The sequence below is a fragment of the Acipenser ruthenus genome, chromosome 3 (assembly GCF_902713425.1).
Source record: "Acipenser ruthenus chromosome 3, fAciRut3.2 maternal haplotype, whole genome shotgun sequence".
Taxonomy (NCBI): domain Eukaryota; kingdom Metazoa; phylum Chordata; class Actinopteri; order Acipenseriformes; family Acipenseridae; genus Acipenser; species Acipenser ruthenus.
This window is the reverse complement of record NC_081191.1, coordinates 70,362,379-70,485,370: the sequence shown is the minus strand read 5'-3', so window position 1 is coordinate 70,485,370 and position 122,992 is coordinate 70,362,379. Positions and strand designations below refer to the sequence as shown.

Genomic DNA, 122,992 nt, shown 5'->3' with positions numbered 1-122,992 from the left:
TAACTATTCATTGAAGTATTCTCTTTCTCTCTCTCTCATGATGATCTCATATTTCCATTACACGAGAGTAGATGTTAAAACTTCATGCTGATTTGAACTCGGCTCTCGCCAAGATAAGCACCAACTAAGACGTAGCTTTACAGTAAACTAATGTGATCCATATGTGTCTCCATCCATTTACGTTTCCTTCCATATGATGATATAGATATCCTTCTGTCTGGTGTTAATGGCTGAAGTGTAATGCTGGCTCCAGGGATCAGCTTATTTTGCCTCCCTGGCGCATCAGCACACACAACGGCTGCGATGCTGGCTCCGGGGATCAACCACAGTGCGGCCTCCCCAGCGCATCAGCATGACAACCGTCTGGATTGAGCTAAGTAGGGTACATCTCTGGGGTTTTCAAGTCACACTACATAGCCACAGGAATATGCTGTTTTTTTAATAGTGCTTTTTTTATCCTGTTTTATAAACACATTATGTTCAATTTTTAATTTAACAATTCAGGATTAATGAGATCGAATTAAAAAGCAAAAAGCTTGGGTCATTCAGAGTACAAGTATTTTTGGAACCAAAAATAAAAGGAATTTCTGACATAACCGATCTTGAGATCAATGTTTAATTAATCCAGCTCAAAGCATCCACACTAAAGTACTGTTTCATGTTTAGTCAGGCTTAATGCATATAAACACTATTAAAATGGTCAATTTATAGTTCCTAGCAGTGCAATGGACTAATATGACATTATCCCGCCATGCACTGTATTTCATGTTTACAACCCGGCAAATATGGAGCATGAATGTTATGGCTTTGTTTCTTAAAAACACAAGGTACATTTGTATCATAATGTGTTCATTTCGTTTTGCACTCTGAAGTTCTTCTTGACCGATTTCATCGCTCCAGATATCAATGTGCCTTGATTTCAGCATCTGATCACGTCGCTCCATGATCCACTATTTTACAACAAGCCTCAGAAATTGTATACGGTACAGCATTAGTGATAGTCGTTCTCAACTCCTTCAGGCACCTGTTCTGAGTTCTGTATTTGTAATGTCCACACGCCAAAACATATCAGAAAGCATTTTGGGATATTGGAGGATACACAAAAAATGTAGTTCGGTATTACAGCGTCCGCACTTCTGACAAACCACACGACCTGATGCGATCTAATTTAGTACCGGACTCGAGACTTCCCCTGAGGTGGTCTCGAGTACGGTATTAAACGCTGCGTAGTGTGGACGCAAACCATATTTAGCACTTTTAAGCCGGCTTAAAGACAACTAATATGGTTTAAAAGTATAGTGTGGACAGGGCCTAAAAGTGTCCGAGTGGCTTTAAAAAGAAGGGGAGTGCGGGGCAGATATAGCGTTGATTAACAAATCCACAGTTAGTGCTATGAATCCACGTAAAATCAAATACCATTTTATTATACAACAATTATTTCAACAAGTAGTTAATGAGTATTACACATTTCAAAGGTAACACTTAGAAAATGGATTGCAATTTCAATTTAGCATTTCATATTGTTTGCTAAAAGCAGGGTAATACAATTATACATTAACAATGTAAACATTTTTTTTCATAATTACAAATTGTGACAAAGCTTCTTTACAGTAATCCGCCCGTCACATATCTGCCTTAACCGTTTATCCGCCATGATCAATCTTTTCAGCAATGTTAGTTTATTATTGAACAGAGAAGATTAGTTTACAGATTGTAGATCCTACCAAAGTTTTCGTACACTGTGTTGTATGTACTCTGTGCGCTGCCATTGCTGGTAGTGTCACGTGAGCTTTTCAGTGTGTTGACCTGATATGCAAATAAATCCTGTTCGCCTGCGGGGTGTATCAACTTCAACCTCCGTCTCGATCTCCTGCCTGTCACTCAGCAGTGAATGCACGCACCCATGCGGCAGACAGCTACTCTGTCACAAGCATTAATACCCTGTATCTTTCTAAACAAGGGATTTAGGGGAGATCCCTAATTAAAGCTGAATCTCAAAACAATAATTGTGTGAATAAAGTAATTGTTACAGCGGTGTATAATGGTATTTAAAACAGGATTAATTTATCCATCCTTACTCTGGTCCCACCGCAGTCAAATACACCACAGATTACTGTATTTGTAGTACTGTATACCAGTTCTGGGTTCCTAACATGTCTTTGGTGGATAAAGCACACTCAACAACAAATAATGTGTTTTTCCAGCAGGAACACAGATGCTTTTCACAAACAATACAAAACAAAAATAAATCCTAACTCGTATTTTGGAGCGCTAACTAAATTTAACAGGATCCCTAACTTTAGCCAGGTGCTTATCTGGCTTATTGACTTTGAATATACACAAATCACAGATTTAATATACTTTGTTTTATCGTACACCCTATTCAGGTCTATACACAGTTTCCTGTCTTCCCAAAGACAGCTATTGTCTTTTATACCGGCCTGGCTTGTTAAATTACGAACACGTGTATTAGTTTAACTGATTGTCAGAGAATCAGTGTTCTGGGATACGGAAGTGTCCTAGTACCTGTAGTTGCATTCTGGGAGATGTAGCTTTTCATTCCTCGTTTAAACTACATTTCTTTTTTTTTCAGAAACAAAAGCAATTTCATCATCACTTTGTAAACCGTCATCAGTTACACAATCTTTTGATGTTTAAACTAAGCTTTTGTATTTCGTTTCGTTTAAACTAAGCTTTTGTATTTCGTTCAAACAAGCTTACAGTCCTCTTCTCGAAAACCGATCGCTTGCAATGATATTTGGTATGCATCTGTTTTAGATTTTGCAAAACAATCAATAACTTTCCTTTCCGTTCCCAGTTCGCATTCGTTCATTTTCTGGATTATTTTTCTAATGCCACTTTCATGTTCTACATCTAAACACAGTCCTCGCTAGTATCTTTTGAATCTCATTATTGAACAAGTAGCAATTAGAAATACATGTTTTCGCAGGATGGGCCTATAGTCTGGACGTTGCCGGTTCGAGTCCATGCTATTCCATTGCCGACCATGGATGGGAGCTCCCAGGGGGCAGCGCACAACTGGCAGAGCGCTGGCCTGGGGGGGGGGGGGGGCTTAGGTTGGCCAGTGTGTCCTCGGCTCACTGCACATCAGTCACCCCTGTAGTCTGGCCGGGCGCCTGTGGGCTTGCCTGTAAGCTTTCCAGAGCTGCGTTGTCCTCCAAAGCTGTAACACTGAGGTGGCTGCATGGTGAGTCTGCAGTGTGAAAAGAAGTGGTCAGCTGACGGCACATGCTTTAGAGGACAGTGTGTGTTCGTCTTCGCCCTCCAGAGTCAGCGCGGGGGTGGTAGTGGTGACCTGAGCCTAAAAATAATTGGATATTCTAAATTGGGAGAAAATACAAAAAATAATTGGCGACTACTAAATTAAATACAAAAAACACATTGGGTGTGAGACTCACACATTAGGAATGCTCACACACATTCCTAAGATTATCTCACGCACTTTGAATATATTGTAACGTTGGGTCTCGTGGACCCGCTGAATGGGACTTGTTGCTGTTGCAGTCTGGTTCCAACCAGGCTTTCCTGCCTGCAGACCCTATATAAAGCTGCAACCTGTGTGCTGACTGGGAGGGTGCTGAGAGAGTGACAGCAGCAAGAGCTAAACACCATTTTTGAGCTAAAGCAACGGCCCTTATAAGCGCCAATCCAATTCTACAATAAACAGCCTTTCCAGCGCCAAATAAATCTTAGAAGTGTTTCCTTTCTTCCCACTGGAACCCACTACACGCCCCCACCACACTGGTGTCAGGATCAAGTGGGATATGGAGACCTCAAGAACTAGAACGCTAGAAGGACTTGCCGCTGAGAGCAGGGAATGGGCAGCCGCCGGGGCGATAGTGAAGGCAGGTAGAGGGGAACAGATCAACGTCATGCTCCCCCAAACCCACCGGCACAGTGAAGAGTTTACTCCGCTGCGGGATGTGCTGCCTCCATGACCCAGCTTTACGCTGCTTCCCCAGAAGCTCGACCTGGAACTCTCTGCGGCTGCAGAGCCAGTGTTTATTTCACCTTGTACAGTAACAAGCGTGTAATCATAATCTTTCTGTGTCTTAACTTAATCTTTTCTAATAAGATACATTTTAAACCTCTTTGTAACCAATTGGTTAAAAATGTCATCCAGTAAGCGTTTTTTTTCTATCATTTAAAAGATTTTTTTTTATTTAAACTTTGTTAAACTGCTTTTATTAAACTGTTCAATACATAATGTTGCATATGCCGCTTGTTGCAAATAGAGCAGCTAACAGAAAAGTGCCAAAGCTTAGGTGCTAAATAACTGCCTCTGATTCAGCTGGGATTTAAGGATTAATTATATAAGCAGTAAAAACTTTCTTTTCTTTTTCGGTCATAATCGGGACCTCAGTGTCGATTTTCAGAAACTACAGTAGCCTTCCTGTGACCTTATCTGCAAATTAAGGCCTAAGAAAGGGTATGTTATTCATAAAACAATAGGTGAAACATTTATGAATGGAGCTTCACTGTTTCACAGCAATGACACTTTATTGACAGAGCTATTGAATGTCATAAGTACCTTCACACCTTGGGAACCACATTGGTCTGGTTTTGAATGAACTACTTTTTCATGGAACTGACATGTGTAATGTATTGTATATGTTGTATATGTATATGTACAGTATGATAATATGATATAATGATCAACCTATACCCTGCCGGGTCAAGCTACAGCTGAATTTTATTATATATTATTTTACAGTACCCCTGGATTGTTTATTTATTTATTTTTCAGAGGTTATCTCAGCATAACTGGGGATATGCTGTTTTGTGGTTTATGGGTGTTTCCCCAGTGCTGTAAAATTTTCTGAATATCCAGCATATCCCAGTGGAGGTTAATCAAATCAACCCCTAATACACAAGAAAGACAAGGCACTTTTCCCAGATCCACAACAGTCATGTGAACTAGGCTAGATTTCATCTTGTATTTATCGATCGAAAAGGGATTTGTTTCTTCAAATTCAAGCTTGAAATATTTAAAATGTGAATTTATCTTGCTTGAATATGCCACAAGACCTTTTTCTTTTTCTCTTACGTGGTCCTTACCATAAAGCATTTAGAAAAATAATGTATTTCATTGTATAAAAGTAGAAAGGTAACTGTGTTTGGTGCCCTTGGAATGTTGGCAAAAGTAATCCTAAAGCTGCTGTTTCAACACACCGATGCTAAGGTCACACACACACAAAACTCAGGCTAGACAATTCTGGCAGGTTCTCTGAGGTCAGTTTAATAAGTTTAATGCCTCAGTGGAATTTTCTATATTTATTTTGAGTTTGTTTACCCAGTTCAAGGTTCTAATATTCCATGTTGTGTTGTTAACAGCCTGCTGCTCAGCTTCCTTGGAGAAGCACTGCTTGTTTGCTCGGAACGAAGAGCTGCAGATAGATGTAAGAGGGCAAAGCTGGACACTAGGAGATTTTTAAGAAAATACTAAACAAAGCTAAAAAAAAATGTCAACTTTTCCATTCAAATATTTAGCAAATGTAATACTAAGAATGCCAAAGGCTGGTGGTGATTTTATATACCTGAACTAGAAAGTATGATTTTCCTTAGGGCACTAGATAAGAGGACTGTGCACTGTGATCACAGATGACCTGTTAAGGGGAAAAAAATAAAAAAATGTTATTGTGTTTCTTGACAGATCTCTGTGTGAAACCTGCCTGGCCTTACTATCTCTAAACACCCACTCCATTTGGAGGCCAGACACCGGAATTGCTTCCTTGCTGCTGGTTGTCTTTGAGAAGCTTCAAAGCCAGAGAGAGGGTGTATGAAGTGAGGGAGTGGATTATGTTACCACAAACAAAGAAGGGAACTGAAGAAGGGGTCTATTTGTTTAGCAGTTTGTGTGATTGCTTATTTGGAATATTGCCAGCCTTTTTTTCCTTTTGTTTTCTCAAATTGTATTATGGTAAACTTATCTATCTTGGATTTAGTTTTACATCCTTAAAAGAAAGAGTGGACTGGTTTGGTTTGGTTACTGTGATGTCTCAACAGTAGGTTCATGCAAACCAGAGAAAATAATAATAATAAAAACACTGGGACAAAAGGCCATGTTGTAGTTTAACTCATGTATGAGTGTGCAGCTTAGTATTTGACTGGAGTGGACTTCTATGAACTTTGAGGAAAGCACTGCTATGAACTTTGCACCTTGAGGAATGCTTGCTCACCAAAAAGCAGGTGTTTTTTTTTTCTCGTCCGTCCATCAGCAAATGTTGGTTTGTAGCTCTTTCTTACTACCAAAAGACTAAAGCTGAATTCAACCCAGCTCCCTGTTTACAGGTCCACAGGACTTCCTTTCTTAAGAACAGAGAGGTTCTACTAGATTAGTACATCTATCATATTTCTGTACTACTAAGAGTTAATGTAATACTAGTGCATTTTCAACTTGAGGTTCTCCAACAGTTTGAAACCCAAACATTTAAAATTATTTCAGCACTTCAGGAGTTGCATTAATGCAAATATAGTCATTTAAAATAATTGTATTATGAATACTGTATTATCTTAATATGTTCTCCTATACTGTATGAACTGAATATATATATATATATATATATATATATATATATATATATATATATATATATATATATATATATATTGTGAGACAGCAGGGAGGGGGTTAAAACCTCCCTGAGGAAAACATGTGCGTTTAATTGTTTAATTTAATTGTTTCATTGTTTTAACTGTTTTATTGTTTAATTATCCCCTGCACCTGGGCGGTAATTGGGAATTGGGACCAGGTGCAGGGTATAAAGGACAGGCAGTTAGATTATTCAGGGCTGCTGAGTAGAAGGAAGCAGAAGAGAGGTGCTCTGCTTCTGAGCAGTCCAGGGAAAAAAAAAAAAAAAAAAAAAAAAAAGTAAGTGCTGTGTTAAACGTGTGTGGTTTTTGTTGTGGTGTCAGGTAAACGGTTTAGCCGTCCTGCAAGTTAGTCAGGGAAGAACCTGTTTAGTTTGCGCTCCAAAACGGAGTTAGGTGTTTGTTTTGTGTTTGTTTTGTTTTGTTTTATTTTGTGTTTATTAAAAACATAGCACGTCAGCGCAAAAAAAAAATCAATTTCTGTGTACTGGGTCGTATTTTTAAAGGGGCACGAACCCGTGAGTGGTGCGTTTCTTTTACAATATATATATATATATATATATATATATATATATATATATGTGTGTGCTTTGCAGCTGTGCATAATCATCAAAAAATGGGGACCAATGTGATAAAACTGAGGGGAAGAAATGGCCCCTCATGAGCTAGATTTTTTTTTAATGTTTTTTGTATGCAAACAAAATGTGTAGGGAGTAGGGTACATTATTATTCTATGTCTTTAAAAACTGACTATGTAATTCCAGGTAAAATAAAAAAAAAAAGTTTTTTTTTCTTTCTAGCAGGAATCTGTCCCTTGTAATTCTGTGCTGTATTTTGTTACCGCATTGCCATACCAATGACCCTTATTGCACAATAATTCTTTGCTCGTGTAGAAAACTATGGGCCCAGTTCAATTAACAATTTTGGTTTTAATCACCACACCGTTGAAAACAAATACAACTGGATTAACGTTCTTCTGTAACTCTTTTTAACCTATCTTCTGTAAAAGTCAACTGAATTGAGCCCTGTCTTGAAAAGCGCTATATAAATACAATGCAACACTCTCTATCTGGCAGTAGTTTCAAGTTAAACATTTTCTGGCACGCAAGCAAGAGTGAAGAAAAATCACATTGGTTTTGTTCTAATAAGTCTCCATGTTTCTGAGTAAAATGCTGTCCCGCAGGAAAATGGTCCTCCCACTGCAGCATATACTGTACACTTGAGCAATGTAACTGATTTATTTAGATCTGCAATAAAGTTTATAATATTAAATAAATCTAGTAAGTTATGTACATGCTATCAACAGGGTTAATGTTGTGTGGCAGGTCTCATGTATTATGTGTTTGCCCAGTTATTAAAGGCTTTCCACTGTTTCAGAGGCAAGACGACAGGTCTTCTTCTCTCATTGGTTTACCCCCGTCGTTTTAAAGCTGGGACTTGCCTTCAGTTACTTTCCTCCTCCCCTCTACGTCTCCTTTGCATCTACTTCTTCCTCAAGATATATGTAAAAATGGAAGTGTGGAATACAGACAGACAGAACTACAGAGACCGATACTTCCATATATATCCGAGAATATAATAGTTTAAATAACTTATGCTAAATAATGTTTATATAAAGTTTAATCACAATTGAATAGGCAGTTATCCACATATAGGGAATAATGTACAGTGTGACCTACCTACTGAACAGGCAGACAGAGGACTTCCAGTAGTAATACCTATATATGAAGGTTCAGTGCTACTTAATTATTCAGTCCGCTAGATAAGTAGTTTCAGGTGCAGTCTACACAAATAAATTAGTTGAGACAACAATAAATAAGATTGGCTGTGGTAAGCAGCTGCTGTTTTTCTGCCTTTCTGTAATCAGAAAGAAAACAACCAATGCAGACTATTGGAAAGCTGAGACTAGTTTTTAGATTGAAGTTGTGGGTATTAGTGTTCCTCTATTGTTTTTTAATCTAGAAATGCTATTATATCTGCTTTGGTCACTACATGTATATTTTTTCCATGTTAAGTTCCCTATCAACTTACTAATGCATATATATATATATGTATATATATATATATATATATATATATATATATATATATATATATATATATATATATATATATATATTGGCAGGGCAACTTCTCTTACCCCGTTGAGTTTACATAAACAGTTCAATTAAAACAGTTTGCCTGCAGGGGAAATGATGTGTTTTGGAGCTGCTCAGGCACTGGCTGCAGTCATGCATGATGCAGGCAACCATCATGACAGCTTGCCTTCATAGCACACCTCAGCCCTGACCTGATCAGCCCGTAAGTCCTGGGCCTCCAAAAGTGAAAGGCATGAAAAGCGCTTGTGAAGCAGCTCTAATCACTTTGATCTTTTTTGCAGCACATGAGGGACCATTATAGGAAGGTTTTTCTCTATTCTGATCTTTAGATATGTATGGTTTTGGTGTTAAACTGGAGGTGTTTCAGGTTTCTGCCAACTGTATGTCAATGCCAGCAAAACAATAAAAAATAAAATGCTTGAAAAAACAAGTTTTTTTATTTCTTATGGAAGCCTGAATGCAAGACAGTGGGAGGTTGACACCTGTTTTATAGCTGCAATAAAAGTGCGCTTGTTCTGCCAAAACATTGTAGAAATTAGAATTACTTTCATGAAACACATTCATTGTTTTCAATAACATTTTATCTCTTTAAAGGCCTGTGGGAATGAGAATGTACAGTAACCATGGCACCTGTCCAAGCAACTACAGATATCTGGCCTGGAAGTCAGTTGCATTGATGGTGGATTCAATCTATTTTCTTACATAATTATCCTAAAACCATGCAGTTTTCACTAGCCATATTATCATTGTTTATTTATTTTGAATATGTTTTCTTAACCTTTAAAACTCTGTGCATGTTATGCTACCCTGTGAAGTTGAAAGTCTTATTTAAGCAATATAATGGAGAATGGCTTTATCGAGCTGTACCAAGACTCGATTGCTAACACTATGTAACACAATTTTTGTTCCTGGGTAGTAAGTGTTATTTACTAATTGCTTATGCCTCATAAGTATAGAAAATGGCTATTATTCCCCACAAACTTTGCTTTTGTGACCAGGAGTGATATTTTGAAATTTACCTATTTCCAATGAGAAAATGGGCGGAATTGTGTCTTTTCGTTCACATAAAGTCAGAAAAAAACAACATATGAATCCAAATTAACATGTATTTATACTAAAGTAATACAAAAATGACTACAAAAGATTTAGAAGTGAGTAGTTTTTCGAGATTTACAATTATACTGTAAATCACTTTCACGAATCAGCCCCCAAATGTAGTCTCCCATCATGTTCTCGTTATACTGTCCTTCATTGACAGCTCATCCAGGAGCCTCAAAGCCGTGCTGCTCCATAATGGTAACAAGTACCCGTCTCTTCCCCTGGCTCACTCGGTGCACCTCAAAGAGGATTACAACAGCATCAAGACCTTGCTGGACGCCTTGAAGTATGATGAGTACGGCTGGGACCCCCGGAAGGTGCTGATGCCACCACTGCACATCAAATTGGGCCTTATGAAACAATTTGTCAGAGCTCTAGATAAGGAGTCGGCAGCCTTCAAGTACCTTCAAAACTTCTTCCCTAAGCTGTCTGAGGCAAAGGTCAAAGCCGGTGTCTTCGTCGGACCACAGATAAAGAAGATCCTGGAGTGCAATGAATTCCCCAAGAAGCTCACTAGTAAGGAGAAAGCGGCTTGGAACAGCTTTGTCGCAGTGGTTCGGGGCTTCCTGGGCAATCACAAGGCCGAAAACTATGTGGAGCTGGTTGAGACTCTGGTGAAGAACTACGGCACAATGGGCTGTAGGATGTCCCTCAAAGTCCATATCCTTGATGCTCATCTTGATAAATTCAAGGAGAACATGGGAGCGTACTCGGAGGAGCAAGGCGAGCGCTTCCACCAGGATATACTGGACTTTGAACGCCGCTACCAAGGACAGTATAACGAGAACATGATGGGAGACTACATTTGGGGGCTGATTCGTGAAAGTGATTTACAGTATAATCGTAAATCTCGAAAAACTACTCACTTCTAAATCTTTTGTAGTCATTTTTGTATTACTTTAGTATAAATACATGTTAATTTGGATTCATATATTGTTTTTTTCTGACTTTATGTGAACGAAAAGACACAAATCCGCCCGTTTTCTCATTGGAAATAGGTAAATTTCAAAATATCACTGTCCTGGTCACAAAAGCAAAGTTTGTGGGGAATAATAGCCATTTTCTATACTTTTGAGCCATAAGCAATTAGGAAATAACACTTACTACCCAGGAACCAAAAAAAAAAAAAAATTTGTTACACAGTGTAATCATTCATTCAATTGGAATCTCAGTACATCTGCACGTGAACTAATTGTGCTCCCCATGCTTCCATATTAATACCCACTTTAATCTGCATGTGGAGTGATTGTGCAATCCCTGTGCCTAAATACAACTATATATTTTAAATCACTTGTGATAATCCACACTCCATGCACCAATACATACATACATACATATAACAGACAACATCAAAGACAAAACACAGAATACACACAGGGGCAGGGCACCCCACCACATAGGGTCTTGTGCTGTCTACTTCATAACAAGACGGGCCTTACCAGACAGTAAAGCCCTCTTCTTAGGGTTCTATTGCTATTAATACATGGCTGTGTTAAAAAATAAAACAATTTCAAGTTTTTCTGTTTTGTTTTTTTTGTCATTTTATGCAGAACTAGTTTTTGTTACTAATTAATACAAACATTTTAACAAAGTATTTATTGAGTAATGCTGTTTGCTCAGGATTCCACATGTGGTCTGGTAGCCTTCAGGCCAGTGGCATAGCTAAAGGGGTGGTTTAAGGGGTTTGAACCCCTCCTGAAATGAATGATTCAACCACGTGGGACAATACAAAATATCAGCCTGTGCAAAAATCTCGATCCATCACCAGCACATCCCCCTTCCCCAAGCGAAACGAAATCCTGGTGATCAGGATACACGCGCTACTTGCGCATGTTAAACATTATCTTACATTATCAAATAAGCAGCCCCTCAGTCAGTAAAGCATTTAAAAAAAATAGAATTTAATTAAAGATGTGTATTGTTTAGAAAATATGCTTCAAAATGAAGCTAGTTCAGAACAGTTTTGTATTTTGTTTTCTTTAAATTAGAATGTCCAATTATGTTACATCACTGCAGCATCACGACTTTCCTGACCACCAATTATTGTTGGCAATTATAAACTGTCCAGTCCAGGCTGCAGTCATGTCCTCTCAATGTTTGTTTAATCCATCCTTTTCCCACTCTATATTAACTGAATGTAAACACAGATGAGGAGAGGACCAGACACTTAGTTATGTCCAGTCACTTGTTTGTAGTTAGCCAGAGGGGCCTGTGAAGGAAGAGAATCCTAAACATAGCACCCAAGGACACAATAAATAATTAAATAAAATGGTTCAGTAAACAGTTTCAAGGACAAATTCACTTGATGAGTGTTAAACCACTTCCCAGCCACATATTTGGGCTAGAAGTCACAATATTATGCATTTTTTTTGGTATTGAAGGGGGCTCTCATGATGACACAAGGGCCAGGAAGCACCAGGAATTACAGTAGTCAAAATCTCCATGCTTTCCAATGCAATCTATAGTCCAGACAGGAAAGGCTTTTCAATATGAATAAGACTCAGAGATTAGATCTTATATATATATACACACACACACACATATATATATATAGCATAGTAGATTTCAGTGGAAAATCCCGGAGATGTATTTCAGTAGAAAGGGCTCTCTCAGGAAAATGCTAATGCTAATGCTAAAATGATTTACTTTAAATTAGTTGAATAAAGAGATCCCAGAAAACAATATAAGCATCCCATTGTGCCAGGAGAGGGTAAAACCTAACAGATTGCAAACCCACAGATTGCAAACCCCAATAAAATCCCTTGCAGATGTAAAATAGTGAAAGCGTGCACATAGTATGTCATCTACAATTTTTACCTGCAACTGATGTTGTATTTGTTTTGAAAAATGATATGGCCATTTCCTTATTCTTAAGGGTATCTGAATTTAGGGTAATGGTGACATAGTCGTACGTTTTTACTAATGGTTTAATGAAGACTATACCTTGAGAACACCTCACAATCAAATCTGATGAAACTTCTCTGGATATTTGTTACAATGTAGTTTATTTCATGTAAATGTGACTGTACAGCCATAACTTGAAATACTAAAATCATAAATTCTGTGGTAAATCTTTAAGAAAAAGTATCTGATTTCTGATAATACCTTAGTAAGTATTTATTAGTATCTAAGTACATTACCAGTTTTGATTAAACTATACGCAAGTATTTGCTATTACACTCAATTTTACATACATAATTTTAAATCTATACATTAGCATACAGTACATGAAATATGTGTGTGTCGGCACAGCCTTAACAAAGGAATTTACAGTAGACAATAAAAGTACAACAATACATAGCTTGGATGTTGGACAACATTTTACTTGCTGTAAATATGAAAACATTTATTTTTACAGTGCACAATTTTAGCTTAAAAGGGCAGAGCAATGTGGAGTCTGTATTGATTTTCACAACAGTTCTGACAGGATAAAGTCAAAGGAGATTCAGTCTGATTGCCAGTTATCAGTTACATTCAACAGAACTGTAGATTGAGTAAAAACTGCTAGCCAGGCTAACAGGCAAAAAAAAGACAGACAAAGCTTAACCCTTTGGCTTGACTTTCAGGTGCTTTTGTGTTTGATTTGATATGGCTTTGTTTTGATCATAAACCAAGAGTGCAATATCACCTCCTTTAACTTTGTGTCAACATTAAAAAGCAAATAGATACACAGATGGGAAAAACAATCAAGCAATTTACATTAAAATTAGTGTAAACTCAAAATCAGAATTGGGCAATAAACAGATATTCTGTTCCGGTTCAATTTCTGAGGGACATGATCTCCTCCCTATCTAGCAAGCTGAACTGCCATTTGAAATCTCATCAAATACATTGCAAGAAAACTGGGCATATATCAAGATACAATACTGATACAGAAGAATGGCACAGTCCCTCAGAGACCAATTTAATACATTCTAGTCTGCTGTGTTCTTTGGACACTTCATATCAAATACGTTACGCTGGGTTTCTGTATCCTTAACACTTATTTAATAAATCCGGACAGAAAGGTACACGAACGCACAGCCCCATATGTGTTACACAGCTGGAGAAAATGACATTTTAAAATTAAGCAAATTTTTCAATTAAGGGTCTAGTTTAGTAATTGAGAGCTCAGCTGGAATGAAAACCAACAGACACAGTGGGTCTCCAGGACCAGGGTTGCAAACCACCGATTAGAGGACAGATCTCAAACCTCAGTGCAACAGACATTTTGAAGAGCTTTGAAACACACTTTAAAGCTATAAGTGTAAAAAGTTGTCAGGATGTTAACAATTATAAATAAAAATTATAGGTATGTTATTTAAGCAGCTGTAGCAACACCTGGGGACGTGTAAAGCTATATTTTTTGGAACCCCTCTACTGTTTTTTTTTCCCCTCCTGTTCCGGACAGATGACAGTGTTGAGAGGCAGCGTACACTGCATATGTGGTTAGAAGCTTATGGGATGTGAACACTATATCTAGTTGTTTTTTTTGGCGAAAGCAGGGGTCTGTTCAGGGCTCGTCCTCCTGTGCCACGATGTTTGATTAGCTTTCAACAGCGCCATAAAACATAAAGGAAATAATAAGGCAGCTCTATATTTTTCTGGTTGAATTCAAAACAACTGCAGGGAGTAGAAGGCCAATGAGCTTGTTACATTCATAACGTAATACAAACCCAAATTACTGTTCTTTACTTCACTACCTTGGTTAATTTATTAGAAATACTAAAAAAAAAATAATAATAAAAAAAACTGAAATTCAGTGACAAGTTTCAAAATGGAAGTCACCATGACACTGAAAAAGACTCCTGGAAAACATTTTTCAAGGAATTCAAGTTTATTTTAGTATTTCTAAATTCAGCACTAGTGAGTGTTTAATATTTATAGATGCTTTATAAAGTGTATGTCACTGGGCCCTGCCTGAATTTGTGGATTTATGACCTTGCCCGATTTAAAGAAAAAAAAAAGTTTGACTCTTAACTGCAGAATCCCATTAAACCAACCACTGTTTTCAATCTCCACTGTTACATACCTCTTGTACATATTGCCCAACTTTTTTTACACCGGTTTACACTAATTTCAGGCCCCCCTCACACACATGGCAGCACTATAAATGTGCTTGTAATAGGCTCTAACATAGAGCATGGGAAATAAAACACTAAAGGGTGCAGTTACAGTCTCCACATGTAGAAACAAAGCACAGGAAAGTATCAAAAAAGAAGTAGTGTACTGTAAAAGTATGAAACCACATTACTAAAATGTTTTTCTTTGTTTGGTGAAGCTGAAAAAGCAAATGCTGGCTGTATGGTATGTAATGGTAAAAGACAAGTTCTTAGGTTACAGCAAATTGATCACAATGGTCCCTGTAAAATTAAATTTAACAAACAGTTATCAGGTGGACTTTTTAAAACAAACACACAAACAAACAAATCACAGCCTTTTTCTATACCACTGACTTATGAGAAGTAAATACAATTTCACCTGAATAAGGATCTGTATATAGCTGTGATGCCCTGACTGCCAGAAAAGACACATTACACCATCAAAGCAGTGAAAAGACCTATCAAAACAATAGGGGCAAGATCAGCCTGAAGAGCTGTGGGGTACAATGCTTCCAGTTTAAGGAAAAGTTCTGAGACAAAACAAAGGCTAAAAACAAAACAGCTCTTCTTCCCACTCCCCTAATAAAGCACTGATTTACTGATATAAATCAGTTTAACATGGTAGCACAAGAAAAAAAAAAAAAAAAAAAACATGAATACTGTAATCTTTTACTGACAGTTTGATCTCTTTCCCTCTAATCATACAATTGTCCTCTTGGTACAAAGATAGGGAATGGGTTTTTCTTTCTTTTTTATATACATCAGCACTGCTTTTTAGGTTGTCAGTTTTGTTTCTTAGCAACCCGGACATATCCTAAGCAACAGTGCTTTCAAAAGGAGTAAGCCACTTCTGATGAATAAAAAAACCAACCAAAAAAAAAAAAAAATATCACATGTAGTTCTGACCCTTTCATCTCAGGCTGATTGAAGTTCCACATTTTGAGTTCGAGTATGATTTTTGCTGTTTCTAGTAATGAAAGGAGCTCTTGTGGAGTCAGCTGAACAGAAGCCCAGATCAGAAGAGTGGCAAAACACTCTCCTGATGATAAGCCAGTGCTAGGAGCTTTGCAGGAGCCGTCTGTAATGTGGCATCACTTCGTGTTCGGCGAGGTGCAGAGCAAATTCCAGAGCCACCAGCACTGGGAATTCAAACGCTATCAGCTCACGCCGGTTCAGGCGAAACTTCTCTTCCAGTTTCTGAAAAAAATACATAAAAAAACAGAAAAAAAGCGATTGGATACTTAAACACATGGCCAACGTTAGTCAAACTTTTTTTTTTCTTTTTATAAATAAAGTCGTTGCCAATTATTTTTATTATTTTCTCCCCAATTTGGAAATGGCCAATTATTTTTAGGCTCAGCTCACTGCTACCACCCCTGTGCTGACTCGGGAGGGCGATGAGGAACACACTCTGTCCTCCGAAGCGTGTGCCGTCAGCCGACCGCTTTTTTTGACACTGCTGACTCACCATGCAGCCACCCAAGAGCTACAGCGTCGGAGGACAACGCAGCTCAGGGCAGCTTACAGGCAAGCCCGCAGGTGCCCGGCCAGACTACAGGGGTCGCTGGCGCGCGGTGAGCCAAGGACACCCTGGCCGACCTAACCCTCCCTCCCCCCGGACGGCGCTCGGCCAATTGAGCGCCGCCCCCTGGAAGCTCCCGTCCTCGGTCGGCAAAGGAATAACCTGGACTCGAATTCACGACGTCCAGACTATAGGGCACTCCACGTGGAGCGCCTTTACTGGATGCGCCACTCGGGAGCCCACAGTCAAACTTAATTTTGACCAATATATACAATGTACAAGGCCAAAATGAACCACTAAAATTACATTAGAAACCATCCACCAATGAGGATGCTTCATTAGAGAGTACTATCACACTGTAGAGGACTGTGGAAGACAGAATATCTAACTATAATTAATCTGCATTCTAAAGATTTAAAAGGCTCTGTTTACCATTCTATGTTCGCAATAAAAATCCTGTCTGCAGTTCAGTGTTGTTAAATATGGTTTCCTAACTTGGCCTCGTCTTAGGAAAATTAAGTAAAAAAGAGATGGCTGTTGGATACTTACATCTATTAAATGTTTCACCTCCTGCTTCTTGAGATCACTTCCTATTTTGGCTGCCAACAGAACGCAGGCGCCGGCACACAACTTGCGGTTCTGCTTGTTGAGCGTGCCCTTGAGGGCCAGCTTCTCGAAGTAGACGAAGGCCATGGCCACTGTGGGCTCCTCGAAGCTGCACTCGTCCTGGGCCAGCTTGCGCATCTCCCGCTTCAGGCTGAGCACAGGAAAGAAAAGGAGGGGAATACTCTGAACCCTTCCACAGAAATAGGAGCCTAAAACGTAGCACAACTGTCAACATACAGTCAAGCTTCAAAATGATGACATTCTGCACAAAGGGTTTTAATAGTAACAGGAACATACTGGGCAACAGGCATCAGAAAAGCAGGAGCTGTTGCAGCGCAATTTAAGCACTTAATAATGGATATGTAAATGTGGAACAATTTGGGAAATTGATACATAAATGATATAGCATAATAAAAAACGCCTATTTATCTGAACTGCATAATGCAGTTATGCAATGCCCACCATTTTCCAAGGTCCTCTACCAGCTTTAGACCACAAATGTGTACTTCTACTACAAACTATACTAGTATTGGTACATTAGAGATATCATTTTTCTTTTGCCCAAAATGTTATTGCTATTGGAAGCATGTGGTTACATCATATACATATCAGCATTGAAAAACAGATACATAGCAACTAGAATATTAACAGGAACATTTTCATTTTTGTTCATATGCTCCATTAGGTAATGAATTGCAGCTTAAGATTTGGGAGTGTGGTAGATCCAATTTTTGTAGATGTTCTCACAGATTACAGGTTGAAACCTCTGTCATAATACATTCACTGGGTTATTATGGGCTACAAGAATGTGCTGATTATTTTCCATGTTTTATACAGTAGTTTCTAGTTTGTACTGCAAGAGAAACAGGGATTTTACAAGCCTTACTGTCTATTATTACATTAGGAAACCAATTATCTATAGTGGCGGTATGAGGTTTCTTCATTTTTAATTTTTTTAAGTGGCACAGTAGGGAATCACTTCTAATCTTCAAATCCACTATACTCTTCATTATGGGCTTTCAAGCTTTTCTATCTATTGATGCATCTAAATAAAAATGCAGGGTAACACTGCAAACAGTAAATTAGGTCATAATTTGGGTATTATTATTCTTTGTTTTTTGTAACTGACCTTCTTATCTTGCTCAGGGTCAGCTTGATGTGAGGGAACTTCTCTTTAAAGGTCTCGTTCATGTCTTTCTTGAGGTCAGATGGTTTCACATACTCAATCACGGTGGTCTTAAACAAGACAATGACAACAGACCCGGGTTACTATTTCCAAACATTCACTCCATAGACAACAGGACGAGGACACACAATACAGCGACTTGCATGTGCCAATTATCCGGCTGGCTAGTTTGCCCAGCTTGTATCAGCTTTCTCTCCAAGCAAAGCTTATTGGGGCAAAGCTAACTAGCAGGGGAAACAGCTAACTTGAAAGGGGACAGAATTCATGTAGAATGTGCTGCACACACACACACACAGCCCGACTGTCTTGAAATACACTGGTGAAAGCATGAGCTGAAATGCCTGTCAACTTATATTAGTTACTTTAACTTTTAAACTGTATCATGTGGCAGGAAGGTAAACACCTTAAGAAATGCATTTCATAGAGTTGTATTAGAAAAGTCTACTAATAAAGAATGAACCAAACTGCCAATTTAACACTACTTGGCATTTTTAAATGTATTTCTAAAATTAGCATCTAAAAAAAGAAAATCAGTCAGAAAGGACCCCCACAGTTCCAGTACCTGTCTTTACAATAGATTAGTGTGCATTTAATCTTTAAACTTTTTAACCAATGCACAACAAGTGCCCCAGCCAGTTTAACCAGCTGCTTATTTTTTTTCTCATCACCTCATGAAGGCATTCATACCAAAACCACTGGAAAGGAAAATTAGTGGAACAGCACGACACCGGTTGCCTTGGAAACAGTAAATGTAATTTGTTATGTTTAAAAATCAAAGGTATCATATTACTGTAGCAATAAAAACGTACACCAGCCTTATTGCTAATATACTGTCCTCATCTGCTCTTTTGAGGAAATTGATTTAGCTTTACAATGGTGTATTTGTTTGGGTATTATAATTTATATATACCAGTATTTTGTTTTCCTTGATTTATTCTAGGGGATGTGTGTGCTCACTCTAACTCAGAGTGGTATCTATTAATCCTTTTTCTCAGCAAAAAAGTTAATTAATTTTGAATAGTACCAAGTAATGCAAACACACAGACGTGACCTACCCACATGGATAAAGAGCTGCAGTGAGCCATGTACCCGACATTTAGACACTGATAAAGAAATGATAACCCACTGAGATGCACCTCATCACAATATTTACTTGTGCTTTATCAGCCTTTTTCCATCTATGTAAACACTGTGCTGGACTGACTGGTTTACACAGTGTTTACATAGGAAAACAGATTTAATCTTAACGTTTTACCCCTCGGCAGTTATAAAAGTTGTTTAAATCAAACTCAATTGCTTTAAGGAGTGTTTTTTCAAATTTCAAATTAGGCTTGTTCTGTTGCTGTTGTTAACTCAGGGACACAAGCTCTCTCTCTCTCTCTTCAACCAGCCAACAGGACAATATGGGCCAGTTGCCGTGCGGGGCTATTTACACATGAAGTGGCGATGCGCGTGCACGTTTGGAAGAATTACTCGTGTGAATCAGGTTTGTGGCCGAAAAAAAAGGCCAAAGGGATAGGGTAAATCTCACTTACTCGTGTAAATGACGAAAAACACGTGAAAACCAGGCCCATTTTCACATTCATGTGAAACTGTAAATGAGCTTGTTTGTCCTCATGTGACACAGCTATAAATATTGCAAGGGAACAGGTCACTTGTTACTATGGGTTCCACGTCGGCAGAAAGTGAGTAGTTTTACGGTTAGCAGTGGTGTATTTCACATTAATGACAATGTGGGCAGCTTTTTTTATTGTTGTTTTTTGCTGTGTGTCTGTCCTGTCATGCTGTATATCTCAAGTGGGTTTACAGTTCTGTATAAAACCACTTACAAATACACCATGGACTGCGGTGTACAAAAACCACGCTAAAGTTAAACACGAACAGCAAGTGAGCTGCTTAAATGTCTGTAACTGAATTCATTCCCTTGCTTTTTTGATCCCAGCTATGTCTGAAGACAACGTGTGTCCGCCCTTCACGTTAATAAATATAGTTGGTGAACTGGATGTCATGAGGCAGCTCGATCGCCCATATATACCAACGAGTTGTTGATGCCCTCTCAGAACTGACCAAATAAAACTGCAAATGAACATATTGATTGTGTTTTACTTGTTTGCATCATTAATATTTAAACACAATGGTAAATCCAACACAACTTAAAAGAAAGGAGAGAACCTCTGACAACACAAGCCTCCTCAGATCGCTGCTGTCCAGTTGAAACTGGCGGCTGAGGTAACCTTCCCCCTGTCTGTCTCACAGGCAGCCACTGATTCCTGAACACCTCATTTTGTTGTTGACAGAGTGTGTGCAGGATACAGCAGGCAGTGGCAGTTTTGGGAACAAACTAATGCTGCGCTGCAGTCCATTTCATCAGTATCAGCCGCCTCCCTTTCAAGTGCCTACTACCCGTATTTGCCCAAGCGTGTTGTTGAATGCTTCCTCAGCAGCTGTCAGCCGTCCGGACGGGTAGGGTTTCTAAGCCGGTAGTATACGCAGCATCTCCTGATCCCCTATATGCTGTATTGCCTGAATGAAAGGGACATATATATAATGGCCGGTTTTCAGCCATGGTAATCTGCAATACCTGTTGCTCAGTTTCATTTTATACCTCCGAGTTCATTTTTAATGAATGAGTCGTAAGATTAGTTGAAAGAGTATTCACTACTAACGACATGACACCCCACTAATGACATCTGAAAAACAAATTTGGGCAAGAGCAGTAAAACAAATTATTAAACAACCAGTCACTAGGTATTTCAAAATCGCAGCTTAGATTCTCTCGTGTACCAGTTCTCTGTGTGCGCATGGAAACAATATTTTCACGAGCCATCTGCGAAAAACAGCACGAGAATGCTACGCATAGCTAATTTACATATCAACCTCCACCTTTCCCCTTCATTTGAAAAGCCGCGTTTTCTCGAGTAAAATAAACGGAGCGAATGGAAACCCGAAAAAGCATTTTACACGAGAAATTTTTCGAGTTACAAAAAAACAAACATGCATGTAAACTCCACCTGTGTCACTAGGTCTACGATTGCATTTTCAATTAAATCACACCTCTGTCCTTACAGCCGCTTTAAAGAAGCAACAAAAACTGTGATAAAAATAAGTTTATCATACATGGATGTCCAGAGTTGTCTCTTCCACTCCTCGTCTTTGTTGCAACCCTGTTCCAAATTGTTTAATTAAACCCCCTTCCAGATCTTGACGTAGTTAAACCTGGATTGGAATGGCCCTCCAGGACCGCTTCAATACCTTCTGCTTCAATACCACTATAACAATGGCGGTCCCATAATTAAAATGCATGAGAGCAACAGATGCAAAAGTATAAAAACATAAACATTACACAATAGCTATAATGTAAAATGTATCTAGTAGGACATGGTGATACTTTTCTCTGTGAAAATAGGGGAAAGAATTTGATCTACCAGTTTAAAACTACCAAGTTAGGAAGTATATAGTTGTTTTTCACTGTTACAAAATTTTAGTTGATGTGGAATAATGTCTGTTTATTTGTTTTTTGTTCCACTATATTGCTACACCAAAGAAAATTTACTGTGTGCTCACAAAACCATTAGGGATTCGGTCGTTTTCTTTTTTTTTTTTTTTTTTTGCTGAAAACCACAAACAGCCTTGGAAGATATTTGTATTGAATTTGCTGTTTTACTGTAAACCATGTTAAACAGCGTCTTGCCTCCATGCTGTTAATCTAATGTTTTACCCTGGCAAGTGTGTCATAGCACACCCCTATGCCTTTTCCACAGTTTAACTGTCTTTAGATTACATGCTGTATATGGTGATGACGTCAAATGAATAATAATTTAAAGTTGATTTAGAAAAACTGCTTTCAGAGAGAGGACCATTACTTTCCAATGGCTACGTGTATACAAAGGAAACTAGTAGCATTTCCGGTGCCGCTGCCATGGATTAACACAGCATCTTCCATTAGCCAAACGAGATGAGGTTTTGCATGTTTGTATTGCATTGTGGAACCCCACTTATCAGTTAAGGAACGGAGCAGTGGCCAGGAATCCTTTAGAGGCATGGGCGTCAAAAAGCTATTGCTGGGTACAATATTCTTACAGTGTAGGTTAATTTAAGGGTGAGTTGGTTTTTCTCATATTTCCATAATACTTGGCAGTAGTCAGGAACTGAGGACCAAGATGTAGCCCTATTATAACTACTTCTGATAATTCCAGGTAGCAACTGGATAGCATTTAATTCTGGTTTTGAGCATGCAACTAAAAACAGAACCATACAATTGCTGTTAGATTAGGTTTGCAACTCTTTTCAACAGCAAGGCAAACAGCTTGTTTGTTTTACAGTTAACCATAAAGACCCTGTCGACCAAACCCTTTCAATTTGTAGACAATGTGAAGATCTTATAGGATTAGCTCTGTATTACAACCCTTTAACTTTGAATGTTTTTCTTAATGCGGTTTCAGAACATACGGTTATGACCTGACCATTTACACTGTATGTTTATTATTATTTGTGTCATAGTATGTTCTGAGCTAGCATAAAAAAAAGACATTCCCAATGACTTCACCATGGCTGTGCTGTAGATGCAGAAAGGCAACCATAATGGAAAGCAGTATAAAAGTGTTTGAATACATGTCAAAAGGGTTCTGACAGAAATTGTTGCCATGGCACCATAATATTACGCTCATTTCTGGGACACAGGGTATACAGTACAGGTCTAAAAAATACGTAAGGCCTGCATTCAAAGGCTAGAGGAACGAGTGCTAGTATGATATTGGACTATGTGCTGCTGCTTCCTCTTCCTCTTCCTCCTCCTCCTCCTCCTCCTCCTCCTCCGCTGTGTGTCTGGATATATAAGCAACACCACAACAACTACCGACATAGAATATTTCCAAAATACTAGACAGAATGATTTTGGTGAATTACTGCTAGAGGGATGAATGAGGACAACGTTAAGTCGATCTTGGATCATGTGCAAACAGCTGTGCCTCAATTCCTTTTGATGAATACAATAAAATAAACGTGCCCCTCTAATCTCCCAGACAATTGGCTCTAGCCTCTGTTGGGTGCCCAATTAGCCACACCTGGCTCGGGTACAAAAGCCAGGTGCTTTGAGATACCAGAGCACGGCTCAGCAATTGTCTTCCAGTCTGACTGGGCAACTCTTGATAAGACTTTGCTCCTCAAGGGCACTACTATATTCAACCCTATAGATTGTGTAGGCAGGGGTTGCTCCTTAATGCTTTCAAGCAGAATTAACATGTGCCCTTTCGAGAAGCGTGGCAAAAACACGTTTTGCGGAATAATGAGGCAGTGCAGGTGCTCGTCTGCCAGGGTTCAGCACGTTGATGCTTGTGGCTGCTTTGAAGCGGCATGTGGTTAGCTTCAGGAATCAACCATTATTGGAGGTTTTTATCTTTTCTTCAAACATCTGAACCACAATCCACTTGGAATGTTTTTCATCTTATAATATTTCTGTTCTTTGAAATGTGTGTTGAATTGACAAAAGCAAACTACAAACACTGTACAACTCTCAAAAGCCCACACGTTTTTATTTTTTTTATTTTTTACACTATGGTTGAATTAAACAGAGTAGCTTGCATTTATTAATAGATTTAGGGTATAAAATGCTGCCCCATGAACGAGGTGTTGTGTCAATAGGTATAAATAATGTAAGTAATGTATTTAAATAAACTGACCTGAATGTAGTTTAGGCTCATTTCCTAGATTCTGACCTATTGTGAGGGCTGACACAGTACATTGTAAGTAGAATAGAACTAAAACTGTGTGGATTTAATATCTTCAGTTTGAAAAAAACTGCTGTTTTATATATACGTAGGATGGTTGATTTCTGCTAAAAATACAGGTTTATGTTTTTTCTAGATAACAGCCTTCAGAAGTTGTAAATAATATGACAACATCACCTACCATGTAAGAAGGGAATATCAGGACCCTCTTGTGTTTCCCGCACGGCCACTGTGGGTCATCGAGAAGGTTCGGGTCATATTCCAAAAAGTCTGCAATGTCACTCCCTGCAAAAGAGAGAAAAACAAAAACCCAGGAATGTTTTAAAACCGAGATCCTCAGCATACTAATAATATAACGTTCCTATATAATCAAGGCATGTTTCATAACCCAGATAGGTTCCCAACCATGCTTGATTAGTTACTTTCTAATGTAGGGTGCATTTGAAGTGTATAAAGTGCTAATTATAAAATCAAGTGTACCTAGACATTGAGCATAATTCATTTTGGATGAATGTGTTGTGAATCAGCCAAAAATACAAAGGTTTGATAAGCTCTATTTGCAACAGCGATGACCTTCACTATGAAATTGAGATTTACTACTACCAGGTAGTCTAGTCTATTCATTGATCTCATGGGCTCTGCATACACAGAAAAGGCCTTGAAATTGTTCTAGTCTGATCTGAGTAAGGATGACAGCACCAGCCTGTTGCCTGCTTAAACCTGAAAACAATAACCCAGAAACCAGCTCTCCTCATCTGTATTTAAAAAAGTCACCTGCAGCACTGTATAAACAATATAAAGGCATGCAATGATCTAAGCCACTTGTCTAAAGATTACTTGAGAATTGTTTTTCTAAACATGTAGTGAATTTAAAGGAACATTCTGCTTACATACAGCACCATTATTCATATTTAATTTGAATGGGTTACATCTGACTAGTGCAAGCCACGTTTAGTACTGTGCCTGGCTTTTAAAAAATTGTAATACTAAAATTAATAAAAAGCGAGTTGAATAGTTTAACAGGCAGTAATATCTGAAACACTAGAAATGTTAAAAAACTAAAACAAATTCCAGCGGATTCTGTCCTCTTGCATTAGCGCCAGATGGTGTGCTGGCAATTGTTCCCAGCATTTCATATGTTCTAGTACAACTTATTCTATAACTACAAAAAATGATCACTTAAATAACATGCTGAACTGTAAAACTTGAACCAAAGTTTATATAATATTGCTTTAAAACTAAACCTTTTTACAGTGCTAATATTGTACAGAGGTAATGTTATAACACAATGCATGTGTGACAACGATGGCTGTAGGGATGTAGGGGTGACGGCAGACCACTTACGAAAACTCAACCCCGAGTGAGTGAAACTGACTTTTTATGCAGCTGCACCGAGACTCGATTGCTAATCAATCATTCAATTGGAATCGCAGTACAATTGGCACGTGAACTAATTGTGCTCCCCATGCTTCCATCCTAATACCCACTTTAATCTTCAGCTACTGAACAGCCTAAGGGCAAGCACCACTGTATAAAGCCATTGTTATTATTAAGTAAAACAAGGTTACTAAAACTGAATTCATTACCAGCCCTAACACAGAATACATGAGTTTAAATATTTTATTTATGATAATGCAAATACAAAGAATGCAAGGTATGTGAAGGTTGACTGGGAAAACAATTTGGCATCAAACCTGCTTGGTTTGAGGGACCACTAACTGGCCATTTGGACGAGGCAGGAGACCCCCCATAGTGACTGTAATTAGGATAAGTTCCTGGCGGAGATGTGGAGGTGGAGGGATGTGAATGAATCAAAACATGAGTGAGGGTGAATTACATGGGTATTTATGTATTTTGATAGCTTTCAAGAAGATGACGTAATGCATAGGGGCCAGCCATCCTCCCGAAGCAACTTAATTATGGTGCTGTAATAGAAGGGGCTCACTCACCTGCATCAATGCTCCCCTGGGTGCTGTTAGCTCTGCCCAATGTAAGGCTGCGATGGCTTGCGTTTCGGAACTGGGAGAAGGAAGCAGTGGAGTCGATGGTGTTCCTCCGTGCACTCAGGGCATTTGTAGGGTACAGGAACTGGGTGTAGGAGACAGTCTGAGGAGACAAGACCCACGGGCTCAGTAGATCCACACAGCCACTCCCACGCCGACATGGCTGGATAAACTATACTAGCATCAAGAGGAGCACTCCAACAGCACATTTCTGTCTTCAAAGAATTACCAAACATCATCACTTACTTTAGCTTCTGCCATGGTGAATTGCACTGATGAGCAATTAATTTAAGATAATGACCTGAAAATGCTAGTTACCATTGTTAATGGGGCAGCAGTGTGGAGTAGTGGTTAGGGCTCTGGACTCTTGACCGGAGGGTCGTGGGTTCAATCCCCGTGGAGGACACTGCTGCTGTACCCTTGAGCAAGGTACTTTACCCAGATTGCTCCAGTAAAAACCCAGCTGTATAAATGGGTAATTGTATGTAAAAATAATGTGTAAAAAAAATATAATGTAATTAAATGTAAAAAATAATGTGATATCTTGTAACAATTGTAAGTCGCCCTGGATAAGGGCGTCTGCTAAGAAATAAATAAAAAAAATAATTAACAATGAAAACACTTCATAGAAGGTAGTCTGCGATGAAATCATCTCAGTTTGAACAGCTTTCATGTTTTGTTGACCCAGTTCTTCCTCAGCTGAACTCAAGAATTCAAAATTACAAGTATGCAAATATTTCTGTGAAGTGTCAGTAAACATCCTTCAACTTGGATAACATTCTCATTACTTACTGTTCCAAACCGTCAATGACAGTTTGATAGTTTTTTCCAGGTATGCTATTGAAGTCCAATTCTACTGTGCTCAGGAGGGAGAAAAAAAGGCATTTACTCTTCTGAAATTGTATTTACGCAGAAGCGATGTTCATACTGTAATATCCAGGTGGGAGTGAATCTTATTCAACCTCATTCACATACGCCCCCTGCTTCCGTTGTGAACCTCACCTTGCCGTCGGCCCCCAGCTCGACGCCCTCGAGGCCGATCACCATCTCCTTGGCGCCCACACCTCCAGAGGGATGACGCGGACGTCCACCCTCCAGCTTCAGCTCCCTACCAAGAGAACAGCAGTGTTAATCCACTGCATATAGAAGCAACGGTCTCTTCTGACACTGTCACCAAGTTCCCAATACCTACATGCTCCCAATAAACAGGTATAAACACACTCACATGAGTCATTCAGATTTAGAATATTTACCACCTCTTAGTTCCCCATGGTTGATGGGCGCTTTCTTATCCAGGATATCCCCAAATGAGAGACCACACCTTGTTTTCACTGGAGACATCCCACTACTGTACAATAATCTATTTGCACAGCTTTAAATGGGCAGTTTTGAGAACTTCTGTGTCAGGCTTCTATTTCATAAAGCCTGCTAACAGATCTTCTGGCTCTAACTGCTAAGCAACAAGGTTTTTGTTTTTTTATTGGAGTTCCAAGGTGTGATATGTACTGTAATACTGAGAATGCTCTATTTTTTGCTTCTTTACTGTTTCTTAAGTTTAAATGGCATAACCAAGTATTTTTATATCTGTGGTGGATCCAGTTTAATTCAAAATCTCCAACAGCCGTGCTGCAGTTAAGAATTCCACCACACCAGCAAGATGTATATAATTTACTGTAAGTAAATTACTAAGGAGATGTGCCATCTTAATGATTGACAGGTTAGAGTAGAATTACACCACACAATACACTGCTCTTGTTGAAGAGGTAAGGGACAGGCTATAGGTGCCCTGTTATACACTTAGCTGTAAAAAAGCACAATGCAGCCAAGTACTTTTTTCTGTTTGTAATATTACTACTGCTAACCTAAACCCAACTATACATTGTAGGGAATAATACCTGTTGGTCCCTTATTATAAAATCTACAAAAAAACCCAACAAAAACACAACAGTAACATGCTGTAGAGACAGCAGCAGCTGAGGCCGATCTGCGCTAAGTTCCTGTAGCCTAGTGTTCTAGTCAGTGACCTCTGACTGCTGTCACAGCTCCACTACACTCTCCACTTACATGCGACAGGACAGGACTGTTTGGAATGCCAGCTGTATTTCTGGTAGGAAATACACCTATTTGTGCTGGTGACTGAAAGCACAACAACCATTCCTTCAGCTGACCGCAGAACTGGGGTTTTGAAAATCTGATTCAGTGCAGCACAATCATGACGACTGCTTTTTCTCGCCATTTTCCCTGCTGAATTAGTAACTAAATATGGCATCCATCAATCTTTATTTTTTAAATAACCTTCGTCTGTAGTGTGACAATTTTTTGGTGTACCGTTCAAATATCAATGCCAACAAACCAATATGAATAGAAATAAATATTGCTCCACAGTCCCTCCATTTATTGCAAAATGTTTCCCTCCAGCTAGAAAGATGATTTCTACTTTGATCTTTGCATTGCTACCGCAGGTGTCAGTATTACTTTTTATTTTTAAAGCATCTCCTACTGTACGTGCAACCTAGCCATTCAAACTTTATCATCTCCTAATTATTGAAGGAGAAAAATCCATTTCAAAAGAGTAAGTAGCTTCAAATTACTCATTCTGTATTGTTTTTTGTATTATTATTATTTATGATAATACTGTGTTAAAGGTGCTTTGACTGATTTCAGGAGCGGCTCTTCAGTTATAGTTGCTTGCCATTGATATACTGCATGCAGTGTAGGTTAGATCAGCTCAATAAAAGCCTGCACCATCTAGTGCACAACAGTGTATAGCCAGCAAAATAAAAACCAGATCCATAGTAGACACTTATTAGATGGCATTGCTATTACTTCTTTAAAATGAATAATTAGCCAAATGTTACACATATCTATTGCAGGCAACTACAACTGAAGAGCAGCTCCTGAACTCAGGTGAACTTTAAGAACAGACAAAAATAAAAAAGCACAATATTAGAGATACTGCAATAAGCTCTAGAAGGTAAAGAGGACAAAAAACTAAGAAAAATAATCTCTCTTAGAAAAATATTTAAAACAACAACAACAAAAACAACAACTGAAAATGTGCCCCTAGGTGTGGTATTCGATAGCTACCGCTAATTCCCAGCTACTCGCATAAAAGGTTTTTACTCCCACAAGCCCCTAGTTTTTAATTTAAAAAAAAAAATTATTTACCAGTGAAGCAGTCGCTCGTTATGATGCCTTCCCTTCAGTTGCTTCTGTTTTCTAGTCTACAGCTGAAAAGATTCTTGGCAAGTAAAATGTTTCACTATTTAAAAGCACACAGAAAATCTAGGTAAACTGGGCCACACTGAAACCTAACCTTACTGCACATGCAATGACCTGAATACGGTTAGGTAAGACTAGTATATCAAATGAAGTTACATTAATACTAAATAAGCTCATACTGGATTGCATGGTTGTTTTGCTTTAGCTCAACAATTATTGTTGGAGCGCTTTTAAAAGGGAAAGCTTTATACTTATATCCTACATACTGTATTCAAGATCACTGAGAAATAAAGGGACATATTTTTAAAGCATTACCTCCAGCCTTTAATTACCTATTTTTTGAAAGCAGAAAAAAAATCATGTAAATATGTTACATAAATGAGAAACAAACACCTGAGACTGCTTAAGAGACTGGATCACATTACTTAGTGGTTTGGTTCTAGATTGGTAAAATTGATACACATTTTACCTCTTTCAAAAAACTTAGTTACTTAAAAAGACTGGAGTTAAGTTACTCCATTCCTTGTTTACGCCTGAGATCGAGTCTGTTTTTCAGTCTGCAATAGTCCCAATCCCTCCTCACCTACCGACTCATACTTCTGAAAAATGCCATGACTCATGGTGTATTTAAACAGTGAGGAATCCTCAGTCTTGACTGTTTGTAATTTATACCCAAGGTCGCTCTGAGACTTTGTTTATTAATTTATTTATCAGGTCATGATTCCTCATGTATAATGAGGTTTTTTTTTTTTTGTACGGTAACTTGTCTGGATACATTATATGCCCTACAGTATGTTGCTGTGGTGCTCAGAGAGAGTGTAAGTATTTTAAGACAAGATGAAGAATGGTACAGTTGAACTGCATGATTTATATGGGGGATCTCTAACTCTATAACAGGTATATTAACCTTGCTTTCACCTTCAGAAACCTCTGCAATAAAAATAAGCTTCCTTCAGAAGTCCTTGCAGTTGGTTTTGTATTGTTGAGCATTTCATTTGATGACATCAAAAGTCATGGGGTTGTTTGGGTGATGTTAGAAACAAAAAGTTGATTTCATTTTTGTTCTCTGTAAAAGCACAGTTTTGCCCTAAAGCCATACGTCTATACTAAGTGTGCAAAGCAACCCTGTGCTCCCATCACATAATTCCAGCTTTATTTCCAATTTGGTCCTATAAGCCATATTTACAACAAACAATAGCAGATTACTATCACAGCAAGATATCATGGATCTTACCATTGCCTGCCTAGGAGAAGTGTATGCATGATACACTTTGATATATTATACACTGTAGGATCTTTTAATTGTGCAAGTACATTATTACAACTTTTTACATGGAATTTTTACGAATTCTGCAAAGAGGCAATTATGCCCTGCTTCCACTATGTGGGCCTTTACTACTAAAAATATGCCATTCAGGTGTTGAAGCAACTCCTCTGCGTTCAAATCTGAGACACTCTTTCCCTTCGAAATATTTTTTTCAGTTTAATTTTCACAGAGATCGAACGTGAGTAGGTGACCTTTATTTTGTCTACGTTTCGATCTGCATTACAGAAAGGACTCATTTAATTCAACTGCTCTGGTTCAATAGTAAAGCTCATGAGCCAAGTGGTCACCTGCAGCACACAGGATAGGAGAACAAAGTTTGTTTTGTGTTGTTATCTGGTAGTTTTTTTTAATATTAAACAGCTGACTTTCAGCACCTAGTCCTTTTCTCTTAATGGGGGAAAAACTAAAATCACTCCTCCAGTGAAGAAACACAATGGTGTGTTACAAGTTTTCCACAGATGCAGATGTAAGAGAATCCCTGTATCTGGAAATCTGTCAAAGTTAAGTGTCAGTCCCATTTTCTCACAGCCTTTATGAAACTGCTCCGATTGTGTCCATTCAACACCGAATGAACCATTGAATACCTCAATGAACTCCAGCAGCTTGATTTCCAAAGACAGCAAGACCACTGAAACTCGACTGACTTGCATTCAAGTACCTCTGAACACCCTCATGAACGTAGGTACAATCCAGCTCATTCCAAGTAACAGTCAGTACCTGACAGTAACAATCTTAAGGTCCAGCCTCACTTCTGATTTAATCAAACTACTTGACAAAAATGAAACTGTAGAATAAAAAACCTAAATGCATTTTTTTTGTTTAAAAAACACATTTTGCCATCGCCTTGAGAAAATGAATTTAAATACAGGTGTAGGGAAAACACACATGTTTTTTGTCAGATAAAATTGACAATAGCATCTAGTGAGGAGGACAGGACCGTACACTACCTTTGTTTTAAATCTTAGCTGAGCTACTGTGAGGTGAAGTTCTGGAGTCCCTGGAAGCAAAGTGCGGAATGATCTTAATGAATTTTAATAAAACAGCTCACTTGCAGCATGAAAGACGGGTTTTAAACAAAAATTTGTAATATCCTTTACAAAAGTTTAAAAGCGTATTAAAGCCTTGTGAAAGCAGAAAAAAGCATGGGCAAGCACAGTAAAGCACCGAGGTGTATGGCAGAGAATAGAACAATATATGGCAAAGCATAGTGCATGCATAGCATACACATGGCAAACTGCAAAATTACTGTGCAAATTTACCACAATAAACATCTGTAAGGGATATGGCTCTCGCATAGCTGCATACTGAAAGAGTATTTTTGAACATTCACTATAGCTATGCCTTTTATCACCATGTACAAAGAAAAAACCCAGAATGCTAAACCATATGGCTATTAAAAAAAATACAACAAAATAAAAAAATAAAATAATTAAAGACGCATTAGACTTGGCATGCTTTAAATATACATACCCTGCTTGGCTACAATCTTGATAGGGCAGCACTGAAAATACACTACAGAAGGATCTTCTGCCACTGATAAGGACTATCCTATAAAAAAATTAAACAAAAACAAAATAGCCTAAATAAAAATAAAGGTTTTACCATATTAAAAAAGAATGTGTAGACGTTTGATTTAAAAATAATATTAACATTATGAACATTGCTATGTTGTATACGGTAGTACATCATATAGAGTAAGATAAGTGTACTGAAGAGTCTTTCTACTTGTATTCTAAAGAGCAATTTGCCAACACAAACCTTAGAGAAAAGGAGGCAGCCCAAGCCTCCGTCGATGATGCCCGCAAAGGTTGCCACTGTCATCAAATTACTATTCATGTGCACGAAATAAAACCACCATCATGGTGCCACTTCAGCAGGCAGACTTACTGACATGACAGGGTATGCATGGGGAATCTTTTGACAGCTGCCTTAATGCACCAACTGCTCTGTAGGGTCTATATGGAGCCATCAACCTCGGCACTATTTGCATGACAATACCTTATATTTTATTCGCAAGCTCTTATGCTCAACTTCATGACTATGGGGTACTTTTCGCAGTTCAAAAAGCAAAGCCATGTCAACGTTTGGCACTTTTGATAAATTTGACACAAAAATAGGCATTGCTTTGCTGCGGTTTCTGATTCTCTCTTTAAAAGCTGTATGAACAACATCAGCAATACAATCTAAAAAGGAGTGTTTGAACAGTATACAGTACTCTGCGGTGAGGACTGAGGGCTGCTCACAGCAATTCACCACAGACACAAGCACACAAAAAAAACCCATCAGGACATATAGAGAGGATCTGTATGACAACGGTTTGTTATGGGGTTGATTTCTGGGAAGTCTACAGAAACATTCTATTATATATGGCAAAGAGCAGGGCTCCTCAGTTCTGTTACCAGGTTTCAGTCCTGGATTCATTTTCACCCTGGTCCTAAAAAAATCACTCCTGTTTGAAATATTTAGTGCAGTCTGGTGATGCACACAAAACAATTAATCACCGATTATTCTAAATCTCAGAGGCTGTGAACCTGCACAGGAAAACCATGTAATTATACCTGAAAGCAGTGCAAGTATACCTTTGCCTGCCTCAAGAACTGGCATTGGACAATTACACAAAACGAGGATCAAGCAAACCTGAGTGCATTGCATTTTACTGTATGATTTAGTTGTTTGGTAAACCCTTGTGTAAGTGTTTTTCAGCTTTCATAAAAATGAGCTTATTACAAATTGGAGCAAACACTTTGCAAACCCAAGCCTGTGTGATCTAGGTAGAAGTCTCAGCAGGCTGTATTCAGACATTAGCCTTTTATTCTCTCGGACAACCAATGTGACTATACGAGCACATGCTTTGTAATTTGCATACTCAATAAAAGGGTTCTCCATTGTTTTCTGTACCTGCCATTCCTGGTGTCGTGCTGCCTCATGTTCTTAATAAAGTGAACCTTCTTGAAGCTCTTTGGTCTGGGTGATCCTGATAGAGTGCGGCACCTAAAAGAAAACCAACAAACAAAAAACCTCAGAAGAAAACAAACAATCCTTGGTAAGGACCCTGATACAAGCAAGGCCTCCAGCATGTCTTAACAAAAAAACGACAAGGAAAGAAAGACCAGGCCAGGGCATTGCAAACAAACTAGGATTTCAGGGAGGGTGAAAGCTACAGATAGCGAATGTCATAACATTCTATTTGATGCAAGCACACCACTTGATCATCACTGGTGTCGGATTGTTAGGTTTTACCAACAATCTCAATTGCCTCTTTACACTCAGGAGTCTTAGAGCAGATTCCACCTAGCACCACTAGAACGTTGCGAGGAAAAACATTCCCTACCGATTTTGCCTTTGTGCGGTTTTGACTTTACCAGGTGTGGCACTCAGGGGCCCTTAATTAGCAATTTCTAAGCAATGCCAGACTTAAACACTGTCATCCTAACTGTACATATTAATCCAGCAGGTGCTTCCTCCACAGGGTAAATTACCCACACCCCCCCACCCCTTATGAAATAAAAAAAGTGGTTTGAAGAAAGTGTGAGAGCAGGCTTATGAGTAACAGACCAGCAGAATCGAGATCCTGCCACTACTCAGAACAGTACAATAGATCCCCTGATTTTAAACTAGAGCAAGAACCTGTACGATCTTCCATTTTACAACCCAGGAGGTTGTGTACTGCATACATTTTAGCTAGCTTTAAAATCGGACTTCCGTCCGCTTTGTGCCGTGAAGGATTACCTGCGCAGGGGAGCATTTTCCTCAATGTCTTCCAGGGTCTCCAGAGAGGAGCGCTGGGAGATAAGTCTTCGCCTGGAGACAGAGCAGACCGGAAGAGTGTTAGTAATGAAGATCAGAAACAATGTGACAACAAGACAAATACTTCAATCCAGGAAAACCAAGTTACTGTTACTTGTTATTGATACTACTTTGCTAGTGTGTCAGTCAAAGTTAAAAAGAGTGCTCTCGCACTCAACTGAAGTGGTTTATTTGTTGAAGCAGTGCAACACTTAATAAAAAAAGTTTACCGTGGTCATTTTGCATTGGGATTTTTCAGTTTTGTGGGTGTTAGATTGGTTCTTGCTTTTCTTGCACAGACGGCATATACGGTAGTCCAGTGAATCTAAAAGTTACTGAGCAGAATAAAGAAACACTAGTAGCACTAGTTTGCTAAACAATGGTACTGAATATAAGGGAACAGAACACTACCTAGGATAACATTACACCTGGCTCAAGAGCCTGCTAGTGCTTTGGCTTTAGCCGTGTATGTAAGCATTTAAAAAAATAAATAAATAAATAAATAAAAATGGATTAGGAATCCCTCAAACTTCATGTATCAGACTGTCAGTACATTCCAACTGCTAACTACTAGAATCCAGAGCATTGTTAATGGTTGTTCTGAAGACAGCAAAACATAATTAAGGTTTACTGTAGCTTGTAAAACATCTATATAAAAACTGTTTGTGTAATATTAAACAGAACGCACTGACCGGGTTAAACCATTTTGGGTTAATATTTGTTCCCATTTTCACTTTCTTACTGTGTGCTGCCTCTTACTGGAACAAGCAGGGATAAAAGGACCACAGAAAGTTGTTCGTAGTTTTTACAAAAAAGGAAAGTAAAATACATATTGATGCAAATTCATGTTTAGAATAACAAGCGAGGTGGTCAAAGTTTTCCAGAACACGTCTACGATTGCATAATAATACTATAAGAGATCACTAACTAAAAGATCATGGACGGGTTACAAATTCAGTAAACATAAAGGTGGTGTGGTATTGGAACCCTACTAAATAAAGAGTTACCTGCTAGTCTAGCAGTACAAAAACAAACAACAACCTCCATACAGTATAGGCTGGATCCTGGCACTGCAAGGGTTAAGAACATTTGTGCTAGTTCAGCAGCCAGTGCTTTATCACAGGAAAGCAAACTGTGTCAAATGAAATCCTAGCTGAAGAAGTTGCTGAAAGGCAAAGCTGTCTATGTCACGTAATCTGGCTTAGGGACAAAATATGCAACAGAACAAAGCTCATACAGTACATAACACATAGCCTGCCTCCTGACCCGCACACCAGCACTGGATAACCCTCTTTCCACACCTCTGATGACTGAGTTTGTGTGGCCAAGGTATTGTCAGACTGCCAGAACTTGCACTTACTGTAGGTGGCACCAAGTACAGCAGGTACTAAAATGTAGAAAAAAAAAATAAGAAAAGCACTATACCTTTTAAAACTACACATGAAATGCAAATTCAAATGTTATTGCATAAACTCATCTCTTGAATTTGTGTAGTTAATTCAAGCCTGCAGCAGTAAACACCAGCACAGAATTAAGAGGGGGCCGTTCTATCAAAGAGGACTGGAGAGAAGGGCCTTTAAGTGCAAGTTATTTGTTTCTCGCAGCAGCCAAGGTTGTCTGTGATGAGTTTGGGTTCTGATGGTGTCAGCAAATTGAAAAGGACTTTTATGGTCAGATGTATTAAGTACATGTGGTGAAAAGTTGTCTTTCCAGTATAATAATGTTTTGATGGAAAAACAAACAGAATATTACAACCCCCCTGTGCACTGAAATGGCTTCTTGCTAACTGTGTAGCATGGATAGCTAGTTTTATTTTACTTTTACAAAATAAAAGTGGTTCAAATGCTTAGCCAATCCCAACAGCGCTTTGGTTGAAATGAGTCATGTAGTCTCAACTTCAGTGGATATTACTCAGCATCACTAAACCACCGCTCATGTGCCTGTCAGCAAAATGCCCGACTGTATTTCATCTTATTCTGTCTCATTGTCCCTTCCTACATGCTCCCCAAATTTTAGCCCCCCCCCCCCCCCCAAAGAAATTATAAGTATGCTAGTGCTCTCTTTCAATGGACTACAATGACTATTTCAGACCAAAAAAGGTAAAGCAATTAATACACACAGAAAATTGCAGAACTGAAAATGTAATGGAACTTCCTCGCTTATTAACTTGGGAGTTCCATTATTACCTCGTAAGCAAGACACTACAGAAAAGCCATTATTTAGGTATTATAAATCTGACTATATGACCACAGGCAACTCACAGAGCCACACTGTGTATCTTTTTTTACCACTACGGTATGTGCACAAGCTAAAGCCTACTGGAAATAAGACATGACATGGTAACTGCCATTGACTCATTGTGTGACCCTGAGCAAATCACTTAACCTCCTTGTGCTCCGTCTTTCGGGTGAGACGTAGTTATAAGTGACTCTGCAGCTGATGCATAGTTCACACACCCTAGTCTCTGTAAGTCGCCTTGGATAAAAGGCGCCTGCTAAATAAACAAATAATAATAATAATAATAATAACTGGGCATTTCTGAAGTAGGCCTAATTTCTAAACCAATTAAAAATGATGAAAAACATAACACAGAACCAGAATTGCCTTCTTATCTCCAGCACCGCACCAAATACCAATGACACTGCAGTGGGAAATTGACTCCTGGCTCCAATGTATTGGCTTGACAGTAACTACTGCTTCCTTTCCTTCTTACTTCGGCCGCAAATGCTTTCGGGTGACCTTTGCTTATATTTAAAACAGGCCAAGTAAACAACATGTTTTCAATGAATTTCTATCATAAAGTTCAATATAGTAGTTTTGATAAGAGTTTGAAATGAACAACCGTGCCCCCTTTTCTCTTTTCAGCTGTGGAATCCGGCAGTATTTACAGGCACAGTAGTGAGGCAGAGTGAAGATACACAGCAGCACAACTGAACAATTACAGTATACAGTACCGGTATTGTTCAAACTGTAAACCACTTCTGTTTCTGTCTCTCCCTTTTGATACAGTATCCGAACTGAAGAAAAGCTGTGCTGGCACTTTAACACAGACATCTTATTCAGCATTAGTTTTATAACTAAATAAATATTAGGCCTATTACGCGGTTATCTTTCCTAATGTAGTTACTTTTTTGCCGCGAGAGGAGCTGCAGCTTTCTCCGGGAGACGAGACACTTCAGCTTTGCTTCAGCCCCGCTCCGGCAGCCGAACCTGAGATGAGCCCATTCCCTCTTCCCCTCTCCCGACCCGCTCTCCTTCTCGCACTTGGTTTGCTTATCTGTCGCTTCAAACTGAACTGCCGGACGCCATTTAACCAGACTATTTATAGTTTAAAAACTGCTAATAAAATGATCCACGAGAGGGGGTGTTACCTTTTTTTTTTTTTTTAACATAGAATTGATTACATGGTGCTTCATGCATGGTTAATTCACGGAAAGTTTCTTTGCTTCAATATATGTGCATTATAGAGAGGGAGTTATTTTATTTTGTATTTTAGTCAGATGTGTGTTGTGTCCCACGGCGCCCCCCACCCCCTCCCTCGTTTAACGCTCTTCGGTTATAACGCACACACGAGGCTGTGTGGTACAGTGGTTAAAAGAAACAGGCTTGTAACCAGGAGGTCCCCGGTTCAAATCCCACCTCAGCCACTGACTCATTGTGTGACCCTGAGCAAGTCACTTCACCTCCTTGTGCTCCGTCTTTCGGGCGAGTAATTCTAAGTGACTCTGCAGCTGATGCATAGTTCACACACCCTAGTCTCTGTAAGTCGCCTTGGATAAAGGCGTCTGCTAAATAAACAAATAATAATTGTGTGTCCCCCGAGACCCGCGTTATAGCACTGTATATATATTACACACACAAAAGTTTACATACCCAATGGAAATGTGTAATTTTTAAAAATGTCTCAAAAACAAATGTTAGGAAAAATCCTTTGCAGCAAAAGTTTTGCTTTTGTGGATGAGGAAAAAAAAAGTTACAAGAAATAGATGTCAACAATTATTTTTCAGCAATTTTTTTGCAAAACTCAAAAAATGCTAATTCAAAGGTATTCATACTCTTTGATGCTATGACAGTATTGTCTACAAGATGCTAGAAATTTCAATATGATAATGAAGAACCTAATTCTAGAAAAGTTTAGAAAATGCTGGATTTTAGGTGAACATTCAATTTCAACTTGTTTATCTTATCAAGAAGTACAAGCTGTTGAAGCTGACACCCTGGGATTCTTCAAGAAGCTGCTTGATGAGATTCTGGGATCAATAAGCTACTAACAACCAAACGAGCAAGATGGGCTGAATGGCCTACTCTCGTTTGTAAACTTTCTTATGTTCTTAAAAGACAACGCTCCCTCGGTCTGGAAGAAAGAAGGTTCTTTCACCATTCTGTTAAATAATATGCATGTCTTGTATGTTGCTGCTGCAATTTTTAACGTGTGTAGGGGTGCTGTGTCAATTTAGTGTGACAGCTAGTTTATTAACGTTAGTTTGTACTTTATTATTATTATAGTTTATTAACATACATACTTATTCAGTTCATTTCATATGTTGATGCATGTGCATTATGACAAGCAATACATATTTATTTATTGATTCATATTGTGTCTGTTGGTCAACTCTGTCTTGGAGCACACTTTGCTTGCTTCCCGAGGGGGGTTCTCTTAGCCAGAGACTACTTTACTACAGTGACCAAAGCAGTTGCAAGAAGTAGTAATGCAGAAAAATGCAAACGAAAAATACGTTCTTTTAATACTGAATGGGAGATGAAGTATCTCTGGCTTGTTTAATGAGACGGCAAGATGTACTGCAGTGTGTGTGAAAAAGCTGCTGGACAAAACAATGCCCGTACACGCAGATGTACAGATTTTCATGAATCTTTGCTTAAAAAACACACAGTGATGATTTTTCTGTTATTGGAATGCAGAAAGATGAACACACACATAGATGAAGGCAACAAGCGCTGCTTAGAATCCTGTCTCGTTGTCATGGGAACCGTCTGTTCATATATACTAGCATAAAGAAAAAGTGTGTCTGTGTTCATATGTGTATCTATACACAGACAGATTGTTTAAAACTATGATATAGCCTAGAGTTTAAACATTTATTTCAATGTACCAAAAAGCACATCCCCGGAGTTTATTAGCCTTTGTGTTAACAACCGATCATTTAGTATCTGACAGATGGGGCGCAAAATTTTGGGCATGTGTGTTTCAGGAACGCATGAACAGAAAATCTAGCGCGACCTGTGTGTGTGTGTGTGTATACAGTACTGTGCAAAAGTTTTAGGCAGGTGTGAAAAAATGCTGTAAAGTAAGAATGCTTTCAAAAATAGACATGTTAATAGATTATATTTATCAATTAACTAAATGCAAAGTGAGTGAACAGAAGAAAAATCTAAATCAAATCCATATTTGGTGTGACCACCCTTTGCCTTCAAAACAGCATCAATTCTTCTAGGTACACTTGCACAAAGTCAGGGATTTTGTAGGCATATAGTCAGGTGTATGATTAAACAGTTATACCAAACAGGTGCTAATGATCATCAATTCAATATGTAGGTTGAAACACAACCATTAACTGAAACAAACAGCTGTGTAGGAGGAATAAAACTGGGTGAGGAACAGCCAAACTCAGCTAACAAGGTGAGGTTGCTGAAGACAGTTTACAGTGCGGAGTGCAGCAGTGTGGAGTAGTGGTTAGGGCTCTGGACTCTTGACTGGAAGGTCGTGGGTTCAATCCCTGGTAGGGGACACTGCTGTTGTACCCTTGAGCAAGGTACTTTACCTAGATTGCTCCAGTAAAAACCCAACTGTATAAATGGGTAATTGTATGTAAAAATAATGTGATAGCTTGTAACAATTGTAAGTTGCCCTGGGTAAGGGCGTCTGCTAAGAAATAAATAATAATAATAATAATAATAATAATTAATAACTGTCAAAAGTCATACACCATGACAAGACTGAGCACAGCAACAAGACAAAAGGTAGTTATACTGCATCAGCAAGGTCTCTCCCAGGCAGAAATTTCAAGGCAGACAGGGGTTTCCAGATGTGCTGTCCAAGCTCTTTTGAAGAAGCACAAAGAAACGGGCAACGTTAAGGACCGTAGATGCAGTGGTCGGCCAAGGAAACTTATTGCAGCAGATGAAAGACACATCATGCTTACTTCCCTTCGCAATCGGAAGATGTCCAGCAGTACCATCAGCTCAGAATTGGCACTAAACAGTGGGACCCTGGTACACCCATCTACTGTCCGGAGAAGTCTGGTCAGAAGTGGCCTTCATGGAAGACTTGCAGCCAAAAAGCCATACCTCCGACGTGGAAACAAGGCCAAGCGACTCAACTATGCACGAAAACACAGGAACTGGGGTGCAGAAAAATGGCAGCAGGTGCTCTGGACTGATGAGTCAAAATTTGAAATATTTGGCTGTAGCAGAAGGCAGTTTGTTCGCCGAAGGGCTGGAGAGCGGTACACGAATGAGTGTCTGCAGGCAACAGTGAAGCATGGTGGAGGTTCCTTGCAAGTTTGGGGCTGCATTTCTGCAAATAGAGTTGGGGATTTGGTCAGAATTAATGGTCTCCTCAATGCTGAGAAGTACAGGCATCATGCAATACCATCAGGGAGGCATCTGATTGGCCCCAAATTTATTCTGCAGCATGACAACGACCCCAAACATACAGTGTAAGTCATTAAGAACTATCTTCAACGTAAAGAAGAACAAGGAGTCCTGGAAGTGATGGTATGGCCCCCACAGAGCCCTGATCTCAACATCATCGAGTCTGTCTGGGATTACATGAAGAGAGAGAAGCAACTGAGGCTGCCTAAATCCACAGAAGAACTGTGGTTCGTTCTCCAAGATGTCTGGGCCAACCTACCTGCCGAGTTCCTTCAAAAACTGTGTGCAAGTGTACCTAGAAGAATTGATGCTGTTTTGAAGGCAAAGGGTGGTCACACCAAATATGGATTTGATGTAGATTTTTCTTCTGTTCACTCACTTTGCATTTTGTTAATTGATAAATATAAACTATTAACATGTCTATTTTTGAAAGCATTCTTACTTTACAGCATTTTTTCACACCTGCCTAAAACTTTTGCACAGTACTGTATATTGTTTTGCTTCAACTGTTTGTTTTGGCCACTGTGCCTATTTGTTTTGTCATTATTTTATTATTAAAGTGTGCAAAAAGCGCGTTTAAAACCTCCAGCTTTTCTTGTGTCAGAGTCTCACTTCCTGGTAGAAACAACTTGCCAGTGACGCTGTCTTATCACACATCCATAGAAACTGTAGACAACCCATAGTCAATTGACAGTGTAGTCAATTCAGTGAGGTCTTCAATTACTAAGTGGAGATAAATAGGAATGTTTTATAAAACACAGTCTGATCTATAAAACCCTTAAGGACGGCACAACACAACACTGTGTCGTGCCTCTCTCACAACACTTAAATCAAACTCAAAACCTGATTGGATGCCTTTGACAGATCCATAAAACTTAAAAAGGCAATATTTTTTTTGTGGTTCTACATGTAGGCATGAGAGAGATTATTATGCCTGATTTCAGCCGTACTCAAAAGGAATTTCAGTTCATTAACATTTTCCATAAATCGTTCATGCTGAGATCCTCAAAATGCTTCATTAAAAGACCACTGCCATTTCTAGAGCTCACAGACACTTTTGTATTCAACTACAGTACACGCAGAACAAGAATAATGGTAATCGCTGTTTTCCTGCATACTCTGCTCTTTGCTTATTGGAGTAATTACTTCAAGCATGGTTAATAATGCAGCATACATGGGGGCATTTGTGCTTCAGGCAAGCAAACAAACCTACACAATTTAATCTGAAATAACAATGTGATGGTCAGAAACTCTCAGCACAGGGGAATGGAAGCTGTAGTAAGAAAACAACATGTGCTGTTTATTTGGGCACACATTTATTTATTTATAGATGTTTCTAGAGAATAGTTTCCGTAGTGGTTTTCAAAACCACATGCTGCAACAAGACCAACAGAGCGTACTGTACAATCTTCCTTTCATTCAGGTCGAACTAAACAATCAAACATCAACAGCACAAGACTAATGCTAGTGAATTGGGGAACAATCTTAAACACCACTCTCTCAGCTTAGATTTCATTCCTGGAACTCAACCAAGGGACCCTTCTATTTATCTCTTCCTTATCCTACAGTTAAGTGTATATAAACTTTCCTTTCATCCAGGAATTTATTTTTGTAGTAGGTTTTAAACATACAGTACACCTAAAATCAATCACTCAGATTTAGTTAGCTGCTCTGCTGCACTGCAAAATCGTATTTACAATGAACTCTGCTCAGTGAATTTAGGTTAATTATAAAGCTTAATGCTAGATAACTTGATGATTAGCCTACACATTGATACCATCTAGGAGAAGAGGTTTGCCAACACTGGTCCTGGATAGCCGCTGGGTCTTCTGGTTTTCATTCCACCCGAGTTCTCAATTACTCAACTGAACCCATTATTTTCTTAATTGGTCAACACTAAGATTATTTCCAGGTCTTTACCCATTGATCATTTAAAGACACCCAGAAAACCTGCAGGATTGTGGTTCTCCGGAACCAGAGTTGGCCACCCCTGATCCCTGACCCCTGACCCTGAGTTTATTCTGGTTAAATTACACACTGTATGTTTTTTTATGCCCTGGGTTGTTTTGTACTGTAATTTATACTCGATTAATTATGGATAGAGCCCTGTGTTTTTCGCAAATACAAAACAGCACAAAATAAAATGAAATGAAACACATACAAAATATGGTAACTAAATTATTTTTCTGTGCGGGGTCGGATTATGTCAAAATGTTAAAAAAAAAACCAGACACTGTTTAATAAAAAATATATGTAGTTAAAACATGTACACTATACTATTATTGACATACACATTAATAAAACAACTCAAATACATGTATCTTTAATAAAACAATTTGTGAAAAATAAATTGAAAAATTATTTTAAAAAAAAAACAGAGAGAATTTCATGGTGCTCTAATTCTAAGTATACAGGTGAAAGTATACAGTATGTGTTTATACATGTTCAAAGAAATTAAAAGCTTCCATGTTTAATGACTGCACACATCTTCACATACCACTGAGCTGTAAGAATCAATGTTTACCACGCCTTAATACCATTTATTACAAAAAAAAAGAAAGAATTAACAGACGCTCTTTCTTTGCAGAGGGTGTGGTGGATGTTGACTTGTTAGAGGACAATGATAGACTCCAATCTTACACACACACACACACACACGTGCGCAACAACTGAAACTTTCTGAATTTCTGAAGGTATAATAGAAAACATAACAGATTTTTATAATAATAATAAAAATGTTATAAGCGCTTTAAGAATATCAAAGTGCTGTACAAGGATACACACAAAAACACATGACAATACATAAAAACCACACAGAACATCAACCAAGCAAACTACAAAAATTATACATTAAAAGCCATAATAAAAAATTCTTAAAACGAGATTTAAAAATATCCACTGTCAATTTGAGCTACCTAAATTCAGAGCCAGTGGCACCACGCCAAGCGGCATCTTCTTTAAGACTGTATCATAATTTCATTTTTATTGAGGGCATATCACCTTCATTTAATGACTTTGGTGCAAGTGTTGCTTATGTTAATGAATTAATTTGAAACTGTAGTACTGCAGTGCCATTTTGATAATTTTTCATATAGTTTCACAGAACACATTACACACTGCTGACTTTCTTTATGCATACTACTTTTTCTACTTACAATTTTTCCTGTGCTTTATCCATGGTACACCACGTAAACTTTTAAAAAGGTTTATTTAGGGAGGATGCATTTCCTTTTACTGACATAAGACAGAAGAAAACGTCTGCACACAGAAACTCTTGGCACTGGCTGGCTGCAACAGCAGTATTGATGTATGTAGTTTCTCACCACAGTGCCGTTCATATTTCTTAAGAATTGATTCGTGTCCCTAATGGGTGCCATGGAAAATATGATCCTATGTTGTCATTTTCTAGACCAGAAAACTGAGCAACAAAAAGGTCAGTGTTCCATGCCTGAACCCTTACTAGACTGAACTGTGGATATTGGTCAGCAGTGGAACATCACAAGGTCACTAGCCAATAAAAATAAAAAAAATCGACTCCCTGGTCAAGCCGAAGCAATTATTGTGTGTACTGGATACAGAGAAGTTTGACTAAAAGTAGTGGTAATGTAAAAAAAAAGTGTAGCCCATTTACTCTTACTAGACCTTAACTAGCCCTTTAATTGACTCAAACTCAGTCTCTGGTATTCTTCAAAAATAAACAAGTCACTGCTGCTCTACTACTGAAATCTCACGAGATAGACTAAGGAAAAATAACTTCTACTTAGTGATGACTGTAACATCATTACAGATAAAGTGGGGATAACTCCTCCCCCACAACCCACTCCCCAATAAGGTCTGTTTGGCAGTGCATATATGGTTTATACATCCCTGCAAATACTGTATAACTAATTAAGATGAAACTACATAAAACTGGAAGAGTGTGTAGAGGTTAAACAGATGTTGCCAGGGCACCTGACTGCATCCATCATGCTGTGAACCCACAGGGCTGCCACAAGCTGAATAAACACTGGCTGAGAAGAAAAGGCTACTTGTTCAATTGCAAGCTTTTTACAATCACACAAATTGCTACGCTCCAAAAGAAGGTCCTCCAGAAATGTGGCGTAAAGATAAGGGTTAAAGCAGCCCAATGTCATTCAGTGTGAATACTGTTACTCCTTTGTTCAACTCTTTGTGTTCTTAATGTTGTCTGTGTATAACTGCGTTTACTAGTTGTTTTTGCATGGTAGCCCTAGCCTCATAATTATTTTGCTTTACTTGTGATTTTAAAATTAGACAAATATAGAAATAACATTCCGCCTCATAAAATAGTTCCTGTTTTCCATTTACAACTGTAGTAAAGTATTAACTATGATGGTCTAATAGATATACTAGTGTTATTTCTATTTAAAATTAGTTAATAACAATAGGACTTCACATTTTTTATGTATGCCGTGAACACATTATTGGCAGAGTTGAACTCTACATTTGACAGTATATTAATGTTATGGCTCAGGGGCAGTTCATTTAAGTGTATGTTTAAGCCCGCTCCGAGCCCCACATAACTGCTTATGCCACACAGCTCTCTGGAGCTTTTTCTGACAGAGGCATACAATTGTCTTAGAACTGTATTAAGGTGTTCTATCATGACAGTTTTCAAGTCTATATTTGTGTTATTCTCACTCACTCAGTCATAAAAAACTTTGACTTGGTTTGTCTTTACGTGGATGCTTAATTTCTAATCCCTCAGAGTCGATCTCAAGGTCTTTTTTAAATGTTTTTTTTCTCTCATTGAAATGTGCTGTCTGGTCTCTTGGCTGCTCTGTGTTTGAAGGCTCTTTGCCAAACGAGGTTTCCACAATTGTCATGTTGTTTAAGGTAAAATTCACTTCAGGAATTGTGTAATTTATTCTGTGTTACTGACAGTTGTGGGGGATTGATATGTCTGTCAGGGTTTTCAGTGAGGAGGTTGCCGGTACTAGATCTGTGATGTTATGCTGGGTCAAGTGCAAGGCTTACCAATCAGAGCTCAGGAATTTCTTGTCATTGTATAATAGGAGATATCGCAAGTAAAAGTCAGTTTAATACAAGTTAGTGTTGATGGCGACAGATAGTTTAATATATTTGGTATAAAAGAACTCTTAACTACAGTAACAAACTGCATGTTTCACCTATTTATTTATGTACAGTACTCTACGTGCCCGCTAGCCGTTTGCCACAAGCGAAACGTTTTCCCTTGTGGCTCAACTATTTTTCACCAAGTTTGCCACAGTGGCAAAGGCTTTGAAAAATGTACTTGTGTTAGACTGCCAGCACGTTTACTTTCAATGTGTGCAGGTAGATGAATCAATACAGACTGTTTAGTTTGATTTCATTACGCCCAACAAAAGCCCTCTAGTTTGTTCACGTAAAACGTATGCCACAAACGTTGTGTTTGGCGGGAGGACAGAGGTTCTAATTAGAAACAGTCAGCGGACAGCGTTGCTTGTAAAAATGTTAAAAAAACAAAAAAAAAACATATGGCATCCAAACGGAAAAAATTCATGACATGTTTTTTTTTTTTAAATTTGTACAGATAAATTATCAGAATCATGTTCCGAAAGATGTAGCCCAAGGAATACCAACCATGTAAACACAACTAAAACATGACCGTGCTACTAGTCACAGGGAGGTGAAGCAGTCATGGTTTCAAACATACCTTTTCACAGATGGCAAGCCAGAAACACGCAGCTTCAAAAAGATCACAGCCAAGTTTTTTTTTTTTTTTTTCGTTATTTGCTATCTCTTTAAAATGTGTTGAAATATATTTTGGAAATAGTAACAGAGTGGATTCGAAAGAGGAACAATTTAATGAAAGGATAAACACATTTATTATTTTAAAAAAGAAGGATTCGTCTCACTATGATATATTGAGTTTTAATGTCAGAATCGATATTACTGTCAGTAGTCCCAAGTGAAAGAACACGGTAAAAAAGAAAATAAGTTTTTAACACACAGTAGTGGCTGAACAATCCTACTAATATTATTAATCACATTAGTACAACAAGCTTGTGTAACTAGAGCTGCGGTTGGTCAGGTAGGCATTAATATTAACATACCCTAGCACTGTCCTGCAGTGGAAAGAAAACCACGTCACAGTCAAAATAATGTAAAGGATTATGCAGTACATGAATATCTCTGCAAACCTATTCAGAATTTAGGAAATCTATAATGATGTTTTTCATGTGGGACTAAGTTTGGCATTTATTAAATGGGAATCAGAGTTATAGTGCACTTTAAATATACTGTTTATGTGTATTGTAAAGGGTAGGGTCTGGCATTAAATATCTATGTGTTTTCAAATAAAATACATGTTTTTTGCCTTGTGAAACAGTATGTTTAACTTGTTTACAATATTGTGAAGTGGCTTAAGTTTTTCCAGTGTGGCTGAAAAAATGTTAAGTGGCTTTAGCCACAATAGCTATCTAAATGAAAGTTTCAGAGGGAACGTAGGTACTGCAGCATTGCAAGCCAGCCCAGAAAGACAGTTTTAACATTTGTTCAATTGACATTATACAGAAAATGTGACTGTTGATAGCTCCCCCTACATGGGAGTGGGCGCTCATAACCAGGCTCTGTACTGAATATCTGGCAATATTTCAGCAACACTGAAGGGCACCAAGTCCTTTTTTTGGGGGGGGGGCAGTTTTTACATACAGGGCTGTTTCTGGTCACCACAGCAGGGAGAAATGCTGATTATATGTGTGGCTTGGTTTACCACCTCCCCTTCACTGATCAAACCCATGCCTTTATCACTGGTACAAACGGCCAAAGAGCTGATCAGTCCCAAAAAACCCAGAACATTTGAGCTATGTTCCCCTTTGAAACATCACTGTCATATATACATCTGTCTCGCCTATAAACCAGAGGCTTTTTCACTGGTATTGTTTTGTGTTTAAGATTTTTAAAAGGTCTGGTACCTCCTTATTTGATTGCTATGGTAGAAAAGAACACGCATTGGCTATAGTTTACGCTTTCATGATTCTGTTAATTTGGCTGTTCCAAGGGTTTGAACACAACTCCTGAAGATGTGGAATTGTTTCCATCATAGTATGAAGATGGAATTTGATAATCTCTCCTCTGGTTTTAAAGATCATATTAGGGAATTGCTTAGAACCTCCTGCCAATGCTTCTCCCCTCAGTCCACATTAACTAATAGATGTATACTATTCTTAGACCTCTGCATGCTGCTGATTAAGTCTAAACCATACATTTTTATTGTGTTGTTTATACATTGCAATTATCTTTTTTATTGTTTAACAGGACCACTTGTAAATGAGGCCTCAGTCTCAATGGGTAAATATCCTGGTTAAATAAATAAATAAATAAAATGGTTTTACAGGCTATCTCGCTCAGATGTTGAAAAAATATTTATATGACATCACTTACATCTGACAAAAGGACAATTACCTGATACAAAGAAGAATTTTGATTAACCTCATTACAGGAAAATAGTTTAATTTCCCTGATTGATACTTACAGTATATATACACACTCACATGGCAGTACAGTACTATACAACAAGGTTAAAGATTAAAGCCTATTTATATATATAAAAAAAAAAAACTATAAAAAAACAGCTACTAAAGCGCTTGTATGAAGTGTATTGCTGCTTTAAGTTCACAGGAAGCCAGCTTAATCTTTGTCAGGCAAGTTGTGAATATGGGCCTGCTGTGGAGACTGGGAAGCCAGTCTGCTGGCTGTGACACTGGTCCTTGTAGAAAGCAAGCCTCTAGAAAAAAAGGCACCATAAGCTGGCACAGGCTTGCAAGTTTTAAATAAAAAAAGCATTACTGCAAAAACTAACAGCTTAACAGGATCCAAGTTTATTGGTTTTCTGGTTTGTTTTGGTGGGATTTTTCTGTGTGCGAGCCCAAGTCAATAAGAAAAAGCTGACAGCACTCTTTGGCAGGGTGGTGCTGCCAGCAATAATACCTGTTGAACTCCTTGTGCTCTTTAAAAACAAAAAAGTGGTTTCTGAAACACAGTACAAAGCTGGACTGTTTATGTGCACCTCATGTCTGACCTAAATAAAATGACTTGCATTTTACCAATATGAAACACAGCTAGGCAATCTAGAAGTCATTCACTGCTGAAGAGCTTTGCAGTGGAGTAAAAGCAGCTCAGCAGAGCCCTGCTGGGATTCAAAGCAGTGGTGGTGCGTGGACTGGGGAGATCTAGGTCTACTTGTACTGTTCAGAGGACCAAAACAAAAAGGGATGCAACTTTCTGCAAAAGCACAACTTGCTTTTCAATATTTGTGTCCCACTTCTACTGTCTTTTCACACATTTCTTTCTTTTGGATGCTGATTAGGTATAGTATGGTGAAGATGGGATGTGTGGCTCATTATTTCACTGTCACAGACTGACAGTTTGCTCACAAAATGGTGACCAGTTTTTCCAGCACTAAATGCATTCCAGTTAGCATGCATCTACAATACTAGTGTTTAAAACAGACACAAGGCACCGGCTTACAGTAGTTATATTGGCTTTCTACAAAATAAATAATAATAATAAATTATATAAATAAATAAAATAGGAAAGTTGATTCCAGGTTGATATGTACTTGCAGTATATACATCATAAATGCACAGACTTGTACAAAATACTGTAGTAACACATGTGTAACACATGTGAATTAATGTGAAGGCCAAATCAAAAACAGCAAAATCATGTACAACATGTATAGTACATTCTTGGCAAAGCCTGGGAAACAAATATAAACCTGCCAATGGCATAATCATTTGACAGTCCAGAGAAAAATAAAATGAATAATTCAGCACCCCATTTTGTTCCTGGGGAATACAATAACACTTTGAGCTTAAATCTCTTTAAATCCATTTGGCTTTTCAGGCAAAATGCATGCAAAAGCAGACTTCCTCAACCAGGAACCACACAAATATGTCCCACATCTGCCACTTAAATCACCATGTGATTAAAAACAGCTTTCACATCTAATGAACCACTCCACTCCACACCCTCACTACAGTAGATCTCTGCAAATAACATCAGCTGTCAGACACACCTGATGTCACACTTGTGCTACACTTAACAGGCTCTAGAGAAAAAGAGGGACATCTGGCATGTGAATGTGATCATAAAACATGTTTTTGGTAGTTCTGCCTTTGTTATCACCACAAACCTGTTGATATGTTATTAAATTGAACTTGAAAAACAACAAGTAGTTGCAGCCAAGGACACCTTTTTATGAAATACAAGCATCTAGCATCTTATTAAAGTGGCTTCAACTCCCAACCTGTCCAACCTTTAAAAATGTAATAAAGCGGCTTCTCGAAATTAAGCCCTCCGACAAACATAAAACAATCACCAATAAAAACTGTCAGACGGCACCTTGTTGATGGGTGTACCAAGGCAAAAACTATGGTGTTGTTTTTGACAGTCCAGACTGTTGACTGTTGAACATTCCAGAATGTTTTATACACATATTAAAAGACAACAAACACATTTAAACTCCTTATAGTCATTTTTTTTTCCCAAGTTTTGAAAACAGTTAACAACATCTACCATTAACTTATAAACCACCAGTATGTGAACAGTGCCTCCCCAATTTCCAAGGTAAACACTGTATCACAAATAAGAAATATAAAACTATCCACAAACAAGAATGTTCAATTAGTGGTGGCAGCGTAGTGTTGCGAACCACAGCCCTAGGAGACTGAAGTCAGTTAATGCCCGTTCTCCACTGGCACATCCGACCCGTGAGGGCTCGGTATGGTACAGGTTGTTCTCCACTGGCTATTTGTCGAGCTGAGCAAGAACCAAAACCATGAAATTCCAGCCATCTGAATCTGGCTCGGAGCCAAGGGTAAAGGATATTCGTCATTACGTTGAATCAGTCAGTACACTCCAGAAAGACAAGACGGGCAGCAACTGTGATGAGAGAAAAGTACAGCCTTGGGACGCTGAGGAAATGCAGGCTCTAGTTTCTCTGTGGGCAGATAGAAGTGTTCAGGAAGATCTGGAGTCATGCATCAGAAATGAGAAAGTTTATGCCCGAATTTTTCCCTTTTTGAAGCAAATGGACATAAACCACGGATGCGGTACACTCACACTCTCAAAAACACAATTCTACCAAATTTCTCATCCTTGACCTTTATTATATTAATATAAAAAGAAAAAAAAAAAAAAAAAATCACAAAATAAAACAATTTTAAACTTATTTACAAAAATATAGTAAAGCAAAATAGAGCTGTACCAGACATACAACTATGGTTCTCGTCGCACTCGTGCAGCTTTTTTTTTTTTTTAAGCACCCAAACAAAAACCAACAACTATCCTTAAAAACAGGATATCTTTGACAAATCATATTTTTAAAACCTTTTTTTTCCCCGTCAGAACTAATTGAACTTTATTGAGCCTTTAAGAAACAGGATTGTGTTAACACGATCATACTGAAGTAGGCTTCTAGTACTGCGATTGTGTAAACATGATAAAAAAGCACTTTGTTTTAATGACTTACAGGCCCGTGAATACAGAACATTGCTGCACATGCTTTTTTCAGTGTGCTCCTATTTCTTTAATTTTTTGGAGAGCTGCTTTTCTTGCTATATGCAAGATGTCCTATGAAGACATTGACAGATTAACGGATATAAGAGCTAATACTCTTTCATTCTCAGAAGAGGATTCATTGCGAATACTTCTTCCGGATAATTGTGATGGATTTACGATAAAAGGAGAACCTTGAAAGCCTATCAATACGTGTTGAACTAATGCTACATGGATCTACCTTGTCACAATACTGGAGGAACAAAATAATTCCTAGAGGACTACGTATTCGAAAGGAACCTACCACTGGCAGACAGAATTATATGTTCTGCAAAAACGGTGTGAAATTCTGAACAAATGTTCCCTGGATTTGATTCTATTGATTGTTGAACAAGTTAACAATGACTTAATTAGCACAAGAGGAAATCACCAACCTACAACGCAAAATGTCTACCAAGTTTGAGTCAAGTCAACTCAGAGATGGAAGATAAATGTAATGCTTTGCTTACTACATATAAATCTTGTTTTAATATATGTTTTTACAGCATTTATAAATATCAAGAAACGAGTGGATATAAGCAGATACCACTTCATGAACTAAATGTATCAGGTATGTTTTTTTTTTCCCTTATTACTGATAATAATGGAATGAATAACTTATTTATAAATATTTATTTTGAGAAAATAAATTGAGAGTAGTGTCCATTATTGCTTATAAAGTTTTGTTCTCAGTCACTCGCCCTTTTATGGAATTATTTACTGTATTCTTTCTTACTCTTATTTGAATTTGATCTTATTTGCCACTGATTTAATTGTACTTTAAAACTGCTCTTATCTGTAATGTGATATTCTGCAATGTGATACTCTGTACTGTAATATTTTATAATGTGATATTTTGTACTGTGATATTTTGTAACCGTAAGTCATTCTGGATAAGGGTGTCTAAGAAATAATAATAATAATAATAATAATAATAATAATAATAATAATAATAATAATAATCCCTTAGAATAAATGTGTATTACTTTTATTATTTATTTCTTAGCAGACGCCCTTATCCAGGGCGACTTACAATTGTTACAAGATATCACATTATACATTGTTTCACATTATACAGATATCACATTATTTTTACATACAATTACCCATTTATACAGTTGGGTTTTTACTGGAGCAATGTAGGTAAAGTACCTTGCTCAAGGGTACAGCAGCAGCGTCCCCCGCCTGGGACTGAACCCACGACCCTCCGGTCAAGAGTCCAGAGCCCTAACCACTACTCAACACAGCTGAAACAATGTCATGTGATTTGCCCAAACATCAATATTTTTCAATACATAATAAAAACACACACACACACACACACACACAAAAAGGGTTCTGAAAAAAAGGGCATTTCCAAGATGCTACTGTAAAAAATAGATTTTTAGTGAATTTTTTTATAGCAAGAGAGTCAAATACAGCCAAAAAAACCACCTGGTCCTGGAGGAGCATCCCACTGAAAAATGCTTGGTCCTGAAAGGGGTGAGGGCTCGGTACGGCCCGGCGCAGCTTGGTTCTACAGTGGAAAAGAGGCATAAGAGTCCTTCAGCTGTATCATGTCCTACCATTGTTACTGCCAAAGAGAGAACATCCCATACATTTCTAGCCTTAACCCGTTCAGAAGGTACCACTTAGGGCTGGGCTGGGCTGGCACACTCACTTAGCCCAGTGCGGATTAGAACATAAGAAAGTTTACAAACGAGAGGAGGCCATTCAGCCCATTTTGCTTGTTTGGTTGTTAGTAGCTTATTGATCCCAGAATCTCATCAAGCAGCTTCTTGAAGGATCCCAGGGTGTCAGCTTCAACAACATTACTGGGGTGTTGGTTCCAGACCCTCACAATTCTCTGTGTAAAAAAGTGCCTCCTATTTTCTGTTCTGAATGCCCCTTTATCTAATCTCCATTTGTGACCCCTGGTCCTTGTTTCTTTTTTCAGGTCAAAGAAGTCTCCTGGGTTGACAATGTCTATATCTTTTAGGATTTTGAATGTTTAGTTCAGGAGGAGCCTAGTTATTTTTCCACTGCAGAGCCCAAGCTGTGCAACTGACATCACACGCAATGAACATGTCAAGTTGCATGTAGATGATGCCGTATTATGAGGTGCTGTATTTGAGTTGAGAATGCAGATCCAGAAGTTATGGTTGTATTTTTCTTTGTTTTGTTCTTCATCTATTACTGAACACAATGCTTGTACTCCCTCAGCGTCCCATGGATGTTCTGAAGGGGGAGACAGGTGCAAATGAATAGATTTAAGCAGGAGAATGGAAAACGAAATGTAGTTAGAAAAGTTTTGGCCAGGGGTCCCCTCTGACCAGCGGGAACCTTCCTCTCGGAGGGCGAGACGACGTTGTCGGCCTAAGGTTGGGAAGTGAGCTTCACATGCCCTCAAAAGACCCCCAGCTCCCCGCAACTGCGCCACCAATGCAAAGAGAGAGAATTGTTAGTTAGAAATGTTAGTTAGTGATTAATTACATTTTTTTTTTTAAACTAATCTAACCGTTCGGCGGAGAGGAAAAATAACCCTTTTTGTGGGAAGAAACCTCTAGCGGTCCTGGCGGAGAGATGGCCCCACTCCGGACATGCTAGCAATACTTTGAGAGTAAATAATATCAAGGAGAGAAAAGCGAATGCAAGATTTCACTGCAGAGGAAGACCAACGCTCCATTATTTTTAAAATTAAGGACTTGTTGATTTTAATTTGTTGAAGTAAGACAGTCAGAAGGAGAGAAAAAAATCTTCAGAGTCGGATGAAAACGAAAGTTGCCTCAGGTGAGAAGTCATTACTTAAAAAAAAATTTAAACAAACTTAAAACAAAGTTTTTTATTTTAAGATTCAGTCTGCAAGTCTGTGTGGTAACATTCAGGGAGCATTTAAGCTATGCAAACTATCCTTATAAATCAACATTTCAACATAACTTAAGTTTATGAGACACATTAAAGAGAGGCATATGGGTATGTGCAATCAGGATTTGGTTTCCAGAGTTGGTCCTTCCTGCCAAGACTCACCCTCCCTCATAAGAATCCCCTCCTCGTTCTTAAACTGCAGGCAAGGCAATCGTGTGCAGTATATACGCCTCTGTAGCTGTCTGATAGACACAGGACTTCATTTCATTTTGTCGTGTGTCAGTCTGCCTTCATCTAGTGTAGGTCCACAATCAGCCTTGTTTCAGTGTGAATGATGTCTGAATAATCCATTTTCAGGCAGAAAAAACTGCCTATAAAAAAGGCCAACAAGATGCTCGAAGTGTTGAATTTAAATCAAGGGAAGTAATGTTAAAACTTTACACTGCATTAGTAAGACCTCAACTAGAATGTTGTGTTCAGTTCTGGTCACCTCATTACAAAAAGAATATTGTTGCTCTAGAAAGAGTGCAAAGAAGAGCAACCAGAATTATCCCGGGTTTAAAAGGCATGTCATATGCAGACAGGCTAAAATAATTGAATCTATTCAGTCTTGAACAAAGAAGACTACGTGGTGATCCGATTCAAGCATTCAAAATTGTAAAAGGTATTGACAATGTCAGGTTTTTCGACCTGAAAAAAGAAACAAGGACCAGAGGTCACAAATGGAGATTAGATAAAGGGGCATTCAGAACAGAAAATAGGAGGCACTTATGCCACCTATGTCGATGCTAATTTAAAAATGTTCAGTATACAAATGTGTTTCCCATAAAGACAATGATGAAGCAGGTTAGACTGTATCACAGTGTGTGTGAAGATTAAATCGGATGTTTCAAATCATGGCACAATGCCTTTGAAATGTAACACTTCGTGTAGCAGGGTAGGAGCCCTGCACATGAAGAGGGGGGTTGTGTGTGTACATTGTAAATAGTGTTTTTGTGTAATTGTTATTTAATTTATTGCAGTACCTGACGCTCCTGGGATCGCCTGCTGTGTGTGATTGCCAGCTGTGGATGATCAGCGGGTAGGTGTGTTCCAGCACAGCGTCAGGTATAAAGAGGTCCTGTTTGTTCACCTCGGTGCTGCTGCAAAGCCACGGACAACAGGCTGAAGATCGTCCACGCTACCTGAGCATAGTGAGAGAAATACGTTGCTAAAATCCTCCGATCGCCGTGATGGTGAACCGGGATCGGAGCCAGAAGAAGCTGCCAAAACCGCCGACGGCCGGAGATGGGGGTTTGTGTTGATAGATAAAGATTAGTTCGGGGACGGTAGATCCCTTTAAAAGTATAACGAGGTGAGCAAGCGGGACCTCCATGCATTAGGGAGTAGCGCATGCCGTTTTTACGGCACCTTTTATTTTATAGTTTTTTGTATTGTGTTTTATTTAGTTTTTTAGTACGCTGACCGTATGCACTCAGTCAGCTACCATGGTTGGTAGTGTCACGTGAGCTGTTGTGTGTATGTGTGTAAATAAATCCTGCGCGCCTGCGGGGCGTGTCAATTTCAACCTGTCTGGTCTCCTGCCTGTCACTCAGCAGCGAATGCACACACCCACAAGCAAGAACCCTTTCACACTTGGTTTAACAGCTATGTCTGATGGTGGCTCTGGGATTTGCAGTGGAAACCAAGTTTAAGGGCTGGAGTTGCTAATTTAGATTAGAACCTTTACTGATTGCTTTCCACCTAGACTTTTAAATACAGCAGTTGCTATCCAATAAAACAGGCACGTGATTATTAACGAAGAGCCTGCTGCCATGTCAGATTAGTTTGAAATTGCAACCACTATTTCAAGACATAGTCCAGGTACTCTCCACCTAAAGCCACTTTCACACACAAATGCCGCTACTGAGCCGTCTCAGAGACACTTAAAAAATTATTTAAAATACCAGCACGAAATTGCACAATCTATGTCGGTGTAATATACACAGCCAAAGGGATCATGTGAGTAGAACCTTCAAACCTGTCAGTCAACAGGCTGTTTTCATGGTAACGGAAACAAAACAAATAAATAAATAAAAAAAACAGAACATGGGTAAGCTACTTAAAAATAAATAAATAAATAAAAAATGTGTATATAGTCCTGGGACAAATGTCCCATGTATTCAGGTACAAAATTTAGATGTTCGTATTCACTAGAAAATTACAAAAATACCTTGCACTTATTTACAGCCTTGCCAAAAGTTGCACTACAGTTTCAAACATGGCAAATGAAAAAGAGCACTGTGTGATATCAAAGATTAATTATATATATATATATATATATATATATATATATATATATATATATATATATATATATATAACACAACAGGATCAACACTGCAGCTCTTATGCCTTTATTTAAAAATTTGACAGCAAAAAGTAAACAAACCAGATTATGCGTGTGCAAGCATAGTGATCTTTGAGAAAACGTGTCTATGGCCACTGTTTACTGTGAAGAAACGGCAATGGCAAGGAATGGAAAAAAAAAAAAAAAACATGTACCAATGTCTCTGCGGGTAGCTGTCAACATCACAACTACTTACAGTTTTGTTGTTTAAAAGTTCTTTAAATTTTCCTTTTAGCACCCAAGTCAAAAAATGACTTGTGCTCTTTCCAAATCAAAGTCTAAATTCTCAGGAGCTTTTGTTGAAATTGTAACGTTTTAGATGATCCTCATTTAAAAAAAGAGTGTTTGACGATCTGCACTCTGTTCTGCTGGTACACAAGATACAGGTATCATAATTGCTGCAAGTCATGTGAAAAGCAGGAAAGATGTCTGAATAGTTCTCAATAAAAACCCTGCAGGCCTCATCCATGGTCATAAAAACATGATTTTTGAGCATGTGTTTTACTTGTCCAAATTATTGTCAGTTTGTTAGTGTCAACAGGTAAGATGCTCAGATACAGATTACTGAGTCGCTCGAATAGGGACGTGTGCAGTGCTACATGGGATACTGAGACCGCCGCTGCAGGGAGAAGTGCAACCATTTTTACACGCTGCATTGCATAAAACTACTTCATAACATAAACAAAATGATTGGATAGGGATGAAAAGGGGATCTGTGGTCTTTTACATCTGTGTTTTAGAAAAGCACTGCTGTTATTGTTTTGCGTTTTATTAAAATGTCCTGCGGATATAACACAGAATGCGTAAACGTGACCTCTGAAATGCGGTTTCAACTTTATGTACTATTTATTTCAGGAATAAACAAAACACTGTTTAACTTGAACTGCTATTTGGCATCCTTTGTTTTGTAGTTAATTCACTGGGGTAAAGTAAGGCCTACACAATGTATTCTTTACTCCTGTGATATTTTTCTACTTTGATGTGTTACTGTAACATCTTGCTGTAAAACACAGACACACACACGGGCCACGCCCCACCTGCCCCTACACTGTCTCTGCCTGCGTTCTGAGCATTATAATGGCTTTTATTACTTTTTTGAAAAAAAAAAACGGACTATTTAAATTATGAGCGAATGTACGAACATGAAAAACCCATGTTCGTCCAAGCACTAGTTATATATATATATAAATTTCTTAACTTTTAATGAATGACGCTGGAGAGCTGTAGTGTACTGTAAACTTCCCTGTGCTCTTGTTGTCCTCTCTAGTAATATAATATCTATATATGTGGAAAATTGAAATAAAAATATTTAATTTGGGATGCATTACTAATAATATTTTCATTCAGCTGTCTGATACCAAATACAGTGTATTAAAGTGGTAGGCTTGTCGAGCATCGAAAAAAAAAGTTCTACCTATTGCATATACTGTTAACAGCTACAAAAAATTGCAGATGCATTGTTTTTATACACGTTTCCTCTGCATTCTCGAGAAGTCCCCTGATCACATTAACAGTATTTGCGCAGGGTGTGTGCCCCCAAATTCTACTGCACAGTTCAAAGTACCGCATCTGCTTAGTAGCTGCCACTCCTAGAATTATAAAGTTAACAACTGCTTAACTTCTTCCAGTCTCCAATTCCTACCTCGTTCTTGAGCAGCCACTGCATTTGAAAAAACATGAAAGCGTGTAACACCGACGACAAAAAAACCCAACAGATCGGGTATACAGTCATGTGGGATGTTGACTTTCAATCCACGCCCACTATAGCGCTTCAGTGCCGGCATAGCCTTTCACACAGGAGTTAAAACGGTTCAGAAAACGGTTTAGGCACAGGCAATTCACACAGACCAAAATGTCGCATAAGTGCCAGTTCTGAGCTGTCATAACTAGTCTGTGTGAAAGGGGTATAATATAATCGGAAATGCAATGGGTTAAAAGCAGGAAACACATTGCCCGCACATAATGGATGTATTAATTGTTTCAATGTATAAACTTTATCTTAAATACAGGTCTGGGTACATACATTACTGTCAGGTCATCAGCTTTGTGGTTTAGGTGGTGTGCTGCTGTACTGATATCACACCCCCTAGCAGATATACATCTTTGGAGATTTATTGTATATACAGATTTAAATTTACAAACATTTAAAATGGCTAATGAGGAAGCAACACCATTCAACCAAAAGTAAATAAAGTTTGTACATTTTTAGCAGTGTAACTACATAAACGTAATTGGTGTATGTGACAAGATACACACAACTGTGTTAACATAACAGCACATTGTTCTTGCGAAGCAAAAAAGACTAAACTAATTATAATACAAGTAATCATCATCATCATCATCATCATCATCATCATCATCATCGGTTACTTGCTGTGAACAGGGCAGCTTGAAGTCATGCAGTTCTCTGCTAACAACAAAGCAAGCACACTGGATGATGTACTGCAAAGCCACTCGTTTAAATATATATGGGTCATTCCATACCAACTCAACCAGAGCCGTTGCCCAACCATCTCAGATTTTGCTAGAAAAATTCACCTGGTGGTTTTTGGGCCCGCCGAGTTGAGAAATGCTAATCTTTTTTTTTTTTTTTTTTTTTTTTATTTCCCCTTCGAGCTGTGACCTGGCAAAGGTCAACCTAAAGTGTAATAGTGACCCTGACCAGAAAAAATGACCCGGGGCTCAATTTAGACGCTACCAATACATGTAGCACCTTGATCGAATCGTAATGAATAAGGCTTTCGAGAAGAAAATTCCAGGAGCACCTAACTCACTTTTGGCAAGTTGCCAGACGAGGGGTAAGTGACAAGTTTTATTCAAACTTCAGCCCAACCCTTTACCCTGTAGGGGATGCGGGTCCTAAAATGTTAGTATTGCTGTAAGAACCTTAGGGACCCTCTTCCAGATTTTGTGAAACACTTTTGGTTTCAAGGCCCCCCACTGGTCATTAACCCCCTCCTGAAATTTGAATTTTTGGTCTTTCTACCAAGTGTAGGCTTAAATAACTCATATGGTGGGGGCGGGGGCTCTAAAAAATCACCCAAAGATATTTTTTGATAGATGTTGATGTAATCTACAAGAATCAAGCAAAACATTTTGGTATCTGCGGATTTTTGGCAGATTTTTGAAGCTGTATTCGAGCATTGCTTAAGGCCACTCTACATGTTGTTGAAGCTGACACCCTGGGATCCTTCAAGAAGCTGCTTGATGAGATTCTGGGATCAATAAGCCACTAACAACCAAACGAGCAAGATGGGCCGAATGGCCTCTTCTCGTTTGTAAACTTTCTTATTTTCTTACATCTAACCCCAGACAATGCAAAATTGAAGAATAACGCCAGTTTGGTTAGGACTATGTGGTACTTTAGCCTCACCAAAGTGGCCATAAGCAATGCTTGAATGCATGACAAATGCAATTTCAAAAATCTGCCAAAAATCCAGAATCTGCGGATACCAAAATGTTTTGCTTGATTCTTGTAAATCTCATCAACATCTATCCAAAAATATCTTAGGGTGATTTTTTGGAGCCCGCCCACTTGAGTTATTTTGGCCTAAACTTGGTAGAAATACCAAAAATTCCAATTCCAGAGGGGGTTAACTGAAAAATAAGCACATAAAAAAATCACTATAATACTAAGAATAACCGTACACTTACCTTTCTTTGTTTCAATGCGATGCCTGTTTCTGTGAGCAAAGTTATTATAAAGTTTGGGGTTTGCAATGGGATCTATAAACTACGCTGCTGCATCCTTTCCATAATTATGTAACCTTTCCACGGACCACCAATTGAAAATAACTGCCCACAGGGTAAAGGATTGGGCTGAAGTTCGAATAAAACTCATCATTTACCCCTCTTGTGGCAACGAGTCGAATAAGGTACTAATACGATGGTAGCGTCTAAGTCTGGGGAGGGCAATTCCAGTCCTGGAGGGCTGGTGTCCTTCCTGGCTTTTGTTCCAGCTGTGCTCTAAATGACTTAATTAGACCAATAATTGGTAATAATTGGTCCTATTAAGTAATTTATGGCAAAGTTGGAACAAAAGCCAGGATGGACACCAGCCCTGCAAGACCGGAATTGCCCACCCCTGGCCTAAGTTGACCCCAGGGCGATTTTTCTTGTCAGGGTCAATTTTTCACTTTAGGTTGACCCTTGCCAGGTCAAGGGGAAACTTGGAGGGGAAACTTAAAACAAAACAAAACAAAAAATTAACATTTCTGAACTCAGCGGGCCCGAACTCACCCAGGTGAATTTTTCTAGCAAAATCAGAGATGGTCGAGCAACAAAATGGACCTTTTCTGGCTGAGTTGGCGACCCACATATATTTAACTTACTGTTGTTGCCAGTTCACATGTAGGCCTAATAAGGAAACTGCCGTGGTTATTTTAAGCCCCCACTAGGTTTTAACAGTTACAGGCAACACTAATTATGCTTTAGTTTAATAAAATACTATTGTTGTTAGCGCCTGCACTGTCCAGACATGCATGTTTACCCATCCCGCAGCTCTCGACACTAGTGATAGGTACTACATTTAAGTATCATCCAGCATCCGCCTTTTATAAAATACGATTAGTATAATAAGGTAATATCACCACTGCAAGTCAGGCACTTTATATTATTATGGTGTATAACTGGCATCTGTTAAAACAGTTATCCTTTTATGCAATTGGCGTCAGTTACTGTTGCAAAATCAGACCTTGCTACAGTTATTAACAGCCAGAGAAGTTACAAAAAAAGTACGTCCGTAAAAAAGCGAATACACAATCGATATTGTAAATAACCGGGGACACACTATATATCTGACTTACCAGCACCATGACAGAAATTCATAATAAATGTATGGTGCACTTTTGTGAAATCAAGTTAGCTTGTTGGTTTTTACTTACAATCAATCCCGTCATAAGCAAGTTTCTAGATTGACTAAATTGCCACATGCACCAAGCTACCTTGGCTAAATTAAACTGCCTCGTGCAAAACAGTACATTACAGTCAGTACTTAGAATTAAGAAAAGCTTACCTGGATCTCTGTAGCTCAAAGGCAGTGTTGCCAATCTGCCCTGGTTCCAGACAGCAGTAATTCTGGGATGCTTGTCTGGAGAAAGTGGCAGGTAGGATTCCCTGAGTGAATGACTGCAGCCTCCCTCTCGCCGCTGCTGCTACTGCAGGGTATGGAGAGCTGAACACAGGCTGGCCAGGACCGTGCACTCCGCTGGCAAAGACGTCTCTTTCCGGGTCGGCACACATTGGGGCTGCAAGCGGGCTCACCCCGAAGCCAGTTCGCGAATTGTACAGCAGAGCCTGGTTGGCTGCAGAAGACGCTTGGGCCGCTGATGATGCGGCAGCAGGGTTGATCCCCCTTTCTGCAGAAACCAGGCTCTGTCTAGTCCTCGCTTCAATTGCCCCATCTGCATCTTCGCCCTGATTGTCGCTGTCATCCTGCACTGGCCGGCCGTCTAAAGAAATGTTGGTAAGGAAAGAAAGGGCTGCTTGTCTCCTCCTGGGGTCTATGCGTTTTCTCGCGTGGTCGATGTTGGAATGCTTTATCTGCAGTGTGGCTGTGCTACTGCTGGTGGCAGCCGCCATGGTCTGCGATAACGCAATGGATTTTTCAATGGGAATGTGCTAGTATTTGTATGTGCACTGCCTGCCTGCAAACGCTACGAAGCGCTCTCACAATAACAGTGGAGCGAGTTATTCTCGTGTGTGTCAGGGAGAGGGTGGGGAATCACGTGGGGGACTGAAACATTGCAGCAAAAACACATACCGCGGCCATATGTAGGAAAAGCGTGGGCAGTTCTTTCACTGCTACGTGACCTTGAAGCAGTTACATAAATCGGGTCTAGGCAGACAAAAGCGTCTTAGGAAAGTAACTGTGTTGCATGAATGCTGTAGCGAGATAACATATACGGAGCTTAAAACATGAATAGAACGCACAGTGGGTCGGATAAACGTAAATAATGTGAAGCGGTTTTAACACTGTTTCAGATCAGCTTGCACTGTGAGGTGGGAACAAAATAATGAAAGATGAAAACTCGAGGCCCGTTTTATATATTACACCGTGACTGATTTGAAATGATTAAAACATCAGAAAGAAAATAAATGCATTACAATTTTTAATTAATTTTATTATTTATTTATTTAATTTATATAGCGCCTTTCATACCATGGTACCTCAAAGCGCTTTACAGGCAGTATGTATCATGATCAGGAAACAAGACAGAACAGTATAATCACACAATTAACAAAATACAATGATATTAATAATAACAATAAATAGCAAATATCTAGATAGGACAAAATAAAATAAATAAGAATAACAAATAAATACAAAGTTAGCAGATGAAAATAACTTTATATCTAGATTAGGTTAAAAAAAAAAAAAAAAGCTGGTCTATAAAAATGAGTCTTTAATCTTGATTTAAAAATCCTGACCGAAGCAGCATCTCTAATAGAGGAAGGCAAAGAGTTCCACAGCTTGGGAGCATTAAAACAAAACACACTTTCTCTTCTCCTTTACAATTTTACCATTGGGAGGTACAGAAGTCCAGCGTTAGCCGACCTTAAAGTGCACAGAGGTTTATAAGCAGACAGAATCTCTCTTAGGTACTCTGGTGCTAAGCCATATAGTGCTTTATATGTTAATAGTAAGATTTTAAAATCAATTCTAAAATGTATTGGAAGCCAGTGCAATGAGGCCAACACAGGAGTTATATGAGCCAGTTTTTTTCGTTCTAGTCAGAACCCTCGCTGCTGCATTTCAAACACGCTGTAAACATGATAAGGCGTGATGAGGAAGTCCAGCAAATACAGCATTGCAATAATCAAGTCTTACTGAAACAAAAGTATGAATTAGTTTCTCGGCATCAGCCAAAGAAAGAAAATACCTAATTTTAGCAATGTTACGTAGGTGATAAAGACACTTTTATAATTTTTCGAATATGTGCCTTAAAACTCAAAACAGAATCAAATATAACCCCCAAGTTTCTTACATCAGGTTTTATATTAGAGGTCAGGTTGCCCAAATCATTTTTTAGGGAGTTTGCAAACTGTAGTTGTTCCTGAGAATCTAACACCAAGACCTCCGTCTTATCTGAGTTTAATTGCAAAAAGTTTTTAGACATCCAACTTTTGATGTCAGCAAGACACTGTAGTAAGACTGAAATAGCAGTAGAGACACCAAGTTTTACAGAAATATAAAGTTGCGTATCATCGGCATAACAGTGAAAGTTTATACTATGTTTACAAATTATTTCCCCTAGTGGCAGCATATACAAAGAAAATAATATTGGACCAAGAATAGAGCCCTGGGGGAAACCACAAGTAATATTGGATATTATTATTATTTATTTCATAGCAGACACCCTTGTCCAGGGCGACTTACAATTGTTACAAGATATCACATTGTTTTTACATACAATTACCCATTTATACAGTTTTTTTTTTTTTTTTTTTTTTTTTTTTACTGGAGTAAAGTACCTTGCTCAAGGGTACAGCAGCGGTGTCCCCCACCTGGGATTGAACCCACGACCTTCCGGTCAAGAGTCCAGAGCCCTAACCACTACTCCACATTGCTGCCCATTCCTAAAGAAACAAAATACTGTCTGTTAGTTAGATATGATTTAAACCAGTTGACAACAGTTCCAGTCAGGCCAACCCAGCTTTTCAGACAGTCAATTAAAATAGCATGATCCACAGTATCAAATGCAGCACTGAGGTCTGAAAGAACTAGAATGGATATGGAGTTAGAGTCAGCACTCATCAGCAAGTCGTTCATCACTTTGACAAGGGCAGTCTCTGTACTATGAGCAGATTGAAACCCTGACTGAAATCTTTCAAGGATGTTGCTATTGTCCAGATATATGTTAAGTTGTTTGACTACTACTTTTTCAAGAACTTTAGCTAAGAAAAGCAAATTAGAAATGGGTCTAAAATTCTTCAAGTCAGTAGAATCTAAGTTAGATTTTTTGAGTAAAGGCTTAACCAAAGCAGTTTTGAAGGCAGCCGGATCTATTTATTATAATAAGAATATCATTACACAAAAAACTAAATACATCTTTAAGGAATCGAGTAAGAATTGGATCCAATGAACAGGATGAGGATTTCATCAGCATTACTAATGTATTCAAATCATTCTGCGTAATCACAGAAAATGAGTCCAGTCAGTCTAAGGGGCACATTTAAATAAGAACCATCTTGAGGAATTAGATCCCTAATATTAATAATTTTGTTCTGAAAATACTTAAGGAATTCCTCACACCTTGCAGGAGAAACTTCAGTATAGGGAAGTGCAGCTGGTGATGGAGTTATCTGTCAATTGTTGAGAAGAGTACTTTGGGATTATTTTTATTAACATCAATGAGATTTGAGAAGTAGCAACGTCTGGCTGTCCTCAAAGCTTCATTGTATTTTAACAGATGTTTTTTTCCAAATATCATAGTAAATTTGCAACTTAGTGGCCCTCCATCTACATTCAGATTTGCGACATTCCCTTTTCATTATGTATAAGGCACTATTAACCCAAGGTGCAGTTTTTTTTTTTTTTTTTTTAGAAAGAGCTGTTTGAGTTTTAACTGGGGCCCAACATCAAACACACTTGTTAAAGGTGGTTAAAGTTGTCAACTAAGTAGGAAGAGAGTGGGCAGTGGTGAGTGGTGATAGTCTCACTATTTCAGAAAACCTTGTTAGTGTTGAAACATTTATTCTGCGAGTTTTAATAGTACGTGCCACCCTCTTATTGGATAAAGTCAGTATAGCGTCAAAAAGAATGCAAAAGTGATCAGAGACAGTAAGATCTACAGTTAACAAATGTTGAATATCAAGGCCTCGAGAAATGACCAAATCTAAGGTATGTCCATGATTGTGTGCAGGTCCTGTAACATGCTGATTATAATCAAGATAATTTAAAAGCCTTAACAATTCCACAGTCTTAGGATCGGATTCAATGTCAACATGAATATTAAAATCTCCAAGCAAAATAATTTTATCACGTTTTGCAGATAATGTAGACAGGAAATCAGCAAATTCTGATAAAAAATCGTGGTTGTATTTTGGTGGGCGGTAAATAATTACAATAAGAACAGGTAAATGACCATTTAACCGTAAAGATAGAGATTCAAATGAAGAGTGCTCGTCAACGCTTTCTTGTTTACAGTTGTAATCAGTACCAAAAATATTGGCAAGTCCACCCCTCCCCCCAACAGGGCGTGCTTTCTGAATAAAAGAATAATTATTAGGAGACGCCTCAATCAGAGGAATATTTTCATCAACCCTGAGCCAGGTTGTGGTCTATAACAAAATCATTAACTAAAGAAGCTTTACTTGAGAGTGACCTTATATTAAGTAAAGCTATGCGTAAGTTAGTAGAGGGGGTTTGAACTGAAGAGATGGGAATGCATGTAACATTTTTTAGGCAAACCCCTTGAATTATTTTTCCTGACTGTAGAGCAAGGAGAGGGATTTGGTTTAATGACTTCAATTACATTTGGTAAATTGACTTTTAAAATCCTCCCTTCCCCCATTTCTAGTTTAAAAGAAATTAACTCTGGCCCACTTAAACACTAAAAATAATTCACTTACAGTTAAATATATATATATATATATATATTTGTGGCATCAGTCGAAAGTAAAGCAATCGGGAAATACAAAAGTGGACCTAGTAAATACAGGGAGTTACCCCAGTGCATACAATGTTGATAATAAATACATATTTCTATTCAATCATGCAAAGCAACACAATTACCACACAACAGCAATCCAAACTGCATACTTGGTTGTACTGTCTATGCAACACACAAGCTGACAGTGGACTGTCACACTGATGAATGCAATCAAAATGAAATTCACATTGCATTGAACAGTTTTGACAAAGGGCAAATCCTCTGACATTCTGTGTATGGTATTATAGAACAGTAAGGGCAAACTGACTCGGGTTACTGTGGGCTTAAAACCAGCCACTAGAATTAAGCCTGAATGGGTCTTGTGACTGTAAAGAGTGTTTTATGCCAATAATGCAACAAATTAAAATCTGCTTGCTTAAGGAATGTCAAGTTTTTACCTTGCCCTTGGTAACTGGGTCCCTTGGAACAACACAACTAAAATCAGGAAAGAATCAAGCTCTCTGGTGCATTAAGGGCCCTCACATGATGTTATTCATTTCTATCAATTGATCAAAAAATGTTACATCAGTGGATCATACCTGTTGTGTGCAGAAGGTAAATAGATTAAAATCCAACAGAACATTAATGGGATGAACCCAAAATACCACTTGAGAACCCCCCCCTACAGTACTTACTACCCAAAAGCACAAAAGGAGATGACAACTTTGAAACAGACGAATAGGCACACATAGTTTCTACTGTCAAAAGTGTGTAAAAACCAAAGGTACACAGTCTTTTCCATCTTTTAAACTGAATTTGTCATATCTTACAGTTTTTTTACATAGTTTTTAATGCAATTTATCTTATTTTTCCACCATATAACCATATACGCCTATTGCTGTCTTGACCTTTCTGCTCCCTCCTATCTCCAGACTATAATTTCTCCCTACATCCCCCCTCCCCCACTTCCAGAGCCCTCTGCTTCTCCACCCTCGCCCCTCAGTGGTGGAACGACCTATCTACGGATATCAGGACTGCTCAGTCCCTGACCACCTCCCGGTGCCTCCTCAAAATACACCTGTTCAGACAGCATCTGTAAACCTCACAACTCTCGACTATTGTCGAGATATCAAGATAATGTTGTATCTTGTAACAATTGTAAGTCGCCCTGGATAAGGGCGTCTGCTAAAAAATAAATAATAATAATAATAATAATATACCGGACTATATGACACCCATTTGTACCAGTACTTGCATCAGCTTGTACTTACACTGAACTGCTCCATACTTTGCCATATTTTACAATTGCTCTTAATTAGAACTACTTTCTGTATCTTGTATTTGATTTTACTCTTTTATAGGTATCCGTATAAACTTTTTTTTTCTTTTTGTAATTGCTCTTATTTGAAATTCTCTTCCAGTTATCGTACTTACTATGTGCTCTTACTGGACTTTACTCATATCAGCAATTATTTTTACTATAAGTTAACTGCTCTTAGTCAAACTCGTGCTTAAATGTAATTATTTACTGTATTCTTTATTTTGCTCTTATTTGAATTTGATCTTATTTGCTACTGATTTTATTGTACTTTATAACTGCTCTTATCTGTAATGTGATATTCTGTAATATAATATTCTGTAATGTGATATTCTGTACTGTGATATTTTCTAACAATTGCAAGTCGCCCTGGATAAGGGTGTATGCTTCATATACAGTACATCTATATATTGTACCAAGCCATCTAGTGGACCCCAGTGGCATTGCTAGAAAGCAGATTTAAACCGTACTTCTAAATCAGCTGTGAAATGTTGGTCAGCTTTAAAATGAACGTCTAAAACTGTGAATACAGCAGATGGTTGGAAAAATTAAGACAGGTATGCCCCCTCGTGGCAGCAATGCCCTTGGATTCAGAGCATCCTAACGTTTGAACAATTTGTTGCCAATATTAAAAAACATATTAAGAAAGTTTAACAGCTTGATGAATCGCTGCGTAGGCTGTAACTGTTTTTTTTTTTTTTTTTATGTAGTTAAAGAAATTGTGTCTAGATTGTTAAACTTTAACCGAATGAACTTTTGTTCTTCCCAGCATTTTGAAAACAGAATGAAACAGTATAGCTTAGTGAGTGGAAATTAAAACAAATACGTATAACAGCATCACAATAATTATACACTAAACTATAGTTAACTACACCCATGTGAAAAAGAAGGCACTCTTTTGGAAATATTTCGTTTGGGGATTCATATCCAGAAAAATGTAAAATTGCCACACAAAGCAATCAGACTGCCGTCTGCCTTAACAGTTAGCAACATTTTCTTGAAATCTCGAAGAATCATTTCAGTCTTAAATTATTGTCGACAGTATGAAAGTGAATTTCTGTTTATATCCTCCAGCGTGGTGCCAAAGTAGACAATGGGGGGGCTTTTAACCACATTTCTTGTTCTTCACAGGCAGGTTTCACTAGTTGCATCAAATTTGAAGATTACATCATACATACAGTACTGTTACAAAATGTTCACGGAACACTAACTGAACATAATCCACTTTTTTTTGTTTGGATGGTGTAGTGCTGGACATGCAAGTTATACAACATCAAGCAGTTTTGCATTTGTTTCTCATTACTGCCTATGTCCTGCATTTAGAAAGTTTGTTTTACATGCAGATAAAAATTAAGATACTTGTGTCATTCGATTGGATAGAAGAATCAGTGGTTACTTTACAGTGATGAAGGCATTTAGTTTTTCTACTTACTTTGGTTTTTCCTTAGTATGTTTTTTAAAGCAATACATGAAAAACAAATACAAAAAGATATTGTATTTAGAATTGCATGATTATTAGATAACAATCATTTCTTTATCTGCAACAGGTTTTTACAGAATTTGAAGAGGATTGATCAATATGTATGAAGTCCACCAGGTAAGTGTGAAATATCTTTTATTTATCTTTAAGAAAACAGAATTAAAAAAAACAGTGACTATAAATATTTAAAGATTTTAATCAAAAGTTTACCCTTTTTCGCACTACAGTATTACAATACAAAACGTAGCCAAAATAAATCTATTAAATAATAGCACTCTGTTACGACAGTATCTCTAACAATTACATGTAAAAAATAACAACAATAATAATAATAATAATAATTACAGCTCTTAACATCTGAATTTAGTATTTGGAAAGAGTAAAATTACATTAGACTTACCAGTTTGTCATGCAAACAGTGTTTGAATAATAATTAATGATTTCTTAATTTAGGAGTACCAGTACTATTGATAAGGTGTAATGCTACAGTTTGTGTAGCCACTGCAGATAAGATATTGTTGAAAGTTAATACCAAAAAAATATTTTCTTTTAGTACTTCAGAAGATTATTGAGTGTTTCAAGCTTTATATCTGAAAAAAATCTGTAAACTGTAAAACAAACAATAGGAGACACAGTTTTAAAAGCCCTACAAACACAATTTTTGCACTTTCTCTTGAGGATGCGACAGTATATCACATTGGCTTTGCAGACTAACCATTAAATAGAAAAATTAAACAAACTAGTTTGTAACCTACTTTCAAATCTTAGCATTACGAAGTCCCTTTTGTGGCAGTCAGGACAGCATTCAAAGCCTGAAAATGTGCTTCTCCAAACCTTCACCTCATATGATAAACAGGGATGACTTGCCTCAGAACTATGCTTCTAAAAGGAGCAAAACTGCAAAATCCAAGTGGCCCCTTTGGCATACACAGGTCAGGAGTTTGTTTTGGTTTCATTGTAACCTTTGCATGCTCTCCAATCCAGTACCACTGGAGGCAGGAACATAGTTATTGATTATCAGAGCACCCTTTGATTAGTTTGCTCTTGCACACTCATATTTACTATATTCAAGAACACGGAACCAATGCAAAACATGCAGTCAGTCATACTGTAGTAAATTTTTTTCCATTATTGGAGGAGTCAAAAGCCCAAGGACAAGTGCATAGCATTAGTTGTATTTTTGTTTCTGCAAACCATGAATGAAACTTGTCTACGGAGTTGCCCAAGCACCCTAAAGTGTTTGATCCCGCCCATATTTCATATAAGGACAGGTAGGTCAGTATTTTATACATTGCCCCATGATAAGCATTCTTCCTGTAGCCTATTTGATACTGTTATCACAGAAATACAACTTTGATAAACAAACCAGTGTTTTTATTTAGTAAATTATATGTGGGGGGCATTACAGCTATGGCCAAAAGTTTTGCATCGCACCCTATAGAATTAAGAATGTTACATTAACATATTGAATTAAGTATCGCTTTATAGTTTTCCAAAAATGTAAAAATGTGACATTTCGAAATCTAACATGAAATACTGTACTACTATTGTAGTTTCCGGTAGACTTTTGCAATATCATTTTGTAGTTTCTTTGATTGCATGATGTTAAATAATCTCGGAATTCTGTTCATAGTTTATTTATTTATTTTTTTAAAATTGTGTGTGCATCTTAATATTCTACTAGGTGATGCAAAACTTTTGGCCATATATGTCAATCATATTCGAGTACGTAGCCTACGGTGTGGTACTGACTACTGTACCATTCAATCATTTTTCTACACTATTGTAAGAATTCAGTCGCATAGTGCATGCCGCTCATGTGTGCCTGGGTGCGGACTAGTGGTATTGCACTGTGAAAATGCCCAGTGGTCCCGTGACTTCTTTATATAGGTTTTACACTGACAAAATGTTATTTTCTTAAGCTGACAGAAATCAAATAATTATGTGCACGTTCCCTTGTCCAAACATTCAAGTAATCTCTTAAGTTTTCTGCTCTTTGTCTTTTGCAGAAAATATTGCATTGTATGGACGCCGTCTTCTTGTGCGCTGGGCTGGTGTCATCTCTTCTTTTATATATCCTAAAGAAAAAGAGAGTAAGTTCAGTGTCGCAAGTACAACAGCACATTTATGTACATCACTTACATGCTTACTTATCACTGACCGACCTAGTACAGCGTGTCAAGCAACACTGAATTATCTGCATGATAATTGGATTTTAGTGAGCAAGACTGAACAGTAATACAGACAATTTTGGCTTTTCCTGAATTACATGTTTATGCTTGGCAGATTTTTCTGATCCCATCTAATTAGTTAAAACCTTTGGTACTGGCAGAGGAATGGTACTATGAAACATAAAATCCCCCCACCTCTGTCCACACAGGTCTGTGTGGAAGGAAATCCAACTTCCCAGAAGTTTTCAGGCGTGCTGGGGGGAATGTATTTGAATCTGTGCCTCGAGCAGGCCGAGAGTTTCTTCTGACGCTCTTCTTCAGGGAGATCTGCATAATACTAACAATAGGGTGTTACATATTGTTATAGGCAGGGCTATACCCACGTTTAAGCGACAACACCGTTTTTGAGGTTATCTAGTGCAGGGCGTTATTTCCCCTTGCAGATATATAGGACTGCCCAGTCCCTGACCACATTCCGGCGCCTCCTTAAGACTCACCTCTTCAAAGAGCACCTGTAGAACTCCTCTGTTTGTATCCTGGGACACTATCACCCTTCATGTAAATGTGCTTTATTTTGCTCTTATCAGCCCCTATTTTACTGCATTTAATCCTGTACTTCAGAATACTGTAATCTGCCAAGTTTTTAACCTGTAGTACTTTGTATTTAATCACATCCTGATGTAACTATCACTATTTAATCATATCCTGATGTAACTATCACTATTACCTGCTGTATTATTGAATTGTGGTTTGTCAAACTTGTACTTTACTTGAACAAAAGTTATTGTATTTCTTGCTCTTATTGTATTACTTGTATTGTAACGCTTGAAATGTATTTGCTTACGATTGTAAGTCGCCCTGGATAAGGGCGTCTGCTAAGAAATAAATAATAATAATAATAATAATAATAATAATAATAATAATAATAATAATAATAATATATTAAATAAGAACAATAATAACGATATTAAAACAAAAAACAAACTAGTAAAACAACGGTTTTGCAATCCTTTCAGTTTTACTGAAATGTTATGGTTTTATATACAAATACTGCCATGCTTTCTATATCAGGTGCCATCCTTGTAGTTTTTGCTGCAACAAATGACATGCAGGTTTTTCCATCGATCCACACACAAGGACCTTCCCAACAGTGCCACCTGGTGTCCACATAAGCATAGTCTGAATATCCACTTTTTTTTTAAAAATTTTACCATGGCGGTTGGTTTTACCAATTAGTGTATGCATGCATACAGACATTTAGGCATTTTTTTTTTTTTTTTTTACTTACAATTTCACACTCCTTACATGTGTGCCCATGCATTTTCCTTCGCTCTTCTTTATTACGCACCACTTCTACGTGTGGAAAGTTTAAGGAGGCGTTCTTTCTAAACAGACAGAAAACAGACATAATGAACGTGCATTTGACAGATACTGTATACAGCTGACCACATATACTGATAGTAGTATTTCTAAAAAGCATGTGTATATATATATATATATATTATATATCTGCATATATATCTGCATATATATATATATATATCTGCATATATATATATATATATATATATATATCTGCATATATATATATATATATATATATCTGCATATATATATATATATATATATATATATATCTGCAGATATATATATATATATATATATATATATATATATCTGCATATATATATATATATATATATATCTGCATATATATATATATATATCTGCATATATATATATATATATATATATCTGCATATATATATATATATATATATATATATATATATATATATATATATATATATATATATATATATATATATATATATATACACACACACACACACAGACGTGCTCAAATTTGTTGGTACCCCTCCACAAAAAACGAAGAATGCACAATTTTCTCTGAAATAACTTGAAACTGACAAAAGTAATTGGCATCCACCATTGTTTATTCCATATTTAATAGAAATCAGACTTTGCTTTTGATTTTTTATTCAATATAATATTGTAAATAAGAAAACAAATGAAAATGGCATGGACAAAAATGATGGGACCGCTAACCTAATATTTTGTTGCACAACCTTTAGAGGCAATCACTGCAATCAAATGTTTTCTGTAGCTCTCAATGAGACTTCTGCACCTGTTAACAGGTAGTTTGGCCCACTCTTCCTGAGCAAACTACTCCAGCTGTCTCAGGTTTGATGGGTGCCTTCTCCAGACTGCAAGTTTCAGCTCTTTCCATAGATGTTCGATAGGATTCAGATCAGGACTTATAGAAGGCCACTTCAGAATAGTCCAATGTTTTGTTCTTATCCATTCTTGGGTGCTTTTAGCTGTGTGTTTTGGGTCATTATCCTGTTGGAGGACACATGACCTGCGACTGAGACAGAGCTTTCTGACACTGGGCAGTACGTTTCGCTCCAGAATGCCTTGATAATCTTGAGATTTAATTGTGCCCTGCACAGATTCAAGGCACCCTGTGCCAGGCGCAGCAAAGCAGCCCCAAAACATAACCGAGCCTCCTCCATGTTTCACTGTAGGTATGGTGTTCTTTTCTTTGAAAGCTTCATTTTTTCGTCTGTGAACATAGAGCTGATGTGACTTGCCAAAAAGCTCCAGTTTTGACTCATCTGTCCAAAGGACATTCTCCCAGAAGGATTGTGGCTTGTCAATATGCATTTTAGCAAATTCCAGTCTGGCTTTTTTATGTTTTTCTTTCAAAAGTGGAGTCCTCCTGGGTCTTCTTCCATGGAGCCCACTTTCGCTCAAAAAGCGACGGATGGTGTGATCAGAAACTGACGTAACTTCACCTTGGAGTTCAGCTTGTATCTCTTTGGCAGTTATCCTTGGTTCTTTTTCTACCATTCGCACTATCCTTCTGTTCACTCTGGGGTCGATTTTCCTCTTGCGGCCGCGCCCAGGGAGGTTGGCTACAGTTCCATGGACCGTAAACTTCTTAATAATATTTGCAACTGTTGTCACAGGAACATCAAGCTGCTTGGAGATGGTCTTGTAGCCTTTACCTTTACCATGCTTGTCTATTATTTTCTTTCTGATCTCCTCAGACAGCTCTCTCCTTTGCTTTCTCTGGTCTATGTTCAGTGTGGCGCACACAATGATACCAAACAGCACAGTGACTACTTTTCTCCATTTAAATAGGCTGAATGACTGATTACAAGATTGGAGACATGTGTGATACTAATTAAAGAAACTAATTAGTTTGAAATATCACTATAATCCAATTATTTATTATCTTTTCTAAGGGGTACCAACAAATGTGTCCAGGCCATTTTAGAATATCTTTGTAGAATAAGCAATAATTCATCTCTTTTCACAGCTTCTTTGCTTTATTCTATGACATACCAAAGGCATGCAAGTATACATGATAAAATAGCTTTTAATTTCATCACTTTTCAGGAGGAATGAAGCATTATTTCAATGAGCTGTAAGGGTACCAACAAATTTGAGCACGTATATATATATATATATATATATATATATATATATATATATATATATATATATATTAAAGATAAAACATGAGGGGTTTATGTCCGAAGATGGGCCAGTCGCAGCACAAACATACCACAAATTGAATTTTCATTGCGACAATTTGCAAATTATACATTTGGCCGTATGTACCAAGAGAAAATATGTCAATAGAAGAGAGCTGCAACATACTCCAGGGGTGTGAAAAATCTACTTGTCCTTCTGAAAAATCTACTTGTCCCCTCCCTGTCACAGAAAACACACACAAAAAAGTAGAATATAACATGTAGGATTTTGGTTTTGTTTAAAAGTGAACACAATCAATCAATTAGTGATTGACAGGAGCGGATCTAGCCTTGTAGCTTGACTGGTTCACTAAATTCTTCAAGATACACAAAAGGTTCCCTGTGACCCCACCTCACCTCAACAAATGTATGACATACTTTAAGGAAATGTTCCTTTCAGTGCAGTTTGGAACACATTTGCTAGTAAATGTAAAGCAGCATACTAAGAGTACAACTATAATAAGCAATACTTGGGAGTTACTCAGATATAAAAATAGCTTCTGCCTGTTTTTTCCCCCACTCACTCTATACACAGAATCCAAATCCTGATGTACATGTGTTTTAGTTTGTTGCATCAAAGATATGAAATCATTGCCAACTATTACTGCTGCTTTGTGGCATTCTGATTTTTCTTGACGTTATTTCAGTTTTGTAACTGCTGAACCCCAGATTTTTATAAGGACATGTAAAACCTGTCAAGTTTCTCTGCATTTTGTACTGTTTTTCTACCAAAATGCATGCAATATTTATAGTAGACTCCATCAAATTCTGCAAACACAAAATGTTTTTTTCTTTTGATTATTTCTATTATATACTTATTTTTTTTAAACAGTACAACATTTTACAGCTATTTTTCCTCATCTAACATCGTGTCCCATGATTGCTAACTGGAACATTGCTGCAGCAGGGTGATCCTGGTTTCATACTCTGATGGCTTTATTTTTTTATTTTTTTTTGGGAGGACAACATTCTTTCCCTGCACTACTCACTGAAAAATAAATACATTAATTAATTAATACATAAACACATTGCCATAACATTTACAGTCTATTTTATTTTTAAATACAATATTGTACAGATAATCTCAATATTGTACAGATACACATTTAATTTCTATCATTAAACATATTTGACAATCTTCATGTTTTAATAGTTTCACAAATCAATGGATTGTGCATGTCCAATAAATAACTAATATCGCTCTGTTCAAATCTAGTTAAAAAAAAAAGTTTGTTTAACATAGCGTTTAAATCTAAAAAAAAAAGGTGAATAGTAAACTAGGTTAGCAACACTAAACAAAAGAAACATCCCAATAAGTACTGTACATGCTTGACCAAAGTTAACTTAAAATAATTTTATAAAATTACAGTACACATTGCGTTTTTTTCTAATCCACCAATACCTTAATGACTGGTGTTTGTGGTTGTGGTAACTTTACTGGGTTGCTGCATTTAAATGTCAGGTCCATGCATTATGAAAGCAGCATCACTTGTTTGCTGATTTGCAAAAAACATTAATAATACCTTACATTTAAAAGATTAGTCTGTGCATTGCCAGAGGCTCTCTTGCAGTCATTTCTGGGTTTCTTCGTAACCAATAGAATTAATTGGCTAGCTTTTCCCACAGCTAGCCAATTAATTTATTATTTTTTAATTTATTATTATTTTTTAAGCCATATAAATTTTGGACAAAGTTACTTATATCAAAACAAAACCTACAAAAAAATGTAATAGGTTCATGTTTTTTTGTTGTTAAATGAACTTTGTAGTTAAGTCTTTGCGATGTTAAAACGTTATTTGCTTATTTAGGGTGTATTTGCTTAGAAAATACTAACCAGGGCTGTCTGTATCAGAATGTAATATAAAGAGAGTGTGTGTGTGTGTGTGTGTGTATATATGGTTTAAACTCTGACATTGCAAAGCATTTAAACGTTCATAAATAAATTTACCAAAAGCACATCTCTAGAATATGTAGCTCATTTTCTTTTTCACTTTAGCCTGTAGGCTACTGGTAACACAAAATAAACCATGCTGTCGCATTGTACACATTGGTGTACAATGCAAATAAAAGATTATTTTAAAATTGAAACAAAGTGATTTTAGCGTTTGATTATTATTATCATAAACTTGGACATTAATCGAATAGGTGTTTCCTATTCCTATACAGATGTTCAGAATGAACTGGAGGGGTTAGCCGCACATGTGTGCAGTCTATTGCTCCCAACACGTTGGGGAAACCAGAAATGTCATAGAAATTATTTTTCAAGGCTTGTAATTACACCCTGCTTTTAGGGAAAAATAGATATTTGGGTGTTTGCCTCAAAAATCCATTGTGCACAACTGGCAACACACAAGAAAAAGCGGACTGGGAAATGCCAGCAACAACTGCGACTGTTTAAAACATCCTTTCAAAAGTTCTTAACAAATTGATGCAATTCTAAGTGTCGCAATTGCCGGCAGCTTTAGAACATCTCATTATAATATTCGAAAACCCTCATCTCCACCCCATTTTTGCAAATTTATGCAGGAACGCCCATAATTGCATATTCACCTAAGGCTGAACCACAAAGAAACTGCTGCTGCAAAGCATTCCCTAAACTCGCTAACAGCATTGCGCTTGTTTAGTACATTTCACCCTAGACTTGTTTGCAACTGGTTTGCCAGTATTGCGACAGCCTCAGCACTTCAGTACATCTACCCCTAAATGCTAAAAGACTGCATAAAAGAAAGCGCTTCATACTTGCCCTACTAAAAAATTCTTGGCATTTGTTTTAAATTACGTTGATACTGATCAGTTCCATCCTTGGAGAAAATTGCTGGCAAGTTATGAAAACATATTTCTCAAACATATTAGCTTTTTTACCTTTCATCTTTTTTTGAATATGGTTCCACAAAAGCTTTATGTTTTGTCTCATCTGTTTTTTCTTCATACCCTGTTCAAAAAAAATAAGTAGGAATGACTGCTGTTCTCCAATTGTAGGGCAAAAAGAGCCGAAATGACAATTCTTTACAGATGTAAACTTTACAGAAGGTAAAGTTGTCTTAGCATTGTGCAGGTTTATAAGTACATAAGGATAATACTGTAGCTGTATACTGTATTCCTATGTGCCAGAAATGTGCTGAAAGTTTAATTTTCTTACAATAAAAAGAAAGTCGTCTAAAGTGCTTACTATTTATAGAGTCATCTGCCTCTGTTTCTTCATCTAAAGAGCAATCTTCCTGATCAGACTGTTCGCTGTCATCTTGTGGACAGGACTCGTATTCTCCATAGGCTGTTCGGTCGAAGATTTCTGCTAAGCTGTCGTTTGCTTTCTGCCCTATCTCTGTGTAAAGTAAAAGCCAAATTAGTTTTCTCAAATGTGTGTCAAGCTGTATGATTTCCCACATGCAGTAGTTTTAACAGTGTCCATCAATAACATTTGGAAACTAAATTTGGTGATTGTAAAGAGCATGAGGAGTACTTTTGCACTGGCCAGGTCCATTTGAATTCTGAGCAATTCATTTTTAAAACAAATAAAAAATAAAAGTCTCAGGGATAAAATCTTCAAGGAATACTTATGTGGTACAGATTACTCATAGCCATAAACAATACAATTAAGGATACTGGAAAAAATTTAAAAACGATTGTATAGTTTTAAAAAGACAAAAATAGTACATTTTTTGGGGGCATACATTACAGTCCCCAGGGATGGAACTAAGACTTCGATTGCATAGTAGTTTACAGCCACAGTGTATAGATAAGAAGCTCAGGTGTCTTTCATTAAATTCATAGTAAAACCAGGAATAGAACTGGACTGCCATTCAATAGGAGTCTTATTTCCATCCGTGGACCCCTATTTAACAATAAAAAAAAACATATTAGTATAAAACCAAGAAGAAAAACTTACTTGCAGCTAGAAGCAAGTGAATTATTGTTATTAGAAAATACTTTCTCCCTCAAAAACATGGCCTCAGTACCTTTGTACTTGCACTTACACTGCCCTGTGATTCAAACATTAAACATGAAGTACTGTAAAAATAGTCATTTCAGCTGTTAGTTTTCAGAATATTTTGTTTGGTTAGATGTTTTACCAAGAATGGTGTTTTCATCCTTCTGTTTTCTCACTTTTAACAGCATGCTGTCATTCACAAATGTGCAGTCCATGTCTACAGTTTCTCCATCAGGCTTTGAGGGTGTCCCACCCTGCAGACAGGAGAGAGTAAACTGGTTTCCACCTTCAGTCTCACAATGTACACCTGTCCATGTACTTGTTCATGCAGATGAGTACAGTGGAAGAAAATGCAAATGCCGTTGTAGCAATGCTAATTGCAGTCCTGAAACTGTTGACTTGGTTTCATCCATGTTTCTTGTGAATTTGGCTGTAATTGCATACCTACATTGTTCATATAAACATTAATGATTATAATTCAATAATTAACAAACCTCTTCAATGTGGGAGAACCAACTTCAGCGGGAGTTCAAGGATAGCTATGTAAATGTAGGAAAACACTACAGAACTAAATATAATACAGTCTGCAAATACCTTTGGATCTGTTACAGCAACATCCACTTGGTATTGGGAAAGATCTGCCCCTGGATCCAGGCTCCATGTCATATCATTTGTGCTGAAATTTTTACCTTTTAAAAAAAGGAAAGGAACAGTGAATAAGCATCCCAATAAAGATTTTGTTGTAAGATTTTTTTTTTCAGAGTCTGAGGTTTAAACCATTCTTTGGCCATTTCACAAAACCACACTGAATGCACATAGACCAGTTTAGTTCTAGGCCCTTTATGAATTTAAGTCTTCACATCAGACCAAACAAGCCCTGCTCTGTGAACTGCTTACAAGACAACTAATATAATTTGATTAACACATTTGCAGAAGCAATTTAAAAAAAAATCTTTTGAGCGTGTATATTATCAGGGGCGGCAGGTTTAAAAAAAAATCTACTATGACATTATTTCTACACAGAATGATCAGATAAAGGGCATTTTACTGAAATATCCTTGTTATACTGTTGAGTATATTTTGGGGGGGGTGGGGAATGACAGACGTGTGGGTTTTGTTTCTCATACCATCTTTTGTTGAGGGACTCCTCTTTGCAACAGCACAAGGGTTAGGCTGAAGCACAGAAGCAGGTTCAGAGTCTCTGGTTGACGCTCTGCTCTTCTTTCTGACTGGCTCCTGGACGTCTGGTGTCTGACAGCATTAAAATAAATATTAATATTCATTACATATGTATAGTCAGTTTACCATTAGTAGTTACATTTTTGGTACCTTTTTTTTTTTTGGTTGTTTGATTTAGTTTCTCTTTACCATTTTAACGGGGTCTCAATAACAGGACGGCATCGGAGATAAATGTCATATCCACCCATCCCCGTCTTGGTATCAATTCCCTACATTCCCCTTGCCAAGGGAACACTCTACAATGCAACTCACAGCACAAAGCCTGAGAGCAGGAAAAAGTCCTTGTATATGATTTAAAGGTGTTCTCATAGGGTATTAGCTGCGATCCAACTCACTGGTCTTATGCCTGTCAGGCCTGGATTCAAATCAGTCTCAGGTTAGGGTTAATGAGTAAGTGAAATGAGTTTGGTGGTCTCAGTGGACAACCAACACACAATTCGGCACATGTTGGGTAAATTCTTTCTGCAAAGCATTCAAAGCTCTTCAGGTTAGGTATAAACAAACGTAACTGTTTAACGTTAGTCTCTTAGTACAATTACAAATATATCCTACTATCTTAATGTACCCTCTTAAGTTAACTACTGTGTCAGAGTTCTGCAAATATTGAAACAACACCCTGCTAAAACCGGGACACTAACCATAAATGAAGGGTTAATTAAACCTACCCTGATGAGCTGCCCCATATCCACTTTGCTCCTAGGAGGGGTTGCCGGTACTTGGAAACTAGGCAGCTCAGCTTTTTTCTTTAGATTCTCATCTTGGAAGGGTGGAGGGGAGGCCTTTCCTGATGATTTTAGCATGTCAAACAGTGTGGACTGCTTTAAACTGTCTTTAACAGCTCCCTTTCCTTCTCTCCTCTCCTGTGAATGACCACGAACTGGTCTGTCTGACAAGTCCAGTGGCTTGTCCAGTGCATTGTCTGGTGGATTATCTTCACTAAGCAAAAATGTGGAGTTTCTATCAGAGGCCTGGCCTGCTTCACTTTTCTTCTTTTTCCCCCAGCAGTTTCCAGTCTGCTTTGAAGACAGATATCCCTCACCGCTCTCTACAAGCTCCTGAGCTGGATTTGATACTCTTTCTTTGTCCTTAAAGTGACTAAGCTTGTTTCTGTTCTTTACTGGACACTGGTTATTGGCTGTTCCAGTTTTAAGGGGTGAAATACGAGCAACGTCCTCAGTCTGGGACCTGACCCGACTGAAGAGGGGGGCGATTTGCAGATGCCCAAAAAGAGAAGGAGATCTGTTTTCGTCCAATTTGGGTGGACTTTTAAGAGCACCGACAGAGCCTCCAAACACCGGAGAGGTCCTTTGTTGTGATAGCCAGTGTCTATTTTGTGTGCTGTTCAGAGATCCACATGTAAATCTGAAATGCATAAATAAATGCTGTTGAATAATATACTGACTTGAACATTTAACTTGAAAAAAGAAAAACTTTTAGTTAAGCATTTAAGAAATGCCCAATTAATTGACAGTAGTTACAGCAGCTATGGAGAAGGTACATTTAACAGCAGGTATTGCCTGCTGTGGAGAGTATTCATGCTATTATGAACTGGAAATGTGTATGAATGTTCTTCTGATGGCAAGAACAGTACCTAAAGTTCTTTAACTATCAATATATTTCAATTTTTTTTTCTAATTAAACCAGATATGCGGTTGAATGACAGTAAAGTAATTTTTCCCTTCTTTTTTTCAAATAACATAAAAAAGGCACCTTTTCCAACATCTACAAGGCATGGTCATGACAGGTACCGTAACACCCTCTAGAGGTGGTGTAGCAGGGTGATTGCCCTGCACGTGTATATTTAGTGTTGGTATAATTTGTATGGGAAATTGGGTTTATTGTGTGTCGTTTTGGAGTTGATTTGTTTAATTGAATTATTGTTTTACAGACGGGCGCTCGATTGAGACTTGCTGCCTGCTAGGCTTGGTTGAGGGGAAGGGCAGTAAGTGATTGGCTGTCAGTTTAAAAGCATCCGCGGGAGATGGTTCGAGGCGACTGTAACGCCATGCCAGAGGGGAGCGGCGTATACTCAGGAGGAGAGGGTCCGCGCTGCAGGAACGACAGCTACGCAACCCTGAGACTGCAAGCAGTGCTTGTGAAGCCAATGCCCAGCCAAGGCCGTATGAAGCAGCAGGAGTCGTTGTATGAATACCGGCTCATGAGTAGGTTAGTTAGGGGATAGTGATTCCATGTGATGTATAGCGAGGGTTACGTAGTGTAGCCGGTTCCTGGAGCGGGACGCCTCGTTTATAAGACTAGAGCTCGCCCTCTGGGGCACCTTTTATTTGTAGTTTTTGTACTGTGTTTTATTTTGCCTTTTGTACAGCTTGCTGTATGTGTCCTCTGTGTGTTACCATGGCTGATAACGTCACATGACCACCTTTACTTTCATTTCTGTTTGTGTTAATAAATCCTGCGCGCCTGTGCCGGCGTTTCAGATCCACCTCCCAGTTGTCTCTCTGTGTTGTAAACAGCGGCTATCCACGCAAGTGACGTAACACCCGGTCACAGGTGGGTATTGGGAAATGCAGGTAGGAAGTGTACAAGTGTTAAGCTTTTTTAATGCATCTATATGATGTGAGGTGAAAGTGTGGAGTAGTGGTTAGGGCTCTGGACTCTTGACCGGAGGATTGTGGGTTCAATCCCAGGTGGGGGACACTGCTGCTGTACCCTTGAGCAAGGTACTTTAACTAGATTGCTCCAGTAAAAACCCAACTGTATAAATGGGTAATTGTATGTAAAAATAATGTGATATCTTGTAACAAAAGGGCCTCTGCTAAGAAATAAAATAAACAATAAACAATGTAGAAAACACACTGTAGGAGCTGCCAAGCTAAATAAGTTCTAACTAAATACAAAATAAAGATGGGAAAAGGGGTAATCATGTATCATCCAGGTTGTAAAAATGTTTTGTCATACCCAGAACTTTTTTCCTTCAACTGCAGTGATTCAGTAGCTTGATGTCTTCTGGAATCACCATCTTGTGCTGCATCTCTGACAAAGTTGTTTGGGACACTCTGGGACTCCTTGAATGAAATATAACTTTAATACCTTTTTGTCTATAATCAGTCACCAACGAGTAGTAAAGATGTATATGTGTATATTATAGCTTTGTGAAAGGGAAGAGTGTGTGAGGGGGTTGACAGAGTTTCATAAAAAGCAGTGCAACAGTAGGGCAATACTAATTTTTGATTGTATCTGGGTAGGTTACAGCTACCTAATTAAATTGGTGAGTGTGTCATGTAAATCAGACAAAATAGTAAATTAAATTGCAGTGCCTGCAGTAATCAAATAATTCATGAAAATATAGTCTTTGTTCCATGAATGTGGGCTAAAATGACCCTATTATATCAGTTCTGAAGCAGTAATGAGGCACCTGAACATGGTTAAAAAGAGCAAAAGCCTTTGAAAGTTACCGGAAAATATAACCTCATGCAGTGCACAGTCTAAAGGTACTTACAGAGTCCTGGGGAATGCCAAGTCCTAGAGTTTCAGCAACAACAGTGACTAAATTCAAGCCTGGCTTTTCATCAGAAAAACACCCACTTCCAAGATTTTCTTAAAAGGCAAAAACAGTACATTTTTAACAATATCAAGTTCTACTGGTAAGATAAGCTGGCAAATGTAGAAAGATAAATAACTAAAAAAAAAAAAAAGTTAGATCTTACAGTAAATTAATTCCCTATTTTTTTTTTTAATTATGTTACTTGCATGTATATTAATTTAAACAAACATACTTGCGTTTGGAGATAATTCTAGGTCACATGTTTCTGGCACCAGGATATCCTTCTCATTTCCAGCCTGGATTAATGAAAACAGACCAACATTACCTTGCTCTAAACAAAAAAAACAAAAAAAAGTTAAATATTATTACAATCGATTTGGCTCAATTAGTTCACATGAATCAGAACTAAAGTAATAATTCATTCGTAGAAAAAAAATCTACCATCAGTGGTTGGAGATCTCTCAGAGTTAGCAGGGGGTTTCTCAGAGTAACGAACATGCTTGTTCTCCTTTTTCCTTCTCAGTCTGCTCACCATAGACAGGGAGACTGGTTTAACAGGAGAATCAGGGATAACCCCATCCCCCTGATCTAAAATCTCCCCAGCCTGACAGGACTTCTCCCTGTGATGGCAAAAAGCAAGGCCAGTTAGCTAATGACATAAAACATTACAGAATTTCGGGGTGGAGCTGTGAAAAAGTGACACTACTTACTCCATCATTTTACTAAAATGCTCCAGCTGCTGGCAAAGCTTCTTGTTTTCATCTTGAATGTTATTTCTTTCGTTCACTTTAAAGGAAATACAGTACATTATGAATAGAAAACAAAGACATATCTGCCACAATTAAACACTTGTTTCCAACCCTGTATTTAAAAATTGTGCAGTACTTTGGGATAGAGTCCTGCGCGGGTCCGATTTTTACAACCCGGACCTGCTACTACAGGACCCCACCTGAACCCACAACCCGCTGCAACACCGTCTTCTTACCTGCGACTCGACCCGCTTTAATAAGACCTGCTGTAACCTGTCCTTTACCTACTGCCTGCGTCAACTGACTCTCTCACACTCACATTCACACACAGATATCTCTACCATTCTCCACCGATTGAGTTTACACAATAGGCTATACAGCGTGGTAGCTTTCACTAGTGGTCTGGTTATATTACATTGTACCATATTAACTATCTCTACTTACTTTACTATAAAATATAAATACCTGTCTATTCCTTTCGTGCCACCAGTTGAAAGGAAGCTACACCTGTGCTTTCACAGAGATGATGTATCAGTTTTGTGGTTATGTCATTCACAAAAACATAATGACAGGTTTTACAAGCAATGGATCCAGTCACATGTTTATTATTTTCATACGCTATGATTCCAAAATAATTCCACACTTCTGATTTACCTCTTGAACTACATGATAGAACCCCTGCACTATCTTTTATCTCACCTCGTTCACAGACATTTTTAATATCACCAAGCAGACGTGATAAAAAGATCTTGAGACGTATGAAACAAGCGAGAACAACATTGCTTAGTCAGCTGACTTCTCCCTAATCGCCTCCGGCTTTAGTGCAGAAAATACATGTACGCTGAAAGGTCATAAAACATTTTTGGCGATTCAAATTAAAGACACAATTTTATTTATTTTTTTAATTTATTTTTTTTTGCCCGCACCGCAAACCGCGAAAAAGTTCACATTCCGACCCGCTTTTGCAGGTCACCCGCGGGCCCCACGGGTACCCGACCCGATGCAGGACTCTACTTTGGGATGCTTGACAAGAAAGGCGCTATTGTGATTTTGATTTACCTAAAATCAGAAACAAAAGTCTCAACATCAACCTCCCATGACAGAATTCACCGTTTTAAATGTATTTTTCCAATGATTATCCTGAAACAATAAAGGAATTTTATTTTAGTTTAAATAATTTTTTTTTTTTTGGTTAAAAATGAAAACCTAGCTCATTATGGCCTACAGAAAAACATATAGCTGAAGTCATACCCTGCCATTTTGTATTAGTAGGAAAATACATTAAAGTTACAACTGTCCTGTCTCCCTCCTACCCTTCCTCTCTAAAACCCTCGAGCGGACTGTACACTGCCAGCTCTCTGCTTTCCTGTCCAACCACTCTCTGCTCGACCCTCTCCAATCTGGCTTCCGCTCTGTTCACTCCACTGAAACCGCCCTCCTGTCTGTCACCAACACACTTAAGTATTCCCGAGCTGCCTCTCTCTCCTCTGTCCTAATTCTCCTTGACCCCTCTGCTGCCTTTGACACTGTTGATCACTCTATTCTACTATCATCTCTCGCTGACCTGGGGATATCTGGCACTGCTCTGGCCTGGTTCTCCTCCTACCTCTCCAACCGCACTTACCAGGTAACCTGGCGTGGAGCAACCTCCACACCTCACCCTCTCTTAACAGAAGTCCCCCAAGGGTCAGTCTTGGGTCCTCTCCTGTTCTCTCTCTACACCCGGTCCCTAGGCCCCCTCATCGCATCCTATGGTTTCTCATACCATTTCTATGCTGATGATGCCCAGATTTTCCTCTCCTTCCCCACCTCTGACTCCACCATCTCCTCCCGTATCTCTACCTGTCTGTCTGCTATTTCCTCCTGGATGCACTCGCATCACCTCAAACTCAACCTCTCTAAATCTGACCTCCTTTTCTTTCCCTCCTCCTCCCCCTCCTCTGATCTCTCTATCTTTGTTCCTCTGGAATCTACCACACTCTCTCCATCTTCCTCTGCTAAGAACCTCTGAGTCACCCTGGACCCCTGCCTCTCTTATTCCCAGCACATCTCCACTCTGGCACGCACTTGCCGATTCTTCCTGAGCAACATCCGAAGATTCCGACCCTTCCTCACCAACTATGCTACCCAGCTCCTGGTCCAGGCCTTAGTACTCTCCCGCCTAGACTACTGCAACTCCCTCCTGGCTGGCCTCCCTGCGTCCGCCACCCGTCCGCTACAGCTCATCCAGAACTCCGCTGCCCGCCTGGTGTTCTCTCTGCCTCGCTTCTCCCACACTACTCCACTACTCTGCTCACTCCACTGGCTCCCGATCACCGCTTGCATCCAGTTCAAGACTCTTGTACTAGCCTACAGATGCCGTGACCAGACTGCACCCAGCTACCTCCAGACCCTCATCTCTCCCTACACCCCCACTCGACCTCTCCGCTCCGCCTGCACTAGAAGACTGGCTCTACCTCCGCTACGCTCCCCTGCCTCCAGAGCCCGCTCCTTCTCCACCCTTGCTCCGCAGTGGTGGAATGACCTTCCTACAGATGTCAGGACTCTGTTTTTATCCTGAGACACTATCACCCTTCCTTAAATGCGCTTTATTTGCTCTTATCTGCCCCCTATTTTTCTGCATTTAATCCTGTACTTCAGAATACTGTAATCTGCCAAGTGTTTAATCTGTAGTATTTTGTATTTAATCATATCCTGATGTAACTATCACTGTTATCTGCTGTATTACTGAATTGTATTTTGTCACACTTGTACTTTGCTTGAACAAAAGTCATTGTATTTATCTTGCTCTTATTGTATTACTTGTATTGTAACACTTGAAATGTATTTGCTTACGATTGTAAGTCGCCTTGGATAAGGGCGTCTGCTAAGAAATAAATAATAATAATAATAATAATAATAATAATAATAATAATAATAATAATAATTATTATAATAACTGCACTCATTTAAAATCAACAAATAAATAAAAATCAAGTTACTGATAAAGGCATTGATTACTTTTTTTTACCTTAACTCAGGCTAGCCTGTTCTCTTAGACTTTCTCAGGCATTGATATTTCACTGTATAAAAATTTTTTAAAATCATTATTCTTGCCTATATAATTTATTATATACGCATTTGTAGGTGATTGGGATTAGACAGAGATCTTTCCGAATCTGATGATACAAATATACATTTTAGCATTGCACCAAAAAGTTGACCTTTAATTGAATGGTATGCAGTGGTAAAATGCTTAAAAGAACAATCTTTACCATGGAAAAGCAGGAGAGGAAGCATTTGATTTAGCCTGGCAGTGAAAAAGTTTGGGTCAGATTATCATGAAAACAAAGTGACAGGAAATCAGGATTTTTAAGAATGCTGGTAGATGTCAGTAGCTTATTAAGAAGAATCGGGTAAGAGGCGTAATTCTAGCTGTTTTTGTACATTAAGAAACAAAGATGTCATTGATTTTTTTGTAAGGATGCAGCAAGAACATGTTCCCTAAGAGTTCTGCCAAGAGGTAATGATTTAATTATGTAGCCTGTTTAACATCTTCAGCCTACATCCTTCTAAAGGCTCATTGTACTCTGAAAACTCTATGGCTTTTTTCTGCACTCATCTGCTATGGAGGATGGCTCTGTGCATTGCAGATATTGGTAACATTTTTTAAATGCTTCATTGGTTATTTCTGGGTCAACCCTTGGTGCTTTCAGTTTTAAAAGTAGCTTTAAGCTGCAAGAAATACTTTGAAAACATTTCTGGCATACCAGAGATTTAAAAATGATTTTCCAGCTAAAAAGAAACAAATTCATCACCTAAGAAAGATACCTGTATTCTTAATTTAGTGTATTTAAGACTCCTTGAAAAGTACAGTAAAACCATACTTACTGAGTTCAGTGATGAGCTTTAGGTTCTGTTGTCGAATGTTTTCAAATTCCACCTGTTTCTTTCTCATATGGTCTTCTGTTACAGCACATCGATCACATAATCCCGCCCTTAACCTGTAAATTCAATAAAAAAGGTTAATAAGTGAAACTTACGTTACTAACAAGTATGTCACTAACATACATCCTCTGCCTGTAAATTCAAAATTCACGCTATCAGTATTATGAAAAAGTTAATTACCATGTGTGACAGAGAGAGAAGGAATCTGAACTGCAAATCTCTCTCCCGACCAGAAAGGATGCTGTGTAAGGTTGGTGGTATGCTTTCCCATAGACGGGGCGAAGGCGACTTGATGGTAGGTGGCAACAGGAAGTCGGCCATTTTGGGGAAAGTGCGTAGCTGCAAGTTTGCTAAACAACTCCGTTGTGGTCAGATGCGGGGCAAGCAAGCAATTGGATAGACCGTGGTGCCGGGCTGATCACAGGGAGGAGTTTGGCAGTACAAAGGGGACACAGCTTTGCGAGTACGGCCCCTTAGGCTGAAATATTGTAAATGTTTAACAAGCTGGAGGGCTGTTGGTTTTGTTGTGCTTTGGCAGATGAGTAGGAGCCAGGGAGCTGCAGCCAGAGAGCCAGTACTATCACCCCGAGCACCCACCGCACTGCACTGCAGTGAGCACCACAGAGAGCACTTTTCCGTGCACCAACCTGAACTGTTGTGATTGTTGATTATTGTTTTGGGACTGCAATCCTGCCGTATAGCCCCCCCATACCATTGATGGTAAAGGGGCAGATTGATTATTATATATTTAATAAATACAGACTGTTTTGGGAACTGAACCGTTGTCTGGATATATATTCACCCACACCACTCACCTCCTGACACTGGGATATATCAACAGTATGTACAGAATAGTATAGACTAAGAATTAGCAATGAAATCTTTAAATCACAATTTGATAAGTGCTTCTAGATATATGCAATAATGTAAGTGTGACACACAGACGTACGGACAGACAGGCACTCCCAAATATCCCTAGAGTATTAGATTCCTAATAATGCTAAATCATGTTAAAATCAAGCTTCGTGACAATACCACAAGCAGTTCTCCAGATACATGGACAAACTTGAAGTGCGACATACAAACCTAAGACCGCCTCTACTACACCCCCTTCGCAGGGGATGTCACCCCCAGCGGTGGATAAGAAGGATCAAGCATACAGTATTTACAAACAGCCATGTTCATACGTTCCTATACAGGTGTGTAATCTATATCACAGATGAAAGTGAGGAGAAGTAAAAAAAAAAACAAGCTGAAAAGTGGCAGGAATCCAGGATCCACGGCCGTGTTGGATTTTTTGCTCAGGAATCCAAATTAAATGAAGTTAAGATTCAGATTACACCTGAAAGTAGAATGTATCCCAAATAATAAGTGAACTTAAACTGCTGGTTTCACAAACCCAGTGATGCCAATACTTGAGAGTGAACAAAACGGCACCTGTCAAGCTAAATTAGGTAAATGTGTCAGAACAGTAAAATAGGGTCTGTGAAACTTGATGCAAGTATCCAGTCAAATAAAGTTGAGGTAAAATATATATTTAAGTTTCAAGTGAAATCTATTTTTTCTTACCTGTGCACATGGGCTGAAATAACTGCTGTACAGCATGTCTTTTCTTTTAAAGTTCTTGTTCCTTTGGATCTCAAATGCAACTTGTTCACATCAGAAAGTCACTCCCTTTTAATTGTTAAAAGGTCAAAAAAGAACTATGTACACTTTCAATTGTTCCTGTTAATTTCTATTTTTGTGGCGCTATCCTTTCCCTCCTTTTTTATCTTTATTTTTTTCTATATTTATTAATAATAATAATACCTACAAAAGAAGCCACACAAAATACTTTCAGTGCAGGCATGCACAAGGCAAGAGCTCTTAAACTTGAGCTAATCATCCACTCGTTTGGGCTTGTTTGCACTAAGCACTTAATTGTAAAGGTTTATTTTTAGGCACAAAGTTGACATTTTTGGCTTCATTTTATGTTACCATAGAAAAAATGTATGAAAATATAGTGCTAATAAAAACAAACACTAATGGTTTATGTCATGTAAGTTTAATAAAAAAAAAGTTTAAACTTAAAAAGGGCACAACTTTAAAAAAAAAAAATATTATATATATATATATATATATAAAATATATATATATATATATATATATAAAATATATATATATATATAAAATATATATACAGACGTGCTCAAATTTGTTGGTACCCTTACAGCTCATTGAAATAATGCTTCATTCCTCCTGAAAAGTGATGACATTAAAAGCTATTTTATCATGTATACTTGCATGCCTTTGGTATGTCATAGAATAAAGCAAAGAAGCTGTGAAAAGAGATGAATTATTGCTTATTCTACAAAGATATTCTAAAATGGACACATTTGTTGGTACCCCTTAGAAAAGATAATAAATAATTGGATTATAGTGATATTTCAAACTAATTTGTTTCTTTAATTAGTATCACACATGTCTCAGCCTATTTAAATGGAGAAAAGTAGTCACTGTGCTGTTTGGTATCATTGTGTGCACCACACTGAACATGGACCAGAGAAAGCAAAGGAGAGAGTTGTCTGAGGAGATCAGAAAGAAAATAATAGACAAGCATGGTAAAGGTAAAGGCTACAAGACCATCTCCAAGCAGCTTGATGTTCCTGTGACAACAGTTGCAAATATTATTAAGAAGTTTAAGGTCCATGGAACTGTAGCCAACCTCCCTGGGCGCGGCCGCAAGAGGAAAATCGACCCCAGAGTGAACAGAAGGATAGTGCGAATGGTAGAAAAAGAACCAAGGATAACTGCCAAAGAGATACAAGCTGAACTCCAAGGTGAAGGTACGTCAGTTTCTGATCGCACCATCCGTTGCTTTTTGAGCGAAAGTGGCTCCATGGAAGAAGACCCAGGAGGACTCCACTTTTGAAAGAAAAACATAAAAAAGCCAGACTGGAATTTGCTAAAATGCATATTGACAAGCCACAATCCTTCTGGGAGAATGTCCTTTGGACAGATGAGTCAAAACTGGAGCTTTTTGGCAAGTCACATCAGCTCTATGTTCACGGACGAAAAAATGAAGCTTTCAAAGAAAAGAACACCATACCTACAGTGAAACATGGAGGAGGCTCGGTTATGTTTTGGGGCTGCTTTGCTGCACCTGGCACAGGGTGCCTTGAATCTGTGCAGGGCACAATGAAATCTCAAGACTATCAAGGCATTCTGGAGCGAAACGTACTGCCCAGTGTCAGAAAGCTCTGTCTCAGTCGCAGGTCATGGGTCCTCCAACAGGATAATGACCCAAAACACACAGCTAAAAGCACCCAAGAATGGATAAGAACAAAACATTGGACTATTCTGAAGTGGCCTTCTATGAGTCCTGATCTGAATCCTATCGAACATCTATGGAAAGAGCTGAAACTTGCAGTCTGGAGAAGGCACCCATCAAACCTGAGACAGCTGGAGCAGTTTGCTCAGGAAGAGTGGGCCAAACTACCTGTTAACAGGTGCAGAAGTCTCATTGAGAGCTACAGAAAACGTTTGATTGCAGCGATTGCCTCTAAAGGTTGTGCAACAAAATATTAAGTTAGCGGTCCCATCATTTTTGTCCATGCCATTTTCATTTGTTTTCTTATTTACAATATTATGTTGAATAAAAAATCAAAAGCAAAGTCTGATTTCTATTAAATATGGAATAAACAATGGTGGATGCCAATTAATAAAGTTATTTCAGAGAAAATTGTGCATTCTATATATATATATATATATATATATATATATATATATATATATATATAAACGTTCAGTTAATAAAAGTTTAAAATGACCTCTTGATTTTTCACTGTCTTCTATGGGAATCAGATCCTTGTTTTTCAAAAAAGATGCTTGTTTAAACACAGGGTGTATTTTATAATTCGCTGGATCACCATGTTTGTCTCCATCAACATCAGGCCACAAAGAAAATGCAGCAGGTATTTATGATGTCTACATGTTTTCTACAGAGAATATGGCTTTCCAATGCCTTGTACCCTCTTGTTCCATAATGAGCCGTTCACATAACAGGTATGCATGCGGACCAATAATAAAAAAAAGTGGACTTAGTTATTGTTGTACAAGACGCAAGCATATCGTCAGTATATTTTTAATAGGAAAGCATTTATAATAAAGGCAGAGACGGTGCTCACAGGCTTCATCAACAATGTCCGCAATCAAACCCCCCACCCCCGTATATGTATCTTAATTTTTCGCCAGCAGCTTCCTTTCGTTCCATTATTTTCGCCATTTTCTGCAATGTGAACTGTACAACTGTACCATAACTGTACAGTACTTGTTTGTGGACCAATGAAATACCAACTGCAAGCACCAATGGGGTACGTGATGTAAAAACAACCGCCTTAATTAAATTGTGCCTTATTTTTTTTGTTTTGTGTTAATAGCTTAAAAAAATTAAAGACTGAAAAAAAAAAAAAAAAAAGCAAAACCAGAACATTTTTGTTCCCCCGGATCTGCATTGGTCACATCAAGCACCGGGGGACTGAGAAAGCGGAAAAATGCCGATCAGCGGAGATTTTTGATTTGTGATATATAGTAAATATGGACTGGACAGGAGGGCTATACTGGAAAATTATTGACCTGGGAAGAATATTGTTACCAATAGGGGGCTATAATGCCCGAAGCCGCAGATGACAATAGTCTTCCTGGGGGGCATTTAATTTTCTACTATGGCCAAGTCTGCAGACATATTTAATATATGAATCAGTCAAGAAAGTAAGTGAGGCAAGTTTGGATAGTAAATACGACTTTATATATTTTGTTTAAATACAGCTGATACAGCATGCATGCATAAATAAATAAATAAATAAAAAGAAAATGGTTTTTGAAGTTCATACCGCATAATTAGCAAAGTTTTTCTCCGTCTCCGTCTGGTTTGCTGACTGCTGCATAGTCCAGTTTACCGGTATATCCCGCCCGTCATACAGTAATCCGTCGCATATCCGCCTGCCGTGGGACCAGAGTAAGGGCGGATATGTAAAAAGGCGGATAAATTAATCCTGTTTTAAATTCCATTATACACAGCTGTAACAATTTATTATTGTAGCGACGGGGCTCAGAAGAGCCGCTGCTTGGGTGTTAGGTGTTGTACGCGTTGTGTGTATTGTTAAGCTGATATGTGTGTGAGAGTGTATGCGCAACCAGGAGTGAATGGGGTTAGTTAGATTGCACGGCTGCGTGCGAGTGGTGGAGGAGCCGTTAAAAAGTGTGTGCGACAGTTTGAGTGAGAGATAGTAACTGCCTACAGTTTGAGATTGGAAGCCAGCTACAGTTGTTTGTGGTTAAATAAAAGACTGAAAGACACTCACCTTGTCAGCGACTTTAATCTCTGAACTAATCTTCTCTATTCAATAATAAACTAACTTTGCTGAAGAGATTGATCATGGCGGATAAACGGTTAGGGCAGATATGTGATGGACGGATATGCGACGGACTACTGTATTTGTTTTCGTCAAGCTGAATTTGTTTGAATTTCAGAAAGTCAGAAAAAAGTGACAGTAATGTTTTAATCACCATTTTTGTGTTCGGAGCATCTTTCTTTTGTAGTATGTTTTGTAATTCATTTTCTGTTAACTCACAGAATCGCTATTGAGCAGTTTTCACATTTCACCATTTTCTCTTGTGAGGAATGAAGACGAAAGACGTTCCTTTGAAAAGGGATGGGACTGATAGTGATGTGAACCAATCAGATGACAGATGGAGACTATTGCCCGGTGGTGTAAGGATGTTGGGGCAATAGTTCAATTTATTTTTGCTCCTATGACGAGGTTTTAACCAAATCACAGGCCAGAATTTCCAACCAGACAGACAGACAGAGAGAGATAGTATTTCTAAAACCTTAGTGCATAATACTTTTTCGAGGATAACATTTAACAATTCAGTTCATTTCCCCCAGTAGTGTGGTCACCAGCTAAGACAGGTGAACGGTATGCTGCCCTACCAAGGAAACAGCTAAATGTTTCTACATATCATACCTGTCCTCTAAAACTTTAACATTGTCTTTCAATGATTTCTGGTGTTCTCTTAGCTGCTGATTTTTTGTAAAAAACTCCTCCAGTCTTTGGGCATCTCTGGGGAAATAAAACAAAAAAAAAACAATAAATACACTGTTGCACATACAAATCAACTGATCTTGTTCTACTGAAATGTTATTTTACTGTTTTCAAAAGGTGTGCAAAAAATGTACATACTTTAAAAGGTTAAGATGTGGTTCTATGTTCTCCTTGCATACAGGCATTTGGTGGAACAGGGATTGTATGCAAATGCAATGTCTCAAATTAAAAGGGAAAATTATACACTTTGTGAATTTCAAGAAGCAGGTATCCCTTTCTTGTATCTTGATTCTGACTAGCTGGTTATGACCCCTATTTTTTCTTTTTGCATTCTCTCTCTCTCTCATTGTATGTTGATGATTGCTGTGTTATTGGCTTGTCATTCTTTCTTTACCCCTAATGATATTTTCTATTCTTATAGAAAATGTTAAAAATCATAGATTTGTATCATTTGCCCTACATGGCAAGGTTATCCTCTAAATTAAAACAAGCACACTGTCTTTGTATTGTTTTTATTTTTAAAACAATTTTGGCTTAAGTATAATCAATTTTCCCAAGTACAATTTAAAAAGCAATCACAGTAATATTCTATAGTAAATCCTACACGCCTACCCAATGTCAAGAATTAATTTAATAAGAAAAACCCCCCAAAAAACAGTTGCTGTAAGGAGAGCCTGACTTTGTGGCACACAGCCAAAACTCAGCAATGCCCTGTGACCCAGTCAATGACTACAATATTCATCTATACAGACGTGCTCAAATTTGTTGGTACCCTTACAGCTCATTGAAATAATGCTTCATTCCTCCTGAAAAGTGATGAAATTAAAAGCTATTTTATCATGTATACTTGCATGCCTTTGGTATGTCATAGAATAAAGCAAAGAAGCTGTGAAAAGAGATTAATTATTGCTTATTCTACAAAGATATTCTAAAATAGCCTGGACACATTTGTTGGTACCCCTTAGAAAAGATAATAAATAATTGGATTATAGTGCTATTTCAAACTAATTTGTTTCTATAATTAGTATCACACATGTCTCCAATCTTGTAATCAGTCATTCAGCCTATTTAAATGGAGAAAAGTAGTCACTGTGCTGTTTGGTATCATTGTGTGCACCACACTGAACATGGACCAGAGAAAGCAAAGGAGAGAGTTGTCTGAGGAGATCAGGAAGAAAATAATAGACAAGCATGGTAAAGGTAAAGGCTACAAGACCATCTCCAAGCAGCTTGATGTTCCTGTGACAACAGTTGCAAATATTATTAAGAAGTTTAAGGTCCATGGAACTGTAGCCAACCTCCCTGGGCGCGGCCGCAAGAGGAAAATCGACCCCAGAGTGAACAGAAGGATAGTGCGAATGGTAGAAAAAGAACCAAGGATAACTGCCAAAGAGATACAAGCTGAACTCCAAGGTGAAGTTACGTTTGTTTCTGATCACACCATCCATCGCTTTTTGAGCAAAAGTGGGCTCCATGGAAGAAGACCCAGGAGGACTCCACTTTTGAAAGAAAAACATAAAAAAGCCAGACTGGAATTTGCTAAAATGCATATTGACAAGCCACAATCCTTCTGGGAGAATGTCCTTTGGACAGATGAGTCAAAACTGGAGCTTTTTGGCAAGTCACATCAGCTCTATGTTCACAGACGAAAAAATGAAACTTTCAAAGAAAAGAACACCATACCTACAGTGAAACATGGAGGAGGCTCGGTTATGTTTTGGGGCTGCTTTGCTGCGCCTGGCACAGGGTGCCTTGAATCTGTGCAGGGCACAATGAAATCTCAAGACTATCAAGGCATTCTGGAGCGAAACGTACTGCCCAGTGTCAGAAAGCTCTGTCTCAGTCACAGGTCATGGGTCCTCCAACAGGATAATGACCCAAAACACACAGCTAAAAGCACCCAAGAATGGCTAAGAACAAAACATTGGACTATTCTGAAGTGGCCTTCTATGAGTCCTGATCTGAATCCTATCGAACATCTATGGAAAGAGCTGAAACTTGCAGTCTGGAGAAGGCACCCATCAAACCTGAGACAGCTGGAGCAGTTTGCTCAGGAAGAGTGGGCCAAACTACCTGTTAACAGGTGCAGAAGTCTCATTGAGAGCTACAGAAAAGTTTGATTGCAGTGATTGCCTCTAAAGGTTGTGCAACAAAATATTAGGTTAGCAGTCCCATCATTTTTGTCCATGCCATTTTCATTTGTTTTCTTATTTACAATATTATGTTGAATAAAAAATCAAAAGCAAAGTCTGATTTCTATTAAATATGGAATAAACAATGGTGGATGCCAATTACTTTTGTCAGTTTCAAGTTATTTCAGAGAAAATTGTGCATTCTTCGTTTTTTGTGGAGGGGTACCAACAAATTTGAGCACGTCTGTACCAAGACAAAGGAGTCCATTGTGAGACTGGATATCAGCACTGACATATTAAACCTCAGGTATTGAAGGAGGGTCAATGGGAAACACTGACTTTTGTTTAAGGCTATTATACCTATAATGAAATACTTGTATAATGACCCTTGCAAACATTAATTAAGCCCCGTTGGAATGGTATGCAAGATGTCACAACAGACAAGCATTGACTCATTCACCCATTCAGCTAAATCAAATTAACAATTACTTGATCAGAAATTACAACACAAAGTGGATTAATATACACTGTTATTTGGGCTTCAACTGTGCTTCCTACCCCCTCCCTACACTCTTACTGTATATATCTTTCTTCATCAATGATGTGTTATTAATAAGATAACAATTGGTCTCTACCTATGGAAAACTTAGTTTATAGTGGAAAAACCTGAAATGTAACTTAATAAAATCATCATGACTCATTTATTTCCATAAAAATCTAGGCTTAATAAATAATTTACACAAATAGTAAACAAAACAGGCTTACATTGACCAGACAATAGTTGTTATCCGACATGCCAATTATACTCTTTACATTTGAATGGGTTGTGAATGGATAGTATAAGCATGTATAAGCAAACTGCTGAGAAATCATTTTCAAACTTTTTTTTTTTTTTAAAACAGTTAGATCCAAATTAAATAATCCTGTCCTTTAACGTATAATTGCATATTTGTACTTGCTTCTAAAATGAATTTGAGTAATGCAATAATTGTTAGGTGTACAATTTATATAACAGTAATGCATTTTGAAATAGTTTAAATGCATGCTTTTTTATATTTACTATCAAAACACTAGCAGCACATTATGAATCTGACTTTAATCTTATTTTATGGAGGTTTAATTACAGCAGATAATAATTAAGTAACTGAAGAACCTCTAGCCACAGACAATTTAAAAAAGATAAAGTGTGACAGGTATTAAAAACTTTCCAGCAGATGGTGCTAAAAGGATATGTATAAATATTTTAAGTTTCTAGGAAAAAAAATAGGTACTTACAAACATCTCTCCTTCTTCAGTTTGGAGATTTTATCTTGCAACCCTAAATGTGATACAAGAAGTTTATAGTTTGGCAACCTGATGCTGAAAAACATTGTTTGCAGCAATGATAAACATTCTGTTTTAGTACTGTAGCTCCATTTCAGTTTTAGCTTATATACTGAGCATCAAAAGAAACGTATCACTTATATTTGAGCATCAAAAGAAACTTATCACTTATATTTGGATAAAATTCACTAAATGTGATCGCAAAATGACAAACTCTGTTTTAGAGCAGGTGCAGTGACTTTTTATTGTGCTGATTAACAATTGACATTACTGTCTAAAGTTATGGGGGGACGGGGGATACTGTGAAAGTCACAGGCTAGTAGCGTGTGTGGCCACCATTGGAAGCAACACAAGCAGCACATCTGCGACGCATGCTTTGCACCAGGTTTCGGATGTTGTCCTGTGGAATCCTGGCCCATTCCTCTTGTAGTACCTGGATAAGCATCTGCCTGTTCAGTGTTCTCTGAGCCCTAAAAGCCACACGTCTCCCAGTTCGTGGCCTGTCATTGACAAAGTGTGTCTGGTTATACCGTCTTGACAGATATGAAATGGCTGGCTGTGAGCTCCCAAGACGGTGAGCCACAGTACGCTGCCCTAGTCCAGCCTCCAACATGCTGATTGCATGAAGGTACTGCTCTCTTGACAGATGTGGCATATTGGTGTTTTTATGTGGTCTTCTTTATTGCTTTTATTCAAGCTTGCAATTCAACAGCTGAAATCACTCCATATCCAGTGTCCAATCAACTGTCTCACTAATTAGATGACTAAGTACATATGTTTCAGTCATAGTCATTCCAGCGTGTCATGGTCAAGGATGAATGATCGAGTGATTAAAAAGAAACCAAAACATTTTGTCAATGTCCATGATTTAAATACCTTATTATTTTTCGAAAATAAATGTTATAATAGTGATCAGTTTCTTTTGATGCTCAGTATATATTTCTGTTTAGTCTCAAATATAAAAAGCTAAATAGTTTTGAATGTCTCAAGATCAAACTCTTTGATCAACCTTTTTCATGATCACCTTTTATATTTGACATTCTGTAAAAAAAAAAAAAACACATTATTGATAAAAACACTTTACTAGATGACTTGTTAAAAAAATCAACCACAATAAAATAAAACATCAAATAAATATGCATTTACAAAGATACAACCTCAATTACGCTGTTGTATCGTACAAAACTGACACGAAACAGTTTTTTTGTAGATTAACCAGAGCTTGTTTATTGTGCTGCGCACTGTATAATACTTAAGATGGCGTCTCTGTCGTACACACACCACTCCCTCACTTACGGCATCACACATCCCGGCAACAGCAAGCACGACAGAACACTACACAGTATCAGACAACATGTAACCCAGCAACCACAACACCACTGAACATTGCTTGGCATGTTGAAAAAAATGGGGGTCTGATCAGCATTTCCGATCTGTCCAAGCTGGTACTGTTTGTTAGAAATGCTGAAATTGTAAACATTTCTCTTGGAATTCCTCAGGAAGCTTGGTTTGTTTATTCTCAGCAGTGTCACATTGCTGCTTGTGTATTCAGGCAGACACCTTTGTTGGCAGTCAGTCGTGTTGCTTTTTGTGCACTGGTAGTTTTAATACACACATCACTATACTGTACTTGAATTTAAGTTGCTGGCTATTTTTGAGAAGCAAAAAATGGTTAAAAAAGCACATCTTAAGTTCGAAGGAATATAGTAATAAAAAATAAACTTTAGAACATTCATAAAATAACCTTTTTGAAGTGCATTGTAGTTCTCAAAAACTTTTGATGAATATAAAAGACAGGCACTTTGAAAGGACATGAAAAAACCTGAACAAACTGAGAGAGCCTTGTTTAACAGTAATATAGGCATGGGAAAGAAGGTTCAAGGGACAGCTGAAATGTCTTTTGACTCGGGTAGATAAGCACCCTTTTTATCTTGGGAAAACTTTTGTGCCCCATCATGCAGATCTGGACTGAAACAGAAGAATGAAAAAAAAAAAAAAAAAGCTGGTCACTATCCATCAAGTCAATTAGGCAGCTGCAATTAAAACCCATATAAAAGTACACTGTGCACTGTAATCCTCCTCCACACCCATGTAGAGGTATGAGCCTGTACAACAATGCAGCTCCTGTATGAACAGGTACTCTGTTCACAAAAGTATTTCAAATTGTAACATCAGCAACATGAGCCACCGAGGGAAGAGGCTGGGCCCAAAAGACCAGCTACTGTGTGCTGTTTGTAACTCTACCTGCCATTTCCTGCCAGAAAGAAAAAAGTGATTTTTGTCATCAGTGTTTGTTTCAACATTTAAAAATTTACCCCATAAACATGGAAATATTAGTTTAATTTATAACTTCTACAATACAGTTCACATTACAGTAGTCTCCTCGTATAGGAACACCTCACCTATGAGAACACCCTTGTGCGTGAAACTGATTTTTCCCATTCTTGGCACCGATAGTGATTCATTCACAACTGATACAACACGGTTTTGTAACCTGATAACTCAATATCATCAAACTTAAATTAAAATGCTTTATTCAGTCTTTTCAAAAGTGACTGGTCATCGCAAGAGTGTCTTGTGGCACACTGATTGGTTTATTCAATCTTTCAAGAACCGCCATCATAACGAGTCATATCATTGACTCGTTTTGTATTTGGATTTCCACGAGTGCACCTCATCGCTACAAACAGCAAAACACACCGCTGTTTCTCTTGCTACAAAAAGGTGGAAATTGTTCAAGTTCTTGAAAAAAACCTGAATCAGATACAAGTGGCAGAGCAATTTGGTGTTTCCCATTCTGGTGAGTAGCTTCACCATTCTGTTAAATAATGTTGTGCATGTCTTGAATATTGCTTCTGTACATGTATTCATAATTAATTTAGAGCTGCGGCTGCATTTTTTTTTTTTTTACATGTAGGGGTGCTGTGTTAATTTAGTTTGACAGTTTATTAACGTTAGTTTGTCTGTTACTTTATTATTATAGTTTATTAACATAAACTTGCCTATTGCTTTTCTTTCATTTAGTTTATTTCATATGTTGATGCACGTGCGTCATGACAAGTAATAAATATTTATTTATTGATTGATTCATATTGTGTCTGGTGGTCAACTATGTCTTAGAGAACACTTTGCCTGCTTCCCGAGGGGTGTTCTCTTAGCCGGAGACTACTTTATTTAATTATAATAAAATTTAGGTTAGAGACCAATAATAAAGGTTAAGCCTTATATATATATCAATACTCAATATAGTTAAATGTACCTCAATGCTTATTTGGCCTACATTATTATTATTGACCAAAGATGGTATGTAGTATTTTTATTTTTTTTAATAAAACGCACCGTTCTTTAGGCAAGTGTAATTATTTATATAGACCTATGTCATATTTAGCAGGAGCTGTGAAGGACAATAGTTCTTATCCAAGGCTAAGCACACTAACCCACCCATCAACACACCGTGTTAGCAGAAAAAGATCTCAGATTAATTTGATGCTGTTCAACCACTCACCCAGTGAAAAGGGAAGTCTAACCAGCCAACGAATATAATGACATTAAAGCAACTACCGTTGTTACGCTTCGGTTTCATTAATAATCCCACAGAACAGAGCTGTAAGGGACATTAAATGACTTATGAACCAGCAAAGTTCATAACAGCAATTAATAAATTAAAGGGATGGTTTCTGAAAAAACCCTGATTGACGTTTCATTATTATTTTTTTATTTTAATTCAATTTTGTAATTGAAAGAAAAAAAATGCTAACAGACTCTCACACCAGCAACATTAAGTAAAAGGAAAGACATTTTATACAGTAATTATTATAGAACCAGCAATAAAAATTATTATTAGTATACATAAAAGAAACAACTTAAGTGCACGTAGAAGCCCAACAACTACAATTAAGGGAAATGTAAATACTTATATATAACAAACAAAAAAACACAGATAGATACCCTTCCCTTTACCAATGCACAAATTATATTTTATAGCCGCGGCACTGTACCTTGCACTTTGTTATCATGGCAGTCTTTCAGCTTTGACCAGAGGTCTCTGAAGAGGTCACTGGCAGGTTCTGCTGAGACCCCAGAGCTGGGGCTTCCACAGCTCCCTGTGGTGCTGTTCATGTTATCTGCCAGTCCGTCCCAGTTTGGCTGTTACAGTAATTGTTTTCTGTTTTACAAGTTACTGAACCTGAAACAGAATGACACACACATATTTTTATTTTTATATATATATATATATATATATATATATATATATATATATATATATATATATATACACACACACACAGTGCCTTGCAAAAGTATTCAGACCCCTGACCAATTCTCTCATATTACTGAATTACATTGAAATTTCGTTCTGTTCGATATTTTATTTTAAAACACTGAAACTCAAAATCAATTATTGTAAGGTGACATTGGTTTTATGTTGGGAAATATTTTTAAGAAAAATAAAAATATCTTGCTTGCATAAGTATTCAACCCCTGTGCTGTGGAAGCTCCCAGTTTACACCGATGAAAGAAATTGCCCTAACGAGGACAAAATTACCTTACCTTTGGCCTCCACCTCTGAACCATTAAAATTGCTGTCACATTTTCTGGATAAAAACCCCACTGTTGAAGGATCATTGGTCAGGCTGTGAATCTGAAGGAAAATGAAGACCAAAGAGCATTCTACAGAAGTTAGAGATAAAGAAATACAAATGCATAGATTAGGGAAAGGGTACAAAATAATATCCAAGTGTTTGGATATCCCAGTGAGCACAGTTGGATCAATAATCAGGAAGTGGAAGCTGCATCACACCACCCAGGCACTGCCAAGGCCGTCCCTCAAAACTCAGCGCTCAAACAAGAAGGACACTTGTGAGAGAAGCCACAGAGAGGCCAACAATCACTTTGAAGGAGCTACAGAGTTCAGTGGCTGGGAGTAGAATAATGGTGCACCAGTCAACCATATCAAGAGCTCTGCATAACACTGGCCTGTATGGGAGGGTGGCAAGAAAGAAGCCGTTACTCAAAAAGTACCATCTGAAAGCACGTCTGGAGTTTGCCAGAAAGCATGAGAGTGACCCAGCTGCGATGTGGGAAAAGGTTTTGTAGTCAGATGAGACCAAGATAGAGCTTTTTGGCCAAAACTCAAAGCGCTACGTGTGGCGCAAACCTAACACTGCCCATGCCTCAAGACACACCATCCCTACAGTGAAGTATGGTGGTGGCAGCATCATGCTGTGGGGATGCTTCTCATCAGCAGGGACTGGGCATCTTGTTAAAATTGAAGGAAGAATGGATGGAGCAAAATGCAGGGAAATACTGCAAGATAACCTGCTTCAGTCTGCTAAAAAACTGAAGCTTGGGAGGAAATTCACCTTTCAGCAGGACAATGATCCCAAGCACAAGGCCAAAGCAACATTGGAGTGGCTCAAGAACAAAAAGGTGAATGTCCTACAGTGGCCCAGTCAAAGTCCTGATCTCAATCCCATTGTGAATCTGTGGCACTATTTGAAAATTGCGGTCCACAAGCGTCGTCCAACCAACCTGAACAACCTGGAGCAAATCTGCCAAGAATGGGCCAAAATCACTCCGACATTGTGCGCAAAGCTGGTACATACTTCCCCCAAAAGACAAAGCTGTTATTGCAGCGAAAGGTGTCTCTACCAAATATTCATGTGTGGGGGTTGAATACTTATGCAAGCAAGATATTTCAGTTTTTTTTATTTTTCTTAAAAATATTTCCCAACATAAAACCAAATGTCACCTTACAATAATTGATTTGAGTTTCAGTGTTTTAAAATAAAATATCAAACGATATTTTATTTTAAATTTCAAACGAAATTTCAATATACCATTTGTAATTCAGTAATATGAGAGAATTGGTCAGGGGTCTGAATACGTTTGCAAGGCACTGTATATGTGTATATCTAATATATATATATATATATATATATATATATATATATATATATATATATATATATATATATATACACATATACATATACACACACACACATATCACACACACATAGATATACTGTATAATATATATATATATATATATATATATATATACAGTGCCTTGCGAAAGTATTCGGCCCCCTTGAACTTTGCGACCTTTTGACACATTTCAGGCTTCAAACATAAAGATATGAAACTGTAATTTTTTGTGAAGAATCAACAACAAGTGGGACACAATCATGAAGTGGAACGAAATTTATTGGATATTTCAAACTTTTTTAACAAATAAAAAACTGAAAAATTGGGCGTGCAAAATTATTCAGCCCCTTTACTTTCAGTGCAGCAAACTCTCTCCAGAAGTTCAGTGAGGATCTCTGAATGATCCAATGTTGACCTAAATGACTAATGATGATAAATAGAATCCACCTGTGTGTAATCAAGTCTCCGTATAAATGCACCTGCACTGTGATAGTCTCAGAGGTCCGTTTAAAGCGCAGAGAGCATCATGAAGAACAAGGAACACACCAGGCAGGTCCGAGATACTGTTGTGGAGAAGTTTAAAGCCGGATTTGGATACAAAAAGATTTCCCAAGCTTTAAACATCCCAAGGAGCACTGTGCAAGCGATAATATTGAAATGGAAGGAGTATCAGACCACTGCAAATCTACCAAGACCTGGCCGTCCCTCTAAACTTTCAGCTCATACAAGGAGAAGACTGATCAGAGATGCAGCCAAGAGGCCCATGATCACTCTGGATGAACTGCAGAGATCTACAGCTGAGGTGGGAGACTCTGTCCATAGGACAACAATCAGTCGTATACTGCACAAATCTGGCCTTTATGGAAGACTGGCAAGAAGAAAGCCATTTCTTAAAGATATCCATAAAAAGTGTTGTTTACAGTTTGCCACAAGCCACCTGGGAGACACACCAAACATGTGGAAGAAGGTGCTCTGGTCAGATGAAACCAAAATCGAACTTTTTGGCAACAATGCAAAACGTTATGTTTGGCGTAAAAGCAACACAGCTCATCACCCTGAACACACCATCCCCACTGTCAAACATGGTGGTGGCAGCATCATGGTTTGGGCCTGCTTTTCTTCAGCAGGGACAGGGAAGATGGTTAAAATTGATGGGAAGATGGATGGAGCCAAATACAGGACCATTCTGGAAGAAAACCTGATGGAGTCTGCAAAAGACCTGAGACTGGGACGGAGATTTGTCTTCCAACAAGACAATGATCCAAAACATAAAGCAAAATCTACAATGGAATGGTTCACAAATAAACATATCCAGGTGTTAGAATGGCCAAGTCAAAGTCCAGACCTGAATCCAATCGAGAATCTGTGGAAAGAACTGAAAACTGCTGTTCACAAATGCTCTCCATCCAACCTCACTGAGCTCGAGCTGTTTTGCAAGGAGGAATGGGCAAAAATTTCAGTCTCTCGATGTGCAAAACTGATAGAGACATACCCCAAGCGACTTACAGTTGTAATCGCAGCAAAAGGTGGCGCTACAAAGTATTAACTTAAGGGGGCTGAATAATTTTGCACGCCCAATTTTTCAGTTTTTTATTTGTTAAAAAAGTTTGAAATATCCAATAAATTTCGTTCCACTTCATGATTGTGTCCCACTTGTTGTTGATTCTTCACAAAAAATTACAGTTTCATATCTTTATGTTTGAAGCCTGAAATGTGGCAAAAGGTCGCAAAGTTCAAGGGGGCCGAATACTTTCGCAAGGCACTGTATATATATATATATATATATATATATATATATATATATATATATATATATATATATACACACACACACACACACACACACACACACACACAATGAGTCATTTTAATCAACACTGATAAATATTCTTGAAGTATAGGTGTACATCTACTGTACATACAAAATAAAATTGTCCTGTAGAGGGGGCTCCCGAGTGGCGCATCCAGTAAAGGCGCTCCAGGTGAGTGCAGGATGCGCTCTATAGCCTGCAAGTCGCGAGTTCGAATCCAGGCTATTCCTTTGCCGATCGAGGACGGGAGCTTCCAAGGGGCGGCGCACAATTGGCTGAGCGTCGCCCGGGGGGAGGGAGGGTTAGGTCGGTCAGGGTGTTCTCGGCTCACCGCGCACCAGCGACCCCTGTAGTCTGGCCGGGTGCCTGCGGGGTTGCCTGTAAGCTGCCCGAGAGCTGCGTTGTCCTCCGACGCTGTAGCTCTTGGGTGGCTGCATGGTGAGTCTGCAGTGTGAAAAAAAGCGGTCGGCTTGACGGCACACGCTTCAGAGGACAGCGTGTGTTCATCTTCGCCCTTCCGAGTCAGCGCAGGGGTGGTAGCGGTGAGCCGACCGTAATAAAATAATTGGCCATTCCAAAATTGGGAGAAAATAATAAATAATTGGCAACGACTAAATTTAAAAAAAAAAAATGGTCCTGTAGAGCACCAACACACAACTGAATATATAATTTAAACAGCTATTGTGGACGTAAACAGATTTATTGACAAAGTGTTACATTATAACAGACAGTAAAACAGACTCTTACGACATTACAATAAATTACAATCGCTGTATGAATCTATTCGATCAATAAAAAGAAAGCCTAAGTCTGCAATTGTTACACTTCCTCTAAAAATAAAGTCCGGACAGACTTTCCTTATTCTCTTCCAAGTCCAGAATCGTGCTATATTGTGGTACACGGTATGCCCTGACAGCCACCCCTAAAATAATTATTTGTTTAATCCCAGTGGTCAAACTGGTCGAGCAGAGTGTTCACAAGTGCAGTAAACACCCACGCCCAAAGAGGACAACTGTGGGAAAACGACTGTTTTGGCACAGATTCATCTGATCATATTTAAAGGTGTTTATTTAGAGGCATCACGTGGACAGATTCCATAGTTGCCCTAAAACACCCTATTACAGCACCTGAAACAGCCTTATTTACAATATACAATGTAATATGAAAAAATATGACATCTCTAAAGTTTGTGATTATCAAAGACGAATATACTGACCATACTGGGCAAAAAAAATAATGTACAAACAACATTTTTCCAGACAACATACCAGTCATATTTTTAAATACAGCTAAAACAATACAATTGGGAAAGAAAAGTAAGCCTTTCCATGCAGTAGCCAGCCTCAGTAAGACATCTGGAAGATAACAAAACCCAGTAGCCTTAGAATTTCCTTATCAATACAAACACACAAGCACAGCCATACTTAACTCCAAATACAAAATATTAAAACTGCTGAATTCTCCTAGTTGTAAATGTACTTAAATTTGGAAACTTTAAAATGCAATTTTTTTTTTAATACTAATAGTACTAGTCATGCAACCCGATACAGAATTTGTAATTAGCCTATACATGCAAAAGAGGAACTGTTGTTGGATGGCTTGCTGAACGTCATAGGATCCATTATCGCAGTCCATTACCCTTAGAAATAATAAAACAGCCTTGGACTAAAAAGGGAATTAGCAATGGTATCACACATACTTACGTACAACCGATAGAAGATCCTGTAATTTGTATTAAATGCCGGGGACGGGATGGGGGCGGACGGGCAGGCTTTTATTACTTTAGCATTGTATTGTTAATTTTTGTTTTATTAAACGTATTGTATATATATAAAAAAAAATACTGTGGGTGTTAAACTACAGAGTATATTAAATTGTAGACACCAAGTAAACCCATTATTTATTGTGTAGGACCCAACTGAAGTCCATGACAACATTTAAAATCTGTCGAAGTCAAATGATATGGTTTACCTGTGTGGACACATAATACAGTGGGACGATTGGTTAAGCTATTCCCTATTACCACTCACGTTCAGAGTGCAATATTTAGATCCCTGGCTTTTAAGGCAAAACAGGTTTGCATTTGCAGCAAGAATGTCGATGAGTACATATACGTACTTTAAAAGAAACTGCCATGATGAAGCATGCCTTCATTCCTTTCTTTGTGCTGTTATCACTGGGCTAACATTGGTTAATCAGTTACCAGATTTCAAAGTCCATTTTATCCCCCTTTTTTTTTTTTTTTTACATTTGTTTTTGTTCTTACATTTTTTAATTCTGCATGTTATATTTGAATAAACAGAACACAACAGAATTGCTGTTAAAATTATTAAAGACTATATATATATATATATATATATATTATATAACAGGGATTATATCCTTTCTATGAAGTTAAATTAACTTTAACACACGCACAAACATGCAAATACAATTTTAACTTAAAAAAAAATAATATATCTGATATTGCAGTTTAGAGACTTAAGAGATTCATGAATTACGTATTTATTTATTTTAAACCCAATAACACTCACCATCATATTATATACGAAGCTCTTGATTACAGATGTTCCCTTAAGATACAAATTTGCAGCGTCTATCAAATGAGACCATCCCCTGGACCATAACACACACAGAGAGCTGTAAGAGAACAACTGCTTGACTAGGCAGCTCTGCTCTCTAACTAGAGTATATAATGTACAACGGATAACCTAATATGTCTTTCATCTAACTGGCTGGGCAGGTTTGTACATTCCCTGGGACCCGGAATCATAACTGAATTTCTTGGCATAAGAGGCTAGACAAACCTGTTTTCCGATCAGACACCGGTCTGACCAGTCTGCTTCAAAAGGCAGCCACGACATGTTGCTGCCAAGCAGATATAAGCCTTGTAGCGCTGTGTGATTCACGCCTCTGTCAACTCCCAGGCAAAGGGCTGGGGAGAAAATGTTGTAGCCTCCAGCTAGAAAAGCAAGAACAATATATCAAGCTTCACCTCAAAGTGCCGAGGCGGTTTTGACAGAGCTGAATATTACACACTGGAGAGTTTTTATGTTTCCTTCAATAGTCCTTCCTATAAGTGCTCTATGTGTGTGGATCTTAATAGGTTAGGGGCTTGAAATATTAGTTATCTTTATGTATTCTTCTTGTTGTTTTCGTTGATTAGATTCACTTTGTATAATTTTCTGATTCAGTCATCAAATCATGGTGACTTTTTAAAACGGAAGTTTAACACATACCTGTGGCCTTAACAGGGCTCTCAGAATTGTGTCTAACCTCCAAGTTCTTTTGGTACACCAGAGTCTAACACTTAACTTGACCCCGCCTCCCTCCTCTTCTTTTTTTCTTTTTTTTTTTTTCTTAAATTGTCGTCGCCAATTTTTTTACCCCTGTTTTCTCCCGAATTTAGTATGCCCAATTATTATCTTTATCCTCGGCTCACCGCTTGCAACCCCCCCGCCGACTCAGGAAAGGGCGGCTGGAGCATGCGTCCTCCGAAACGTGCTCCTGCCAAGCCGTCATTTTTCGCACTGCGGATCCACAGCAATGCCACCAGACCTATAGTGCCGGAGGACAACACAGATCTAGCAGCTACACTGTAGAACCACAGGCGCCCTATCGGCCACAGGGTTCGCTGATGCGCGGTGAGCCGTGGATTCCCCTGCCGACCTAAGCCTTCCCTACCCGGGCAGCGACTTGACTCCCGGTCATGGTCGGATTCGGAGTTGCGATCTCCAGGCTATAGGGCACATCCTGCACTGATGAAAAATTACCTCTTCTTGAGATTAGCGGGATCTGTTATAGATTATGCTTAGAAATAATATTGAGTGGGCTTATAAAATCTAATTTTTTGTACAGCTTTTGGCTTTAGTTCCTCGCATTGCCTGCACCCAATTGGAACATCAAAGCACACAGTTGCTCTGCCTAAACTTGAATTAGGGTGTGTTTTCTCTTTTGTATATAAACTCAGCACCTAAACAGCAGCATGGTTGCACAAGGCAAGAATCTTCCACCGTCACTGTTTATGGTCTAATCCAACCTTAACCTTACAAAATTATTCAAGCACATCTTATTATTGCCAGTAGAAAAATGCGCATTATTTGGGGGTTAGTGGTACTACAGACCACCTGCTATCAACAGGAAACATGCCAAATAAGTCAGCTGATTTCTAAACAGTAGCCTTTAATCCATGAGGTGTACTGTAGCTATTGTGTAGCAAAGTAAAGACTTTTTTAATGTGATTTCATCATTTTGGATTCAAGAATGCACACAATTAAACAAACAAAATGGAAATATGCTGTATGTTACTAGCATTCATTACACTGTAGGGTAATAAGGTCACCAATACTCAAAACACAAAAACTCACAGAACAGAGGCCATATAAGAGACAGGGGAAAAAAATATTATGGAGATGTTAAAAACAAAGGACATGGGTAAATTAAGTTTATTCTGAAAATATTAAACCAACTGCCATGGTTTCAACTGTTTATTCTTACAGCATTGAGTCATACTCAAAACTTTAAGGATTGTTTTTTGTTTATAAGCAGGGTTTCAAGAGTAAGAATAAACGTATTCTCTTCTCAAACAGTTGAAATGGCTAAATGGTTGATTTCAATCAATCAAAAACAGGCCTTAAATCTTCCTTAAAACATTCAAGTTTTGTGAATAGGGCCATTTACTAGAAAATTGTAGTCTTAACATTCTGAAGTACCTTACTGCAGCTACTAACAAATTCCGACTTGTACAGTAGCTAGTCAGAGCTAAAGCAATACTATAATTTGCATAACTGACAAAACTGTTGAGCAGTGCCCCCTTAAAATTAGAGTTTTAAAACCACAAAAAAAATCAATCATATGACTTTGTTTCGCCAATCAAGTAACAGTATTTCAGAAAATCCCCAAGATTCATGAACAGACCTGTCTGTGGTGCATCGCAAGCTAAACTAGAACATACCTGGTACAGTAGATAATACATACAGTATTTTACAGCTTACTAAGATGTTCCGAAATTTGACCTTTAAGATCTTTTTTTTTGTTTTTTATAAATTTCAAAATATTGACCAGTCCAGGTGCTTGTTCCAGCTAATTCGTGAATGGTTTAATTTTTTGAACCAAGGTCTTCAATGAAGTAATTAAGGATCTATTTGGAACTAGGTCCTGGTTTTCAATAGACTGATGAAGAAGCATATCATAATGTACAGAATGGGCTATCAGAAGCACACAAGTGGTCTTTACAGTAAAACACAATTTGACAATCCCACCTCTACTGAAGGCCCTAATCTCATTGTGTTTTCAATTTGAAGCGTTGGCTTCTCTAGGCTGTTCTCTTCAAGTCTTAAGTTTACTGTCATGTTTGGACATGGCTCCCATTGGCAAGCACATGAACTGTATCACAGGAACATGTTTGGAATTACCCTAAGATTTTTTTTTTTATGCAGTTTAGTTATTCTGATAGTTTATGTTTAGATTGTTATTTTTTTGTTAATATCAAACATTAAAAAGGAACCAATGGCTAGATGTAACAATGAAGCCCATCTCTCTCCCCTAGATATACTGTAGTACTCTGCCCCCTTAACCAGAAACGAGACTGTATCTTGAAACAAGGATACCAGGTACCATTTTATTCTCAAGAACCAAACACTTCTAACATTCAAGCCACCACCTTCAGTACACATGCCGTGAAATGGCTTACTGTACTTCTGTTCTGTCCTTGCCCACTCCAGTACTTTTATTTGACTCAAGACTTTAACAGTACAGTGTATGAACCTAATCTCAATTTTGTTTATTTATTTTTGTATTCCATAGTTAGCTTATATCATATTTTTCTTAGGGTGAAAATAATTAACCTTTTTTGTAAACTAACCACGCGTTACCTACTGTAGGCATATGTACACAACTCCATTAAGAAGGTATGCCAAACCACAAATATAGCAGGCAAATAACAACCTTTTCACCTTACTGATGCAATTTTAATCATAATACAGTAATCCGTCACATATCCGACTGCGGTAGGACCAGAGTAAGGGCGGATATGTAAAAAGTCGGATAAATGATTCCTGTTTTAAATACCATTATACACAGCTGTAACAATTACTATATTAACACAAGTTTTACTCCACTAATCCCTTAAAGGAAGGACACAGGAAGGAACAAAGGAAGGGCTCCCCTAAATTAGGTTTTATAAAAAAATATTTAGAATGTTTCGCTCCTCAGTTTTGTCTTTTGTCAGTGTCTTCAGTTCTGTCAAGATTTTTCCCGCTGGCATTTACTGTTTGTTGCTCAGCAACCAAAAGCCACTATACCTTCAGTCGTGACGTAAAAAAGGACCGCCCACTGACATCACCCTGCCGCGTTTTGTGTGAACAGTACTGCAGCGCGGCGCGCAAGCAGACGGCATGCACACCGCGTCCGGTGTGAACGCCCCTTAAGGCTGTATTTTTTCAAGGGGAGCATGGATTTAACGATTTCCATGAATTAGAACCATTGCCGTGTAATAATAATAATATCCAATTTTCCGTGAAAATCTCAATTTCTAAAATACTATTTTTAGCATTTAAAAATGCACTGAATAAAATGTTCGCTTCACCAGCAGTTTGTTGTTTTTAAATTTTAAAAATTTTATTTTTACAATGGAAAAGTGACCTATATTATTTTTTATAACAACTAGTGTGTGGATCACTCAGAAAACATTGAATTGTTTGTTTGAATTCAAATTTCATCAACATAACAGGCTCTCTGTATTTCTTTTTTTGTTGTTTTATGAAATCGCCTTGGTGCCCTTGGGTTGGATTTATGTTTTGCCTTGGTGCTCCTGAATATTCACGCCTAACAAAGGCAACATTGCCTTGCCCCTCATGACCTTAACTTCATGCCCTGCCCTTGTTTAGAAAGATATAAGGTATTAATGCTTCTGACAGGGTAGCTGTCTGCCGTGTGGATGTGTGCATTCACTGCTGAGCGACAGGCAGGAGATCGAGACGGAGGTTGAAGCCGATACGTGCCGCAGGTGAACAGGATTTATTTGCATATCGACACTGAACAACTTACGAGACACTACCAGCAATGGCAGAGCATGGAGTACATACAATGAACTCTGGCTACTCGCCCGGCTGTCGTGGTTTTGACTCGCTCTTCAGTACCCAACCCTGATTCTGGTTCTCTCTCTCACACACACACACACACACACACACACACACACACACACACACATACACTGTGCTGACGAGCTTGATCATGGAGGATAAGCAGTTAGGGTGGATAGGTGACGGGCGGATATGCGACGGATTACTGCAATTGCATTTATTATACATTTTTGTTCTTCCGAGATCAAAAATAATACTTAACGTATTTCCTCAGGACAGCTCATGTGCCACAACAGTTAGTTACCAGTTATTTTTAAATGTTAGTATTGTCTGGAAGAGTGGAAGTAAGACACAAGAAGGTACCAGGTAACTTGCATTATTTCAATGAACGTTATTATCATATCTAGTAAACTGCACAAAGCAGAATTTTCTACTGGATTAACAAGGTTTCTTTGACATAAAAATGGTCTAGTTAACACAATTGGTGCCTTCAGTTCATAACCTAACTAGGCAGCTGGTGGGTGCAAGCTATGCCCAAGATTGTTTAATTGTGGCATAATTTTCAGAGTCAGCACTCCCTGGTATTTGCTGCTTGTGATATATGCCCAGGAGATAGTGTTAACATGTTGTTTGCTGGAGAACCTTGTACCCTTTACAGTACTGCGGTTGTCATGTTTGTATATTAGGTGGAACACCAAATAATGTTGGTTGAAACGCAACATACCATCTACAGCACAAAATGTTGTAGTGATAAATTTGAAACCAGCTGCAGTACTAATTCTACAGTTTCATCTATTACCAAGATACAAGGTGTGGCCTACTATTAACAACTATTGGGAACTACCAGGGAAGTAGGCAGATCATGAAGTAATGTTTAACACGCAGTAGGAATCAGTGCAAATTTTCATGCGATCTACTGTATACAAGCCCAAGAGAAGTTAGCTGTTTTTTTAATGTTATAAATGGGTATATTCAATAAATTTATTAGAACAGGCCTGATTGTACAGAAGGTACCTGTGGCAGGTAAGAAGCCCTGCTGCTGTAAATAGTGAGTGTGTGTGTGTGTGTGGGAATGTAAGGTTGGCAGGGATGGGGTTAAATCTGTCCCTGCCAACAATCACAGGTGTGGCCATTCCCCAATTACGTAACTGATGCTAATTGGGGAGCGGCCGCATGAATAAAAGGAAGAAAGCCTTTGTTTGTTGGAGGAGTTTGAGGGTCAGTGTTTTTTGCGCTGTGATTTCTGTACTGTTTCAGCTTGGTAGTGAAGGCTAACGCCCAGCCTACAAGTGTGTTATTCTTTTGTTTGAACCTTTCTTTTGCCCCTTGTGTTGTGTTTTGTTTGTTCCTTTGTTTTGTTTTATAAAGTGTGCAACAGTGCTCTAAAATTGCAGCTTTCTGTCTTTAGGTCTATTCCTGCCAGTAGCCAGTCTGGGCCATGACGCTACCCTGTCATATGTGGTGTTACACAAGTGGGATAGTGCCCATTGTGACCCAGAGAGCGCTGCAGTTTTAAAGCACTGTTGTGCACTTTATTAAATAAAACACAGGAACAAACAAAACATGGCACGAGGGCCAAAATAAAAGGTTAAAAACAAAAGAACAACACACGTGTAGGCTGGGCATTAGCCTTCACAGAACCAGTACAGAAAATTACAGCACAAACACTCCAACAAACAAATAATTTCTAGTTCCTTTTATACATGTGGCCACTCCCCAATTAGCATAAATTCCTTACAGTCCCACATCCACACTATTTACAGCAGCAGGACTTCTGCCGTGCCAGTGCCCAACTAGTCTGCAAATCTGTATGACAGACAACAGCTACCACTGGGAAATTAAAGACCATTGTGTCATGCATCTTTAAGAAATGGCAAATGTTCCAAGATAAGATACTGTTCTGTCTTTGTGTGGTTAGAAGTGATTGCTGACTGATGTGATAAGATGATGGCAGGATAGAATTGTGAATTCTATGACCTAGTAATAATCTAAGAATCCAAATCCATGTAGTGAGCAAGCAGCATCATCCAGAACAGACAGCACTGTATGCAGTAAGTTGTTGTATGCAGCCAGAGGCACTTGGGTCAACATTAATGTCGCAAATAATGACTGATCTTAATACTGTTGCCATAAAAAAAGTACTTAGTCTAGGACACCTTTACATTTTTTCAGGGTATTTAGTAATGCTAAAAAAAGGGGTCAAAAAGAAACAAACATACATGAAATAAGCCCTAATGAATTTGTAGGTTGATCTACATTTAGAACCAGACGCGGCGTGCATGCCGCCTCCTTGTGTGTCACTGCAGTCGCCGCAGACCACTGTTCACACCGAACGCAGCAGGGGAAAGTCAGTGGGTGGTCTGTTGTTACGTCACGGCTCCATGTACAGTGACTTTTGGTTGTCAAGCAACAAACAGTAAATGCCAGCGGGAAGGGAAAACTCTTTATACATTAGACACAAAGCTTAAAAAAAAAAAAAAATTCAAAGTAATGAGGAGCGAAACATTATATACAGTATATATATATTTTTTATAAAACCTCATTTTAACCCCCCACACCATCATAATCCCCCCACAATTAATTGTGTTGTTTAAAATAAAATAAAAACATGTTGCTTTTAAAAATTAAGATATTTTCTTTCTTTCTTTGTGAGTTTTGTCTGGTTTGCTGGGTATAGGCAAAGAGAGTGTGAGTTAAAGGCATAATTATACATTGATATTATTGAGCATTATCGTATACACATGATTGAAAAATGCAACTACTGCCATCCCGGAGAAAGAAAATAAATGTAAGATCGCTGTGGGTCCAAGACATCTTCAAGAAAAGAAAAAGGTAGGGCGAATATCATCGGCTGATACAAGAGCTCCAGTTTGATGAAGGCAGATTTCAAACCTACTTAATGTTGTATTATATAACTCTGGAAAATCTGAACTCAGAACCACAAGCTTTTCCCCCCATTGTATTTATTTATTTATTTATTTATTCCTCGCAAAGGAGCCTCCTACTTTCCCCTGATTGGCTGCTAGTAGTTTACATCACGGCGCGACAAAAGTTGAAAATATTTTATCTCCAGCACGCCTCTCTGCAGTGCCGCTTCCCTGAAAACAATTTAGGACCTACGCAATCTACAGGTAGAGACATTCTGTTTGGCATTTCAGTTTCTCATACATTAATAACCATGATTGAATAACAAATGTGTAACCAAACACCCATCAAGACATTTGGAATTGAATAGCCCATGTCCATATTCAAATAAATACATAGAAAGACTACACGAGTTGGACAGTGTACGTTTTCTATCCAACTTATACGTTTTTGTATTGTTTTTTGATCAGCTATACTTGTCCACTATCGCATTAAGTAGTGAAACCTGAACAGGTTTCAATACAACACTGCAGTCTGTTCACAACTGACCTTTGCTCTGTTATCAACATCAACCCGCAGGCGCCCCATCAGCCACAGGAGTCGCTGGTGCGTGGTGAACCGTGGATTGCCCTGCCGACTTAAGCCCTCCCTACCCGGACGGCACTCGGCCAATTGCGCGCCACCCCCTGGGAACTCCCGGTCACGGTCGGCAATGACATAGCCTGGATTCAACCCTCCGATCTCCAAGCACAGCGCCTTTACTGGATGCGCCATCCAGGAACCACAACCCACGTTTTTAAGAGGAATACTGAGCAAATCATTGTGCACCTGTGTGAGCACTGGTAATACTATGAACAAATATAAGAGAGTTCCTGTCCTGTTTACTTAATAAAATGGTTTCCTATCAGTTTTGAAGACACTGCAAGGCACTCGTATAACAACGGAATTACAGGGGTGATTAAAATGCAGACTTTCGTAAACAAGTGAAGGCTTGAAGTAATTGTATTGTACGTGATCTTTAGGTATCATCTGCAAAATGCCAGTACCAGTAGATCACATTCTACAGCACAAGCGCAACTGTTCACTAAACAAAGACAGTCTACAAGACCTTCTTGGCTTGGTGGCCACCTGTCAAATTTGAGAGTTTAACTAAAAAACTAATCATAGGGTTTCTCAAATAAACTCCCTTTTTATATTATCTAAAAAATATATATATATGCTTTAGGCACAAGAAAAGGGGGTTTAGTTGACTAATTTAAACAGTGGAAGATTCAAATGACACCTAGGTTTAAATAATTAAAATCTGGGGCAGATACAAAATAAACTCTTACCTTGGTACACTGAGCCATATTACAATTATTTAAACATTGGTGGTATGTCCAAAAAGAGTTGTGTTAATTATCCTCAGAAAGTTGGAGTGGATGATGCACACACAGAAATATACAATCAACTCATTTTTAAGCAAGTTACAACACTGCAGTGCAAAGGTTGTCATATCTGTGGCCCTTTTCAGTGAAGTAACTAAAAGTTAGACACCATACAGGCTATTTTAGCAATTAAGGACAAACAAGGTAAACTTGTTGCACTGTGTAGTATATTCAGTACATTTGCAGTGTTTTAAGTTAGCAAACATAATGAACGGACATTGCAAGCATAGCTACAATTATTGGCATGGTAATAAATAGGGGGTTGATCACCATCTGCTGGCTACATATTGTACTACAATCATGCACAATCAGTGCGTTTATATGGCCAGTAATATTCCACTAGTATTCGGAATACTGAATATACTGTGTATTCCGCCATGTAAACAGTATATTCGGAATATGAAGAGGAATATTCCACCTCTGCATATTCGGAATATTGGAGTTGACATATTCCACTAGTATGCGTAATACTAGTGGAATATAAAGCCACGTAAACATCATGTTCCGACTATGAAGCGTAACCCACAACAGACACGTGCAATAACAAATACAGCAGTAAACATGACGGCATGTGTGGGAAAACGCAGCTACTTTTGGTCTGATGAGGACACATCACTTTTACTAAGGATTTTAAAGTCGTAAAACAATTTGATGGCAAAAAACAGAGATGTGCAGAAATGTTTAAAAGGGTGGTGGAAAAAATCATGAAGGGGGATTTGAGAGAACTGTGGATCAAGTTCGTCATCGATGTAATGTTTTAAAAGCACAGTACTATAAAAGCAAAAAAAAAACAAAAAAAACAACAACAGAAGTGGGGCAAATCTATTAATTTGTCCTTACTTGAACCTTATGAATGGCATACTGGGTAATCGCCCTTTGTCTTCACTGACCCGGTGTAGCGTGCGAAAGTGCATCCCGTGAGATAGTGCACCGCTTCAGCGCATCAGTGTGCCTTTAAAATGTGCACATCATGTAAGGGGAGACGATGGAAAAAACCCCGAGTTTAACCTGTTAAAACTAAAAGAAGAAACAAGCACGTATTGTACATTTTCCTCTTTCCAAGCTTTTCCCCACAGCTGTACTTTTGGTATATTCACATTTGTTTATTCAAATTTTTTACTTGTATTACAAAACTGACAATATCAGCATTATTTTCAAAAGGGGCAAAATAAGAACTAGGTCACAGAATGATTTTTAAAGCCTGATTACTGTAACCACATCACTTGATTTATATTTTTAAAGCGTCAAGTGAATTCATGACTCGTTTCATCTAAACCCTTTGAAAGCCAGATACTTAGTGACCCAAATCAGCTTTTAGAAATCACTTTGCGACCTAGTTCTTATTTTGCTCCTTTTGAAAATCATGCTGTAAGTGTATAAAAAAAAAAAATAGGTGTTGTATTCAAGGTTTTATTAAGCATAGTGTATAAAACTAGTAAGTAGCAAAAATAACAAAACAAAAAGAAAACATGTATTTATTATGGAAGTAGTGCAACACTTATATAATAAATACATGTTTCCTTTTATCTTCGCACTGGCGTGGTGTGGTCATCGGGTTTGAAGAAGAAAGTTACCCTGACCAGCTGACTGACGAGACTGAAGGAAAGTAATCCTATCAGTATGTCATCACATACATATCATCCATTTATTTATTTTTCAAAATTGCCACTCATAGGGTTGCAAAGGGGTGGAAACTTTCCAGGAATTTTGGAAACTTTCCAGGGAAAGTTTCAGAAATTTGGGGAATTTTCTATTTTAGGTTATTATAAACTTTAAAAAAAGATATATCCGCACACTAAATAAGCTCCAAAATAAATAGTTTTATTTTTTAAAACATCATGCCAACAGGCCAGAAACATTGATCTGACCTGTTGGCATGGTGTTTTGAAAAATAACCTATTTATTTTGGAGCTTATTTAGTGTGTGGGTATTCTATATCTTTATTCTTGTTTGGACTACTTCATACCCTGCACCTTTTTCGATTCATGGATGTGCGTATAAATAACTTTGATTACTTATTATAAACTTAAAAATATATATTTTCATCAGTTAACAACATTTTACATAAGTGTGCATGTCTGAGTAAACACATTGCACTGAATTAAGACCCACAAGCATCTACAATCTCAAAATATCAGATTATATATCTGAAAAAACAAAAACAAACAAATATACATTCACACCACCAGCTCTTTATAGTAAACAAACTATTTTACTACAATTAGCACTGTTTTGGTTTGCAGTAGTAAGCAAGGTATCCTTGCGTTAATGGAATAAAATGAATATTCCATTTACCATGTAAACGCAGAATATGAAAGGAATGAGAATTCCACCCGCATGTATACAGAGCATTCAGAATATTCTAGTATTCCAAATACTTAATATTCTGACTACTTGTGCCATGTGAATGTTATTGGGCTATTGTCACACTACTTTCTCACCCAGGGAGTACTGTGTTTCTATTGTGTTAAATGAAAATGTATAGACTGTTGCCAAAGCACTGTCAAAATAATTAAACTTACTGGTTGAATTATGCAATTCTAAACTTCACAAAAGTACCCTGTGCTATTTAAACTAATTATAGCTGTAGAGCATCGTTACTGTCACTGTAAATATAGCAGACTAGATTTTAATAAGAAAGGCTTGCCACTGTACATTTAATTGTTAATTGCATATTTGTGTTTGTCTGGCAATACACTACGTCCCATTTCTGGAAGGCCATACAGATCAAAAGTGCGAGGGGATAGAGCAGGCCGTTGTAGGCGCGTTATTCCGTATCTACGCATGTTTGTACGTGCCTACGTAATTTAATGTCACAATTCACACATTGTCCATTATATCCGGAAAACCGTTTATCCAATTGTCATGGGACCTGGTATTAAAATTACTTATCCAAAGGTACTCAGAATATCATATTATGGGGTTATATGGGGGTGAATGTCTGTCCTTACACCCGTCCATCTTTCGGTCACACATTAATATTTCTAATTCTGAAGGTCATGAAATGATGCATTTTGATTGGCTTAAATTGATATTGGGCACCTCGGACTAAACTGATATAAAACTGAAGTCAGTGATAGCAGGGAGTCCCTGTGATAAATTACATTCACAATACGTGTACCACAGTGTCATGTAAAGAAATGTGTCACTACAATAATAGTTGGTTGGGTGGAGATGGGGTCACGACCGTTGACATGGTCAAAAATGTAGTCGGTAATTTATTTGAATAACCTAACACGACTACAACCAATAGAAAGCAGATTTTTTGAAGCTGCTTAAGTTCTTCTAACTTTCTGCACGGCCAGTGTAAACAACCTCAAAAAGACTGCGACTAGTGGTAAAACACAGCGATGTTTATTTTGTATTGGTTCAAAGAGAAATAAGTAATATATGAATTCGTATATATAGTACTGTAACTAAAAACAATATATTTGAGCTTGCTTGGATCACAAAATTCGTTACTAACCAAATAAATAACTTTGCTGACTGCAACATGTAACTTAATTTTACTCTGCAACAACTCATTTCTAGAAGTAAAACATATATAAATGTTTAATTACTGTAATTTTCAGCTGTAACTTACCTCATTGTTGTCAATCTTCTTCTATTTGGAAATCCGCGCGGCCTGATGTATTCTGGGAAGGGTTAGGACAACTTCCTTCTCCACATCCGTTTAAAGAGACAGTATCCAATTTAAATAATGGTGTTCTTCAGTATAAGTATTTGCGTTTTGCTGAGATATGTTAATTATATACTGTATTTCAACATCACAAGGATAATTTACTGTGTTGTGTCTGTGTGTAAATGTACAAATTGTATTTTTTTCGTCCTGCTATGTTATTATTTTTTGAGGTATATTCAGATATATTTTCTATAACCGCATTTTACACATATCTTAGATAATATTGTATGTAAAATGTGGCCAAATGACCTTTGTAAACAATATATTTTCCGGAGCTTTTGTGGTACCATGAAAAACAAAATGTATTATATTCTGAATATCTATTTTAGTTTTCTGGGTAATATGACCAGTTTTTAAACCACTTGTTTTTATTGATAGTAATAGTTATTTTTGCCTATATTGTTTTGCCGTTTTATTTCTTACCATTTCGCTCTGTGGCATTCATTGAAATGGAAATCTTTATTTTCTGGTATTCCACCCGCCAAGCCATTTTGCTCATATGTAAATGAAAATCATTTTGTTCCTGGCCTAATTCCAAATATCTTAATTAAAATGTATGTAGAAATGGGCAAGGAAGGGGGCAAACATGTCATTATCTACTTAGTAGTCAACAATAACTTTTAGTTTGATTTGTAGAGCAACTTATTGATATGGGTGTGAAATATCTATTTAACTAGTTTATTCTTCTAGTAGATTCACTTTGTATCATTTTCTGTTTCTGCACCTTTTTAAAAGTTAACATTGTAAAAGCAGAGTAAATCATTATAAGGGCCAGATAGGTATGATAAATCATATTAAAAAACATGGCAAACCATGGTAAAGGTGAAGTATAACTGTGGGGAAAGCAGGGAAAACTGGACAACAAATGAGCTCGGCAATCGGCATAACCAAAGCAGTGGTAAAAAGGAGGCTATGATCTCTTTGGAAAAACAAAACACAATACTACAGAAGTATGTGCCTGTTGCAGTTCTTCAAACCCACAGCCTGGGCAGATGAAGGAAAGGAACGAGTGAGATAGTAGCTGATACTGTACCCGTGCATAGTGATAGTACCACCCACTGCATAGTGATTAGGGAAGTTGCTAGAGAAGCAACAAGGTACAGTTGGCAAACAGCAAAGATGTAACCGCCATGGGAACGTGGAAGCACACTTGGTATTGCCAAATAGGTGTGACATAAAATACAATGACTCCATTGTGCTTAGTCTTTATTTGCATGTGAAGAGAGTTAACATTACTAAAGGGTGCACATACGGCACTAAACCAGTAATCTGTTGTATTATTAAACAGACATAATGGCAGGTCTTGTATTATAACTCTATAAACCCAGCACGATTATATGAAAGAATTACAGGGTAAACATACCCTGCCTTCTGTAATACAGCCAGTACTAGCTGGAGGAGGGTAAAGAGGCAGTAAGCATTTTTGTTTCGGGTGTGGTCAAGCTGTGGTTGATGTTCTTAGATTTGTGTTTGTCATGAATGGCAGCAGAGAGAGGTCTGTTCCAGATTCAGTTATGAGGGTGTTGTCAAATAAAACTGGGTTGTACAGACCTTATAAAAGGATAGATCTTATGTATATATCAATAACTGTTAAGTTTGAATGATACTGCTTTGTTTAAAATAATTTAAAGTAATCCTGCCCTTTTGCCTTTGCCTTTCTTCAGAAAGTGATGTTCTCTTAGTTTATTTAATGTAATCAATGCAAACTTCATTCTAAATGTTCTAAAGAAAATGTTTTCTCTCCCTGTGAATGCAGGATAACGTAGAAACTGCAAGTGATACTTTGGGTGTAACCCTTATAAAAGTTTACCACTGTATTTTTGCAGTTCTACCATATTTTTCCCATGGTTATACTGTGCATTTACCATAGTTTACCCTGGTTTGCAATGTTTATTAATATTCTTTTCCATACCTCGCTGGTCTTTACAATGCTTACCTATGCTTTACCATGCTTTTACTGTGCTGTATTACACTTTGCTGTGCTTTTACTATGGGGAACTTTTAAGGGGAAACCTGCTTATTGACTCAAGCACACAAAAAGACACCAATCTAAAAAATGTATGTTAATATTTTCCAAATTTTAAATAAAAACAGAGGTGGTCGCCAAGAACAGCAGCAGACATTAGAAACGGCTACCAGCAAGAGCAGAGCCGGAAAACAGACAGATTCTGACTCGCCTAATGCTGAGCTCTGTTTGGCTAGCATATGGTCCAACTGAAAAGACAATGACACTAAAACAGTATTGCATTTGAATAACTTTGGTAAGGTGAACATTTTTGTTGTTTTTAGCTTTAGTATTGTTGAGTTTGGGATTTTTGTTTTTGGTGACATTCACTTTAAGGAACACTGCTGTTCATGTATTTATTGATATTTTCACTGGTACATATTATAAAAAAGAAAGAAGCAATATTTAACAGAGAGTGGAACTTTAATAAAGGGCAGAAAGCAAAGAAGGAAGCCCATTTAGTTTCTAATGTCATGTGTGCTGCAAAGACATATATCTTTGA

General features: G+C 38.0%; 2 protein-coding genes and 1 long non-coding RNA gene across 11 annotated transcripts; 1 reads left to right on the top strand and 2 right to left on the bottom strand.

Annotated features, from left to right (window-relative positions):
- Positions 1 to 12,797: 12,797 nt before the first annotated feature.
- On the bottom strand, positions 12,798 to 62,350 carry LOC117394630 (CDK5 and ABL1 enzyme substrate 1-like). Of its 3 annotated transcripts, none has more exons than XM_033992995.3 (10): positions 61,688 to 62,350; positions 34,212 to 34,283; positions 33,381 to 33,473; positions 31,953 to 32,030; positions 26,936 to 27,041; positions 25,880 to 26,036; positions 24,112 to 24,215; positions 18,148 to 18,254; positions 16,962 to 17,169; positions 12,798 to 16,087 (listed from the first exon to the last, which is right to left on the bottom strand). In XM_033992995.3, exons 1-10 carry the CDS (start codon positions 62,251 to 62,253, stop codon positions 15,947 to 15,949), a joined length of 1,632 nt encoding a protein of 543 aa, XP_033848886.2. In that variant the 5' UTR covers positions 62,254 to 62,350; the 3' UTR covers positions 12,798 to 15,946. The 3 variants fall into 3 exon arrangements, with proteins under 3 accessions (XP_033848886.2, XP_034777002.1, XP_033848888.2); XM_034921111.2 differs by lacking the exon at positions 61,688 to 62,350 and adding an exon at positions 55,310 to 55,448; XM_033992997.3 differs by lacking the exon at positions 31,953 to 32,030 and having other exon boundaries at positions 61,688 to 62,349.
- Positions 62,004 to 82,397, top strand: LOC117394631 (uncharacterized). Its single transcript, XR_009320011.1, has 4 exons — positions 62,004 to 62,137; positions 69,132 to 69,181; positions 71,074 to 71,157; positions 81,854 to 82,397. It is a non-coding gene; the product is annotated as an uncharacterized LOC117394631 (long non-coding RNA).
- LOC117394629 (DNA endonuclease RBBP8-like) lies at positions 69,183 to 120,475 on the bottom strand. Of its 7 annotated transcripts, none has more exons than XM_033992992.3 (19): positions 120,387 to 120,475; positions 101,686 to 101,873; positions 97,640 to 97,682; positions 94,155 to 94,250; positions 88,090 to 88,202; positions 84,181 to 84,256; positions 83,912 to 84,090; positions 83,703 to 83,801; positions 83,426 to 83,523; positions 82,885 to 82,991; positions 80,631 to 81,327; positions 79,854 to 79,977; positions 79,321 to 79,415; positions 78,869 to 78,980; positions 77,968 to 78,120; positions 77,661 to 77,730; positions 72,524 to 72,620; positions 71,431 to 71,572; positions 69,183 to 71,142 (listed from the first exon to the last, which is right to left on the bottom strand). In XM_033992992.3, the coding sequence occupies exons 2-19, from the start codon at positions 101,804 to 101,806 to the stop codon at positions 71,045 to 71,047; spliced, it is 2,520 nt and encodes an 839-aa protein (XP_033848883.3). In that variant the 5' UTR covers positions 101,807 to 101,873; positions 120,387 to 120,475; the 3' UTR covers positions 69,183 to 71,044. The 7 variants fall into 7 exon arrangements, with proteins under 7 accessions (XP_033848883.3, XP_033848885.3, XP_058871762.1 ...); XM_033992994.3 differs by lacking the exon at positions 101,686 to 101,873 and adding an exon at positions 93,018 to 93,126 and having other exon boundaries at positions 120,387 to 120,469; XM_059015779.1 differs by lacking the exon at positions 120,387 to 120,475 and adding an exon at positions 117,644 to 117,797.
- Between the last annotated feature and the right edge of the window lie 2,517 nt (positions 120,476 to 122,992).

Excerpts from the sequence above, each read along its gene's own strand:
- LOC117394629 (XM_033992992.3), bottom strand. The coding sequence starts at position 101,806 with ATGAACAGCACCACAGGGAGCTGTGGAAGCCCCAGCTCTGGGGTCTCA. Across the intron at positions 78,121-78,868 it reads GGATGAAAACACCATTCTTG|AGATAGGGCAGAAAGCAAAC; the intron begins GTAAAACATCTA and ends TACTTTACACAG. Across the intron at positions 71,143-71,430 it reads ACAGACCTGTGTGGACAGAG|GATATATAAAAGAAGAGATG; the intron begins GTGGGGGGATTT and ends CTTTTTCTTTAG.
- LOC117394630 (XM_033992995.3), bottom strand. The coding sequence starts at position 62,253 with ATGGCGGCTGCCACCAGCAGTAGCACAGCCACACTGCAGATAAAGCAT. Across the intron at positions 32,031-33,380 it reads CACGACACCAGGAATGGCAG|GATAGTCCTTATCAGTGGCA; the intron begins GTACAGAAAACA and ends ATTTTTTTATAG. Across the intron at positions 18,255-24,111 it reads TGATATTCCCTTCTTACATG|ACCACCGTGATTGAGTATGT; the intron begins GTAGGTGATGTT and ends GTCTTGTTTAAG.